Source organism: Salvelinus fontinalis, chromosome 19, assembly GCF_029448725.1.
Source record: "Salvelinus fontinalis isolate EN_2023a chromosome 19, ASM2944872v1, whole genome shotgun sequence".
Classification (NCBI taxonomy): Eukaryota; Metazoa; Chordata; class Actinopteri; order Salmoniformes; family Salmonidae; genus Salvelinus; species Salvelinus fontinalis.
Window position 1 is genome coordinate 43,125,937 of NC_074683.1, and position 107,500 is coordinate 43,233,436.

The 107,500-nt window shown below is 44.3% G+C and overlaps 3 protein-coding genes and 1 pseudogene across 7 annotated transcripts in view; 3 read left to right on the forward strand and 1 right to left on the reverse strand.

Annotated features, from left to right (window-relative positions):
* Window positions 1-8,237, forward strand: part of col8a1a (collagen, type VIII, alpha 1a) — a 25,695-nt gene extending 17,458 nt beyond the window's left edge. The window contains exons 2-3 of the mRNA XM_055871639.1: window positions 2,179-2,494; window positions 2,742-8,237. Coding sequence (XP_055727614.1) covers window positions 2,182-2,494; window positions 2,742-4,696 — 2,268 coding nt within the window. The 5' untranslated portion in view covers window positions 2,179-2,181 and the 3' untranslated portion in view covers window positions 4,697-8,237. The remainder of the gene's footprint in view (window positions 1-2,178; window positions 2,495-2,741) is intronic.
* Window positions 8,238-12,410: 4,173 nt separating this feature from the next.
* On the forward strand, window positions 12,411-23,210 carry LOC129816775 (protein jagunal homolog 1-A-like; annotated as a pseudogene).
* A 7,707-nt stretch (window positions 23,211-30,917) lies between these two features.
* Window positions 30,918-54,014, forward strand: tfg (trafficking from ER to golgi regulator). 3 transcript variants are annotated; one of them, XM_055871663.1, is made up of 8 exons: window positions 30,918-31,085; window positions 34,829-35,042; window positions 35,385-35,468; window positions 39,729-39,875; window positions 42,130-42,300; window positions 42,450-42,596; window positions 51,726-51,809; window positions 52,429-54,014. In XM_055871663.1, exons 2-8 carry the CDS (start codon window positions 34,859-34,861, stop codon window positions 52,836-52,838), a joined length of 1,227 nt encoding a protein of 408 aa, XP_055727638.1. In that variant the 5' UTR covers window positions 30,918-31,085; window positions 34,829-34,858; the 3' UTR covers window positions 52,839-54,014. The 3 variants fall into 3 exon arrangements, with proteins under 3 accessions (XP_055727638.1, XP_055727637.1, XP_055727636.1); XM_055871662.1 differs by having other exon boundaries at window positions 30,920-31,085; window positions 34,832-35,042; window positions 52,426-54,014; XM_055871661.1 differs by having other exon boundaries at window positions 30,921-31,085; window positions 52,426-54,014.
* A 367-nt stretch (window positions 54,015-54,381) lies between these two features.
* LOC129816777 (target of Nesh-SH3-like) lies at window positions 54,382-100,847 on the reverse strand. 3 transcript variants are annotated; one of them, XM_055871658.1, is made up of 21 exons: window positions 100,361-100,847; window positions 90,169-90,348; window positions 89,441-89,509; window positions 89,176-89,308; window positions 88,215-88,396; window positions 87,958-88,007; window positions 82,242-82,284; window positions 80,409-80,474; window positions 77,238-77,576; window positions 75,749-75,943; window positions 74,567-74,632; window positions 68,145-68,219; window positions 67,615-67,728; window positions 67,274-67,351; window positions 63,935-64,144; window positions 63,370-63,475; window positions 62,648-62,727; window positions 60,300-60,329; window positions 60,034-60,192; window positions 59,751-59,873; window positions 54,382-59,512 (listed from the first exon to the last, which is right to left on the reverse strand). In XM_055871658.1, the coding sequence occupies exons 1-21, from the start codon at window positions 100,452-100,454 to the stop codon at window positions 59,397-59,399; spliced, it is 2,508 nt and encodes an 835-aa protein (XP_055727633.1). In that variant the 5' UTR covers window positions 100,455-100,847; the 3' UTR covers window positions 54,382-59,396. The 3 variants fall into 3 exon arrangements, with proteins under 3 accessions (XP_055727633.1, XP_055727635.1, XP_055727634.1); XM_055871660.1 differs by lacking the exon at window positions 77,238-77,576; XM_055871659.1 differs by lacking the exon at window positions 74,567-74,632.
* Window positions 100,848-107,500: the final 6,653 nt, after the last annotated feature.

The window sequence follows — 107,500 nt, forward strand, 5'->3', positions numbered from 1 at the left end:
TTCTGTGAATTATAGGACTCCCTTGAGGAAGAATGGGGTGACATTTCTCAGATAGCCTGCACCTATCTGTGTTGACTCCTGTTCACAATGTCACAATTGCAGCCCAACATCTGAGGACCTAACAGGACCTCTGTTAGGCTAGGAGTTCACCACAACCACATGAACTGACCAGGAACGGATATCCCTTACGACTTGACTTACCCATACCCTCTGTATCATTTCTCACTGTAGACCTCCATTGCGGCATTAGACATGTTTGTATGTCAGTAGTTCTGACATCATTCATTCATACCTGTGGTTGAATCTTGTGCATGACTTTTAAGTAGTAGCCTATCTATTCTAAAATGGTATGTGTTGTAAATGCTGCTGCTGTGATTCGGAGGCTTGTCAGGAAACATACTGTAAAAACCCCAGAGAACCTGAGAAAGCAGCAATTTGTCTTTATTTATCTTCAGAAAGTGTGAACTCTATGGTAAGTATGAATTTGACAGAAACACAGAATAATAGCTTCTCCAACAAATGTGTTCCATCCTTCTTCCATCAGTATTTCTCATTCACAAAGGTCAGCTGTGACAACCAATTGGAATGAACTGGCTACCTAACTGGCCAAGCCAACTCAGAAAGCTCTCTGAACAAAAAGCTTTGGTTTGGAGGGCTGATCTCTAACATACTGGTGTTTAGCCTACAGTACAGACTTTGACCATCAGAGCTCTGTGTTTTGTATGAGAGAGGGACAGAGTGAGGGATAGACAGTGACAGAGGGAGTCAGTGAGGGAGAGAGAGAAAAATATATAGAGGTAGAGGGAGAGAGAGAGTGTGTGAGAGAAACTGTGTGTGAGAGAGATCAAACAGTCAAACTACAGTAAGTGACAACATATTCAGTTCAATGGCATTCTTGAAATTGCCCAGCCTTTGTAAGTACATCACTATAACAACATATTTCTGAGACTGCATACCAATCAATCAGTATTACTTCTCACATAATCTTTACTATTACAGTCAAACTCAACATTTTGCATTGGAATTTTAACCGTGTTTTAATGGGTTAAAAAGTAATTGGCTACAGTAACACAAAAGAGGACCAAAGCCAAGATACACCATCTCCCAGTTCCAGGCCTGATGCTCTTTGTCATACCGTGGCTGAGTCTTGATGGAGCACCCTCATTTCCAAGGAACATCTGGGAGGGTTCACAGTAGAAGGTCAGAGACACACATAAAGTCTCATCAAAAACAGCCACGTTATATGATTCATTATTTAATGAAAGAAAGAACATGTTAAACGTAACAGAGAATAATTGATTTTCCCAACTCCCTATCTTGAGTAAAATTGCTTTTTCTTCTGCTATGACTTGTAGGCTGAAACGCATTTGAGTTTTTTTCTGATCTGGTAGGTTATTTTCAGAAGCTTTCATGTGAAGTATAAATGTCCTTGTCAGTTCGTTTGTCTGATAGTATGTCTGATAACAGGGCTATTAGTCATGTTATCATTTTGCTCCATCAGCTCTTTGAAAGCCAAGGCAATGCTCAGTCAGTTAGTAGTCTCGTAAACCGGACCCTAGGCAACAGCATTGGAAACATTGTGTTAGGCAACTGTCTGCCTAGGTCAAGTGTAGCTCAGTTGGCAGAGCATGGCAAGCGCCAGGGTTGTGGGTTTGATTCCCACGGGGGAACAGTAGAAAAAAAGTATTAAAATATATGCACTAAGTACTGGAAGTTGCTCTGGATAAGAGCATCTGTAAAATGTAAATGTAGTCAGTTAGCAGTGTTGTTACAAGATTGAGCATGTAAAAAGAAAACTGTTTTGTGGTTACCACATCCTACATCTGGCAATATATACAATTTTTGTAAAGGCTGGCCCATGGTTAAGTGTTGAGTGACTGGTTGTAGTCAGCTGTGGGCATCGCTGTCTGTGTAATATATTGCTCTTTATTGTCCAGTAGGTGGAGCCAGAACAATGCGAAGGTGTATCAGGGCATGAATCCCGTTCTATGGGGAAAAGCTTTCATATTACCAGTTATATGGCTTTTATTGCCATGTATGTATGTTTGACTGTTTGCATTTGATTGAAAAATACATACTGACAGTGAATTAGATTCCCTTGACTCATTGATTGACCTTTTGATCAATTGATCAATTTACTGATTGGCTAACATAGTCGTCCTCTGCTGTCTTCCCCAGGCCATGGCCGTGCCTTCTCTCTCAGCCCCTCTCCTCGTGGCTCTGTTTCAGCTTGCAGTACTACCTCTCGTTCACACAGGGGTATACTACGGACACAAGCAGCACCAGCAGCAACCCCAGCAGCACCAGCCTATGCCACACCTGTCCCACATGGGCATGGGCAGCAAAGAGCAGCACCGTCAGCAGCAGTGGCCAGGAAAGGAGATGCCCCACATGCAGTACCCCCATTACAGAAAAGAGATCCCCCAGATGCCCATGCACATGGGCAAGGAGTACCCCCGCAAAGGTGTGGTAGTCAACAGTGGACAGGACAAAGGTGAGATCGAATGGCAATCTCAAAGGACTTGTGGCTCTGGTTGAAAGTAGCGCACTACTATGGAGTAGGCCAATAGTATGTTGTTTATGTTGAGACTATGTCAATCTTCAATGTTTATTACCTAACCTAACTCTAGTTAAGACATACACACAAGCAGATTGTACTTAATTTTGCTCTTGTGCTGAATATTGTGCTATGCCTGCGATCTTCCAATGTTGAGACTGACTGGACATCTTATCCCCTACAGGTCAGACAATCCCCAGTGGGGCTGTGGGAGGTCTCCCTGGAGGCCTGCCAGGAGAGCAGGGCCCAGCTGGGCCTGCAGGACCTGAGGGACCCTCTGGGCCACCAGGTCCTCCTGGGGTAGGACAGCCAGGAGGTGAAGGAAAACCAGGCCCCGCTGGTCCCCCAGGATTCCCTGGTGTAGGCAAACCAGGACTCCCGGGAATTCCAGGCAAGCCAGGGGGCATGGGAGACCCAGGTGTACCTGGAGAGCTGGGCCCCAGCGGTGGAGATGGTCATATGGGGCAGCCAGGGCCTTCGGGCCCCCCTGGTCCTCCAGGTCTCCCGGGGATAGGAAAACCAGGGGTTGGGGGATTGCCAGGACAACCAGGACCCAAGGGGGAACCAGGACATAAGGGCCTGCCGGGACTACCAGGATTACCAGGACCCAAGGGTGACAAGGGAATTGGACAGCCAGGACAGCCAGGCCACAAAGGGCCAGCAGGACCCCCTGGACCTCCAGGCCAGGGAGGGATGCCCGGTGTGGGCAAGCCTGGAATGAATGGTATATTGGGGCCACCAGGAGGACCAGGGAAACCAGGCCCTCCTGGAGAGCAGGGGCTGGCTGGACCAGCAGGAGAGGGGGGCGAGACCGGTCCACCAGGGCTGCCAGGCCAAGGGAAACCAGGCCAGAATGGTCTGCCTGGACAACCAGGCATGCCCGGTGGGAAAGGGCACCCAGGCTCTCCAGGTTTGCCGGGGAAGCCTGGATTGCCCGGATTTGGAAAACCAGGATTCCCAGGACCCAAGGGAGATAAAGGGATGGGTGGGATGCCCGGAGGCCCAGGACCAAAGGGAGACAAAGGCCATGGAGGACTTCCAGGTGTGATTGGACCACCTGGACCAATCGGACCAGCTGGTCCCCTTAGCCCTATGGGACCCCCTGGAGGTCTTGGCCAACCAGGGCCAAAAGGAGAGGCTGGAGAGGGAGGGCAAAAGGGGCTGCCAGGTGGCCAGGGTGAGCCTGGTCCTCCTGGACTGCTTGGTCAGAATGGCTTCCCTGGAGAGGGAGGAGAGGCAGGGCCAAGGGGTCCCGCTGGGCCTGTAGGACCCCAAGGGGAAGGCGGACACAAAGGGTTACCAGGCGCCCCTGGCGTTCCAGGCCTATCTGGGCCAAAGGGAGAGGGAGGACTTCCAGGAGAGAAGGGTCCCCAAGGCCCTAAGGGCGTTCCAGGTCTGGGAGGTGCAGGTGGGCCGATCGGACCTCCTGGTGCCCCCGGGTCTAAAGGTGACAGCGGATTACCTGGTCTTCCCGGCGTTGAGGGTAACGGAAACCCAGGTGTTCCTGGTCCTCTTGGACCTCCAGGTAAAGAAGGTCCTGGAGGACCACCAGGAAATCGAGGCCAGCCAGGTCTACCTGGTCCCCCAGGCCCACCCGGACCCCCTGCCCTCTCCCCTAACATGGGAGCAGTCCTCCCTGAGATGGGTATTCCTCCTGGGCTGGACGGAGTCAAGACCGCCGGCTATGGCAAGAAAGGGAAATATGGAGGAAACAGTGGAGAGGTGATGGGCGCCAATGGCCTGGAGATGCCCGCGTTCACGGCTCTGGTGACCATACCCTTCCCACCAGTGGGAACGCCTGTGGTGTTCGACAAGATCCTGTACAACGGCCGTCAGAACTACAACCCCCAGACAGGCGTGTTTACCTGCGACATGCCCGGGATCTACTACTTTGCCTACCACGTCCACTGCAAAGGGGCCAACGTGTGGGTGGCGCTGATGAGGAACGATGAGCCTGTGATGTACACGTATGACGAGTATAAGAAGGGATTCCTGGATCAGGCGTCGGGGAGCGCAGTGTTACCTCTACAGCCCGGGGACACCGTGTACCTCCAGCTACCCTCGGACCAGGCCGCAGGACTATACGCTGGCCAATACGTCCACTCATCCTTCTCTGGGTACTTGTTGTACCCTATGTAACAACAACTATAGAGAGGAAGAGACAGTGACAGAGGGAGAAAATGTTGGAGAAATTTGAGCATTGATTATAGAAGTCTTTAAATGTATATGGGTTTTTTTAAACATCAACTATCTGTTGAGATTGATGCTGTTGAGATCGACAGCGATGGGAGGACGCGTCGAACCGTCCCTGGGAAAATCTGAGAGAGGAGTGTGTATGTGTGTGAGTGAATGTACATATATGCAGTTTTTATAACCATTTATGTTGTGGTACAAAGATTTCTGTATCTATATACCGTTCTTAAGAGTGTTACAACGTTACAACACTGCAAATGTAGTCATATGTACAGTTGAAGTCGGAAGTTTACATACACCTTAGCCAAATACATTTAAACTCAGCTTTTCACAATTCCTGACATTCAATCCTAGTAAAAATTCTCTGTCTTAGCTCAGTTAGGATCGCCACTTTATTTTAAGAATGTGAAATGTCAGAATAATAGTAGAGAGAATAATTTATTTCAGCTTTCATCACATTCCCAGTGGGTCAGAAGTTTACATACACTCAATTAGTATTTTGTACCATTGCCTTTAAATTGTTTAACTTGGGTCAAACATTTCAGGTAGCCTTCCACAAGCTTCCCACAAGAAGTTAGGTGAATTTTGGCCCATTCCTCCTGACAGAGCTGGTGTAAATGAGTCAGGTTTGTAGGCCTCCTTTTTCAGTTCTGCCCACAATTTTTCTATAGAATTGAGGTCAGGGCTTCGTGATGGCCACTCCAATACCTTGACTTTGTTGTCCTTAAGCCATTTTGCCACAACTTTGGAAGTATGCATGGGGTCATTGTTCATTTGGAAGACCCATTTGCGACCAAGCTTTAACTTCCTGACTGATGTCTTCCTCCCTCATGATGCCATCTATTTTCTTTAGTGCACCAGTCCCTCCTGCAGTAAAGCATCCCCACAACATGATGCTGCCACCCCTGTGCTTCACGGTTGGGATGGTGTTCTTCAACTTGCAAGCGTCGCCCTTTTTCCATAACGATGGTCATTATGGCCAAACAGTTCTATTTTTGTTTCATCAGACCAGAGGACATTTCTCCAAAAAGTACAATCTTTGTCCCCATGTGTAGTTGCAAACCGTAGTGTGGCTTTTTTATGCCGGCTTTGGAGCAGTGGCTTCTTCCTTGCTGAACGGCCTTTCAGGTTATGTCGATATAGGACTTGTTTTACTGTACATATAGATTATTTTGTACCTGTTTCCTCCAGCATCTTCACAAGGTCCTTTGCTGTTGTTCTGGGATTGATTTGTACTTTTTGCACCAAAGTACGTTCATCTCTAGGAGACAGAACGTGTCTCCTTCCTGAGTGGTATGACAGCTGCGTTGTCCCATGGTGTTTATACTTGCGTACTATTGTTTGTACAGATGAAAGTGGTACCTTCAGGCGTTTGGAAATTGCTCCCAAGGATGAACCAGACTTAGGAGCAAATCTTGGCTGATTTCTTTTGATTTTCCCATGATGTCAAGCAAAGAGGCACTGAGTTTGAAGGTAGGCCTTGAAATACATCCACAGGTACACCTCCAATTGACCCAAATTATGTCAATTAGCCTATCAGACGCGTCTAAAGCCATGACATCATTTGCTGGAATTTTCCAAGCTGTTTAAAGGCACATTCAACTTAGTGTATGTACACTTCTGACCCACTGGAATTGTGAAACAGTGAATTATATGTGAAATAATCTGTCTAGAAACAATTGTTGGAAAAATTACTTGTGTCATGCAAAATGTAGATGTCCTAACTGACTTGCCAAAAACGATAGTTTGTTAACAAGAAATGTGTGTAGTGGTTGAAAAACAAGTTTTAATGACTCCAACCTAAGTGTATGTAAACTTCAGACTTCAACTGTATGTATCAGTTTAATTTAAAGTGCTGCACAGACAGATGTGGAAAGAGATGTATCTCTTGTAGTGTTTTCTCAAGTCCCTACATGTTCCTTTGCAAACTGGCAGCTGTCATTAATGAAACTGTGGCAAAGAATGTAAATTGAATAACTAAAGAAAACAAATATAATTCCTCGTAAAATGGCACCTGCAATGTGCTATTACAGTACTTATAGAAAGGCAACTGAAAACCAATAGAGTTCAAGATTCAAATAAAGTGGTGCAATGGTTTATTTCACGTTTTAGTTTGTTGCGTAACTTTCTTGTTGTGTTTTTGATTGATTTGTTTGATTATTTTTTAAACTTTTGCAGACAAGCATCATCTGTGATGTTTATAAGGGTGATTTTGTCGCATTAAATGGTTGGCAAAATAATGTATTATGGGTGTATTAGTGTTGTGCAAAGCAATGCCTCTTGTGGCAAGTAAAGAATAAGGCTCCAACAGACACTATTGTACCCAAAAATTGGAAGACCACTGCTGTCCTTACAAACCCTTTTATTGCTGTATGTGTCGGGTGTCAGCTGAATAAAGCAGTAGTGTTATAATGGCAGACGTATGAAAAACATCTGTCCAAGACCCAGACCCTCATTAATAAGAGGGGCCTAAACGTTTCTGTAAGTAAGAGATACATTGATAATCAATTGTGATTCTTTTGAATAACTTTTGAATAAGATAATTGAATGAATGTTAGACATGAAAAAGGTGTGTAATCCCTCTTGGCTCAGCAGTACAGAATTGAAATAATCTGATTATAGGTACTCTATGTGGAGGTTAAGATTTAAGGATAATGAATACGTTGATGTCAAAGGGGTTAAAAGACAAAAAGAAGAAAAAAAGGAATATGGCCGGTGTCAGTAAACGTTGGCAAAAAGCGTAATTAAATTGTTGCCAGCAGCACAGTTACAGTCACCAATGCTCTGGATAACATAGAAACAGCCTAACCAAATCTGCTAGGTCGGATAAAAAAGGTCAGAGAGAGAGGCTCTCTCATTTATGTCTGGAAGTAGCTTTAGCCAGTTAGCTTGGGTGCTTGACTGCCGTTGTGAGGTCAGAACGCTCAGATCAGCCTTACTCCTCGGCCAGCGTCCAGTGTGTGCGCTGAACGCTCTGAGAGAGAAATGCTCTGAATTTACGAATGGCCAGATTACACTTGGAGCGCTCTCTGGAACTCCAGAGTGAATTTACAAACGCACCCAAAGAGTAGAACATTAAAAAAGAGTGGAAAAACGGTGAAAATGCCTTCCTGCATGCCCCTCCCTCTCCTTCTCCCTCACCCATGTCCCTATAACTAACCCATCCACCCTTCCCTCACCCACCTCCACCCCTCCCCTCTACCCTTCTACCCCCCCAGGGCCCCAGCACAATACGCTTGACGGAGAAAAAATTCTGCAGCATTTATCACTATAATGTATTATTTTGACTACTGACCTCCTATATTTTAAATGTGCAGAAGTGGCATAAAATGTAGTTAAAACATTCTTTTTTGAAAATTGACTCCAGATATGAATTCAGTTTTCTTTCTTTATTTGGGCCTATGGTGCTAAAGATTTCAGTAAACCAAAAGAAACCCAGAGTTGTAATGTTTTTACTGTTATACTGTTGATGTTGTTTAAAACAATAATAAAGATGATTTAACTAGAAGGTCCTTTGTTACAATTTTTTTCAAAATACACAGAGTATACGAAACAGTATGAACATTATGCTCTTTCCATAAAATAGACTTATTGATGTCATTTGCCCTGATGAATTGAGGCCGAATATTAGGAAGGTGTTCTTAACACTTCTTGTCAATAGGAGGGCGCTGTTTTCACTTTGGAAAAAATCGTGCCCAAATTAAACTGCCTCGTACTCTATTCTAGATCATACAATATGCATATTATTATTACTATTGGATAGAAAACACTGTGAAGTTTCTAAAACTGTTTGCATTATATCTGTGAGTAAAACAGAACTCATTTGGCAGCAAGCTTCCATACAGGAAGTGAAAAATCTGAAAACGAGGCTCTGTTTCAGGGCCTGCCTATTCAACTGGCTTTTATTTATCGATATGAATGCACTTCATACGCCTTCCACTAGATGTCAACAGGCAGTGGAAGGTGGAATGGGGTGTCTAGCTTGATCTGAGGTCGAATAAGAGCTTTTGGAGTGACAGGTCCGGTATTTTCTTTGTCTTCGACGACGCGCGGGGGAGCTCGACATTGTCTTCTGAAAAGCGTTCGGTATACACGGCGAATATCTTTGGCTCTGATTTTATTTGATATATATGATAATAACATCATAAAGTAGGTTTTTTCAATCGAGTTTTATCAGTTTATTCAACGTTTATTGGGACTTTTGGAGTTTTCCGTTCATTGCGCCAAGAGAGGATGGGAATGTTAGCAACCTTGGCTAGCATTGTGGCGCGAATTCGACAGAAGAAATGGACATTTTAAAACCAAACAACGATTTATTCTGGACCAAGGAATCTTTGTACAACATTCTGATGGAAGCTCAGCAAAAGTAAGAAAACATTTATGATGTTATTTCGTATTTCTGTGTAAAATGTTGACTCCTATTCTCCGCCGTGTTGGTGAGTGCTGTCTCACAATAACGCAAGCTGTATGTTATGGTAAAGTTATTTTAAAAAATCTAACACAGCGGTTGCATTAAGAACCAGTGTATCTTTCATTTGCCATACAACAAGTATTTTTATGTAAAGTTTATGATGAGTTCTTTGGTCAGATTAGGTGAGTGTCCAAAATATCTCCGGAGATTCTGGTGAATCGTTGCTACGTATTCACAATGTATAACCAGGATTTGTAGCTATAAATATGTACATTTTCGAACAAAACATAAATGTATTGTATAACATGATGTTATAAGACTGTCATCTGATGAAGTTGTCCAAAGGTTAGTGATTAATTTTATATCTTTTGCTGTTTTTTGCGAAAGCTACCTTTGTGGTGAATAAATGTGTTTGTGTGTTTGGCTATTGTGGTAAGCTAATATAATTCTATATTGTGTTTTCGCTGTAAAACACTTAAAAAATCGGAAATATTGGCTGGATTCACAAGATGTTTATCTTTCATTTGCTGTACACCATGTATTTTTCATAAATGTTTTATGATGAGTATTTATGTATTTCACGTTGCTCTCTGTAATTATTCTGGCTACTTTGATGCTATTTTTGATGGTGGCTGCAATGTAAAACTATGATTTATACCTCAAATATGCACATTTTCGAACAAAACATAAATGTATTGTATAATATGTTATAAGACTGATGAAGTTGTTTCTTGGTTAGTGACTAATTTTATCTCTATTTTGTCTGTTTTGTGAAGCTACCTATGCGGTGGAAACATGGTGAAAATATGCGGTTGTGTGTTTGGCTATTGTGGTTAGCTAATAGAAATACATATTGTGTTTTCGCTGTAAAATATTTTAAAAATCGGAAATGATTGTCACACCCTGGCCTTAGTATTCTTTGTTTTCTTTATGTTTTTTAGTTAGGTCAGGGTGTGACATGGGGAATGTATGTGTTTTGTAGTGTCTAGGGGTGTTGTATGTGTATGGGGCAGAGTAGAGTAGTGCTGTCTAGTTATGTCTATGGCTGCCTAGATTGGTTCTCAATCAGAGACAGCTGTCATTCATTGTCTCTGATTGGGAGCCATATTTAAGGCAGCCATAGGCAGTAGGCTTTTGTGGGGTGTTGTCTATGTTGAACGTTTGTTGCTTGTCTGTGCACTTACGTTATTTAGCTTCACGTTTGTTAGTTTGTGTATAGTGTTCGTTTCGTGTTTTTTCTCTCTTCCAAAATAAAGAGATGTATTTTGCACACGCTGCGCCTTGGTCCTCTCTCTCTCACGAAGACGATCGTGACAATGATGGCTGGATTCACAAGATGTTTATCTTTCATTTGCTGTATTGGACTTGTGATTTCATGAAAATTATATTATATGATATCCCTGTCCCGTTAGGCTAGGCTAGGCTATGCTAGTCAGCTTTTTTGATGAGGATCCCTAATCCGGGAGAGAGAAGCGGTAGAGGCTAATTAGTTTTGTACACTCAGTGTATATCAAGACTTTTATTTATATTTAACTTTATTTAACTAGTTAAGAACAAATTCTTATTTACAATGACAGCCTACCCCGGCCACAACCCGACAACACTGGGCCAATTGTGAGCCGCCCTATGGGACTCCCAATCACGGCCAGATGTGATACAGCCTGGATTTGGACCAGGGACTGTAGTGACACCTCTTGCACTGAGATGCCTCACCTTACATCACTATGCCACTCGGGAGCCCAAATAAGACAGGTATTATGTCATTGTGGGACCATAATAAGTGCACATCAGACAAGTGCAGTTCACCAGTCCAAATGTAATAAACGAATTGTACTTGCTCCTGATCTAGGCTACAGTAAATTTGCTCTGGTTTAATAATGCAGTCATTAACTATAGTCATGATCATTGCAGCTGATTGGATATGCCATATGGTGTAGAGATGAGGATACTGTGCTGCCAGACAGATAGGCTACTGTCCCTTGACTCGTTCAGATGACTATTAAAATGGTCTATTATATCTTAGATCCATCCTATAGTTTTCAGGCACATCTATGGGGACATAGAGATGTATTTCCTCATAATAAGAGGTGCTTTCTTTCTTCCGCAAAACACAAAAATACATGTTTTGGTTTCTTACCAACAGTTCACATATCTTGAAAAGGATGCTGCGAGAAAAAAGCTCAGTGGGAAAAAAGGGATGGCTGCGACTGATCTTCCGCGCGTGCGCGCACACGTCACTGTCATCTGTTCACCCTGCTTTTATTGTGCGGAGCTACGATTATCACAATTGATAACTTCCGATTTAATTAATTAAATATCGCCATTAATAATTATATAATAACACAAGGCTACAACAACAAACTGAGTATTAGGCTATTTATTAAATCCGTTTGCCAGGTCAAGGTAGGCTACACAAGTGGCACAAATTGATTTGCAATAACTCCAGTGATATTGTAATTTCGATATATATTTATTGTATCAAATGGTAGGCTACAGTAGCCTGCAACTGCATAGAAATGTATAGCCTACTTGATGGCCAACAGATGCAAATTCCATTTCAAATTTCCACCAACTCAGCGACATCGTTATCAAAGTAGCCCAATTTTCAGGAAAACTGCGAATATGGTAACACTGGCTGGGCTCAATAGATGTAGCTACTTGCTGGGCCAGTCATATTTATTGAAATGACATTGTTCTTGATTTTTTTTTTTACTTCAAGGATAGAGGAGCTTTTAATATTCAATTGTTTTAGGGTAGAAATAGAAGCCTGATCATCACATCGGTGTGTGTGTCTGCATAACCAATTCTTTGAATGAAATGCATGTGAAAAACACATATTATTAAAGGATCAGATGTGGGCTTAAAAAAACGACATTAAATATATTGGTTTGGATATAGAGTTACTACATATAATCTTCTAGAATGTTTGCTGAAAATGCACACTTGGGGCTCTATTCAATCTCGTAAATGTAGCCTTTAACTGCAGTGGGCTAAATCAGGGTCGCACAGAGTGATTCTTTGTAGTCTTAAACAAATCTACTTTGAAACAAAAGGATACACCTCACACACATGGTTATGGGCTTTAAAAAAGAAGACACCTGTACCATGTCAGATATAGAGTTGAAATGTATTACATTTTGAGTTTGCATCCCAATATTACACTGTTTATACAGAACATCATAGAAGACTGAAATGTAACAAAACTGTTTTACATAGAAACACCAGATTGTTGTCGTTTTAAAAATATATAATATTGATTAATTATGAAATCATCAAAAATATTAATAATATTCAACCCATGAGGCCAAAGAGGGTGCTTTTTGTCATTGACTGCAGGAAAGGGCTACAGGCCATTTCCAACTGAGCTGACATATGCAACATGATTGCCGTCCACTCCAACGCGGAAACATTGCCTTTACATTTCAATTGAATTTCAGCGCTAAGGTTTGAGTAGAGCCCCAAGCCTACTAGTCTAGTAAGATTAATGATTGTTTGTTGCTTGGTTTTCAGGGAAGCAGGTTGTTACCATGATGTCTCGTGTGGGCCCTCAAGTTTCAGGTACTGATGCGAGTGACTTCAAACACAGAGAGAAGGTGGCCCCGCAGTACCAGTTGAGGTAATCATATCTGTCTGTGCACTTATCTGTCTGTATGTGTAGCAGTGTGATGTTGTTCCCCTAGATTACGCACCAAATTGCACACAAGGACCAATTCAAATAGGCCAGGTCAAGAGGGGATGTTAATAATCTGGTAATAATAATAATAATTCAGTGTATTTTTTTATTTAATTACAGCTGCATAGCTAATGTTTTTATTTGGTGTACAAACACTTTTTCATACCAATATTGTACATACAAGTGATTGTAAAAGTTTTGTATATTTTGGTTTGGCCCATCGCGGGTTATCTGTATCCCCATACCACTTTATCATTCTCTTTTGCCTGACCCTCGGCTAGCAAGGTATGTTGTCCTTGGCTCCGAAACTGTTTAATATAAAACCGTCATAAGGTTATACAATGTACTGTTTTGCAACCATACGTTTGTTATAGTGTGGACAGTGTAGGAATTTATGTTAACAAGTTTCACAGAGCTCACTGACTGGGGTATCTGTTGTAACTTCTAAGTACTTGTGACAGTGGTTGAGTGAGTGTACATGTGCTCGCGCAGGTGCCGGATAGCTGTGACTGCACCAAGGGTAACGTGTGTGTTGTCTCTTCGTGTGCAGGTATGTCTTTTATTTTGTCAGAATTATGTTCTGTATAGTTTTACTTGTATATGCTGTTGTGCAGCGAGTGTGCACGCAGCACCTGTTAATTCCTTTTGGCGCTCTTTTGCCTGACCCTCGGCTAGCAAGGTGCCGGATAGCTGTGACTGCACCAAGGGTAACGTGTGTGTTGTCTCTTCGTGTGCAGGGCAAATAAAAAGATTTCAACGAGCAGACCATCAGTTGTGGCAGCGTCTTCATTAAGAATTACACAACGCAGAACGAACCACGCTACAAACTGGTGCCGCGACCTGCCGACTGGTTAGCTCAAGCTGACCACCGGAGCTGTGCATGTGGAGGAGATGTGCGACCCGCGCATGCGCACTTGTTGATGGTTTGCTATAAGTGAATGTATACTGTAAATAGTGAAGGTGAATGTAGCATATTCACTAGATAATTGTATTGGCGTTTATTTGCATGTTTTGAGGGAATTTGTTTATTGCATTTTTTTTTTGTATTTGTATGCAGTAAATTACATTGTAGTTTAGTTCTCTATTGAGCCATGGAAGACTCTCAAGTCCATAAGATGAGTTATGCTGGGGATTTTGGTGTGGTTAGTGTGGGTAGAGGGAGGGGTGTCCATGCATTTACACCATTGGTACAGTCAGCTCCTGGGAGTAGAGTGGCTGCTAGTCCTGAGTTTACAAGCACTGGGAGGGGTAGGCTGTTTACTCCACCTGACCAGGGTATCCCACCTCTGTCTCTTGATGTACCATTGTCCCCAGTCCTCAGTAATAATGGGACACCGAGTCAGCTTAGTGACCTTATAAAGCAGATTGGTTCAGAGATAGGAGAATCTATCAGGGCGAGTTTACTGCAGCCTGGGGCTTCAAGTCTTTCTCCTGCCCATTCCCCTGACCAATCACAGCAGTTTCCCCGGCCTGAACAATGTGGGTCAACTTTTATTGATGCGTCCAAGCTGAATCTGGTTGTGAAGTCAGAGGTTAGTGCTCCACCTTTCTTCAGGGGTGATGGCTCAGATAAGTACTCTGTCCTGGAGTGGGAGGAGCTAATGGGAGTCTACCTAGAGAAGAGGGGTTACACTGGGTCTGAGAATGTTGGGGAGGTGATGTCTAGGCTCATGGGGAGGGCACGGGATGTGACCAAAGTCTGGATGCGTAACAACCCTGTTGTCACAGATGTTAAGGCAGTGTTCAGTGTTCTCAAGCAACACTTTGGGGATACTGTCTACTCAGGTATGCCATTAGCTGACTTCTATTCAATGAGACCATATGCTAATGAGGGTCCACTAGATTTCTGGATTAGGCTTAACAAAGCTGCAGAAGCAGCTGAACAGTACCTTGTAAGTGAGGGTAGAACCTTGCCCAATCAGTGCTCAGAGTTGGCAGTCATGTTTGTACGTAACTGTCCTGATAAAGAGTTGGCCCAAGTGTTCAAATGCAAACCCCTTCGTGACTGGACAGCCAGTGAGGTACAGGATCGTTTGGATGAACTGTTAAGGGAGCGTAAAGCATGTAGAACACAACTTTCACAGCAGGTGGCTGCTGTCTTCGACTCCCCCCAGGAGGAAGTGGATCCTGAGAGCAGACCTAATGTGTCATCTTTTTCTCGATGTGGCCGTGAACCAGAACAGGCCCAGTCTGTATCTGAGGGTGGGACATTAGAGAAGGTTTTGATTATGCTAGAGAAGGCTCTTGTCAGCAATACTCAGTCTGTGAACAGAGGGCCCCGTAAACAGTTCCCCAAACGTGAGCGTGAGTGCGCTGTCTGTGGAAGCACTAATCACTGGACCAAAGCTCACTGTCAGATGCACCAGCTGTGTTTCAAGTGCTTCTCTCCTGGCCACATGAGCTTTGACTGTAGTGAGACTGGGAAGCGAAAGAGCCCTGTATGTGGGCAGACTGGCAGGTCTCAGGAAAACTAGAAAGCCTCCATTCTGAGGAGGGCAATGTGAGGCAGTCTAATTTTTCCTCCACTGATGATGATATCCAATCTGTTTATTCTTATTTTTGTGAGTCAGTACCCAAGAACAACACAGTAATTTTTCAGAACACAATGAGAATTTCTCAGAATGACAGTTTGTTTTACACCACCGTGCTAGTACAGGATAAAGTTGAGCTGAAGGGGATGTTAGATAGTGGGTCCATGGCTACTACTCTGCGCGCAGATATTGTACCTCGGTTGAGGGAGGCAGGAGTGGTAGAGGGGAACTTTCTAGCTCCTTCAGACATCATACTGGTGGGTTGTGGTGGGACGCAAACTAGCCCAGTGGGCATGTGTGACTTGAAACTACAGCTTTATGGCTTCAGTTATGTAGTCCCAGTGCTGATTGTAGATGGGCAGGTTGATGAACTCATTGTTGGCACTAACGTGTTGAAGTCTCTGATTAGACAGTTCAAATCAAATGACAGCTACTGGCAGGTGGTGGGTACGCCAGGTCCCTCTGGACAGTGTGAGGACAGCCAGTTCCTGCGTCTCCTATCAAATCTGGAGAGATGGAGAGGAGACTCCATCCCAGATAAAGTGGGCACCATTAAGTTGAAGAGGGCAGTAACGCTCCAACCCATGAGTGAGCATCTTGTGTGGGGCCGCTTACCCCCAAAGACAAAACTCTCTGTGGGCAGTACTGTTGTTGTCGAACCCAGCACGTCTCGTTGTGTGAATCGACACATACTAGTAGGGAGAGTAGTTACGCCTCTGTGGGGGGATGGATGGCTCCCTGTGAAGATTGTGAATCCAACAACTTCGCCAGTTACCCTGAGACGAAATGCTAAAGTGGCAGATGTGTACCCTTGTATTGCATTGGAGGATTTTGATGATGTCAAGCAGAAAGCTGCTTACCAGAACGTGGCAAAAGCACAATGTGACAGCTCACATGGCAGTCTTACAGCCAAGAGTTCAGTTGATGGCAGTGTAGTTAATGGAAACAGTACACTGAGCAATCTTGGACTTCAAGGCCTGTCGGTTGAGGAGTGTCCAGTCTCACAGTTCTGGAAAGACAAACTTGTCGGTTTAATTGAGAAGTATGACACGGTGTTCTCTAGACATAGCCTGGATTGTGGAGAGGCAAAAGAGTTCTGCCATCGCATACGGCTGACTGATGACCGCCCATTTCGATTACCTTATCGTAGGCTTTCTCCAGCTGATTACCAAAAACTCAGGGAAACACTGGATGATATGGAGGAAAAGGAAATCGTCAGAAAATCCAGCAGCGAGTATGCCTCACCATTGGTGCTGGTATGGAAAAAGAATGGGGACTTGCGTCTATGTACTGACTTTAGGTGGTTAAACGCCCGCACAGTGAAGGATGCTCATCCCCTGCCTCATCAGGCTGATGTACTGGCGGCGCTGGGAGGTAATGCCTTCTTCAGCACAATGGACTTGACATCAGGGTACTACAATGTGCCACTGCATGAAGAGGATAAGAAATACACTGCCTTTTCCTCTCCTTTAGGTCTGCACGAGTACAATCGTTTGCCTCAGGGCCTTTGCAACAGCCCGGCTACGTTTATGAGAATGATGCTGACCATCTTTGGGGACCAAAACTTTCTAAGTCTCCTTTGCTATTTGGATGATCTGATGGTTTTTGCTAAGACGGAGGAAGAGAGTCTGCAGAGACTTGAGATGGTTTTCCAGCGGTTGCAGGAGCACAATCTTAAACTGTCTCCGTCTAAGTGCAAGTTTTTGAGGAGGTCTGTTAAGTTTTTGGGCCACATCATTTCTCAGGAGGGCGTAGCCACTGATCCTGCTAAGATTCAAACCATTTTGAATGTGACTGAGAGTGAGATGATGGAAGCTGATGGTGTCACTCCGTCTCCTAGCAAAATCCGTTCTTTCCTTGGTATGGTAGTATACTATCAACACTACATTGAGAATTGTTCCATGGTTGCTAGGCCATTGTTTCAGCTGACTACAGGTCAGAAGAAGCCTAGGAGAGGCAAGGGCAGAAAGAGGCCTGGTCCCTCTCGCAGGCTCACTGCTGCAGACTGGACTGCCGAGTGTCAACTCGCTTTTGAAGCTTTGAAAGCAGCACTAGTTGACCAGGCACTGCTGGCTCATCCAGATTTTTCTCAGCCATTTTTGCTTTCTGTTGATGCATCTACTAGTGGTTTGGGAGCGGTACTATCCCAAGTGCAAGATGGGAAGGCCATAGCCAGGCCAATAGCTTTTGCTAGTAAATCTCTTAATCATGCACAATCCAAGTATCCTGCTCACCGGCTGGAATTTCTAGCCATGAAATGGGCCATTCATGATAAGTTCAGCCATTGGCTGCGAGGGCATAAGTTTACGGTGTGGACCGACAACAATCCACTCAAATATATTCTTACAAAGCCGAGACTTGATGCATGTGAGCAGAGATGGGTTGCAAAGCTGGCACCTTTTGATTTTGATATCCAGTACATACCAGGGCCCAAGAATGTCGTTGCTGATGCTTTGAGCAGAGAGCCATTTGTCCGCCCCAAAGTTCTGCACCGACTGACAAGAATTCCATATGATGTCCTGCTGGAGGAAGCCAGAGGTCTTCGACTGGATGATGTACAAGACATGTTCCGTCTCTCCTGTGAGCAGCCCGAGGCTGGCTGTGGAACGTCTATGGCTCCTGGGAGTGAGTTGAGTAGAGCTGGAGACGATGTCAGTGGGTTGGTTTCCTGTGAAGAGGTGTCTGCTGTCCTCCAAGCCCATCGCCGATGGGATGATGGTGCCACAGTGAGGTCCGTTTCACATGTGCAGCACCTTGAGAAGTTGATGTCCATGGGTCAGAGCCCTTTACCTGTCCTTACACACAAGGAGCTGTATGATAACCAGTCACTGGATCCTATCATCAGCAGAGTAATGTTCTTTGTAGATAGAGGCCGGCGCCCATCTAGGAGAGAGCGAGTCTTTGAAGCTAAAGAAACAGTTTATACTCTAAGACAGTGGGGGAAACTCACCACGCGGTTAGGGATTCTGTATCGTGTCTCAAAACACCCAGTGAGTAAGAAGAAAATATTCCAGTATGTCGTACCTGTGTCTTTGAGAGGCCTTGTGTTGAAGGGAGTTCATGATGATGCTGGTCATCAGGGTCAGCAGCGCACATTGTGGCTCACGAGACAGCGGTTTTACTGGGAATCTATGGAGAAGGATGTCAAGGAATATGTGGCCCACTGTAAGAGATGTGTGTTGAGTAAAGCACCTGAGCCTGAAGCAAGAGCCCCACTTGTCTCCATTGTGACAACGGCACCTTTAGAACTTGTGTGTATTGATTTCTGGACTGCCGAAGATTCAAACAACAAGTCTATTGATGTGTTAGTAGTGACTGATCACTTTACTAAGCTGGCCTGTGCGTATCCATGTCCAAACCAGTCTGCTAAGACTGTTGCTCGTGTTCTCTGGAATAATTTCTTCTGCATTTATGGGTTCGCTGATTGCATCCATTCTGACAGGGGTGCAAACTTCGAGAGTTTACTTATTGCAGAATTACTTCAGTTATCTGGTGTTGAAAAGTCCCACACCACACCTTATCATCCCATGGGTAACGGTCAAGCAGAACGTCTGAATCGCACACTGGGTGGGATGATTAGAGCTCTGCCAGCTAGGTCTAAGGCTAAATGGCCTCAGATGTTGAACACATTGACATTCTCCTATAACTGCACTGTTCATGAGACTACTGGGTTTCCACCCTTCTTCTTGATGTTCGGACGCACCCCTAGGTTGCCGGTAGATGTTATGTTTGAAAGTGTGCTGTTGGATGGGGACACAGTAGATGTGGATAAGTATGTCCAGTCTCTGGGTGAGGATCTGAGAGAGGCCATGACATTGGCCCAGCAGCATGCCAGTAAGCAACAAAAGAGACAAGCCGAGGTCTACAACAGACGGTCTAAGGGTCACTCGGTGCAGAAGGGAGATAGAGTTCTACTTGCTAACAAGGGGGAGAGGGGCAAGAAGAAACTGGCTGATCGCTGGGAGAGTGTGGTGTACATAGTGGTTGCAAAGAACAGCTCACTGAACACATATCGTATCCAACACCCTACCACTGGACGCATCAAAACTGTGCATAGGAACCTGATTATGCCAGTCAACTTTCTGCCTTTACCTTCGTGGGAGGAACCTGAGGGTCACGGATCTCTATCGAGTGGTGACGTGATCTCTGAGATGTCTGCAATGTCCAGCCAAATGGATGGGAGTGACGCCAGGACTGTCCACTGGGTAGCAGGCCTTCCTGAGTCTTCTGGGAGGATACTCCAAGAGGATGGTGAAGTCCCGGCTGATGGAAGTGAGGTGGAACAACCGTATGAAGTCCCCTTAAGTGAGGTGTGCTCAGCAGAAGTGGACCAGAGAGATATCCCCGAAGCCTACAAGAGTTCTGATTGCGAAACTCCATTCAGTGTGGATGATGTTACCTTGGTTGAAGATGCTTCGTCAGTGTGGTCTGTGACAATCTACCAGGATTCTGATCAGTCGTCTGACACTACTAGTGTTGAGTCGGTAACTGAAAGTGTGCTGGCTCCGGAGATGCGGATCTGTAGTACTCCCCATCCTGAGGTTAGACCTCTGAGCAGGGTTAGTGCTGTCTGTGACATTCCTGCTAGGTTTGTGGGTGAGGGTGTTCGGACTAGACTGGGTAGACTTATTAAGCCAGTGGATAGGTTAATCCAAACTATGTCTACACAGGAAATGAAACAGTTCTTGTTTTCTCAGTGACGGTAGGATATTGCCTACCTTTTCTTTTGTAGGAATGTAGGAAATCTAAGCATGTCTTAGAATGATTTGTGGGTTTGTCTAATATATTTGACAATTCATGTAACTTTGTGTGTAGTCCATCGGCATAAAATGTATATGGCATTTTTCGTATACGGTTGAATAAGGGATTAGCTACCCCTTATTTTTCCTAATCCTTCGCGGGATAGCTTTTCAGCTGATCGACCATTTGTGGGTCTAGAATTAAGGGACTACACTGGGTTACTCTGTCGCCCTGTGGGTGTGAATTTTTTTTCTTTCTTTGCTTTGTTACCTTTGAGGTAATGTGTTTTGTTTTGGGTCTATAATCTAGTGTAAAACAGTGGGGGTGAATGTAGCAGTGTGATGTTGTTCCCCTAGATTACGCACCAAATTGCACACAAGGACCAATTCAAATAGGCCAGGTCAAGAGGGGATGTTAATAATCTGGTAATAATAATAATAATTCAGTGTATTTTTTTATTTAATTACAGCTGCATAGCTAATGTTTTTATTTGGTGTACAAACACTTTTTCATACCAATATTGTACATACAAGTGATTGTAAAAGTTTTGTATATTTTGGTTTGGCCCATCGCGGGTTATCTGTATCCCCATACCACTTTATCATTCTCTTTTGCCTGACCCTCGGCTAGCAAGGTATGTTGTCCTTGGCTCCGAAACTGTTTAATATAAAACCGTCATAAGGTTATACAATGTACTGTTTTGCAACCATACGTTTGTTATAGTGTGGACAGTGTAGGAATTTATGTTAACAAGTTTCACAGAGCTCACTGACTGGGGTATCTGTTGTAACTTCTAAGTACTTGTGACAGTGGTTGAGTGAGTGTACATGTGCTCGCGCAGGTGCCGGATAGCTGTGACTGCACCAAGGGTAACGTGTGTGTTGTCTCTTCGTGTGCAGGTATGTCTTTTATTTTGTCAGAATTATGTTCTGTATAGTTTTACTTGTATATGCTGTTGTGCAGCGAGTGTGCACGCAGCACCTGTTAATTCCTTTTGGCGCTCTTTTGCCTGACCCTCGGCTAGCAAGGTGCCGGATAGCTGTGACTGCACCAAGGGTAACGTGTGTGTTGTCTCTTCGTGTGCAGGGCAAATAAAAAGATTTCAACGAGCAGACCATCAGTTGTGGCAGCGTCTTCATTAAGAATTACACAACGCAGAACGAACCACGCTACATATGCTTGTCTGTCTTGTCTGCCTACTTTTCTATCGGAACATTAAACATACTGTCTCAACCCTCCTCTCCCCTTTTTCCTCTGTGCCTCCAGTGCCTTGATAAAGTAGGAGTTGCGGAAGCTCAACTTTGTCCAACTTCTGCTGTGGCCCGTGGCCCAGGTGACCATCAGCAAACTCGACCTGGTGCCCAGCGACCCGGCGGCCAATCACTACAGATGGGAGTACCCCTACCTGATCAGTTTCTTTCCACTGGTCACCAGCAGCCTGTCGCTGTCCAAGAACAACATCAGCTACCTGGTGATCTCCATGATCAGCTCAGGCCTGTTCTCCATCGCTCTACTCTTCTACGGCGCCATGGAGATGCTCGGCGAGGCCCAGGAGCTTTACTGCCAAGGCAAGGCCTACCGCTTCATCTTCGGCTGGGCGGAAGTCACCGTCATGTACCTGGTGATAGTGGTGGCGGTGCAGGTGGATGCCTGTCAGATATACTGCAGAAAGAAACTGCTGGACGCCTGGCTCGATTTCACACAGGAGAAGAAGAAGAAGTGATGAAGATGTATTGTGGGTTTTGAGGCAAGGGAAGAACTGAATTTCTGTCTGTCTCTAGGATGCATTTATAAGTACTGTATATTGTTATTTATTTACTACCTCATAATCCCTGTCCATTATTTTTCCAGATTGTCTAGTCAACCTTGCATACTCTTTCTCGCAAGCTTGCATACTCTCTCTCTCCATTTCAAAGACACTGACTCAATGTACATTTTATCTCACACACACCATAGGAGGATGCTGAAGGGAGGATGGCTCATAATAATGGCTGGAACAGAGTGAATTAAAGGGCATCAAAAACATGGAATCCATGTGTTTGACTTGATACATTTGATACCATTCCACCTGTTCCGCTCCAGCCATTACCACGAGCCCGTTCTCCCAAATTAAGGTTCCACCAACGTCCTGTGATACACACATTAGTATATTACATACACACACAAAAACATACACAAACACACACACGTCTCATTCCACTACTCTGGATCCATGTTATCTATTTTTTCCTTCCCATTTCATCTATCTTGGGGCTCTCGAGTGGCCCAGCGGTCAAAGGCACTGCATCTCAGTGCTAGTCGTCACTACAGACACCCTGGTTTGAATCCAGGCTGTATCACAACCGGCCGTGATTGGGAGTCCCATAGGGTGGCGCACAATTGGCCCTGCGTCGTCCTGGTTCGTCCGGTGTAGGCCGTCATTGTAAATAAGAATTTGTTCTTAACTGACTTGCCTAGTTAAATAAAGGTTACATAAAAAAAATATATTCTCTCATGAACGCTGTGGACTGTTACTACCTTGGTTCTCTACTTGTTGCCATGTCAACTAGCCTCTTCCTCTCAGGTCCTGGATTTTACTGGACCTAGCCTGAGCTGTGCCAGCCAGCTAGCAGTTAGTATCAGCAACACTCTACTTAGTTTGACAAGCCTCAGAGTTCGAACGAGAGAGACTGCAGCTTCCTCTGAGACCGCAATGTTTACTGATACAGCTGTTAGATGTGTGTGTATGAACCAGGCCCTTGTGTAAGACTTCAGCCGGAAGGAGGATCTCTCAACTGACTCTTTGTCTCAACAGAGGAGGAATGAGGGCTGAACAAGTTTGTTGCCATGGTTTCAGTAAATGGACATCGGTTGACTAATCTGTCAAATATTGAAAGCACTATAAGGCATGCACACAAGTACTGCCCAAAGCTTGAGCCTGAGAGACATGATATTCTGTGTTCCAATGGCAAAAAAATGATGCATTATCTCACTAAGTAGGCTTGAAAGGTTACACTGTGTCTTGACTGCTATCAAGGGGTCTTGATTTGCCCCCGCCATGTAATGTGCCCAAACTGTAATGTTCATCATTCATATATCTCTTAAAATGACATGTATGCTTGAGCCATTGCCCCCTCAATTCATACGTTATTTTTTACCATCAATAAAAAGGGAAATTTAATCCTTGTTGTCTTGTGTCAAGATTGTTGTGCCTTTAGTTGTCTTGATTGTTACTGACCTTGTAATGTGCTCAATGAGTTTTTATTACAGCTACTTACGCTTAGTGACAAATAATTAATTCATTTTCAGTCCTGTGAAGTAGTCTGGAAGGCAAATGATACCATTAAAAGTAAACTGTTTATGACAATACATTATATACAGTACAAGTCAAAAGTTTGGACACGCCTACTCATTCAAGGGTTTTTCTTTCTTTTACTATTTTCTACATTTTAGAATAATAGCGAAGATATCAAAACAATGAAATAACACATGGAATCATGTAGAAACCAAAAAAGTGTTAAACAAATCAAAATATATTTTATATTTGAGAGTCTTCAAAGTAGCCACCCTTTTCCTTAATGACAGCTTTGCAGACTCTTGGCATTCTCTCAACCAGCTCCATAAGGTAGTCACCTGCAATGCATTTCAATTAACAGGTGTACCTTGTTAAAAGTTCATTTGTGGGATTTCTTTCCTTCTTAATGCGTTTGAGCCAATCAGTTGTGTTGTGACAAGTTAGCGGTAGTATACAGAAGATAGCCCAATTTGGTAAAAGACCAAGTCCATATTTTGGCAAGAACAGATCAAATAAGCATAGAGAAATGACAGTCCATCATTACTTTAAGACATGAAGGTCAGCCAACATGGAACATTTCAAGAACTTTGAAAATTACTTTAAGTGCAGTCACAAAAACCATCAAGCGCTATGGTGAAACTGGCTCTCATGAGGACCGCCACAGGAAAGGAAGACCCAGTGTTACCTCTGCTGCAGAGGATAAATGTGTTAGAGTTAACTGCACCTCAGATTGCACACCAAATAAATACTTCACAGAGTTCAAGTAACAGACACATCTCAATATCAACTGTTCAGAGGAGACTGCTTGAATCAGGCCTTCATAGTCGAAATGCAAAGGAACCACTACTAAAGCACACCAATAAGAAGAAGATACTTGCTTGGTAAAGAAACACCAGCAATAGACATTAGACCGGTGTAAATCTGTCCTTTGGTCTGATGAGTCCAAATTTGAGATTGTTGGTTCCAACCGCCGTGTCTTTGTGAGTCGCAGAGTAGGTGAACGGATGAACTCGACATGTGTGATTCCCACCATGAAGCATGGAAGAGGAGGTGTGATGTTGTGGAGGTGCTTTTCTGGTGGCACTGTCAGTGATTTATTTAAAATTCAAGGCACACTTAACCAGCATGGCTACCACAGCATTCTGCAGCGATACACCATCCCATCTGGTTTGCGCTTAGTGGGACTATCATTTGTTTTTCAACAGGACAATGACCCATCACACCGCCAGGCTGTGTAAGGGCTATTTGTCCAAGAAGGAGAGCGATGGAGTGCTGCATCAGATGACCTGGCCTCCACAATCATCCGACCTCAACCCAAATTAGGTGGTTTGAGATGAGTTGGACCATAAAGTGAAGGAAAAGCATCCAACAAGTGCTCAGCATATGTGGGAACTCCTTCAAGACCGTTGGAAAAGCATTCCTCATGAAGCTGGTTGAGAGAATGCCAAGAGTGTGCAAAGCTGTCATCAAGGCAAAGGTTGGCTACTTTGTAGACTCTAAAATATTGTAATGACCCGGCTGGGTCATTAAAGAGAAAAGAGACGGACTCCAGGTGTACAGGTCAGAACACAGGTTTATTCCTAAACTGGGCTATTGTTCAGGCCACAGCCCACGCCGCTAATGCCGAACGTACACAATTATACATGTCGAGTTAAGGTCACTCTCATAGGAACAGATCAAGGCCCGAACAGAAGAGGGAGATATGAGACACTCATCCCTCTTTATGCATTTCCAAATCCCGCGGGATTACCCATCATACCCCCCCAACCTTTCCATCTGTCCTGACATATTTAACCCCTGCTAGTAGCCATGAGAACCATAACACACCCACAAACACAGAACACAATACCGGGTCGTTACATAGCCCCCCCCCTTTCTAAACCCTAGCCCCTAGGGTTACACAACAAAATCCTTAAAACGACCCGGAGGTCGCATCAGTCTCTTGGGCCTCCCCGTGCCTCTCCCCGGTGAACCCCCAGAACACTCCTCTGCCCCAATGTCATTTCCAGCGCCCTCCGAAGAAGCAGCCCCCTCCCCAGGCTCAGGTTGCGCTAGAGTCCCCTCGTTAGACTGTTCCCGTGGGCTCACATCAGAGACCTCATTCCCATTCCCTACCGTTTTCCACCCTCTGTAGGGTGCCAATCGATCCCGGTGGACCACCACCTTCCTGCTCCGTGGAGGGACCTCCACCCGGTACGTCACCTCCCCCACTCTCTCTATCACCAGACACGGCCCCACCCATGCACTGTCCAGCTTTGGGCACCGCCCCTTCTTGCGCGTGGGGTTGTGAAGCCACACACATTCTCCCGCTCCAAAGTGCCTCCCCCTAGCGCGCGAGTCGTAGTGGCGCTTTTGGCGCACCCCTGCGTTCTCGAGTTGCTCTCTTGCGAAGGTGTGAGCCGCTTCTAACCGGTTCTGCAGACGACACACATAGTCCGGGCCAGGCAAAACCCGGTCGCCACTATCAGGAGGGTGGCCAAACGTCAGTTCGGCTGGGGTGCGCAACTCACGACCTAACATTAGTAGTGCTGGGGAGCATGCAGTCGATTCTTGAACAGCCGACCTACACGCCATAAGAATAAACGGTAAGTGGGTGTCCCAATCTCTCTGGTGTTTTGAGGTAACGATGGCCAGCTGCTGTGCTAATGTTCTGTTGAATCTTTCCACCAACCCATCACTCTGGGGGTGAAGCGGAGTAGTGCGCGTCTTCTCCGCGCCTAACCGTCTACACAACTCTGTGAACACCCGTGACTCGAAGTTTCTCCCCTGGTCGCTGTGAATAGACTGTGGCACCCCGAACCGACTGATTATTCCCCCCACCAACGCATCAGCTACTGTCCCCGCCTCCTGGTCTGGGAGAGCGTAAGCCTCCGGCCACTTGGTGAAGTAGTCCATAGCGGTTAGAATCCACCTGTTACCGCTGTCTGTGGTTGGAAACGGCCCTACTATGTCTACCCCCAGTCTCTCCATGGGCTCCCCTACTGGGAATTGTTGTAGGAGGGCGTGTGACTGACCTGGAGGTCCTTTTTTAGCAGCACACTCATCGCACTGCCTACAAAAGTCCTCAACATCCCTCCTGTGCCTGGCCCAATAGAAGCCTTTACGCATGCGCTTTAACGTTTTGGAGACCCCAAAATGCCCTGCGCCTACTCCCCCATGAAGCTGCTGTAACACGCTCCCCTGCAGCCTTTTGGGCACCACTACCTGCCACGTAATTTCTCCAGTCGCTGGCTTTTTCCACCCCCTCTGGAGCACTCCCTCAGCCACTCTAAGGACTGTGAATTTAGCCCACAGTCCTTTGGTGACTGGTGATAGAGGGGCTACGTCCCCCCACGGCGGTCGTCTTCTCTCTTCCACCCACCGCAGCACAGGACGCAGCTCTGCGTCCTCCTCCTGGCGACGCCTCCACTCCCCAACATCCACAGCCTCAAGCTCCCGGCACTCTGTCACACTCAGCTGACTCACCGTGGCGGTGACTCCCTCCTCCCTGCACAGTTCTCTCTCTCGCTCCACCCGTTTGGCGCAGTACCCACAGCCATCCTCAGCACACGGGCGGCGGGACAAGGCGTCTGCATTGCTGTGGCGAAGGCCGGCTCTGTGCTCCACCTGGAAGTCGTAGGGTTGTAGCTCCTCCAGCCAGCGGGCAATCTGACCCTCTGGCTCCTTGAAGGAGAGAAGCCACTGCAGGGCAGAGTGATCCGTCCGGACCACAAACGGCAGGCCCCCCAGGTAGTACTTGAAATGGCGTACTGCTGCCACGACAGCCAAAAGCTCTCTCCTTGTCACGCAGTAGCGTTTTTCAGCCTTATCAAAAGTCCTGCTGTAATAAGCTACTACGTGTTCCCCATCAGGACCCCGCTGAGCCAGCACAGCCCCCAACCCCTCATTGCTTGCGTCGGTGTCCAGGATGAACGGACGGTTCGGGTCTGGTGAGGCCAGGACAGGGGCCTCCATCAGGGCCCGTTTGAGGGCCTCAAACGCCCGCTGGTGCTCTTCGGTCCACTGAAAAACAGTGTCCTCCTTGAGTAGCTGGTTCAAAGGAGCCGCTACCCCCGCAAACCCCTTCACAAACCTACGATAGTAGGATGCCAGCCCCAGGAAGCTCTTAACCTCTTTTTTTCCCCCTGGAACTGGCCACCCCCTCACAGCCTCTACTTTGTCTGGCATCGTGCTGATGCCCTCACCACCCAGCTGATGCCCCAGGAACGCCACCTCCCTTTGCATGAAATGGCACTTTCCCGGATGTAATTTTAGCCCCGCCCCCGAGATTCTCTCCAACACTCGCCTAATTGCCCCCAGTGCCCCCTCAAACGATGTGCCGTGCACCAATATGTCGTCTAGGTACACAACACACTCGTCTCTCGGAACCCCCGCCAGCACTCTGTCCATGAGCCTCTCAAAGGTGGCAGGAGCATTACAGAGCCCGAAGCACAGCACCTTGAACTGCGAATGGCCCCTATCTGTGGAGAAGGCCGTTTTTTCACGTGCCCCTGGCGAGAGGGGCACCTGCCAGTAGCCACTGCGCAGATCAAGGGAGGAGAACCACGAGGACCCTCTCACGTGGTCTAGCGACTCATCAATCCTCGGTAGGGGATAAGAGTCTTTAGTGGTGACAGAATTTAGGCCCCTGTAGTCAACACAAAACCTAAGTTTACCCCCTTTCTTAGGCACCATGACGACCGGCGCGGACCATGGGCTATCTGATGGCTCAATGAAATCAGCCCGCAACATGTCAACAATAGCTGTGTCTGCTGCTTCCCTCCTGGCAAGGGGAATACGACGGGGCCGAATTTTAATGGGTCGGGCGTCCCCAGTGTCTATTTCGTGCTGAACTAGGTGCGTTTGTCCTACCTCATCTTCCCCCCAAGCGAAGCTATCTTTAAAGTCCAACAGCAGCTGCTTTAACTGTCTCTGTTGTCCCTCATCCAGACCCTGACAGTTCTTCAGCCACACAGCCTCGACGGCGTCGATAGCTTCCTCCTTCCCCCCGTCGGGCTGATGGGTTGAAGGGGCCAGTGTGTTTTGGGCTACTGGGCTGCCTGTGCTTGCACCATGATGGGGAGTGAAGGCCGTCGCCGCCGGAGACAGCTGCTGGGATGGCACAACGACCAAGGGAGCAGCCGGGATGACCGGTGGAGTTTCTGCAAGCTTGGAGGAAGACGGAGGAACAGCCCTGCCCCCTGCTGGCCCTCCCGAAGGCGACATTCCCACTGTGGGCCCCCCCGACAGCCTCAAAGTACCTGACGCTAAGTCCAACTGAGCCCCACAGTTTTTCAAAAAGTCCATTCCCAGTATACAGGGGTCCTGCACCGCTGCTACCCACACCGGACACCCCACAGTTCTCCCCCCCACAGTCACAGATAGCTGACACTTCCCTAACATGGGGGCTAGCTCCCCCGTGACAGTCCGTAGCTGGACATGGGTCGGCTCCACCCGCACCCCAACAGGTAGTATTTCTGGTCTCACTAGGGTTACTGTAGAGCCCGTGTCGACCAGGGCCAAACATCCCACCCCCTCTACCTTGACGACGACATTGCAGAAGTCCCCAACGGTGGTACGTCCCACCACAACTACCGGACTAGGAAACACGGCGGCAGCTACACCCTGGGGGAGCAGGTCCCCACCCTCTTGTCTGCGCTGCTGGGTACCTCCTTTGCTTACAGTGGGTTCGGGGGCGGGGGGGTGGGCCCGCGCTGCCCCCTGCGCGAGAACCCGTTGTCGTTTCCCTGGTGACGGGGGAATCTGCCACACTCCCGCTGAATGTGGCCAGGTTGGCCACAACCCCAGCAGACAATAGGAGTTGAGCTGACACTGCGACGTTGCCTGGAGCCCCTCTCCATGACAAGCGAAGCAGTCTTGACTAGCCCGCCCAACTCGTCAACCCACTCTGGCTTTGTGACCCCTGGCACCCCAGCCACCGCTGCTCTCACCTCTGGTTGACTGGTGACTTCCACTCTCACTCCCTCACCCCAGATCAGCTCCCTCTTCCTGGCTATCTCCACTGCAGCCTGCAGAGATGGTGGGTCCGCCATCTGAACATGCTTACCCAGTTCGGTGGAAGAGAGCGCTCTAATAAAACTGTCCCGTGCCAGCTCGTCTTGCACCCCAATCGGCATAGTTGCATAAGCCCGCCTGGTCAGGCTCAGAATACCACTTGCCAACGCCTTTAATGATTCCCCCTGAAGTCTCTTTTTGTTACACAGTTCAATACGCAGCATGTTGGGCTGCGCGTCGCTGCCGAAACGGCCCCCCAATGCCTCCACTAGCGCACCGTAGTCGCCCCTATCGCCCGGGGCTAGCGTTAGCAGGCATTCCGACGCCTCCTCCGCCAGGCTCAGGGCAAGCTGTAACGCTTTCGTCCCGTCAGACCACCTCCCGGCTCTAGCCAACAACTCGAATTGAGTGAAAAAAACTTCCCATTTACCTTGTCCATTGAACTTTGGTAGTTTAGCCGCTACCGTGGCTAATGGCAATAGGTCGCCGCCATCTCTGTTTACATAAGCAGGCCCAGCCATTTCCGCACCCGGTGACGTCGATATCCCCGTCGCCGTGACGTCTGCTCTCGAGCGATGTGAAGGAAAACCCGCCAGTTCTGCCATCTTGCTGACTGACAATTTAACTCCCGCCAAGTGGCTCTCAAGCCCCTCCACGGCAGTCGCCGCCTGACCCTCCCGACCGGGTACCCCCGAGCTCACAACGGACACTCTGTCCGACTCTTCCTTAATTTTCCGCCTCGCCCCAGGCATCATGACCGTAGATGCGAGTCACGCTAAAGCCAACCCGGCCTATACTGAACAGCTAACTCGCCTAGTCTCGATCCCTTAGTTCGAAAGCACTTCTGACACCAATGTAATGACCCGGCTGGGTCATTAAAGAGAAAAGAGACGGACTCCAGGTGTACAGGTCAGAACACAGGTTTATTCCTAAACTGGGCTATTGTTCAGGCCACAGCCCACGCCGCTAATGCCGAACGTACACAATTATACATGTCGAGTTAAGGTCACTCTCATAGGAACAGATCAAGGCCCGAACAGAAGAGGGAGATATGAGACACTCATCCCTCTTTATGCATTTCCAAATCCCGCGGGATTACCCATCATACCCCCCCCCCCAACCTTTCCATCTGTCCTGACATATTTAACCCCTGCTAGTAGCCATGAGAACCATAACACACCCACAAACACAGAACACAATACCGGGTCGTTACAATATGTTTTGATTTGGTTACTACATGATTCCATGTGTTATTTCATAGTTTTGATGTCATCCCTATTATTCTACAATGTAGAAAATAGTAAAATAAAGAAAACTCCTTGAATAAGTAGGTGTGTCCAAACGTTTTACCTGTACTGTGTGTCACTACAACCTTTGAAATTAAAAGAACGACCTGCAAAACACAGTACAGAGGAAAGCAGTCACACAGAGTCACACATTTATAATATAAAACTACATTTCTCGAACTGCGCCTATGCAGAAAAAAATCTGCTGATTTCGCTCAAATGTCACTGTCAAACGTGTCAAATAGTTGAGCCGCTGCGACTGCGCCCTCCGCTGTATGCCACGTACAGGTTGACGTCGACAAAGCGGACAGACTTCCTGATGTGAAGCTGGGTTTCTGTGTTTGCCAGCCCGGGTAACAGATTTTGCCTGACACGGTCTTGCCAGAACCACCGATACCACAGCGGGATCAAGACGTCCATTTACAGGTGGGATTCATATACTTGTCTTTTTCGATATTCCTAATATGTATGTTGACAACATGAATGAGATTCGAAACGCAAGCTATCGTTAGCATTGCTAACTAACGATTGATGCTAGCATCGGGTTTGTTGTTTTTATAGCCTAATTTATTTGATGGTAGAAGTGCAATGAAATTGTATTGCTACATGATGATAGAAATACAATGAAATTGTGTGTTTGTGTTAAATGAAGTCGATAAACATGCGTTTTTGACGCCGGTAAGAATGTTCAGCTTGGATAAATATTTTGCAGGAAGTCAACATTATAACCACGAATTGGAGTTTTGAGTGGGTCTGTATTTGGCAGGGTTCTACATCCTGTCAGTGACACAGGAAAATGGCCTGGTTATGTTTATGATACAACTTAGCTTGCAAACCAGTTACTTTCCTTTCGACACCTATTAACGATACAATTAGTTAGCTATCTAGGTTATAATATAGCCAGTACAACTGATTTTGAGTTAGCTAGTTTATTGACATCACAACGAACTGCCAAGTTAGCAAGCTAGCTATATTGAATCTCAGACAAGACTACAAACTGCAATCCTGAACCTCGCCCTTTCATTAACTAGTACTATAACAGAAGGATTTATGTTACGTTACAAGCCGTATTAAGGTGTCCTCGTTAGCACAACATAACTATTAACTAGCTAAGTCTAATTGTAGATAATCTTAGTTAACCTTGTTTGACACATTATTGTTGGTAATTTAATTTAGCTAGCTTGATACTGTACTGTTAGCTCTAGTTTGCTGGCCAGACCAACAAGTTGTTGCAGTTCACGTGATTTGAAACTATTGTAACTATTTTCTTGATAGGCTCATTTTAGTGTGGACTGGATAGGGAATAGATTGTTTATCCTAATCTAATCAGTTCAGCTGATTAGCTAGCTAGCTAGCTAGCCCGTATTTAATTCTAACGACATTAAACAGTAGTGTTCCATGATCTATGATCCCTCTTTCAATGAAAGTTACAGTACTAGGCCTATAGGCCAAAGTCTTGTTGTGCCAGACTGACAGCTCAGCCTAGTTCAGCCTAGTTCAGCCTGTTGTACTTGAACCTTAGACTTTGGAAGCAGAGTGAAACTGTAAACTATATAGTAGCACTTGAGCAATGTCGTAAAGGGCAGTGATGTGCTGTTTGCCATACAAAGATAAAAATGAGTGAATCCAAGGTTGATATATTAATGATAACACCATTCTTCCATGGTCCAAGCACTTTGTCTGTATCTGAAGGATTTTAAAAAATGTGACGATGCTTATGTTTTTCAATGGTTGTTTGTCGGCTTACTAATCATCTAAATGACTAGTCCTTTAGTGTAGAGTGGCTTATTTGCATCATAGGCGCCTGTTATTGTTATGCCCTCCCTCTTTCCTTAACCCTCAAGGCACCAACAGAGGTCATTTTTTACCTCATTGGTAATGATAGACTGTCTTTTCAATCAATTACACTTTTTATTTTTATTTTAATCATCTTTTGTAACACAAGTAAATGACTTAAATTCCCCAAAGTAAGCATATGTTTTTTAAATGTTCCCACATTTATAGCAGGGTGGGGCTTACTATATACTGGAAATCAGCACAATGCCTCTTGTGGTGAAATTATGAAAGTAAGAACTGCCATTGAAAATACATGGTCACTAATCAGGTTTCCTTCCAACCTTTTTTATGCAAGTAAAGTACATGTTGGATAAAAAAATGTAATGACAGGCCTGATGTCGACAAAACAAAATACACTAGACAAGTTGGGATCTTTTTGTGTTGATAAAATGAATTATCAGAGAAATGTCGGTCGAAAAGCTTTCATTCTTAAGGATCGGTGTCCCGCCAACGTGACAGTTGTAAATCATGCAGCGCGTTATGTCAAGATCAGAGATTTTAGAGACACAACAGGGAGGAGAGCTCCTAACATCAAAACACTTTTTTTCTCTTTGCGATAGGTTTGATAAATTCACCTCTGCGGGTGAAATGTGTACTTACATTCTGAAATCTTGCTCAGATTTTTCAGTGTCGTTTTGTTAAATAAATTCATTTTTCATGTCCTAAAAAGATCCTTATAGCATGCACGATCGATTTTGTATTTCCACACGTTCAATTTTCAAAGAAAGGAATCTGAAAATCTCACCCTAAATGTTGTTTCAACGAGTCAAATTACATTCGTATCTATTCTTCAGAGATCCTAGAAGGTAACAAGACTTCACTATTTCATTAGGGGTGTAATATGTTCTATAGGACAGCATTTTTGATCAGAGAGCGACGCCTTCATGGCACGCCGATGACGCGGGCGGCCATCACTTGAACGACTTTGCCATCACTATCTTTGTCAAGTAAGCACCAATTGGGGTCAAACAAAGCTAGCTAGATACCCAATGACCTGGGCTTTACGGGAGTTCCCAGAAACCATGTATATGTCGTAAAATGTAGCTACTAACCTTGTACGACAGCATGCCTTTTCATTTTGGACAAAAATTATAAGGATATTAAGGTATGAAAACTGGTTGTTTTGCAAATGTTGGACTTATAATATGGCTACTAATACTTGGAAAGCTCAATAAAAGTCCAAGTATACAGATTTGATCATATTCTTGCAGAAAAACGGAGTATGAATGCAAATGTCTCCTTCACGATTTACCCAAGTGTACCTGGGGACTAAAAGTCTTGTTGTTCACTCATTTTTCAAGTTTTCCATCTGAAACCTTGCACATATACTGCTTCCATCTTGTGGACACTATTGGAATTACAACTAGAGGGATGGCTATAACTAGGACCCTTCTCTTGCATTTCAAAGATGGTGGTAGAAAAATAACTTATTTTTTTCTTTGTATTTTCTTCTACCAGGTCTATTGTGTTATATTCTCCTACATTCAATTCACTTTTCCACAGACTTCAAAGTGTTTCCTTTCAAATGGTACCAAGAATATGCATATCCTTGCTTCATGGCTTGAGCTACAGACAGTTAGATTTGGGTATGTCATTCATTGAAAAAAAAGGGGTCTATCCCTAAGAAGTTTTAATGCGCTAATATTGATATAATCATATCGAAGTAAACGTGGAGTCACTCGATGACGTCCTGTCTGCTACCCCTATGACTCGTCGGGAAAGCATGCAATTTATTAGACTACAGATGAAATAAGTTATGATGAACTTCACAGGGTGGTGAAAGTGCAAGGTGATGAGCTTGATGCTCCTTTCCAATAAATACTGAGTGTATTATTCTGGTGATGTAATCATCGATACTTTGCTGCTGTTTGTTTTATTAGTCAATCTTGCTCTTTTATCCATTTTAATCTCATAATGTAGGCCATTCGTGTGCTATAGCCAACAGCGTGCAGCTACAATATCTGTATACTGTTAGCTGGAGTGCACGTGCCAACACCGGAGTGGGCACACTCGCTATATAATACAAATGTCAATGTGAGAACCATCATTAGAGTTAAAAATGCAATGGAAACCCATTTAACTTTATTTGGTACATGGGAATTGAACCACAAAAGGTATTTTTATGTGCACTACGTCATCACGCAGAGACTCATCTCTAATTTCATGGAAACATCTCAGGTGGGAAAATGCATATTCTTTTATGCAGATTTTAGAATTTTTGCATAAATCTGTTGCCAATTGGTGATATAAGACCCCATGATCCAACTTACATGATTCTCCGCATGCTCTAGGTGTGTTAAATCTCTCATGTGTCGTCCCCCCCCCCCCTCCAGCAGTGGGAGCAGTAGAGGGCGGACGGCACCATGAATGGACAGCTGGACCTGAGCGGCAAACTGATCATCAAGGCCCAGCTGGGCGATGACATCAGACGCATACCCATCCACAACGAGGACATCACCTATGACGAGCTCGTGCTGATGATGCAGCGCGTCTTCAGGGGCAAGCTGCAGAGCAACGATGAGGTCACCATCAAATACAAGGACGAAGGTAAGCTGTGCTGCTCTAGACAAGCACTGGATTAAGTTGTATTATCACCATTGTGTTAGCTAGATGTCATCTGACCCCTCAACATTTAGCTGTTTCCTGCTGGTAATGGAAACAGGTTCTCTTTCAAACACTTGAGAATTGTACTATTATGGTTGATGATTACTGTAAAAAGGGGGGGATGGGGGGGGCATCCTCCCATTTTTACAGTAATCATCAACCATAATAGTAGAGGTTACACAGGTTTCACCTATTCAGCCATTTCAGAATAGCCGTTATCTCAAGAAATGGTGGAAAAAAGGATTGGAATGTGACCTGATGCTGTTCTCTGCTCTCTTCCCTCAGATGATGACCTCATTACTATTTTCGACAGCTCAGATCTCTCCTTTGCCATCCAGTGCAGTAGGATACTGAAACTCACTCTGTTTGGTAAGATATTATCATACACATACTTAACCATTCCTCCCTTTTTTAGTATGGGCCTATGTGCTGCTGTGCCAAGCACACCCATCTTGTAATAAGCAAACAAACCTGTTTTGTCCCATTAGAAATTAAAGTAGGTTCATTCTGTTATTCCAGTCTTTATGGTACCGTAGTATAAAGAACTTCTATCCTTTGTATCTACTTGAATACTCAGGCTGACTGTTCTGTTCCAACAGCCCCCTCTCCAATAGTTTTTTGGTTCATGTACATTAACATGCCACTGGGAGGCAGTCTAGTCTCATATTTTGACATTGAACCCGACACTCCTACTTCGACACTCATTCTCTCATGCTGGTATCATCCCAAGGTCGGAGTCTATGTGCTGCTGCTTGGGTAGTAGAGGCACCAAGCTATACTTGTGAAATTGTCTGTTTTCACATGTCCCTCAGTAGTCAAACTCCAGCTTGTTGGGTGTCAACCCATTTTAAGAGTGTGTTCTGCAGAGGATGATAGATGGATTGACGATTAGCTTTTGTTTTTCAACGAACACTGTAGGTCAATAGGAGAGTTATGCTGGCTTTACTGCTTTAGGCCTAATCATCATGATGCCCTCGTGTGTGAGAGACTTCAGGTGTGGTCTAGCTGTGGGTCCATTATACAGAATTGTACACTGGCCAGGTGTTATGGATCCGCCTTAGTTTTACAGTGCAGATGTCAGGTGTGTGTTACCGTTTACACACACACCTCTGCTCCCGCTCATCTCCAATGCTGTCAGACCTCATTATGTTATTTCATGTGTTCTGCTCCCAATTATACTGCAGCACAGTGTCCCTGAACTGTCCCTGCTATTATTAGATAGATAGGGAGTGGCAGAAAAGACAGACAGAATGAAGGAGAAGAAAATAAATGTTTGGGGATTTATTTAAAAAATAATACTTTTTTTTACTCCATCCCGAGACCCAGAGCGTCAGCATGCGCCACAGTCGTGACCTCACATGGAGCCCATATTTCCAGACGTGTGCCAGGATTGGGAGCAGGAGGGAAGTGTCTCTATACAGGATCTTCTCCTGACCCCCTGGGTCTCTGCTAAATGTTACACACACACAGGGTTCTGGAATCCTGTCTGTAGAATTCCACTAACGTTAAGGGAATTCTAAAAGGATTTCCACTCTCCTATGTGAGATTTGGTGGTCTCCTGTAGTGTTGGACAGTGCTTTTGTCTGTCTGTCCTGGTCGTGGTCCAGGAGTTGAGTCATCCTAAATGACACCCTGTTTCCCATATAAATAGTAATAATCATTTGGTGGGTACTTATAAGTGCCCTATTTCTCACATGTACAAGTGTGTATTAATAGGCATGTGTGACTTAGAACAATTTATTTTGCGTATCCCACTCCCTGAGAAACCCTCAGTGGGCTCACGGCCAGGGTCTGCCATTATCAATGGCAACCCTGGAGAAATTAGTGTTAATAGCCTTGCTCAAGGGCTCATTGACCTGCATTTTCGAAAATGTTTCACCTTGTTGCCTCACGGATTTGAATTAGTGACCCTTCGGTTACTGTCCCAACTCTATAACCTCTAGGCTACCTGCCACCCATATCATGCACTACTTCTGAACAGAGCTACAGCCTTCGTCTGGTTTGGCGTTGCTGTGTCAAACCAGAGTCTTATGTGCGGCTGATTGTTCCCCTGCTGGTACCAACTGACCATGTCCAATGATATCCCTGGAGGCGAACGAAACGCTCACCTGTTTAGCTGAGGTGTTGGCTAGCGGAGTAGAACACTTGGAAAGGAAAAGGAGAGCCGCACACTCTAGGAGCTCAGATGCAATAATTTAATAACCAGCGTTTCAACAGACAAGCTGTCTTCATCAGGGTCGAAACGTTGGTGGTTTGGTTATTAAATTATTGCATCTGAGCTCCTAGAGTGTGCGCCTCTCCTTTTCCTTTCCATGATATTGGACCATATTCTCTTTCCTCTGTGCCCCTATAACTCTATCTCACCCCCATTCAGCCCTCTGCACCACACTGTCCCTGTGAGGTTCCTGTGTGGTGATTTAGCACCTCTGGCCTTCTAGAGATGAGGCTCATATGAGGGACAGACGCCCTCCTCTGTTGAATTATCACTCCTTATTGTAATTGTCTGCTAAGTCCATCCCCGTCCAGTCAGTGCTGATGAGGATTGTGGTGCTATGGCAGCCTGCCTGCAGCCTGTAAGGCCTCTATAGAGCAGCACTGGGACTCATTGAGATGATACATGGTTCCTCTAGTCTTTCAGGCCCAGATGTATGCTGTGGTGTTGAGCACTAGGCAGGGATCCATCTAGGGCTGGGCGGTATGGCCTAAAAATATTTTTTATCTTCTCAAACTTAAGGCAGATTCACTATATATACACAGTGCATTCGGAAAGTATTCAGACCCCTTGACTTTTTCCACATTTTGATAGGTTACAGCCTTCTAAAATTAATTACATTTTGATTTTATCAATATAAAATGTAGAATATTTGCATGCCAGTGGGATGGAAACCTAGCTTATTACAATAAAATGTCTTAAGAGTTTGTTTCCAAATGACCATACCTCCAAATGCAAATAGTGAGTTTAAACTGCTTGTTGTCAGAGAAAGAAGTTGTCTTTGTTGTGAGTGGCAGGGGGAGGGGCTTGGTGTCAGTGTGCGGTTGGGGAGGTGCACCGTGCACAAAGCACGGAAGGAGACAGAAAGCTCATAAAAAAAGTGAAATAAAAACCTAGATTCTTGTGATACAGTCATTTGGAACATTGCGCTAAAACATACATTCAAATGAATTTGATATCACCCAGCCCTATATCCATCACTAGGCACATGTAAAGCAAACACACACACAGTTAAACGTTCTGTCTCATTCACTCTCTCACACAGAGCTAAGAGCATAACAGACCCAGTGAGCAGCAGAACTGTACTCATGCATCTTCAAGGCCCAGACTGTAGCCACTGTCAGCACTGTTCATCACTCTTGTCATGCATAGTAGCCTTAGTTTATTTTTCCTAGATGATATTTGCCATATCCTGTATATCACTACAGCATGCTGCCCGTTAACGGTATTACCTGGCTCCTCTCCTCTCTGGAAAAGAGCTCTTGAATAACCTAGTACTTCCTAGTACATTGACATTTAACCCACTCTCATTGACCATGACCTGGATGGATCTGTCTGGCCTAACCATACCTGACCTCATGTCAACATCAGAGTAGTTCATTTCTGAGTTTGCCTAAGAACACAGGGTATATATTACAGATAGATGGTGCTAACAGCTGTTATATAGTTATTTTATGGAGACATGACTCCACATTTTCTGTGCTATGTACTTTAACCTCTGACCCAGTGATGTGGTGGTGGAACCAGGGGACTACTACTCCTCTCTGAGACTGCAGGTGTCTGGGGCTCTATTTCCAAGAAACGGCCCTAGTGTCTCTGTCTGCAGTCTACCCCCTTATGACCCACCACTAACAGGACAGGTGCACGGCATAAACACACACATAAATTACAGAATACATGGACAGTTATGTGAGATTGTGTGTGTGGATGTTGCTGAGGGCGGGTGCGTCCAAACCGCAGGATTCCTCACTGGCAAGAAGCGGATCTCTCCCACGCTTCGTAGTCTGTGATCACAAAGACACTGGGAATTCCCCATCACACACACACACCTGCAGGCATGCTGACTTATCAGACTGCAAATGTCTGTGTGTAACAGAAGTAATGACATAGCCTACATTTGATTTTAACAGGACAGGGTTCATGAGAGATGGGGTGGGGACTAGTAATAATGGTTGTTGGTTTGTTCGGGTGCCATGTTGTTTCTGGCTCCATAGCTGAACATCACGGTCTGTTAATCCTACTTACCCTGAACAGGCCTGCTGCTCGGTTCCTAGCTCGTTTGATCTGGTCTGGACCCCAACCCCTGGTCTGGTTTCATCTAGTTTGCTCTAGTCTGGAATTGACTTAACTCACACCGGACCATAAGAAATGTACAGACCTAAAGACTCATCTGTTACAGTGATCAGGAGGGCTGTCTGGGGGAGATTACTCCGTCACTGTCTTCCATGGCTCTGGAGTGCTATAGTGTGGATGGAGAGGGATGGCTTGTGGAAGTAGTCCCCCCCCCCCCCCTTCACCCTCACCACCTTCTCCCACATCTTGAAGTTGCATACCGAGACGCCACATTCAGTATTTGAAATGTATTGACTTTGAAATATCGTCTCACACTTTCTCTTCACACTCTCTCCCCCCGACAGTGAATGGTCAGCCGAGACCTCTGGAGTCCAGTCAGGTGAAGTATCTGCGCAGGGAACTCATTGAGCTCAGGAACAAAGTCAACAGTCTTCTGGACAGCCTGGAGCCCCCCTCAGAACCTGGCCTGGCTGCATCAGCACCAGACCGGGGTAGGTACACACATACACACCCCTATCTGTTTGCTAGTGTGAATTGTGTTTTACATAATTTAATGAAATACAGACATGCACACATCTAGCATATTTGTTGTAACTTTATGAAATACCAACAGCTATAGGCCGGTTGTTTTTATCAGTTCATTCATTTCTCTCTGAAAGAGATGGTTTGTCCGCATTCCAAAACAGCTTTCACTTCTAATCCAGTGGCCCAATCACATTCCACACCTGCCCTATGTTTTTTTTAAAATATTTAACTAGGCAAGTCAGTTAAGAACAAATTCTTATTTACAATGACGGCCAACCAAAAGGCCTTCTGCGAGGACAGGGGCTGGGATTAAAAATAAAATATAAATATAGGACAAAACACACATCACGACAAGAGACAACACTACATAGCACCAGCTGTCAGAGCAGCTCATAGATTACTGCACCTGTACATAGCCCATCTATAATTTAGCCCAAACAACTACCTCTTTACCTACTGTATTTATTTATTTTGCTCCTTTGCACCCCATTATTTCTATCTCTACTTTTTCAATCTCTACTTTTTTATTATTATTTTTTTACTTGCTATATTGTATTTACTTTGCCACCATGGCCTTTTTATATTTTTATTTATATATATATTTTGTTTGCCTTCACCTCCCTTATCTCACCTCACTTGCTCATATTGTATATAGACTTATTTTTCACTGTATTATTGACTATGTTTGTTTTACTCCATGTGTAACTATGTGTTGTATGTGTCGAACTGCTTTGCTTTATCTTGGCCAGGTCGCAATTGTAAATGAGAACGTGTTCTCAATTTGCCTACCTGGTTAAATAAAGGTGAAATAAAAAAATTAAATAGAGACCTAAGATGACAACACAACATGACCACACAGCATGGCAGCAACACAACATGACCACACAGCATGGCAGCAACACAACATGACCACACAGCATGGCAGCAACACAACATGACCGCACAGCATGGCAGCAACACAACATGACCGCACAGCATGGCAGCAACACAACATGACCGCACAGCATGGCAGCAACACAACATGACCGCACAGCATGGCAGCAACACAACATGACCGCACAGCATGGCAGCAACACAACATGACCGCACAGCATGGCAGCAACACAACATGACCGCACAGCATGGCAGCAACACAACATGACCGCACAGCATGGCAGCAACACAACATGACCGCACAGCATGGCAGCAACACAACATGACCGCACAGCATGGCAGCAACACAACATGACCGCACAGCATGGCAGCAACACAACATGACCGCACAGCATGGCAGCAACACAACATGACCGCACAGCATGGCAGCAACACAACATGACCGCAACACAGCATGGCAGCAACACAACATGGCCGCAACACAGCATGGCCGCAACACAGCATGGCCGCAACACAGCATGGCCGCAACACAGCATGGCCGCAACACAGCATGGCCGCAACACAGCATGGCCGCAACACAGCATGGCCGCAACACAGCATGGCCGCAACACAGCATGGCCGCAACACTGCATGGCCGCAACACTGCATGGCCGCAACACTGCATGGCCGCAACACTGCATGGCCGCAACACTGCATGGCCGCAACACTGCATGGCCGCAACACTGCATGGCCGCAACACTGCATGGCCGCAACACTGCATGGCCGCAACACTGCATGGCCGCAACACTGCATGGCCGCAACACTGCATGGCCGCAACACTGCATGGCCGCAACACTGCATGGCCGCAACACAAAACATGGTACAAACATTATTGGGAACAGACAACAGCACAAAGGGCAAGAAGGTAGAGACCACAATACATCACGCAAAACAGCCACAACTGTCAGTAAGAGTGTTCATGACTGAGTCTTTATGCCATGGGCAGTTTCCCAGGATTCGTTGCATCAGCGTTGTTAGCTTGCTGGCGTGTGGCGGCCGGCAACAGGTGGATTTGTTTATCCGAGGCGTAGAGGAGAGAAGTGTGTCAAAGTTTTTTAACAGGGTGTTTCCTTTGGTGTGGTAACATCCCAGGGTTAGGAGAATACACCCATGAAAGCCCTCGTAAGCCCTACTTACACAGTGGTTTGACTGCTCAATGATTAACGATAATTGAACTATTTATGAACAACTCTCCCTGCCGCAAACTGACGTGTGTGTGTGCTTCTCTAGCATCTTTGTCCATGTCTTCTTGTGATTGTGTGTTGACACGTGTCGCTCTCTCCACTACCCTCCACTCCCTCTCTCCAGACTTGGTGGATAGACATGAGGGGAGGGCGGTGGCAGCAGAAGCAGCAATGAAGCAGGCCCCGGTCCCAGTCAGCGCGGCCAGCATGTCGGCCTTCGACCCCCTGAAGAACCAGGGCGAGGTCAGCAAGAACGTCATCTCCGCCTTCGGCCTGAGTGAGGACCAGGTCCCAGGTAATTCCATCGTTGCCGTGCAATTTCTTTTTTTCGCTTTATGTTTGTACTTTCTATACAGTCTTCTGACTACATTGTTGTCACACACCTTACCCTCACTCTCCACCCTGTTTTATTTTTCACATACCCTTTCGCTATCTCTTATCTAGCCCCTCCAGGTGTCTTGGCTGACGAGCGGTCAGGTACTCCAGACAGCATTGCCTCATCCTCGTCTGCCGCCCCCCAACCCGGGGTGCCCCCCCAGCCACAGGCCCCCTATGCAGGGGTACAGCAGGGACCCCCAGCAGCCATGGACGGTTAGGAACACACACATTCTAAATTACCATGAAACTCGCATGCAGACACACCATAGCTCTGCATGAGTGAATATATGTAGGAAACGGTGTGATCTGAGGAATTGTGCAGTAGGAGAGTACAACACTTGTGGTGTCTGTAAAGTGGGTTTAATGGCTGTTTATGTCCCTGGAAACGAATCACAAAACCATGACAACTTAAGTGTGTGTGTGTGGGAGGGGGGGGGGTTGTAATAGCTGTTTGAGAGATTATCAGTGTGGGTGGTTTAGCACCTCCAAATACCTGGGGTCCACTGAGACCCCCAAAAAGTGTGTGTGCGTGTGTTGACTCTGTTGCTTTGTCCTGTCAAAACAGGAGAATGAATTTGGCCCAAGAGTTACCCCATTTCAGTTTGTGCTTTAAACTGATCCTAGACCTGTGCAGTGCCTAAGGGACAGCCTTGACCCAGTCAGTGTGTTGTGGAACACTTCTCTTGCGTTGCAGCATTGGGCCGTTCTGTCCCAGTAGAGTTGTCACTACTCCCAGTCACTACCACAGTTGTTTTTTGCTCTGTTTTCACCTCATCACTACAGACATTTATAACTTTATGGGCGAGTCAGTTTCACAATGGTTTAACCCAGATGTTCACTGCTCGGGCTTGTCTACAACCACAAACAGGAGGAATAGATTGCTCTACTTGTATTCATTGTTTGTCAAGCTGTTGGAATGAAGTGGAACTGCCATCTTGGTAGGGGATTTAATGCCATTGATGCAGCAGAACTCTATCTGACTTGGTGATGGCTAGATGTTGCACTTGGATTGGCCAGTTCCCCAGTCCTGAATCCGGTACCTTATTTATTTATTTTACACTCTGCATGCTGTGATTTAGTGGATGATGTCTCTGTAACATAAGACTATGTAAGCACATTTTAGATTTAATTAGGAATTCCATGTTATCACAGACACAGAGAAACTGTTCACGGAAGTGACTTAATCAACTGTATAAACAGTGTATTCATGATCTTGGCATCCATTTTAGTCAGCCAGACAACTCTTCATGTAGAATCCCCCCCTCCTGCTATCTGCACTCCACCATGAACATCATGTAGTTCTTGGAAAATGGAATGTCTGCAGTCTCCGGCCCCTCTAACGGAGGGATGCATGAACAAGGGATCAGATCAGACCGAGGTGGGGAAATAAAAATTTTAAATCAAGCAGTCATCTCTGTAGTCTCTAGTTGCGAGCTACTTTGGGGTCGTGTTTTTAGGGGGAAATGGTTTTTGGTGTTATCTTGCCTTCCCGACCAGACCTTCCCTGAGCTGTTCCTCTCGGACCTACTGGGTTTCCCCATAATGGTGGCGTTATGGAATCAACACAGAGGTGTGCCCTGCTGGCGAGTTAACTCTCTTACCAGATGGCTAGGTGTATGTGTCCTAGGGTTTGGCATATCAGTATATGAGATGGACAGAAACAGTAAGGGAGGGGACAGAGGAAAATGTTGCGAGTCAGTCTTCTTATTTAGCGAGTTCGTTATTTTGGATGTGATGTTTTGTCATTGGAATGCACTTTTTTATTTTTTTTAATGTTGTGGCTCTCCGTAGCCTCCATCTCTGGAGACGTATCCGTTTTCACCCAAAAAGACCCACAAGCAGCACGCAGACAACCACACCACAGGATCCAAACCACAGCTGGAACACACACATCCACACGGTAGGCTCGTTGAGCTGTGACTCAGAGGAACCATACCAGCACCTCCAAACCACACCTGGAACACACTGAGGTTCCACATGGTCACGGTTTGACCGTGTTCCCCAGACCAGTGGTTTTGGCTCGGTCAGTGTTCAGGCTTCTCCAAGGGGTTGGGGTTGAGTTTAGCAGAGCCAAGACACCCATATGAGTCTTAAGTTACACAGTAATTATTCCTTAGTTCTTACTTATACAACTCAGTGATTCTCTATAAATTCCAGACCCTTGCACTTTGTGCTGGTCGCTTTTAGTTTGTCCATCAATGACCGCATGGTCATATAATGGTCATTGGCAGTTATTAGGTTCAGTGTGACCTCGCTTACCATGTGGTTGGCTGTCCTTTTAGATGTTGAGTCCAACCCTGTCATGGCAGGGCATCTTCTGGATGTCGTCATGGGTTCATCCTCCTATTTTCTTCGCTGTGCTTGTCCCTCCATCCGGTTCTCCCAGAATTCCAAGGAGGAGAGCGGCTCTGGGCTGCAGCTGGTGGGCAGACAGCCTCGTCAGGCTGCATGGACATGTTTTCACCAATCCCAACACTCCAATGGGGTGCCTGATGATAATTTGATCCCCAAACGTTCCCATAAATTCAACACCGTCTCTGCCCCTCTGTCTCCCCTGAGTGCCTGGGTTATAGATGAACAAAGTCAACACAACACAATGTAGACCGATTTTATTGTTGACCAGGAATAGTCTCAAAGGAGCATTGCACTTCAACCAACATGTTGATTAAGGGTGTGGTGCATTGGGAATATGCACAGAGAAGACTTCTTCAGAAAGTCAACGTGGACACAGATCATGTGCTTTGAGGGTAGATGGCCAGATAGCTCCCCCTCTTTCTCTGACAACACATGGTTGGTTTGTGAATACAAGAAAACATGGCACTAACAAGATCCATAAACAGAATATGTATAGTGGCTCTCTTTCATATCAGACGATGATCCACCATAGAGGGCGGAGTGTTCTCTGGGTGAGAGGGCAACCAACAGTTATAGCACACCTGTTCACCCACCTCAGTAAAGACGGTGATACTTTATCAGACTACCAATAAACTCTTTTCCTTTTTGAAAACATCCCCAAAAGTCTAAAACTATAGTCAAGCAATGGCATTCCAGAGAATGATTTTTCCAGCTGTTTTCTGTTCAGTTGAAGGAATACATGTGCAGGCAGCCGGTCTCTCTCCATAGAGAGCCAGTGATTTCTCTTTCCTTTGGGATTTAAATGTACTGAGCAGAGATCAGAGATGAAGTCCTCTGGCCAATGAGGCCTGACGGCAGCCCCATCCATCCCTCCATCACATTATGTAATACACATGATGGATAGCAGGCAGGAGACCAAAACAGCCAACCCACACACACACACACACACACACACACATTGTCATTCTCACTGGAGCACCATTGTGCTCACATTACAGGGGTTGACGGTGGGGTTGCAGCTGTTGTCCCCCTTCATTATAGGCTCATTAACCCGTGAACCTTAGACTGACTGTCCTGTTGTAACTTATTGTTGAAGTAACTGATTTTAACTGTTGACATTTTCCATAGATGTCTCAGTGCAATATATCTGGTTTCATCATATAGGCTTTTCACAATTTGCGTCATGTTATAATTGAGGGAAAAGCAATGGTGGTGGAATTAAACATGGTTCATTCATCTGGTCCAGACCTGGGAAAAATGAACACCTAAAGTATCCTGAACAAAAATATAAACGCAACATTTTAAAGTATTGGTTTCATGAGCTGAAATAATAGATCCCCAAGTTTTTCATATCCACAACCTTTAATCTCTCAAATTTTGGGTACACATTTTTTTACAACCCTGTTAGTGAGCATTTCTACTTGGCCAAGATAATCCATCCACCAAACAAGTGTGGCATATCAAGGTTTTGATCATTACTAGGGATGCACCGATATGACATTTTTGGCCATACTGATATTTTCCTTGCCAAAAAATATATATACATTTTTGGCCTTTTTAAGCATTCTAGTACAGTTAAATAGTTACACACACGGACGCAGCGGTCTAAGGCACTGCATCTCAGAGCATGAGGTCACTACAGTCCCTGGTTTGAATCCAGGCTGTATCACATCCGGCTGTGAGTCCCATAAGGAGGCGCACAATTGGCCCAGCGTCGTCCGGGGTAGGCCGTCATTGTAAATAAGAATTTGTTCTTAACTGACTTGCCTAGTTAAATAAAGGTTACACACAGCACACTGACAAAGTATTTTGTTGGCGTTTGTCCCCATTACCAGTAAAACATCATCAAAACCTATGTCTTTCACTTACTTGCTGTTTTGTTTTTCATTCGTTTCATTCTCAGCCAGGCTTTCATTATACACGTCAAGCAGTGAAGTTTCAGCTCTGTCCGCGGCCTCTCTTCCTTGGTTGCGCACTGTCACTGTTCACAGCCTCGAGTACTTTTTGTACGTTTTAATCGTAGGGCTAGGCATCCCGCTAGCGGGACAACTTCCGGTGACACTGGAGGACGCACAATTCAAATAAATAATCATAAATGTTATGGATACTAAACATTTAGGTAAATATAAGTGTCCTATATTGGTTGAAAGCTTAAATTCTTGTTAATCTAACCTCACTGTCTGATTTACAGTAGCTATTAGTGAAAGCATGCCATGCGATTGTTTGACGATGGCGCCCCTCATCAAAATATTTTTAAACCGGCACAGGTTTCATAAATTCACAAATAGATGAAATATTCACTTACTTTTTGAAAATCTTCCTCTGATTTCTCATCCAAAGGGTCCCAGCTATAACATGTAGTGTCGTTTTGTTAGATAAAATCCTGCTTTATATCCCAAAAAGTCAGTTTAGTAGGCGCCATCGATTTGAGTAATCCACTTGTTAAACATGCAGAGAAAGGAATCTGAAAATCTACCCCTAAACTTTGTTTCAACAAGTCAAAATGTTTCTATTTACTCCTCAGATATCCTAAAATGTAATCAAACTATAATACTTCTTACGGAAAGAAGTATGTTCAATAGGAAACTGATTTTAGCAGGTGCGTCCTTTCTTCATGACGCGCGCAAACACGAATTTCCAAGACTGGGTCCCTGTACTAAAACTGATATTTCTTCTTCGTTTTTGAAGTTACAAGCCAGAAACCTTGAACATGGACTACTGACATCCTGTGGAAGCCATAGGAATTGCATCCAGGGAGCTAATTTCCAGTATGCCCTTACACTTTCCATTGTAAGAGCATGGTCTCTCAACAAAAATTCCAGTTGGTTTTTCTTTGGATTTTCTCCTACCATATCTATTATGTTATATTCTCCTACGTAATTTTAACATTTCTACAAATTTCAACGTTTTTTTTTCTTCTAATGCTACCAATTATATGCATATCCTGGCTTCAGGGCCTGAGCATCAGGCAGTTTACTTTGGGCACGTCATTCAGGTGGAAATTGAGAAAAAACAGTCTAGGGCAATGATGATAGGGCAATGAATTCCATTATCTTGGCGTTAATGGATTTTGCCTTTGTTGTCTTGATAAAATGTTCTTATTATTTCAAATGAGTGCTTAACTTGTTTAGTTATTGGAAGTGTGCCCTTAGTATTTTTCTGCTTTTGTGTGTAGCGCTGCATTTTTCATGGTGTCAATAGGTATGCACGTCAGCTTTGACATCGGTTTTGCACATCGGCATTAAACTAGACATCGGGCCGATGTTGGCATTTTTTGCTAACATCGTCTGATTCCGAGAGATCGTGCATCTCTTATCATTACACAGGGTTTCCTTGTGCTGGGGACAAAGGCCTCAATAAAATGTGCAGTATTGTCACACAACACAATGCCACAGATGTCTCAAGGGAGCGTGCAATTGGCATTGTCTGACAGCTGATTCTTAAAGTTAGTGAGGGAGTAAAACTAAATGCATGCTCTTCGAACGATCGCTGCCAGCCCGTCTAGCATCACTACTCTGGATGGTTCTGACTTAGAATATGTGGACAACTACAAATACCTAGGTGTCTGGTTAGACTAAACTCAGTCACACTAAGTGACTACTTCAACGACGTCATTTACAAAATAGACTCCAACACTCTATTTAGTGAATTGGATGCAGTCAATCAGTGCCATTCGTTGTCACCAAAGCCCCATATACTACCCACTACTGCGACCTGTATGCTCTCGTTGGCTGGCCCTCGCTTCATATTCATCGCCAAACACACTGGCTCCAGGTCATCTATAAGTCTTTGCTAGGTAAAGCCCCGCCTTCTCAGCTCACTAGTCACCATAGCATCACCCCCCCTTAGCACGCGCTCCAGCAGGTATATTTCACTGGTCACCCCCAAAGCCGCCAACTCTTTGGCCACCTTTCCTTCCAGTTCTCTGCTGCCAATGACAGGAACAAATTGCAAAAATCACTGAAGCTGGAGACATATCTTCCTCACTAACTTTAAGCATCAGCTGTCAGAGCAGCTTACTGATCATTGCACCTGTAAATAGCCCACCCAACTACCTCATCCCATACTGTTCTATTGTGTTATTGACTGTATGTTTGTTTATCCCATGTGTAACTTTGTTTGTCGCACTGTTTTGCTCGATCTTGGCCAGGTCGCAGTTGTAAATGAGAATTGTTCTCAACTGACCTACCTGGTTAAATAAACCGTGAAATAAAAAATAAATCAAATTCTGACTTCAGGAATGTTCACCAGAGCTGTTGCCAGATAATGTAATGTTAATTTCTCTACCAAATGCCGCCTACAACTTCTTTTTAGAGAATTTTACAGTACGTCCAACCGGCCTCACAACCGCATTACACGTGTAACCACGCCAGCCCAGGTTCTCCACATCTGGCTTCTTCACCTGCGGGATCGTCTGAGACCAGACAGCTGAAAACTGTAGGTTTGGACAACTGAAGAATTTCTGCACAAATTGTCAGAAACCGTCTCAGGGAAGCTTATCTGCGTGCTTGTTGTCCTCACCAGGGTCTTGACCTGACTGCAGTGCGGTGTCGTAACCGACAGGGCAAGTGCTCGCCACTGGCACTGGAGAAGTGTGCTCTTCAAAAATGAATGCCGGTTTCAACTGTACTGGGCAGATATGGTGTTGTGTAGGGTGAGCGGTTTGCTGATGTCAATATTGTGAAGTGTCCCCTATGGTGGTGGGGTTATGGTATGGGCAGGTATCAGCTACGGACAACAAACACAATTGCATTTTATTGATGGCAATTTGAATGTACAGAGATACCGTAACGGCATCCTGAGGCCTATTGTTGTGCCATTCATCCGCCACCATCACCTTGTGTTTCAGCAAAATGCACAGCCTCGTGTGCATTATGCACAGGAGATGTGCCACCCCCCTACTTTTTATATATATATGTATATGTGACCAACAGATGCATATCTGTATTCCCAGTCATGAGAAATCCATAGATTAGGGCCTCATGAATTTATTTCAATTGACTGCTTTCATTATGTGAACTGTAACTCAGTAAAATCTTTGAAAATGTTGCATGTTATGTTTTATTTTTGTTCAGTGTAGTAATACAATGCATTAACAGAAATGATTGTAACCAGATGACAGGGATTAACGGTACATTTACTACAGGTAAAATTGATTAAAAAAATAAACAAAGGGGCAAACAATTCCCACAATGAATGCACAAGATTTGGCAGGAGACAGCTGAGTGCATCCTGGGAAGAGACGCCTATAGGCTATCATCGCCACACCTTGTCTCAACATTTAAAAGTTATAATCAAGACACATCTTCACACACAGTTTCGATGCTTTTCACTGACATCCGCAACTTAATACGCTAGACTTTCTGCCACACGCGCCGCCTTTTAAAAAGACTTCCTCATCATATGCCATTTCTCTCCTGTTCTATTGGTATCAACTTTATTTTGTTGTCCAGGAGCCGAAGACACAATCCTAGTCATATTAACCCATCCTAGTTGTTGCATCTTTAGGTTCCCCCTCTAAGGTTCTAACAGATGTTCATCTGTCATATACTGCTGGCATCAGGTGCACTGTTTTAGAATGGTGTTTTCCTGCAAATTGAATTTTGGCAAATCTTTGAAAATTGTTTTGTCTGCTTCATTACAAGAGTGTCATGTTCTGTTAAGATGCATTACCATAATGTAAATGTGGTTTCTGTCATTCTGAACACCGTGGGTGGACGCTCTAATGGGTTATTTACCCAGTGCATATGGGCCTGGTACATTTCTCAAATGGACAGTAAATTGAAATCTTACAGAACACGTTGTCACGCGCCACTTTTTTTTTGAATGGAAACCCTGGTGTGGTGGTTGTGAGCTGGGCAATATGGAAGAAAGAAGAAAAAAACGAATTGACAGAATTATAACAATATATTGAATGAAAAATATTCATATTAACCATTTAAAACTACTACTACTTTAAAAGTTGTAGCTATCAATTGTCCCATCAACAATCACCCATATTAGTACAGTTATTTCATTTCAAGATTCACCATTTTCTCATAGGACATTATTGGTTATTTATCGTAATGAACAAGTGTGTATGTGTGCAAATTTTTGTTGTATCTTTCAGCCACTTTCTTGAGTGAACTATCACATAAATTACTGCTTCATTAACCTACTGATAGCCCAGCACCAATCTCCAGGCCCTATTCCCACACAAAGGAGTTCCATAGGGCTCTGTTACGAGCCCTCTACAAGAGTGGAAAATCAACGCTCCGCTTTAACTGGCACATGAAAAACCAGTGAACCATAAACCAGCCTTCTCTCATTATCCTTTTACTCTTTGTGTTTTTAATACGTCGTCGCCCTACTTTACACGCCAGGGGCTTTGGGAGTGCGATACAGGCCTTGTAAAGGGAATACACTGGTGGCCAACTCTACATGTTTGCTGAACATGGTGAGACTCACTGGAAAACTTTAGTTGGCCAATGGTTTCAGTGTTTTGCAAGTATAGTTTGCTTTTATTTTAGACTCTCTTAAACCCACTCCTCAGTCCACATTATTAAGGGGACATGCAATTCTAGAGTTTTTTTATTAAATGAGACACGGACTACACACACACACACACACACACACACACACACACACACAGTTAGACGTGAGGTCATGGCTAATAAAAGCTGGGAGGAAAGTGGCTGTCTACTGACACAGACCTGTTTAGACAGACGACACTCGCTTTGACCCAATACACACTGGTCTATCCAAATAAATGTGTGTATGTAAGAGCGAGCAAGGTAGCAAAGTTTTGTTTAGCTTAGATCTGTACAGCTGACTGTGATGTGCCATAGAGCGTTGTCTGGGTGCAGGGCCTTGATGAACCCATCCTTTTTTTAATTATAGTGGTTGGAGCTGTTTGCACTAAGCCCATCCTGTCCGATTCTAGCCGTGTGCTTTTTTTTATTTTTTCCTTCTCCAGAAATCAAACTGATGTCTGTCTTCCTTCTCCAGGTCAGATGTACCAGTACCAGGCCCCAGGTGGATACCCACCCCAGCAGCCAGCACCACAGCAGCAGTATGGCATGCAGTACCCTGGTAACACTCATTCCTCATCACTCTTTCCTTTAGAAAAGGCCCATGAAGGACAGGCTAATCTTATAGAAATGGCCCAGAGCTTCATAGAAATTATGCTATGCACCAGAGTCTCTGGGTTCGCGCCCAGGCTCTGTCGCAGCCGGCCGCGACCGGGAGGTCCGTGGGGCGACGCACAATTGGGCTAGCGTCGTCCGGGTTAGGGTGGGTTTGGCCGGTAGGGATATCCTTGTCTCATCGCGCTCCAGCGACTCCTGTGGCGGGCCGGGCGCAGTGCGCGCTAACCAAGGGGAACAGGTACACGGTGTTTCCTCCGACACATTGGTGCGGCTGGCTTCCGGGTTGGAGGCGCGTGTGTTAAAGAAGCAGTGCGGCTAGGTTGGGTTGTGCTTCGGAGGACGCATGGCTTTCGACCTTCGTCTCTCCCGAGCCCGTACGGGAGTTGTAGCGATGAGACAAGATAGTAATTACTAGCGATTGGATACCACGAAAATTGGGGAGAAAAGGGGATAAAATTTAAAAAAAGAAAAAAAAAAAAATTATGCTATGAATGAGAAATGGATCACAACGAAAAGTTATACTCTACTTCTCTCCCCAACTCTCTGTCTCGCTCTCTTAGCAGGATACACCCCCCAGCCTGGGGCCCCGCAACCTGGCGGCCCTCAGCCCCAACAGCAGCAAACTTTCCAGAACTACCCTGCCCCCACCTCCCAGGCCCCCGCGCCTGGCCAGACCCCAGCCCCCGGCTTCCAGGGAGGCCAACAGCAGGCTCCTCCACCTCAGGGTGCACAGCAGTACCCCCCAGGGGTCTTCCCTCCCCAAAACTACACCTCCCAGGCCAACCAGCCTGCCAACTACAGCCTGCCCCCAGGCTCCCAGCCCCAGCCTGGCCAGGGTTACCAGCCCCGTCCCGGCTACACCCCTCCCCCCGGTAGCAACGTCACCCCGCCTCCTGGGGTGTCAAACCCCTACGCCCGCAACCGCCCCCCCTTCGGCTCGGGTTACGCCCAGCCTGGTCCCGGGTACCGGTAAAAGAGGGGAGGGAACGGAGAATGTTATCCACCCACCCCTCCCTTGCGTGTCCTGGCTGTTAGGCTTGGGTTCGGTAAACATGGTCTGCTAATCTGTCCATCCCTCTCAGTCCTCAGATATTGAGGAGTGTATATCCCAAACAAGCTACAAACCCTCAGTCTGATCGTCTGTTTGTATTCTGTCTCGCCCTTTCACCCCACTCACACACACACACAGATACCGATGTGTTATGGCCCTGCTGTATGACATACAATGTACTCTAATAGAGCTGGGACGATAAACCAAAAATTATCAACACTGACCATTTATCGAGGACATTTTACTGATATCAATAACCACAATAAGTAGCCTATACTAGAGAAATGTGAAGTTTGAAATTAAATAAGTTTGCTAAAAGGGCTATTGCCAACATTACTTTTGATAGTTACAACATTTTAAAGTTGTAGTAGTAGTTCTAAGGGTATGGTAAAATACAGAAGTAGACTTACGGGTGCACATTAATGTTCTAAACTTATCGTTCTATTAATCGTTATTGTGATAATTCAGTAATTTATCGTAATATGGATTTGTGTCCATATCGCCCAGCTCTAGGCCCCACCCTCACTCTCCAGCTCTGTGTTGTCATTGTGAACATGTAGTCAGTCTGTAAGTACACTCACCTGGAAAGACTAAAACAGGCTGGTGTATGAAAGCTGTTTATATTCTTTTCACACATTTTATTTTGCTAGTCTGACATCTGTAATGCATACATGCATCTGTATACGCTGGTTAGCCGAGGACGTTGATTCGTATTGCATTTAACTGGTTTTGGGATAGACAGTAGTTTGCGGAAGCGCGTCTACAGATGTGTGTATGAGAGACTAGTGAAAGTGTTCAACCTTTTTTTAAATGTTATATCATTTGTTTTCCTCACCGCCATGTTGGTGTTGTGATGTGTCATGGAATCTGCCCTTTGGTTGAGAACACTAGCTGGGTGTTGAATTATGGGAGGGGTAGTTTTGATCCTCCAGAAGAATCCTACCATGTTTAGCCTCTTAAATCACCTCATTGTTTATTGCTCTTTATTTTCCTCACTGGTTTGTACTAATATCAATCAGAAATTACACCTTGAAGTGACATTTAGTTTATGTATGAACTAGCATTTTCTCTGGAACCTAATAAAGGCTTTGAAACCCAGCTTGAAGTTTTGTCTGTCTTTGTTTTTGATTCTTTTCCTCTCTCCCTCCCCTCACACTGTGGTTTTGTGAGTTCACGGCTCCGTGTTAAGCTTAGCTTTCGAGAGCCTTTCCTCTCCCATCTAGGTGGATTTGGAAAAGTGTGGTAATGCTGGTGTTGCTGTTTTGTTTTTCTAATCAGGCATTGTGGTTGGCTGGGATGTGTGGTGGGGTAAATGTGCTTGGTCCCTCAGCTCTGCCTGTCTTTAGTCAACTAATGGCCAAAAGATTGAAATGTGTTGTTTTAGTGTGTGTCCACTTGCTAATGCTATGACCATACACCACACATACAGAGATGCACAATGCATTTACAACAGTCAGAGCAGTAGTAAAAAATAACCATACTTAAGGATTTATTGTAGAAAATAGATACAGGAATGGTTGTACATATCTGAAACAAAAATACAATTTTCTGTTCAACACTAACATAACAATTGGGATTGAAAATAACACCTGCAGCTATACACAATGTAAAACAATCTTAATTTGGTTGTTGGTTTCCACAAAAAAGAAGCCTTTATTGACATGGTTGTCTCATTTAAACTCAAACAGGTTGGTCCAAATGTAGCAAAAGATTGCAAGGCTAAAGACAAAGGGTGTCATTGGTGAGATGAGAATCAGAATGTTGTAGATGGATGTACTGTATAAAACGGACATTTCCTCATTGTACATACACAACACATTTCTATTTGAACATTCTGTGATGTTGCTGCACCCTCCTGAACAGGCTCCAGAGGTGGAAAATTTGGGTCACTTCCAATGTGCATCAGTCCACATAACATTACATTCCTGGCACATTCTCTAAATTGAAATGACTCCAGATGAGTTAGAAATGTGTTAAAGATGAAAGAACTAAGTATCCCTTATGCTGTTCTTTCCAACTGAGCCCTTGAATCTTACAAGGCCTCAGTTTCTGATGCTCTTTCTCTTATTTGGTCGTTCATTGGCTACAGATCCCATTCAGGTGTTTTTCCAAGTGCTTGACACATGAAGTCAGTAGAACCACCTTGCAATACAAACTTTATGTTGAGACTTAATGGGAGTTCAGAAATATTGTTCTGTATATTACCTTGTAAATAATAGACTAAGTAGTGGCAATTTACCGGTAGAAATACAAAAAAAATGGTTTATGAAATTTTGCTAAGATAATTAAACCTTCTCATTTTTCAGTTGCTAGAGGCGCGACCCAGTTGTTCATTCGATAAGTTCCGTTGCCATGCTCGCCGGCAATGTTCTTGTCCCAACTAGCTACGGTTAACAGTCACGACGTCTGCAGCCAGAATAACAGCAGAGTAGCTGCATTTGTGTTTGTTTACATAAACGCAGAAGTTCTGTATTTTACCTTGGAAATAATGGACGACGCAGCGGGAAGATGCGGAGCTGAGTACGTTCGCGGAGTTCATTTTTCCCTTGTCCTGCTGTGTCATCCGTTATTTCCAAGGTAATGTACAGAACGGAGGCATTTATCCGACTTATACCGCAGTTGCCAAAGAAAACAATACTAAAACACAGATTTACGGGTAGAAATACAGAAAAATGGTTGATTTCATTTTTCTAAGAGAATTACACTTTAAGATGTTGGTTGCTAGAGGCGCGACCCAGTTTGTTTGATATTGATGGGTGCGCCACAGTTGTTCATTCTATATGTTCCGTTGCCATGCTCGCTGGCAATGTTCTTGTACCTTGCTTGCTAGCTAGCCAACTAGCTACGGTTAACACCGTCACCTCTGCAGCCAGAATAACAGTTAAGTAGCTGCATTTGTGTTTGTTTACGCTGTTTTCTATTTAAATTAATTTTGATGCATCCATAACAATGAGCTGATACCAGATTTTGCCTGGCATAGCTAGAAAAGTTTGCCTTCTCGTCAGGACACTCACACTGTTCATTATGAGGAGATCACATTGAAATCAAACAATAGGCTAGAAGCTAGCTAAGTACAGTGCATTCAAAAAGTATTCAGACCTCTTGACTTTTTCCACATTTTGTTACGTTACAGCCTTTTCTCATTATGGGGTATTGTGTGTAAATTGATGAGAAAAAACAATAATTTAGTCAATTTTATAAGGCTGTAACTTAACAAAATGTGAAAAAATTCAAGGGGTCTGAATACTTTCCGAATGCACTGTAGTTTGTTGCTAGTAAACCTTTCACCAAATTCAAAAATATCAGTTGCTGAAAACGGGTCAAACGAGAAACGTGGGAGGATTTGACAGCATAGCTCCACTTGCGTCATGACTGCAACAGTTGGGACCACAGAAATTCATGTTCACATCACTCACCAGTGGTTATTACTAGGCAATTCAAAATCAAATACAAATTCAGTAGGCCAACTCTAAATTTGTTAATTTTAGGCTAGACCAATTATGTACCAAATGTCTTAAATCAGTATTTATTTATCTTTTTGGTCAGGGGGCCGGAACATAATTACCAATTCGTAGACAGCAAATTGCCCGCAAGAAGGGCAAACAGATATATTTGACCAAAACGTAATAATTTCAACCCTTGCTTACATTTGTGTGCGATCACATGTCTCTCTATTATGTGCGGGAATACTTTGGAACCGATTGCCAAAATTAAAATCACTTGGAGCTGATTTGCTGTTTTTAGTCTTTTATGTCCCCCCCAAACATTGGGGCTTTGGCTTATAACTCAGCAAAAAAAGAAACGTCCCTTTTTCAGGACCCTGTCTTTCAAAGATAATTCGTAAAAATCCAAATAACTTCACAGATCTTCATTGTAAAGGGTTTAAACACTGTTCCCCATGCTTGTTCAATGAATCATAAACAATTAATGAACATGCACCTGTGGAATGGTCGTTAAGACACTAACAGCTTACAGACGGTAGGCAATTAAGGTCACAGTTATAAAAACTTAGGACACTAAAGAGGCCTTTCTACTGACTCTGAAAACACCAAAAGAAAGATGCCCATGGTCCCTGCTCATCTGCGTGAACGTGCCTTAGGCATGCTGCAAGGAGGCATGAGGACTGCAGATGTGGCCAGGGAAATAAATTGCAATGTCCCTACTGTGAGACGCCTAAGACAGAGCTACATGGAGACAGGACGGACAGCTGATCGTCCTCGCAGTGGCAGACCACGTGTAATAACCCCTGCACAGGAGCAGTACATCCAAACATCACACCTGCGGGACAGGTACAGGATGGCAACAACAACTGCCCGAGTTACACCAGGAACGCACAATCGCTCATCCTGACATGACCCTCCAGCATGAACACTGACATTCCTGTCTTGCAGGAAATCACGCGCAGCCATACTACTCGTTCTGTGCGTGATTTTCTGCAAGACAGGAATGCCAGTGATCTGCCATGGCCAGCGAAGAGCCCGAATCTCAAACCCATTGAGCACGTCTGGGACCTGTTGGATCGGAGGGTGAGGGCTAGGGCCATTCCCCCCAGAAATGTCAGGGAACTTGCAGGTGCCTTGGTGGAAGAGTGGGGTAACATTTCACAGTAAGAATTGGCAAATCTAGTGCAGTCCATGAGGAGGAGATGCACTGCAGTACTTAATGCAGCTGGTGGCCACACCAGATACTGACTGTTACTTTGATTTTGATCCCCCCTTTGTTCAGGGACACATTATTCAATTTCTGTTAGTCATATGTCTATGGAACCTGTTTCCGTTTATGTCTCTTTTGTTGAATCTTGTTATGTTCATACACATATTTACACATGTTAAGTTTGCTGAAAATAAATGCAGTTTACAGTGAGAGGACATTTCTTTTTTTGCTGAGTTTATATAGGCCTACATGCGTAAGCTCTAATATGCATGTGGGTGTTTTGAATTAGTCATCACCTTAGAAAGCGCTGTCCATTTAATTGTGTTAGGCTTTGAAACAACATCAACAACAACCATGTTTTCCACTCAGTTTCAACCTATTGTTGAACTTCTTTCTTCAAATTGATCGTCACAGTGAGGTGAGATTTTAAAGCATCATGCTGTTCTGGTGATAAGTGTTGTAATTTTTGATTTCATTTGCATTCATGACAGAGTGGTTAGAGGGACAATAGAGTCCTGATCACCAGGCCATTAGTGACCTGTTGATCATTAGCGAGTTGGGTACTTCTAACACATGTCCAGAGTGCATAAGAGGAGAATACCGTGACTCAAAGGTCACCTAGGATTTTACTGCAGTCATGACTGCCGGTGTGGCGATAATAATCACCTCAACAGCCCTACTCACCACGTTAGATCATCAGATGCTCCAAAATATATGTCTCTGCATAAACAAATCAATGCTAGCTAGCTATGTTTTTCCTTGTTGGACCTGCATTTACAATGTATCCAATTTCCGTTAGTGTGGTTGATGGTTTACCTCTGTAACTTTGTAGCAAGTACGGTCTGCATGTGTAGGCGAATATTGCGTCATGATTGCAAGGTGTCCTGATATCTTTTCCAGCTGTCCCGTTATGTTTTTTATGTCCATTCTAGAATGCCCTTCTAGCATATCAGAAACAAGTATTCAACAATGCTGTGGTAAAATATAAATAATAATTTCATATTGTGCAAACCGCAACAGTCAATCCTACAGGACCAATCAAGAAAGGGTATTGAGTATGTGTGTATGAGTGACGAATTTAGTGTGTGTGTGCGTGTGTAATGCTTTCTTTTTTTGCAGAGGCTTTTGTGTTATAGCAACCCTTTTAGCAGACTGGCTAATATAAACCACAAGAAACATTGAATGACAACTGCTTGATAAATAACATCATACACGTTATTACATTTTTAGGGAGCCAGCTTCCCAACAGTTTCCGGCATTCATATGTAACCTCTTGAAGCACTCTGAAATACCTTTATCACCTTCTCTTCCATTTTTACAGGTTTTGAGTACTGCCTCATGTCGTGTTTGATAAATAGTGAGATGAGACTTAGGGCTCGGTTCAATCTGTAAAGCTGAAGAGTAACAGACTCCGTGATGGAAATTTAAAGGTCATTTTGGATTTAGCCGACATAAGCAGTGTTTATCGTAAAAGCAGTCTCTGCTAAAGCAGGAACATAGCCTTTAAATTTCAATCACACTGGAAAGCTGAACTTCCGTAATGCGGATTCAATAGATCCCCTAAGGAGATATGACAAAAGAACTCAGAGTTCCATGACAAGGTATGGTCCTGTACACTTTTATACAATGGAATGTGAGCCATCACCATCTGACAGACAGACAGATGCATATCCATGGTAACATACTGACGCAGTCTCCATGGTAACAAGAGGGAGAAGCCCACCTCAAGGGCCACTGAGACCTCCACAGTCCTCCTCCTCTCACCCTGGTGAGATCATCATTCTTCCAGTCAGGCATCTTCCTGGCCACCCCTCTGGTGGAGGGGTCTTACCATTTCCCAGGTATGGGTGTTCCGCACTCGTACCAGCCAACGTAGGTGGCGTGCGAGTTCCCTCCGATCTCGCCGAAGTTAACCGGTTCCTGGCGCATAGCCCGGTAGAAGCCTGAGACAATAGAGCAGAGGGAATATGAGAACCCTTCTTTTACAAATGGTTTGGAATGTGAATGGTCTTTTAACATAGTCTAGAGATCAGTGTTTCCCATAGTTAACTCTGAAACAGCAAACTTCAGTAGTCATTGAAAAGTGACCAAGAACCGTGGTCATGGGCACCTGTACATGTGTCTACGATTCTTTCCCAGTAATGTCTCTAACGGGTTCCAGTATTTGGCTCAGTACTCTACCTGATCGGCTGGGTAGTTGGTCGGCCAATAGCTGGCTGCCTGTTTGTCCGTCCAGGAAAGAATCTACAAACTGGCAGTGGTCCTCCCCATGACCAGTTTGGTCCCCGATGTTGTAGAACTTGCCTGCACAAGGTCAGAGGTCAAAGGTTATGGCTCTGGTTAGTTAAACCTTGTTCAAAATTCCAATGTAACATATGAACTCTTCATATATGTACATGCACAGATACAAGGTATAGTATAAACAGTAAAACATAGACAAACACTCTTACTATACTATACTGACCGGTGAGCGAGTCGCTCATGTAGATCTTGTATCTAAGGGAGTTGCACAGCTGAATGCCCACAAACTTGCGGTACCAGGTCCTCTTCACATACTGCTTCCCGTTACACTCCGAGTAGGAATCTGCCTTGAAGGGGAACTGTGTCCAGATAGCATCTTTACCTGGAGGGAGCAGAGAAAACAAGATCTAAGGATTGGTATGATAGGCACAGAGAATAGGATACAAACTAGGGAGGAAAGATGTGTGAACATGACATACTGAGACTTACCTGAGACATTCTCACTCACCCGAGGGTCCGCTATAGAGGAGAGAGAGTAAAAGAGAAGGCATCGTTAGTCACACATCAGTCCATTATTACCACATTAATACAGTAATAGAACAATACTCACCCTTGGGAAATAAAGGATAATATTAAAACCATGGTTCAGATTACAACAAAAACACATCACATTGTTCTAGTTAGCACATAAAACATTGTGTCTCCCAGGGATTTCACTACAGGGTAAAGAACCATTGGACCAATCACTCTTCTCTATTATTGCTATCACCACAGGGTTGGACATTAGCCCAGCCCAGTCCCATCAGTGGAGTCGTATTACTGTTAAGACACAATGTTGCTTTAGATCAAATTAGCTCATTGAGTTGATCGAGTATTTTAGTGTGCATAACGGATATGATATGACTCCGAAAATCTGGTCCATCTGTAACTATTATGTGACTATGACTTGGGCCAAGAGTTTTCCCTGACCATGAGGGCTTAAACTCTAAGCCTATCAATGTCCAATATGATCAGGTCCCTATACACTCCCTTTGCAAAGTTGCACCCTGGCGTTAGCTCTCCATCTCTTCCTGGAGGCTCGTGTGGGTTGTGTAGGGAGTAGGGTAGTGGAGGCTAGTGTGGGTTGTGTAGGGAGTAGGGTAGTGGAGGCTAGTGTGGGTTGTGTAGGGAGTAGGGTAGTGGAGGCTAGTGTGGGTTGTGTAGGGAGTAGGGTAGTGGAGGCTCGTGTGGGTTGTGTAGGGAGTAGGGTAGTGGAGGCTCCTCAGAGGAGGAAGGGGATTCATCCTCAGTGAATTTCATTTTTTTTTTAAATAGTGAAACATTACTAAATATGTTCAGGTCACCAAATAATTGACGAAAACACACTATTTTGCAATGAAGGTCTACAGTAACCTCATCAGCACTCTGTTGGGTAGCACCGTGGTATAGCTGGAGGACAGCTAACTTCTGTCCTACTCTGGGTACTTTGAGTTCAATACAAAACCTAGGAGACTCATGGTTCTCACCCCCTTCCATAAACTTACACTGTAATTATGACAACTTCCGGAGGATGTCCTCCAACCTATCAGAGCTCTTGCAGCATGAACTGACATGTTGTCCACCCAATCAAAGGATCAGAGAATGAATCTTGTACTGAAATCATAAGCTACAGCTAGCTAGCACTGCAGTGCATAAAATGTGGCAATTAGTTGACTCAAAAAGAGAGAAAGACAATAGTTGAACAGTTTAAAAATATATATTTCTTCCAAAATGAAGAAGCGAGAGAGAGAGAGAGAGATTTGGTTTTAAAAAAGTATGAAAATTGTATGCACTCACTAGTGGAAGTCACTCTGGATAAAAGCGTCTGCTAAATGACTAAAAATAGGTAGCAAGCAGCTAACTATTTACACACATCTATTAGCTAAAGGCTAAGATGTCCTATTAACAAGTGACTAATTTGCGACACATCTGGAAAGCTATCAGGGATCCTGTTAGATACGTCACTTAGAGGCTAAGCCAGGCTAATGCAAAGTATTACAATTGAAACAGTCGGTGTGGTTGCTGATTGATGATTGACTTTTACTAATTCACCAGCACAGCTAATGGGGCTCTACGATGCTCACGGTGGGAATTGTGGTCCTAGGTCTAGACACTGATCTAAGGTCAGTTTTGCCTTCTTTCTATCAACGCTTCAGTGCTAGATGATATCAGATCTGCGTTAGCAGACATCCACATAGCGGTTGTTTTGCCGGTGTTGGAACTGTGTTAACTGCGTTACCTTATTGCGGACACTGCCATTGGATGTAAAAAAAAAAAAAAAAAAAAAAAAAAAAAAAAAAACACACCCGACATCATATCTGACAAATCCACGTTAGAAGTTCATGCAGGCATGTTACGTTCAAACACTCCTATTGTCTACACCTTGATTAGATGGTGATAGGTTATAAATTCCCCCATCCAAATGAACATGAAAACATGCCTGTCGTTGCCTGTCGTTATTTCTAACATCGATAGAGCCTACATTTTCTATTGCCATTTTGAAGTTCTAACGGGGCAGGAATAATATGAAAAGGAGTGGTTTGTGACATACAAGAGCAGCAGCTCACTGATCTGTCAGGTCATACCGCAGTTAAACCTCCAACACCGCCAAAACATCCACTATGCGGTTGTCGGCCAACGCGGGTCAATGCTCGATCTGATTGGATCGGGGCCTAATGTTAGGATACGGGAAAGATAAGCTAATTCTAGATGCATCCATGCCCATGGAACTTCTATCTGGAGCTGGCCTCCATTCCGGCTCCATTACATAAGTGTAATCCGATACGTTGGCTGGGCATCCATTTCCGCTCTATATCTACCTGACTCTGTGTTGAACAACACTGGCTCGCTGGCAGGCCCTTCCCCAAGCTCATTCTTGGGTTTCACTTTGAACTCGTAACTGAAAAAGAAGGGAAAGATAAATAGTCAACACGGTGTCAAGGCGTGCCTAGCTCAGTAAATACCGAAATCTCATTTTTGATATACTTTCAATCCAGAATGCCATGCTGATAGCTTTCCCAGTAAAGGAAACCTTAGTCACTCTTGTTCACCATAATTGTAACTTTTGTGGAGCTTGAGTTTATATTCCACCCATCTCCAACACTGTGACACTTGATATTTTTATTCTCCAGACAGCCTTGAGTGCATCGAGGCCAGTGATTGCTTGTGACCCCATTTCTCTCTCCATTTCCCTCCCTCTCTCTCTTTCTGTATTTCTCTCCCCTTCTCTCTTTCACAGACACACACACTAACACTCAATACCTCAAGCGCACACACACACACGCACACACACATACACACACACACACACACACAATTCTAATGGCTGTTCCATGTGTGATGTTTAGATGGTGGTCTGTGGGCGAGGAAATCCAGCCCAGTGGTAGGTTCTGGTAAATCTGGTTTATACTCTGAATCTGTAGATCCCAGCCAAAACCAAGACCAGGATCCAGCATCATTAATAAACACATTGAGCCTTACCAACCCAACCCTGCTACAGCAAGCCTCCACACACCACATAAAAACAAGCATAGACACACACCTGTTCTCTGGTTTTAGGTTCTCCACTGCAGTGTGAGTCTGGTTGGTGGTCAGGATGGACACCTCTTCTCCATTGGGTCCATGGGTTCTTGAAATGACCTCATACTCTGTCAAAGGGGAAGCAGGAAATCCACACATGGAATCCACACATCCACACACAACATGTTTAATTACATCTTTACAACTTCATATCATACAGATGGGATATTAACATAAACATTTTCATTTTAAATGTGCACAGCAGCATCTTAACGAGGCAAGTATAAACATTTGACACAGGATTCAGAGGATTTGGGTGGGGTTGGCAAGGATTGGTCTCAAAGAAAGCGCTCTGAAAATATGTAGTCTCAAATCTCCACAACTTGTTTTCTTTGTAGAGAGAAATATCCTGATTGAGCACAGATGGAGTTTCATAACGTTATTAAAATACCCATTGTAACAGAGTCTTATGTGTTAGGACTTCACTCTTCCATAACCAGGAGTGTTTTATGAACCTCTTTGGGTATGTGCTGCTGCACGCACGCACACACACACATACACAAACACAAGCACACTTCCCCCTTAACCTGTGGTGTCGTTGTCGGTCTTCTCCCAGTCCAGGATGACGAAGGAGGGGCATCCCTCTACAGTAACCACGGTGAGGTTGGAGGGGGGCAAGCGGGGGGGTGCGGTGATGTTCTGCTCCACCCCCTCCTCCTCAGGGAAGAAGCTGAGGGACTTTGTTATGGAACACGGTTCGTCTGGCTTCTTGTCAGTCTTATAGATCACATGAGGGGCTGCAGGAGAAATTGAAGATTGGCGTTCAAACAATAATAACTTTAAAGACAGAAGTCTGTAGGATTAGAAAAATATATGCCATTTAGCAGACGCTTTTATCCAAAGCGACGACCATGCGTGCATACATTTTACGTAAGGGTGATTGCGGGAATCGAACCCGTTATCCTGCTGTGGCAAGGCCCATGTTCTACCAACTGAGTTACAGAGGAACACAATTGGATAATGAAAAAGAATGAAAAAATAACTACAGATTTACTTAAATGTATTTCAATGCACTATATTGTAGTGCCACATATTGTATTCCTTCTGCGTTCAAGACACATTAATTACAAACAGGAAATGAATTTAATATTTATCAAATTCCTATACTTTGCAGCCATTGAAACAAATACCAAACAGCTTATGATCAGGAATAGTTGTATTATTGTTTACATCTCTCACATCAGAGTGGTATACTACAAAGCAGTAGAAAGGAGTAAGTAAGCCCAGCCTGGTCTCATAGACTAGACGTAACATAGTAAATGTAAATCTGGGACACTGAAATTAGTATACAATAGGTTTGGTATGGTTACATAAGACAAACGGTTACTTAAGGCAAACCAAATGACCCTTCCCCCAACGCTAACCCTTTAACCTAACTCCTAACCTCAACACTAACCCCTAACCTAGCTAACGTTAGCCACAACAAATTGAAATGTGTAAAATATTGTACATTTTTCAAATTCTTAACATATCATACGAATTGTAATTCGCAACATATCATACTAAATGACATGATAGTTTGTGTGTATGCATTGATATGTAGGCTACGTGTGCCTTTTTTTAAATGTATGTAGTTCTGTCCTTGAGCTGTTCTTGTCTAATGATGTTCTGTATTATGGCATTCTGTATTATGTTTCATGTTTTGAGTGGACCCCAGCAAGAGTAGCTGCTGCTTTTGCAACAGCTAATGGGGATCCTAATAAAATACCAAATGGAGTCCTTCAGATTTACATACAGAATGATACAAAATGCTCTGAGACCAGGTTGGTAAGCCAGCTAACTTGCCTAAATACTATATTATAAAATAACTTTTTATTTTTTTGAAAGATAAGCTTGAAATGAGCATAGTCTAATTGACTCAACAACCAAAAATACTTATCGAAGTTTAGCTTTCTTAACTTCTTATGGCTGCAGTGGCAGTATTTAGTAGCTTGGATGAAAGGTGCCCAGAGTAAACGGCCTGCTCCTCAGTCCCAGTTGCTAATATATGCATAGTATTAGTAGATTTGGACAGCAAACACTCTGGAGTTTCTAAAACTGTTTGAATGATGTCTGTGAGTATAACAGAACTCATATGGCAGGCAAAAACCTGAGAAGAAATCCAATCAGGAGGTGGGAAATCTGAGGTTGGTCGATTTTCAACCCAGCCCCTATTAAATACACAGTGGGATATTGGTTATGTTGCCCTTCATAAGGCTTCCACTAGATGTCAACCGTCTTTAGAAACTTGAATGAGGCTGCTACTGTGATGTGGGGCCGGATGAGAGCTCTTTGAGTCAGAGGTCTGGCAGAGAGCCAGGTCCTGGTCATGCGCATTTCACATGATAGCGACCTGCATTCCATGGCTTTTCTACAGACAATGGAATTCTCCGGTTGGAACGTTATTGAAGATTTATGATAAAAACATCCTAAAGATTGATTCTATACTTAGTTTGAAATGTTTCTACGACCTGTAATATAACTTTTTGAACTTTTCGTCCGACGTTCGTCTGGACCTGCACGAGCGTTTGGATTTGTGTACTAAACGCCCTAACAAAAGTAGCTACTTGGACATAAATAATGGACATTATCGAACAAATCAAACATTTATTGTGGAACTAGGATTCCTGGGAGTACATTCTGATGAAGATCATCAAAGTTAAGGGAATATTTATAATGTTTTCTGATTTCTGTTGACTCCAACATGGTGGATAATTTAAAAAAAATCTGAGCGGCGTTCTCAGATTATTGCATGGTTTGCTTTTTCCGTAAAGTTTTTTTGAAATCTGAAAGGGGCTGCATTAAGGAGAGGTATATCTATAATTCCATGTGTAACAATTGTATTTTCATCAACATTTATGATGAGTATATCTGTAAAATTGATGTGGCTATGCAAAATCACTGGACGTTTTTGGAACTAGTGAACGTAATGCGCCAATGTAAACTCCGATTTTTTTATATAAATATGAACTTTATCAAACAAAACATACATGTATTGTGTAACATGAAGTCCTATGAGTGTCATCTGATGAAGATCATCAAAGGTTAGTGTAATTTTATCTCCATTTGTGCTTTTTGTGACTCCTCTCTTTGGCGGGAAAAATGGCAGAATTTTTCTGTGACTTGGTGGTGACCTAACATAATCGTTTGTGGTGCTTTCGCTGTAAAGCCTATTTGAAATCGGACACTTTGGTGGGATTAAAAACAAAATCACCTTTAAAATGGAATAAGATACATGTATGTTTGAGGAATTTTCATTATGAGATTTCTGTTGTTTGAATTTGGCGCCCTGCACTTTCACTGGCTGTTGTCATATCGATCCCGTTATCCCGGGATTGCAGCCATAAGAAGTTTTAATGAACCAGAAAATGTGTTGTTTATCAAAATTAGCTTGCTAACTCATTGATCCTGCTTTGTAGTATACCCTTCTGTACTCCATAGACAAGAGCTCTAAGTTAACTGGAGCTCATCCAAGAATCTGGATAGTGAATACAGGCAAGACAATCCAAAACAACTGGCGGTAAAGAGGAAGCAAGAAAGGTTATTGTTCTCCAGGCTAATGTCCACAGTGATACAATACAACTTTCATTGTCCATTGTCACAGCTCCCTCCTGCACACATCATACAGACACACAGGTGAGAGGAGCACAGGGTCAAGCTGCAGTGCAGTGCGCCTGGATGGAGAGCATGTTGTGGGGTTAAGGGCCTTGCTCAAAGGCCCAACAATAGGGGATTGCTGTTAGAATTATTAGCCCAGTAGCCCTCCAGTTGCAAGATCAATTTCCCCCCTTTTTTACCAGCGCCACACCCGGGATTCCCCAGCCCTGTCCACTGTGAGTTTAATCATGTGGGTTTGTTGAAGACTGTTATAATGCATATGTCCTTACCTACGAAGCGCTTCTTGCCCATGGCGTCCACTTCCGAAGCAGGGAGAGAGCTGAACACAGAGGAGTTGTCACCCGTGGCTACAGAAAGACGGATGATGAGATTGAGAACCGCAGAGTGAGAAGTTTATGAATAGCATACTGTGATGATGTGTTAGCATTCCCTGGCAGCTCTCTCAGCCAGCTTTGGTCTCTCTCTCTCTCTGAACTCAGATAACCTTTCACACTAACTATTAAACTCAGATGTAGCATGATTCAAACACACACATGGTCACACACATGTACAAACATGAATGCACAAAGACATTATTATAAACGAAAGTGCACTCATCACTGAATCTTACCATTCAAGGCCGGGGTGAGGGTTGTGGTCTTTTGTTTGGTGGGCTTAGCCGTGACTAGAGGGAAGGACTTTAAGATGGACGCTTTGTCTCCCTGCTTCAGGTCCATCAGCTTATCTGAGGACAGAACACTGCTCAGTCATGTAAACTACAAACACAGTTATAGTCATCTGCTGCAGACATCACCCAGGTGAATCTGAGTTGTTTTCCTGCTGAGGGAGAAGATACGAAATATGTGTGTTGCATCGGGTTGGTGTTTCGAAAGAGAAGTCAGTCAGAACAACACAAACATACTACATACACACAGGCACACGCACTTACACACACTCAGACAAACACACGCACGCACGCACAAGAAGTGCAAGGTGCTTTAGAATCTAAATAAAACTTAACTGAGGGAAGGTTGTTAAAATAAAATCATCAAGATGACAGCAAAGTTAAGAAGTGCGAAACGTGGAACATTTTGGTAAAGTATTGCTTTAACAGAAGTCAAAGTATTCAGTAGTCAAAACATTGGTCAGTGTTGCCCTCACCCTTGTCCCCTGATTTCCCCACCAGGTTGGGCCTCTTGTTGACAGGAAGAAAGGGTTGCAGAACTGCAGTGGAGCCTGGGAAATAGAGGCCATGGTAGGGTTAGGAACTGCAACAGCAATGGAGGCTGCTGGAGTGCACTGAAGAGATCTCTAACTCATAAGTGTTGTTGTTGTGCTTTTGAAAAAGGGGGATATAGAAGAGAGAAGTTGCAGTGTCAACTGAAACCATGGAGAGAAGATAGGGGTGGAGGAGAGTGCTAACTGTGACCACACCCGAGGAGCAATGCCATTCAAACAGGTTCAATAGATTGGACTTGAAATGTAAAAAAAGTATCTTGAGAATTTCTACTACATTGCACCGCCATAGTCTATGTGACTAACCCTAAACATGTAAACTCTTAATAACCTTCCACCATAACCCTACTACACAGCAAATTATCCAGTGTTATACACTAACAGTCACATTTACACTGCGCCAGTGTCTATATACAGGTCCACACATTTGAGTGTTAAATTTACTAGGAAGTGCCTATAGTTTGCACCAATGGTGTTATGCAATAACACCTGATATAGTATTTTTAACCATTTCACCAAGAGGTTGGTATCTCTTGACAAGGTCACTCAGTGTTCGGTTAAGGCTAGGGGGCACTATTTTCACGTCCGGATGAAAAGTGTGCCCAAAGTAAACGACCTGCTACTCAGGCCCAGAGGCTAGGATATGCATATATTTGGTATATTTGGATAGAAAACACTCTAAAATTTCTAAAACTGTTAAAATTATGTCTGTGAGTATAACAGAACTTATTTGGCAGGCGAAACCCCGAGGCAAACCATCCAATTAGTTTTCTATGGGAATCTAGAATTCTAAGGCAGTTGCTTGCAGTTCCTATCGCTTCCACTAGATGTCAACAGTCCTTAGAAATTGATTGATGTTTTTCCTTTGAGAAATGAAGAAGTAGCCCTGTTCAGAACAAGGGTCGAGTGAAGTGTACTGTTGTGGTTGGGGCGCATGACCTGAAAGCTCGCTCCACTTTGTTTTCCTCCGGTATTGAACACAGTTTATTCTGTCTTAAATTTGATCGATTATTTACGTTCAAAAATACCTAAAGTTGGATTAGGAAAGTTGTTTGAAATGTTTGGATCAAGTTTACAGGTAACTAATTAGATAATGTGTAGTCATGTTGCGCGAGTTGGAACCGGTGTATTTTCTGAATCATACGCACCAAATAAATGGACATTTTGGATATATAACGACAGAATTTATCGAACAAAAGGACCATTTGTGATGTTTAATGGACATATTGGAGTGCCAACAGAAGAAGATCTTCAAAGGTAAGGCATGAATTATGGGTTATTTCTGACTTTTGGGTTTTGCCTGGCGGGTTGAATTATGATTTTCATGTGTATGTTTGATGGAGTGCTGTCCTCAGATAATAGCATGGTTTGCTTTCGCCGTAAAGCCTTTTTGAAATCTGACACTGTGGCTGGATTAGCAAGAAGTTCATCTTTAAACCCATGTACAACACTTGTATGATTTATGAATTATTATTATGAGTATTTCTGTTTTTGAATTTGGCACGCTGCTATTTCACTGGGTGTTGTCAAATCAATCACATTAACAGTAAACTGTTTATGAAAACACATTATATACAGTACAAGTCAAAAGTTTGGACACACCTACTCATGCAAGGATTTTACTTTATTTTATTTTGAACATTGTAGAATAATAGTGAAGGTGTCACAACAATGAAATAACACATATGAAATCAGTCAGTAACCAAAAAAGTGTTACATTTATATTTGAGATTTGAGATTCTTCAAAGTAGCCATCCTTTACCTTGATGACAGCTTTGCACACGCTTGGCATTCTCTCAACCAGCTTCACCTGGAATGCTTTTCCAACAGTCTTGAAGGAGTTCCCACATATGCTGAGCACTTGTTGGCTGCTTTCCCTTCACTCTGCGGTCCAACTCATCCCAAACCATCTCAATTGGGTTGAGGTCGGGTGATTGTGGAGGCCAGGTCATCTGATGCAGCACTCAAACACTCTCCTTCTTGGTCAAATAGCCCTTACACAGCCTGGAGGTGTGTTGGGTCATTGTCCTGTTAAAAAACAAATTATGGTCCCCCTAAGCGCAAACCAGAAGGGATGGCGTAACGCTGCAGAATGCTGTGGTAGCCATGTTGGTTAAGTGTACCTTGAATTCTAAATAAATCACTGACAGTGTCACCAGCAAAGCACCCCCACACCATCATACCTCCTCCTCCATGCTCCATGGTGAGAACTACACATGCAGAGATCATCCGTTTACCTACTCTGCGTCTTACAAAGACACGGCGGTTGGAACCAAAATTTGTACTCATCAGACCAAAGGACAGATTTCCACCGGTCTAATTTCCATTGCTCATGTTTCTTGGCCCAAACAAGTCTCTTCTTATTATTGGTGTCCTTTAGTAGTGGTTACTTTGCAGCAATTTGACCACGAAGGTCTGTTTCACACAGTCTCCTCTGAACAGTTGATGTTGACATGTCTGTTACTTGAGCTCTGTGAAGCATTTATTTTGGCAGTTAACTCTAACGAACTTATCCTCTACAGCAGAAGTAACTCTGGGTCTTCCTTGCCTGTGGCGGTCCACATGAGAGCCAGTTTCATCATAGCGCTTGATGGTTTTTGCGACTGCACTTGAAGAAACTTTCAAAGTTCTTGAAATGTTCTGGATTGACTGACCTTCATGTCTTAAAGTAATGATGGACTGTCGTTTCTCTCTGCTTATTTGATCAGTTCTTGCCAAAATATGGACTTGGCCTTTTACCAAATAGGGCTATCTTCTGTATACCACCCCTACTATGTCACAACACAACTTATTGTCTCAAATGCATTAAGAAAAGACATTCCACAAATTAACTTTTAACAAGGCACACTTGTTAATTGAAATGCATTCCAGGTGACTACCTCATGAAGCTGGTTGAGAGAATGCCAAAATGTGCAAAATTGTCATCAAGGCAAAGGGTGGCTACAATGAAGAGTCTCAAATATAAAACATATTTTGATTTGTTTAACACTTTTTTCATTACTACATGATTCCATATGTGTTATTTCATAGTTTTGATGTCTTCAATATTATTTTACAATGTAGAAAATTGTCAAAAGAAAGAAAAAACCTTGAATGAGTAGGTGTGTCCAAACCTTTGACTGATACTGTATATCATAAAGCCTTACTTTGATGGTCAAGTTTAACCCCAACACAGTGGTGTTAGGAACCTCCTGGTTTACGTGCCACGTCAAGCCTGCAAGCACATTATGCTGGAATCCAGCCAGGGATAAGACATCCAAAAGTTTTTGAATTTTTATTCACCTGTAACCTGCATCCAGAATGACTGTCAGGGTTAGTAATATGAGACTACTATAAAGGATACTACCTAATACATTTAAGCTGGAACAACCATTTTAGTAACGGGTGCAATAAGTCTAACTAACTGATTGGATAAGTTTAGAAAAATTAATCAAGCAATCAATGTACATGCAAAAACACATATATTAAAAATAATCCTTAAAATTTTTTAATGCAGTAGAGCATTCTGGGAATTATTATAATGATGGCCTTGGTTTTGATGGGAACGTTTAGTTTCCACACAGTAAAACTGACATAATCACACTCACATTCAACACTGGTTATTAACACCAATACTGGGGTTATTTTACACTACTGAGTGTTAATTTCACTATTAGAGAGTTAATTTAACTCCCGAATCAACACTAGAAATGCTACACTGAAAAGTCTGCTCTAGGTAACACTGGCCAATTTGCTGTGTAGAACCAGCTTTCATATAAAAACCAGAACAACACTGGGGCCCCTCCTGTACTCCCTGTTCACCCACTGCTGCGTGGCCAAGCATGACTTCAACACCATCAGCCTACAGGGAACAACAACCTCTCCCTCAATTTAAGCAAGACAGAGTAGCTGATAGTGGACTACAGGAAAAGGAGGCATGAACAGGCTCCCGTTAACGTTGACGGGGCTGAAATGGAGGGGGTTAAGAGTTTCAAGTTCCTTGGTGTCCACATCACCAACAAACTATCATGGTCCAAACACACCAAGACACATTTTCCCCTTCAGGAGACTGAAAAGATTTGGCATGGGTCCCCAGATCCTCAAAAAGTTATGCAGCTGCACCATCGAGAGCATCCTGACCGGTTGTATCACTGCCTGGTATGGCAACTGCTCAGCATCTGACCGTAAGTGGCTACAGAGGGTAGTGCGTACGGCCCAGTACATCACTGGGGCCATGTTTCCAGACATCCAGTCTTCATCACAGAACACAGCTCTGTGATAAAGACACTGGAATATCAAACTCAGAACAAGCCACTCAAACTGAACTGGGATCTACTATTTGCAATCTCATTCAGGAAATAGAAAATTCTCTCTGAATAGCTTTACTCTAGGCAAAACTGAGGTTTGGCAACCATAGCACAGGTCTCGTTGAATAAATGCACTGACTGGACATACCATAGACTTGGTGTGGTAGACACTATCTGAGACTGATAGGAGCAGTTGTTTGTGTACTTGCTAGCCTGGTTCATTCTATTCACTAAGTATCAATGGCTGCGACCACCCGGCTTGCATGTCTCCTTCTCTGCCGTTCAGGTTCTTTCCAGACAGAAACTGGGGGGAGGTCCCATGACATGTCATGATTAGTGGTCATGTTCACCTCTAGGGGTTCTGATGTTCCTAAGCCCTCCTTGTCAGGACTAGACCATTCATAAATATCATGTCAACCCCCCCACCCCAACCAATTCAGAAATATTAACTTGGCTTGTGTTGACCCCCCTGCCACAGCTAGATTTGACCACAGCATGCCTGACACTCTGTCAGGGATAAATCAGGGAGCTCTCCACACCTCAGTGGGGCACCAGAGACCAGACAAGGTTAAGTAGAATTTGAAGCCAAGGGTGGGCAAGTCCTGGAAAGACACAGTGCGTGCCGCTTTCAACCAAAGCAAATGTACATTTTGTGTGAAAAACTCTGTGGCTCCTTAAATGCAGTAAAAAATATATATTTAAAAAGGTCAAACTTTGTGTGATGGGGATCAGAGTTATGGGAATGTGGAAGTGATGTCATCAGGAAGCTCTGTTCATCATCCTGAACCCTATAGCTGGTAATGGGATAACCAGATTGCTCACAACAACACCACACAAAACACACACTGGGCACTTTGGGTGCCAAACACCTCACTGCTGCACTGTTTTACAACAGCAGTGACACACATGCTCTTACGCACGTGCTCACACACTGTTTTGAAGTGTGAGCGTTAACAGCAGTAAAGTGTTGTGAGTGCTGGTTTCTGTCAGACTCCTCTCTGGCGAGACAGTAATAAAACACTGTTCAAAGCTTTATGGTTTGCCTAGAACAATATTACCAGAGAAAATATTCCACTGTTTTACATCTTCGCTGTTATGAATGTTGCAACACTTACTGAAGGAACTCAAGGATACTATCCACTGATAGGCTCATAACACTGTAGGGTTTTAAACCTATTTAGAGGACATTTACAGTTGAACAACATCAAATCAAACATGAGACTTGCAATCCATTTAGTACAGAATTCACCCTGAGCAACACATGCACCAGGAGGCGGATGGAACCACATAAATAGGTACAAATAAGCCCAAGACAGACAGACAGACACCACTGGCGGATTGTTTAGACATCATGACTACATCAATGATTGACTTTTGGGGTGTGGTGTGTGTGATGACGGCGGGCAAAGACAAAGTGTGTTTTCATTGAGTAGAGCTGCTTCCAGCGAGCCCTGCGGCTCCTTGAAGACCTCTGAAACCGTCCCAGTTTCACAGACACACACACTGGCTGAGACTGAAGCAGAAATTGAAGCCACTAACTCATTAGAGTGAAGTGTAGACATTGGTGAGTGTGGTCATTTTGGGCTTGAAATATAACACATTTTCGAGAAAATCATGCATTGATGTCACTGGGAGATTTGTGCGAAAATTCAAGCCATGCTCCCAGATCTGATGTTACTGTAGGATTTGATCCTTTTGGACCTGAACAATAGGTCTAGGGTCAGACTGTAGCAATATGATGAGGGAGAGAATTATTCTTCAGTCTCAGTCATATTGACAGTGAAAACATGGACAAACACGCCTGCAGACCCACACCAACAATAACAGGCACAATACGTGACTGGACGGTGATGCTGATGGACAGACAGGCTGTCCAATAAGAATGGACAGTCACACGGACATACAGACAAGATGGCCAATCATAGGACAGGAACAAGTTGTTGTGACTTAAGCGCATGGAGGGCTCACTGCAAGGAAGTTAAACAAAATGGCATCTCTCGGGGGAGATGGGTTAGTGGGTGAGAGACACACTGAGAAGTAACGATCGTCTCTGTTTTTTACCCAGTCGCTTTCTGGACCAGATGGCAGGTTTGGGAAGAGCAAGGCCCTTATTGAGCTCCCCGTCGGCTGTTGGAGGGAGAAGAGGGCTCATTGAATTAAACACGTCCGCACACCTCGAAAACACAGCAAAGACATGCTAGGAACACACGAGAGGACAGCTCAGTACCAGACCAGTTGAGGGAATATTCTAAACCAAGGGACAGAAAGGAAAATAAGGAAAGTTTCAGATTTCAGTGTGATCCAACATAATACTCTGTCTCCTTCAGAAGCACCAACATAATCAAACTCAATATACTTCAAAATGACTAAAACCAAATCCAAAATATGTAGAAATGATAATGGACCTACAGTCATGCAGTTTCTTGACTGTGTCTGGCTCACTAACAATCACCAAAATGAAAGCTAGACAGTCAGGGAGAATAAAAGTTCCCAAAACATTGGATAGAGGACAATTAGAGGAGGAAATATAACCAATTTTCAGTGTGGCCCTGGTTGGACCTGGTTGAAGACCGAATGCAGGCCCAGGGGCAAAAGGTGTTTGACACCCCTGCTTTAGAGCATTCTCCTCTCCCTCTCTCTCCCCTACTCTCCCCCCCTCTCTCCCCCTCTCCCTCCCTCTCGTTGTCTCTCTCAGAGAGATCTGGAAGTTCTGTGTGTGCCATGCTGTGGTGGTCCTAGCTGCCCAGTGCTGGATGCCCAGTGCTTGGCTTGGCATGACTGGTGTAAATGTGATGTATGTTCTAGTCAAAGAGCCAGCCAACCTTCCCAGATAAATCGGTCGACCGGGCGACCATAGGGAGCGTAAATCACGTTAACGACCCTGACCTCTGAGACGCCGCTGTTCCTAGAGGTACAGGCGTGAAACGTATGCCAAAGGGGAGGGCCTCCGGGTGCAGGGAAGGAGGTTTTGGAGAGACTTACTGTCTGGACCACATGTACTGGACACACACACGAATGCAAATATGCGTCCAAAAACATTGGCAGACATTATTAGGCCTACACATTCTCTGGTTCACTCTGGACCAAGAGCCCATGCCACCCAGATCGGTTCGTCTGTGTGTGTGTGAGAAAGAGTGAGAGGAGATAGAGATGGTGAGACCCGAGGTAGTGCTGGGGAGGAAGAGAAAGATAAGGAAGATGAGGGGGAGGAGGAGGAAGAAGAGGAAAAGATTGCTCCATTACCCCCTGGTGTGTCGGAGGTGAGGGAGGAGTTGGTGTTGGTGTCCCTGGGTAGAGAGAGAGGTCTGATGCCGTTAGGGGTGGAGTAGAGAGAGACGCGACTGCGAGGCAACGTTGTGTTTCTGGCTGCCGTGACAATGGCAGAGCGTATAGGAGAGCGAGGCTCGGTAGGGGTCAAAGGTCTCAGGAAGCTGGTACCTAGATGAACAAAGAGAGGTGTAGTAGAGGGGTTAGAGAGAGAGGGGGTCCGATGACAAGGTTCAAGGGTCATTCAGCTGAGATGGTAGCAGCCCTGGATGATAAACAAATGAACGAGTGAGTGAGTGAGTGGGTAAATGAATGAGTGAGTGGGTAAATGAATGAGTGAGTGGGTAAATTAATGAGTGAGTGGGTAAATTAATGAGTGAGTGGGTAAATGAATGAATGAAAGATGCAGATGTGGAAAGGAAGAGTGAAGTGAAAAGAATCCATGGAGATACGAAACAAAACTTCAACAGCCCTTCTATTATATTCCATAAAAGTTGGATGATTTAATAATGCCAGTGAGCAAACTCTCCAGTGTCTGAAATGATCAGGAATGGGGTGAGTGTGGTGGAGTGAGGATGGAGGTGGATAGGCACGAGTGATGGAGGGGTGGAGGTATATAGTTTGTTGTAATGGTAGGCAGCAGGTAGCCAGGTCTCTAGTTTGAATACGCGAGCTGACAAGGTGAAAAATCTGTCAGTGTTCCCTTGAACAATTTGCTCAAGGGGCACCGTACTACTATGGCTGACCCTATAAGACAACACATTTCACTGCACCTATAAGGATGGAGAAGGGGTTGAGGGTACAACAGGCCTGGATTCAAATATCTCAATTACTTTTGCATACAATCAAAGTAATTGTTCAGATAAATTGTAGTTGAAAAGACAAGTAGTTTAATATTTTAATGTTTTTAGAAATACACTTGGAAACTATTTGAAAATAATCAAATATAATCCAATGCATTTAACCTGCAAGTATTTGAAAAATACTTATGGTAGACTAATACATTTGCTAGGCTATTTGGTTTTTACAAATAACCATACAAATTCTCAAATAAAAGTACTTGTTTTGAGCTGTGTATTTGAAAGTACTCAAAAAGTATTTTAAATACCACATTCTCAAATACACATGTATTTGAACACAGGTATGTGGTGAAACACAAACAACTTCAACCCATAGCAACGGTGTATGATCTATGGGTTGAAGTTGAGGTTAGATGAGGTTAGATGACAACAGAGATGGTGATAGGACTAAATGTTGTCATCGTTACTCCGGCTGTTACTATTGGCCCTCTCAGTGACGAGGGTTGGTCTTGGTAGAGGTTGTCCCACCTGATATTGGCTGGGAGCTGTGTGAGAGAGAACTTTGTTTTTTATCAGAGGATAAGAAGCTTGGACTCAATGATCCATTATACATGTTTTTATGGCTCTGTTACAGCCTAGGTGAGGGGAGAGAGCAAGATCTTTACCCGTGGGGGTCTGTAGATTCTGGGTGACCTTAGCAGGCTGTTGGGGCTGGGCCTGAGGCCCGGGTCTGGCCTGTTGGGGCCTGGCCTGTTGGGGCCTAGCCTGGGCCGGTCGCCTGTGTCTCTGTCCGTTACGATTGGGGTTAAGTACAGGGTCAGCTGGGGAAGTCAGGGGAAGGTTGGGGGAGGTCAGGAGTTGGGGGGAGGCATGGGGGAGGGTGGGGGAGGGTAAGAGCTGAGGGGAGAGTAAGGAGAGGTTGGGCGAGGGCAGGGGGATGGCAGGTGAGGCATGGGAGACATCCACAGAAGGAGAGGAGGCAGATATGATCTGATCTGCTCGTCCTGGGGTGGGTGAGAGAGGAGAGTGGTACAATGAGGCCATAGAAATATAATCTAATAGAACAGACAGTACTTCAAGGACAGGTCTTTGACAATGGAAAACGAAGAGGAGAAATTGGCATGGAAATAGAATGGCTTAGAGAATCCATTAACAGATGAAATAGAAGAACCATAGAGAATAGATAGAAAGACTCTCCGATAACCGGGCTGATATGTGTTTACGACTTGGGCTAGGGAAACTTATCCTGGACCTCAATCAGCACATAACATATACCTGGCAAGAGGTTGATAGAGGAGGGTTGGATTTCAAAGGAACTGAGCCCATATGGAGCAGTTTACAGTGTAACGACCATGTAACTACACACATACGCTGCTACCAGGCCTTGGACACCTGTGAGTGACGGCCATCCAAAATACATTTGGCTGTGTGCCACTGGATGACTGTGATCTTTGAAATTTTAACAGAGGGAGTATTGATCACCTAGCGTGGGATTTGAATGACCATCTTTGATTGATTGTTCAATCCGATCAGGTACTTTACCTCAACTCACAGAAGGAGAGAAGAGTGGAGAGAGAGCGAGAGAGCGAGAGAGCGAGAGAGCGAGAGAGCGAGAGAGCGAGAGAGCGAGAGAGCGAGAGAGAGAGAGAGAGAGAGAGAGAGAGAGAGAGAGAGAGAGAGTGGGGAAGGTTGTAGATGAGTAGATAACATGGCATACCAGTGTTTTAGTGTCACTTCTCATGTTAATGGTCATGTAATGGTGATGCTAGCACAGTTAGGGTTGTGGGGTGCTTGTGGTGTAGTTGTGTTATAAACAGACAGGTAGGGCTTTAAATGTAATGAGTAAAAAGCAAATCACCAATAAATGTATTGTTGTTATTAAGAAATTTCAGGTACTTTATCCTTTTCCTGACGTTTTGCGAACACTTGTTCCAGAGGGACAACAGGAACGATAGACAAATAGGAATACAATGAAGGATTGGATAGGAACAGATAGGAAGGGAAGGGATAAGATAGGATGGGATAGGAAGGGATAGGATAGGAAGGGAAGGGAAGGGAAGGGAAGGGAAGGGAAGGGAAGGGATAGGAAGGGATAGGATAGGATAGGATAGGATAGGAAAGGAAAGGATGGGAAGGGAAGGGAAGGGATGGGATGGGATGGGATGGGATAGGAAGGGAAAGGATATGATAGGATAGGAAGGGAAGGGAAGGGAAGGGAAGGGAAGGGAAGGGAAGGGAAGGGAAGGGAAGGGAAGGGATGGGAAGGGATGGGATAGGATAGGAAGGGAAAGGATAGGATAGGACGGGAAGGGATAGGATAGGATAGGAAGGGAAGGGAAAGGATAGGATAGGAAAGGAAAGGATAGTATAGGATAGGATAGGATAGAAAGGGAAGGGATAGGATAAGATAGGATAGGATAGGATAGGATAGGATAGGATGGGAAGGGATAGGATAGGATAGGAAGGGAAAGGATAGGATAGGAAGGGAAGGGATAAGATAGGATAGGATAGGATAGGATAGGATAGGATAGGATATGAAGGGAAGGGATAGGAAGGGAATGATCAGAATAAGATGGGAAGGGAAGGGATAGGATAGAAAGGAGGTACAGAGTATAGAAGATGAAAAATTAGGAAATGTTATGGTAGAGCTGAGGCTCTGTTCCTGTTGGGGAGAAAGCGGGATCATTTTGTTGCATGCTACTTTATCATGCAGACTGAACACCTTCTAGACTGCAACTGGCTGAAAGCAAAGCACTGTGAGTTAAAACAATGATTCTAAATGAACAGTTGTGTTGGGGAATGTTGAGTGGAATGTTTTAAATGTCTTGAAATCAACAGATTAATGAATGTGGACAGGTATCATGGTATAAGATGCTGATTGATACACAGTATGGACAAATGGATGCACAGAGACTGTAAAGAAGTGAGACAAAGATAGCACCTTTTTTTCTAAGAGTGTATCTAGATCCTAAAAGGGTTCTTCGGCTGTCCCCACGAGAGAACATTTTGAAGAACCCTATCTGATTCTAGGTAGAACCCTTTTGGGTTCCATGTAGAACCCTTTCCACAGAGGGTTCTACCTGGAACCAAAAAGGGTTATCCTATGGGGACAGCCGAAGAATCCTTTTGGAACCCTTTTTTCTAAGAGTGTAGCGGAAGACAGAGAGAGACGATTGACTTGTTTGTGGGACAAAACTGATGAGAAACGCATTGCGGGAACAAGCAGCGCTTATGCAATGTGCTCAAAAGGTTATGGGATGTTCTCAATAGGACCATACAACCACGTGGCTAAGTCATGCTGCCATGGCAACCTACCTCCGCCTTCTTGGGAATTGTCTGAGGCAGTATTGGAACTGACAGCCATCTTGTCCTGAGATCCGGGGCTCTCTACTTACTGTACTCAGTGCATACCAATCTTACTCATGCAGCCAATCATAAAAAAGATCCCTCTGAAACCACGCCCACCCACCCACCCACCCTGTCATTGGCTGCAGGCAAGCTGACTGACAGTTAAGCCGTCCTGTCTCATTAGGGAGTAAAGTGTCTGTCTGTTTACCAGTTGGCTCGTGCTGCACCTGAGGCATTGAGGGTCGGGGAGTGGACACGAAGTGCTGTCTATTGGCCGAGGTTGGCGCTGAGGAATATAGCAAACTTAAAAAATCACACACAATCTGTGGAGAGAGATTTGATGTCCTGCTACAGGATATAAACTGTGAAATGGTTTTCAGAGGAAAAGAAAGAGACATGAAAAGCATAAGATTGAAAAAAACTGCAAGGTCAAGAAGGAATAAGATCAAGAAGGAGAGATCATAGGACAGAGTTGCATGGCTCATTACCGAAAGTGGTCCTTGGAGCTACAGGGGTCCTGAAGAGGATTCTGCCCTGGCTCCTGTTATGGACAGCTGAACAGAAGGAAGGGACACACATCAAAACAGCTATCATCACTTTGCCATCCTGGAGCTTCCAAATGAAAATAACATGCATGCAGCTCTGTTCAGTTCACTGCAGTGCAGTATGTACTGTATGCATGGGCTCAGTGCATTACAGTTAAGAGCAGATTGTACAGTATGCCTGTCAAAAGAATGATTTCAAAACATTGACAGCCCTAGCAAGCATGTATCTTGCTGATCACATCGTCATCCAAAGCAACATGTATTGTATGTACAGTAGGTACACAGGAATGCCATCTTCTCTGGTCACCTGGAATAAACACTGTGGTAATCAGAAGGAAGAATAAGAGATTACTGTATAACATGGGATTGAATGATGATGAGGTCGTGTCTGCAGAGTCGTAAATCAGACGTCCTATTAAAAATGATTCCAGTGCTGGTTCCTCAGAGCAGGGTTCAGTGAGGAGGGGTGAAACAGACGTTTCTGAGGGAGAGTGATAAATCATCACGTCCTATAAAGTCTTTGCTGCTGTATTAAACCAGGGTTCAGTGGGTATGACCAAAGTGTGTGTGTGTGTGTGTGTGTGTGTGTGTGTGTGTGTGTGTGTGTGTGTGTGTGTGTGTGTGTGTGTGTGTGTGTGTGTGTGTGTGTGTGTGTGTGTGTGTGTGTGTGTGTCACTGTGCGTTTGTGTGTCAAATCAAAATAAAATATATTTGCCACATGCACCGAATAAAACAGATGTAGATTTTGTCGTGAAATGCTTACTTATGAGCCCTTTCCCAACAATGCAGAGTAAAAAAAAATAATAATAATAAAATAAATAAATGAAATAGTAACACAAAATAACAAAGTGTTTGATAATGGGGAGTGTGTAGCAGATGAATGACTTACCAGTATGCTAAGATGTTTGGAGACAGAGTATCAGTACTTAACTGATAGGTCACAGGAGACCGCAACAGACTTAACTGTTCAATACTAGAGATTGTGACTCAGTAACAGGTACATCGATGCACTAACCTGTCAACTCTTCCCATGATTCCACCTGGCTTAGCTTTGTGAAGGAGAAAATGACTTGTCATGATATGACTCATCTCTCTCCCAGGCACATGTTTTATCTGGGCTGCCTTTAGCTGCTTGATGGACAAACTCACTAGATAAGGGGTATTTTGGAGTTTGCCCTCCCTCTCTGTGTGTGTGTGTGTGTGTGTGTGTGTGTGTGTGTGTGTGTGTGTGTGTGTGTGTGTGTGTGTGTGTGTGTGTGTGTGTGTGTGTGTGTGTGTGTGTGTGTGTGTGTGTGTCTGTGTGTGTGTGTGTGTCTGTGTGTGTGTCTGTGTGTGTGTCTGTGTGTGTGTCTGTGTGTGTGTCTGTGTGTGTGTCTGTGTGTGTGTGTGTCTGTGTGTGTGTGTGTGTGTGTGTCTGTGTGTGTGTGTGTCTGTGTGTGTGTGTGTGTCTGTCTGTGTGTGTGTCTGTCTGTGTGTGTGTCTGTGTGTGTGTGTGTCTGTCTGTGTCTGTGTGTGTCTGTGTCTGTGTCTGTGTCTGTGTCTGTGTCTGTGTCTGTGTCTGTGTGTGTGTCTGTGTGTCTGTGTGTCTGTGTGTCTGTGTGTCTGTGTGTCTGTGTGTCTGTGTGTCTGTGTGTCTGTGTGTCTGTGTGTCTGTGTGACTGTGTGTCTGTGTCTGTGTGTCTGTGTCTGTGTCTGTGTCTGTGTCTGTGTCTGTGTCTGTGTCAAATCAAAATCAAATCAATGTGTGTGTCTGTCTGTCTGTGTCTATTGGCTTACCGTGACGAGGAGGGAAGAAGGCCTGTGGCATGTTGACCGTTTTCTATTAGGAGAGAGAAAGAGAGTGAGCGAGAGATGGGGGGAGAGAAAGAGAGATGTGGGGGAGTGACAGGGAGGGGGTGGAGAAAGAGAGATGATACTGTATGAGTCGTCACTGGCCTGTCTGTCAATGTAAATAAGTTCTTAATTAGTTCTTAATTGAATTGTCTGGATAAATACAGGTTAAATAAAATAAAATGGAAAAATTATACAACAATGATAATATGTAGAGAATATGTCAAAGAATCAATTATCTCTCTCTCACTCTCACTCCCTCTCACTCCCTCTCACTCCCTCTCACTCACTCCCTCTCACTCACTCCCTCTCACTCCCTCTCACTCCCTCTCACTCCCTCTCACTCCCTCTCACTCCCTCTCACTCCCTCTCACATAACCCCATGCCCTCTTCTCCATATCTGATCTGTAAACTCTCCAGCGGGAAGATCGTTATTCCAACTTTCCCTCAGGAAGTGCCAGTGTTGCGGCTGATGCTGGCCAGCTGTGCAGCTTTACGAGAGTGGGGCCGGCGGCACGTGAGACGACAGAGACACACAGTCCAGTCACTAAGCACGGCCAGAAAGTTAAGGCCAACGCTTCTCTCCATATTTCCCTCCACTCTCTTCTCTCCTCTCTTTTCTGCTCCACCTCTTTCCAAACTCCAATATTTACTATGCCCTCTTTTTCCTCCAGTTCTTCTCTCCTCTCCTCTCCTCTCCTCTCCTCCTTAGTAATGCAGATATTAGCTGGCTATGGTCGTCTTTACTGGTCTTGGCCAAATATGGCTAGCTGCTTGTTTAGCTATTTTCCAATAAGGAGTAGGATGGAAAGAAAGTGCTGCTTGCAGCTCTTATATTACACTCTGTAGACTTACTAAAGACTTACTTGAGCACATTACACACTAGATCACATTACATACTAGAGCACATTACATACTAGAGCACACTACACACTATAGCACATTACACATTAGAGCATACTAGATACTAGCACACACTTCACACTAGAGCACATTACATACTAGAGCACACCACAAACTAGATCACATTGCATACTAGAGCATACTACATACTAAAACAGTACACACTACAGCACATTACATACCAGAGCACACTACACACTAGAGCATATTGCATACTAGAGCACAATACACATTAGAGCACACTACATACTGGAGCACCCTACATACTAGAGCACCCTACATACTAGGGCACACTGCATACTAGCGCACACTACATAATCACTAGAGCACACCACATACTACAGCACCCTACATACTACGGCACACTGCATACTAGGGCACAATACATAATCACTAGAGCACACTACATACTAGAGCCCACTACACACCAGAGCACACTACACACTAGAGCACACTACACACTAGAGCACACTACACACCAAAGCACACTACACACCAAAGCACACTACATAACAGAGTACACTACAGTACATACTAGAGCACACTACATATTAGTGCACACTGCATACTAGGGCACACTACATAATCACTAGAACAAAACACAAACTAGAGCTCATTGCATACTAGAGCTCATTGCATACTTGAGCACATTCCACACTAGAGCACATTACATACTAGAGCACACTACACACTAGAGCACATTACACACTAGAGCACATTACACACTAGAGCACATTACATACTAGGGTACACTACACACTAGAGCACATTACATACTAGAGCACATTACATACGAGAGCACACTACATATTAGGGCACACTACATATTAGGGCACACTACATATTAGGGCACACTGCATACTATAGCTCATTACACACTAGAGCACATTACACACTAGAGCATACTACACACTAGAGCACACTACACACTAGAGCACATTACACACTAGAGCACATTACACACTAGAGCACATTACACACTAGAGCACATTACACACTAGAGCACATTACACACTAGAGCACACTACATACTAGAGCACACTACACATTAGAGCACACTACACATTAGAGCACACTACACATTAGGGCACACTGCATATTAGGGCACACTGCATACTATAGCTCATTACACACTAGAGCACATTACACACTAGGGCATACTACACACCAGAGCACACTACACACTAGAGCACACTACACACTAGAGCACACTACACACCAAAGCACACTACACACCAAAGCACACTACATAACAGAGTACACTACAGTACATACTAGAGCACACTACATATTAGTGCACACTGCATACTAGGGCACACTACATAATCACTAGAACAAAACACAAACTAGAGCTCATTGCATACTAGAGCTCATTGCATACTTGAGCACATTCCACACTAGAGCACATTACATACTAGAGCACACTACACACTAGAGCACATTACACACTAGAGCACATTACACACTAGAGCACATTACATACTAGGGTACACTACACACTAGAGCACATTACATACTAGAGCACATTACATACGAGAGCACACTACATATTAGGGCACACTACATATTAGGGCACACTACATATTAGGGCACACTGCATACTATAGCTCATTACACACTAGAGCACATTACACACTAGAGCATACTACACACTAGAGCACACTACACACTAGAGCACATTACACACTAGAGCACATTACACACTAGAGCACATTACACACTAGAGCACATTACACACTAGAGCACATTACACACTAGAGCACACTACATACTAGAGCACACTACACATTAGAGCACACTACACATTAGAGCACACTACACATTAGGGCACACTGCATATTAGGGCACACTGCATACTATAGCTCATTACACACTAGAGCACATTACACACTAGGGCATACTACACACTAGAGCACACTACACACTACAGCTCATTACACACTAGAGCACATTACACACTAGAGCACACTACATACTAGAGCACACTACACATTAGAGCACATTACACACTAGAGCATACTTAACACTATAGCACACTACACACTAGAGCACATTACACACTAGAGCACATTACACACTGTAGCATACTACACACTGTAGCATACTACACACTAGAGCACATTACACACTAGAGCACATTACACACTAGAGCACATTACATACTAGGGCACACTACACACTAGAGCACATTACACACTGGAGCATACTACACACTAGAGCACACTACACACTACAGCACATTACACACTAGAGCACATTACACACTAGAGCACATTACACACTAGAGCACATTACACACTAGAGCACACTGCATATTAGGGCACACTGCATACTATAGCTCATTACACACTAGAGCACATTACACACTAGAGCATACCACACACTATAGCACACTACACACTAGAGCACATTACATACTAGAGCACCCTACATACTAGGGCACACTACATACTAGCGCATACTACATAATCACTAGAGAACACCACATACTACAGCACCCTACATACTAGGGCACACTGCATACTAGGGCACAATACATAATCACTAGAGCACACCACATACTAGAGCACACCACATACTAGAGCTCTCTACATACTAGAGCACACTACACACTAGAGCACACTACACACTAGAGCACACTACACACCAGAGCACACTACACACTAGAGCACATTACACACTACAGCACACTACACACCAGAGCACACTACATAACAGAGTACACTACAGTACATACTAGCGCACACTAGATCACACTACATACTAGAGCACACTACAGTACATACTAGCGCACACTAGATCACACTACATACTAGAGCACACTACAGTACATACTAGCGCACACTAGATCACACTACATACTAGAGCACCCTACATACTAGAGTACACTACATATTAGTGCACACTGCATACTAGGGCACACTACATAATCACTAGAACACAACACAAACTAGAGCTCATTGCATACTAGAGCTCATTGCATACTAGAGCACATTACACACTAGAGCAGATTACATACTAGAGCACACTACACACTAGAGCACATTACACACTAGAGCACATTACACACTAGAGCACATTACATGCTAGAGCACAGTACATACTAAAACACTACACACTAGAGCACATTACACACTAGAGCACATTACACACTAGAGCACATTACACACTAGGGCACACTGCATACTAGGGCACAATACATAATCACTAGAGCACACCACATACTAGAGCACACCACATACTAGAGCTCTCTACATACTAGAGCACACTACACACTAGAGCACACTACACACTAGAGCACACTACACACCAGAGCACACTACACACTAGAGCACATTACACACTACAGCACACTACACACCAGAGCACACTACATAACAGAGTACACTACAGTACATACTAGCGCACACTAGATCACACTACATACTAGAGCACACTACAGTACATACTAGCGCACACTAGATCACACTACATACTAGAGCACACTACAGTACATACTAGCGCACACTAGATCACACTACATACTAGAGCACACTACAGTACATACTAGCGCACACTAGATCACACTACATACTAGAGCACCCTACATACTAGAGTACACTACATATTAGTGCACACTGCATACTAGGGCACACTACATAATCACTAGAACACAACACAAACTAGAGCTCATTGCATACTAGAGCTCATTGCATACTAGAGCACATTACACACTAGAGCAGATTACATACTAGAGCACACTACACACTAGAGCACATTACACACTAGAGCACATTACACACTAGAGCACATTACATACTAGGGCACACTACACACTAGAGCACATTACAAACTAGAGCACATTACATGCTAGAGCACAGTACATACTAAAACACTACACACTAGAGCACATTACACACTAGAGCACATTACATACTAGAGCACACTACATATTAGGGCACACTACATATTAGGGCACAATACATATTAGGGCACACTACATATTAGGGCACACTGCATACTATAGCTCCTTACACACTAGAGCACATTACACACTAGAGCATACTACACACTATAGCACACTACATACTAGAGCACATTGCATACTAGGGCACACTACACACTAGAGCACATTACATACTAGGGCACACTACATACTAGAGCACATTACATACTAGGGCACACTACACACTAGAGCACATTACACACTGGAGCATACTACACACTAGAGCACACTACACACTACAGCACACTACACATTAGAGCACACTACACACTAGAGCTCATTGCACACTGGAGCATACTACACACTTGAGCTCATTGCACACTAGAACACATTACATACTAGAGCACATTACATACTAGAGTACATTGCATACTAGAGCACAGTACACACTAGAGCATATTACACACTAGAGCTCATTGCACACTAGAACACATTACATACTAGAGCACATTACATACTAGAGTACATTGCATACTAGAGCACAGTACACACTAGAGCACATTACATACTAGAGCACACTACATACTAAAACACTACACACTAGAGCACATTACATATTTGAGCACACCACACAAATTACATACTAGAGCACACTACACACTAGAGCACACTACACACTAGAGCACACTACATACTAAAACACTACACACTAGAGCACATTACATATTTGAGCACACTACACACTAGAGCACATTACATACTAAAACACTGCATACTAGAGCACACTACATAATCACTAGAGCACAGTAAAAGAGCAATGAGTGCAGTACTTACTACAGGTTTCAGAGGGGTCCTTTGTTTGTAGGGTTTCTGCACAGCCTTCCCTGGAAAACACAACACAATACTAATGAATAACTGGAACTAATAGAATATATGTTACTAGCATTGGACCATAAGGAATATACAGTAAATATAAAACATGTGATCTGTGTGAGATGCTGACAGAGTCAATGCTGCATCAAATTTGGGCATTTAAAGGGGGAATGATTTGAACTATGGAAGGAAAGAGGGGAAGGGTTTAGGAGACGTACCACTCATGTTGGTGTTGTGGATGACTGGCTTGCTCCACACTCCGCTGCGTTCCTTGTTGTTGGGTCGGACACCAAACTCATAGGCCGTGTTGGGCTTAAGGCTGTCAATGACCGTGTCGCTTGCGGGGCATGTCTGGTAGGTCCACTTCCGGTTCCTCTCACGGTAGCGCACCGTGTAATTCCTGGGTCAACCCAGATAGAACACAACATTGTTCATTATCACACATTTTCATCAGTAGTATTAGAACATTGTGTATGCTGCAGTGACAAGTGTCAACAAACATAGAATTGAATAGAAATGTCAGAAATTCTGTGGTAACATGGATAATAAAGCATTATGATGGCACAGTTTCCTAGGATTGATTTGTAAGTTAAAACAATGGCTTGTTATGAAACTGTGAGAGTCTGTCCACCATTTTGTGTCAGTGACTGCCATGAAAGCAAAGCTGTAAGTTCTGGTATCCTGGTTGAGAAGTGTTGTGCAGGCCAGGGGCACAGGGCAGTGACAGCCATAACTGACATTAGAGAGTTTAAAAAGCCAGCAGGGACTGGGAGCAGAGTAGGGTGAGGTCAAGCTTTCCAATGTCTTTTCCAGGGGAAGTTTAGAGAAGTAGAGAAGAATGTGTCAATGAGTTGATGTGTAGGATGAGGATCACTCCAACCACTACTAAACAGCTGTGCCCTCGCCCACTGCTTTCCACTTCCACTCAGTAACCAGAAAGACTGGCAGACGATGTGTTGCAGTTCGACCACATGTTTAAAGCTGTCTGTTGTATATAATATGAGGTTGAGTTTGAGTGAAATCAGCTTTGTTTTTCTCAAGCTGTGAAAATAATTTTCTTACTGTGGTGTGACTCAGAGCATGAGGAACCAGCACCGGAACCTCTGTAGGTAGGTTGGGCTGTGTACCTGTACTGGCTCACTCTGCTGAGCGTGCATGTGTGTGCATGCGCTAACTCACCCGTCCTCCAGGCAGTCGTTCATGATGTTCCCCTCGTAAGGCGTCTTGAGGAAGGTTCCCCAGGACAGCAGCACGGAGGTGGGGGTCACGGACCCAATCACTAGGTGGAGGGGCTTCTCCAGGTTCACGTTGCCTGTGGAGTCACAGGGGTCAGTTCAAAGGTAAACCTCGTCAGATTGAAAGGAATGGGCATAAATTAGAAAAGAGTCAATGTAATTTATCATATTATTACTGGTAACACTTGAAGTTGGTGCATGTGCGGTACCTGTGCACTGTTTCTTCACATCATTGACTGGGATGGGCTGGACAGCGATCAGGTACTTGGGCTCGGCATCTGGAATAGAGTCAGGGAATAGCCTTGATCACAGAAGATTGTTAATTATTGTCTCTGAATTTGATCGTGTTTCAGGAGGCCCTCAATGGGGTTGAATTTGGACATTCTCAAATGTGACCTGACCGAACATTCCAGAAATGAATAGGGCAGGCTGTCTTTGACATCACACTGAGAGTGAAGTGTGTGTGTGTGTGTGTGCATCTACATGTGTGTAACACAGGAGGTTGCTGGCACCTTCATTTGAGAGGACGGGCTCGTGGTAATGGCTGGAGGGGAATGGGTGGAATGGTATCAAATACATCAAACACATGGCATTCCATTTGCTCTGTTCCAGCCATTATTCTGAGCCGTCCTCCCCACAGCAGCCTCCACTGGTGTGTAGGTGTGTGTGTTTTGGAGGGGTGTTGGAGTCTGCACAGATGTGTTCTCTGTCGGTGATGACATTAATCAAACCATGACTAAAACGTCAACATAACACACATGTGTGCGAGATGTGTGCGAGACCACTCTATAGTTTCTGGTCTGTAAGCCTCAAAGGCTCAAATCTTTGTATTCCTTTGGAAAACCTACATGGCATCATTCACATTTTGATTATGGTGTCAATGCCATGGGGAATGATCATGCAGTCATACATAACACACAAAACACACACGCCTCACCGATCTCTGTCTCGTAGGGCAGTCCGTTCTCTGGGAGTTGGATGAACTGTTTAGAGAACATGCTGCTGCCGTAGCCCAGGATGTAACCCTCCAGCTTGGTGTCAGCGTTCGGACGTACAAACTTCATCACGATGGTGTCGCCTGTAGCATTGATCCTCACCTTCATGTTCTGACGTCTCACTGTGGGAGAGGAGAGTGTTCAGTAAGGTCGGAATGGAGGGCACACACACACACATTGGGCACAATGAATGCCTTTCCTCTTACTCTACACACACAGACAGAGGCTGCTTTGAATTGGACCAATAATAGTCATAAGACTGGTTTTGATTACATAGACAATGGAAACAAATCAAATTGTATTAGTCACATGCACCGAAAACAACAGACCTTACAGTAGACCTTGCAGTCAAATGCTTACTTACGAGCCCCTAAGCAACAATGCAGTTAAAAAATATGAATAAGAATAAGAAATAAAAGGAACAAGTAATTTAAGAGCAGCAGTAAAATAACAACAGTGAGACTATATACTGTTACGGCTTGACATAAGGAAAACAGGTCAGGAACGTGACAACATGGGGATGACCGGTACAGAGTCAATGTGCGAGGGCACCAGTTAGTCGAGGTAATTGAGGTAATATGTACATTTAGGTAGAGTTATTAAAGTGACTATGCATAGATAATAACAGAGAGTAGCAGCGGAATGAAATAGGGTGTGGGGGAGGGCAATGCAAATAGTCCGGGTAGCCATTTGATTAGATGTTTAGGAGTCTCATGGCTTGGGGGTAGAAGCTGTTTAGAAGCCTCTTGGACCTAGACTTGGTGCTCCGGTACCGCTTGCCGTGTGGTAGCAGAGAGAACAGTCTATGACTAGGGTGGGTGAAGTCTTTGACAATTTTTAGGGCCTTCCTCTGACACCGCCTGGTGTAGAGGTCCTGGATAGCAGGTAGCTTGACCCCAGTGATGTACTGGGCCGTACGCACTACCCTCTGTAGTGCCATGTAATCGGAGGCCGAGCAATTGCCATACCAGGCAGTGACACAACTAGTCAGGATGCTCTCGATGGTGCAGCTGTAGAAACTTTTGAGGATCTGAGGACCACTGTCTTGGTGTGCTTGGACCATGTTAGTTTGTTGGTGATGTGGACAACAAGGAGCTTGAAGCTCTCAACCTGCTCCCCTACAGCCCCGTTATTGGGGGCGTGCTCGGTCCTCCTTTTCCTGTAGTCCACGATCATCACCTTTGTCTTGATCACGTTGAGGGAGAGGTTGTTGTCCTGGCACCACATGGGCAGGTCTCTGACCTCCTCCCTGTAGGCTGTCTCATCATTGTCGGTGATCAGGCCTACCACTGTTGTGTCATCGGCAAACTTAATGATGGTGTTGGAGTCGTGCCTGGCTGTGCAGTCATGAGTGAACAGGGAGTACAGGAGGGGACTGAGCATGCACTCCTGAGGGGCCACTTTGTTGAGGATCAGCATGGCGGATGTGTTGTTACCTACCCTTACCCCCTGAGGCGGCCTGTCAGGAAGTCCAGAATCCAGTTGCAGAGGGAGGTGTTTAGTCCCACGGTCTTTAGCTTAGTGATGAGCTTTGAGGGCACTATGGTGTTGAACGCTGAGCTGTAGTAAATTAATTGCATTCTCACATAGGTGTTCCTTTTGTCCAGGTGAGAAAGGGCAGTGTGGAGTGCAATAGAGATTGCATCATCTGTGGATCTGGTAGGGCGGTATGCAAATTGGAGTGGGGGTCTAGGGCTTCAGGGATAACGGTGTTGATGTGAGCCATGACCAGCCTTTCAAAGCACTTCATGGCTACAGACTTGAGTACTACGGGTCAGTAGTCATTTAGGCAGGTTACCTTAGTGTTCTTGGGCACAGGGACTATGGTGGTCTGCTTAAAACAAGTTGGTATTACAGACTCGGACAGGGAGAGGTTGAAAATGTCAGTGAAGACTCTTACCAGTTGGTCAGGGCATGCTCGCAGTACATGTCCTGGTAATCCAAATGTTGACCTGTTTAAAGGTCTTACTCATATCGGCTGCGGAGAGCATGATCACACAGTTGTGTGATGCATGTTTCAGTGTTATTTGCCTCGAAGCAAGCATAGAAGTAGTTTAGCTCAAAGCTAATTAAGCTAATTAACAAACCGAGGGATTGTGTTTATAATACCGCCCTAATGTGTTCAACGATACATCTCAGTAATCGATTACGCGCACACACACACACACACAGACACACACACACACACACACACACACACACACACACACACACACACACACACACACACACACACACAGACACAGACACAGACAGGCACACACAGACACAGACACAGACACACACACACACACACACACACACACACACACACACACACACACACACACACACACACACACACACAGACACACAGACACACACACACACACACACACACACACACACACACACACACACACACACACACACACACACACACACACACACACACACACAGTCTGCTGCCAAATATGTTGACATATCCTGCCAAAATCAACAGAGTTTGAACCCCCAAGACCACATGCCCTACACAAGGAGCTCAGAGAAAGAGGTTACACAGGGACAGAAACCATAGAGAGACAAAGACCCAAGCTGGACTACAGAGAAAACCCAGTGCAGGGGCAGAAGACTGGTTTCATTGGTGTTTACTGGTAGTGTAAACAGCAGTGTTAACTGGGTGAGAGACCTTTGGCCAGGACTGTGTTTGGTATGAGAGTTTAGGGAAGGATTTAAAGTGTCTGCCTCATTAGCACGTGAAGATAAACACAAAAACAGAGAGAAGTAAAGCAAAGGTGAGAGTGGCAAATATACAGTAAGTGGTCTGAGAGCAGAATTCTCAGACATTTTACTTCACTGTACAGCATGTGCATTCAGCGAACTGCAGCGAGATATCGAAGGGCAAACTAAAGAGTAAAATGCAAATTGTGGAACGTGCTTTTAAAAAAAAAATTGCACATACTGCCAGCAGACGCCAGAGACAAAGAGGTTGGGGAGAAATGAGGGGAAACCATGCTTTGATGACTAGACTCAGCCTTCGCCAACTGTGTGTTTCCTATCAAGACTGCATTTGTTTTGTTTCTCCCTCTACATTTCTGATGAAACAATGGGGGATTGGCTCTAGGTCTGGCTCCAATGAGAGGGGTTTCCAGTGTATGAAACATTAGGAAATGTCTGGCTGCATTTCTCCAACTCCAAAACAAGCAAACATTGGCTCAGTCCCCTAACAACCTGGTCCAAATCCCAACAGTTTGGCCGTTCTACAACAGGGACTTATCTGCATTTCCAGTCTAACATGACTGGAAGTTTATAAATAGACAGTATCATAACCCCAATCATCAATCTACATCAAAGGGAAACTGTTCACAACCAAGCCACCAGAATAGATAACAAGAAATTGGAATATTAGCCAATCATAACACAGATAGCTAAGGGAAGAAGAGGATTTTGGTATCGTCTTGGATATGAGGCAGAGAGGATTAGGAATGACAGATGAAATCTCCAACGACACAGAATGTTCAAACTGACCAAAGCTTTGTCACGGTTACATCTGACCTAGAGCTTGATGACCAAATTAATATCCAGAACCACAGTGGGGGTAAAATGTCAACTGGCAAGAGGAACCAGGAACTCAGAAAGCTTTGTGAACATCACCTCCGGCATTGCGCACGCACGCACGCACGCACGCACGCACGCACGCACGCACGCACGCACGCACGCACGCACGCACGCACACCTAGGGCTGTACTGAGGGCAGAGGCCAGCACACCTCTAGTTAGCCTGTTATTTGTAAAGAATAAATACTTCAGCTAAATGACATGTACCAACTGACTCTATGACCTTGCACTGATGAACCACAAAGACAACCAAACAACTCCAAACAATTGAGGTACAGTATGTGTAGTATATCTATCTGATGCTGTCTGGTCAGAAAGTGTCGCCCGTAGCGTTGAGCTAAGCTGTAAATGAAGATGTTGTGCATATGTTGTGATAAGGACACAGTGTGTGCAGTGTACTTCATGTTGTCTAGGACACACTATGTTCCAGATCTCAGCAGCATTGCTGATTGTTTTATTATGTCATGGATAAATAAATCATAAGGCCTTTCATAAATGTCAACTGAATGTTATTAGAAGGTGATAACCAACGCACATTTCCCAAATAGCTGCAGGGTTTGTCGGAGTGGTTGCTAAGAGGGAGGATCAGTGAGATATTTTGTTTTTATGGAGGAGCTATGGATGCAAGGACTGACCATCCATAATATCAAACGTTTGTTTGCATTTATTTTGTATACAAACATTGAAATGAAACAAGTTTACATTTTTGGTTCTGATGGGGTGCGACAGTTGAACTAAGCTCATGAAGCATTTATAAGTTAGATTCTAAAAGAATCAATGGGTATTTATCATTAATTTAAGCACGAACATGGATGTAGCAACTGCAGATTGACCCTTTAATTAACCTGTTGGGGATGGGGGCGCTGTTTAGACTATTTATGCTAATGTGGCTAATTTTTTAAACGGCTTCCCACAAAATCCTTGATCGTACAATATGCATATTATTATTATTATTGGATGGAAAACAGTCTATAGTTTCTATAGGAGTTGAAATTTTGTCTCTAAGTGGAACAGAGCCCATTCTACAGCAATTTCCCTGACATGGAGTCAGATTTGAGAAATGTTGGCCACTTTTCTGAAGTCAGTTAAAAGGGCACTGTCGTTGCTATGACTATACGGACACTTCTTACGTCTTCCCCTGGATGCCTTTACGTGATGACGATTCCAACGGGCTCGATTGCGCGTTCACAGGCCCTACAAATGAAAAAACTCTGAAGCTAGTCATTCTTTGGGAGCTGCGTAACGCGCGTGGAAGACACCGACCCTCTCCTGTTCCAAGCGTTAGTTTAGCCTGTTATATTTCTCCGGTCATCTTTTCACTCGTTATAGGAGTTACAAACATCACAAAGTAGTTAATTTAAAGCGTTTTATAGCAATTTATATCCGTTTAGTGCGATTTTGGGACATTTATTTTTGCAACGATGTGAAAAGTTGGGCACGCTTTTCAGTTCATCCCGAACGTAGTTGACATTTCCACATGGCAAGAGGACAGCTTTCCACCAAAAGACGATTTCTCCCAAGAAAGGATCCTTTGCCCAAGATACTGATGGAAGAACAGCTCAAGGTAGGACATTTTTATTATGATAAATCGTGTTTCTGTCGAAACATTTTAGTGGCTTAGGACGCCATGTTTTTTGACGTAGCTTCGCTTGGCGCAAACTGTATTGAAAAGTAAGGATAAATTAAAAAATGTAATAACGCAATTGTATTAAGAATTAAATTGTCTATCAATCCCTGTCCACCCTATATTTTTTAGTCACGTTTATGAGTATTTATGTATAAGAGTAGATCACTGTCTAAGTGGCGCAAGGACAAATTCTGACCAGCTGAGTTACATTTCACATTGTCTAACCATGATTTTGGTGGCTAAATATAAACATTTTCGATCAAACTGTATATGCATGTTGTAATGTGATGTTACAGGAGTGTCATCGGAAGAATTCTGAGAAGGTTAGTGAAAAAATTAATATCTTTTGGCGATGTTGACTTTTATCGCTCACTTTGGCTAGAATCAATGCTGGGCTGCTAATTGCTATGTGCTAAGCTAATATAACGATTTATTGTGTTTTCGCTGTAAGACACTTAGAAAATCTGAAATATTGTCTGTATTCACAGGATCTGTGTCTTTCGATTCGTGTATGCTGTGTATTTTTACGAAATGTTTGATGATTAGTAGTTAGGTAAACACGTTGCTCATTGTAATTATTCTAGTCCATTTGTGATGGTGGGTGCAATTGTAAACTATGCCATATACCTGAAATATGCACTTTTTTCTAACAAAACCTATCCCATACCATAAATATGTTATCAGACTGTCATCTAATGAGTTTTTTTGTTGGTTAGGGGCTATAAATATCTTAGTTTAGCCGAATTGGTGATGGCTACTGGTGTTGGTGGACAAATAAAAGATGGTGGATTATGCTAATGTGTTTTTAGGTAATAGATGTACATCTTTACATATTGTGTCTTCCCTGTAAAACATTTTAAAAATCGGAAATGTTGACTGGATTCATAAGATCTGTGTCTTTCATTAGCTGTATTGGACTTTAATGTGTGAAAGTTAAATATTTTAAAAAAATATTTTTTTTGAATTTCGCGGCACTGGTTTTTCAGTGGGGGGGGGGGGGGGTGCCGCTAGCGCCACGCTGATCCTAGACAGGTTAAACTTTAACAATCCTAAACTGAAATTCTGCCTTGCTCAAGAGATGCAAACTCAAACTCATACATGTGAATCACCACAAAAAGTGGACCAAAGGATCAGCCAAACTATGAAAACACAGCCAACACACTTAAAAGATACAATAAACACTTCCGAAATACTTCCACTCTGATCCCACTATTCCTCTTGGGCTGGGTTGCAGAACCTCCCTTGGACAGGAGACACTGAGCGGAAACATTGACTGGAGGCGATTGGATATCACGACGGCTATCTTGGCTCATCCCTGGTGATGGATGGTCCTCTTGAAGAGGGAGGAGGTCATTAGGCCTGTCAGAGGGTGAGCTCAGTGCTCTCGCTGCTATGAAAACTCACTCACTCCGCGGGTGTTTGTGTGTGTGTGTGTGTGTGTGTAGCTTTGGAATCAGCATTGTCACATTGTTGATTTAAATCTTGCTCTTTTGCCACCCAAACTAGGTCCTCTTGGCAGCTTGTTTTCTGCCCTCTGTCTTTCAATTTCTCTCCTCTCGTGTCCTATCATTCCTCTACTCCTTCCTCTCTTTGAAAGGCCATTGATTAATATTATCCCGCTGTGTGCACATACAGTACATAAAACACACATTCACACACTGCTAGGTAGGTTTTGTGTGCGTGGGGCTTTGTGGCTCTAGTTGATTTTATGCAGCTCTGCAGGTGTTTGGATCTTGCGTTTCTATCCTGGGAATGAGAAGGTGGAGAGGTGCAAGGGGACTTGGCTTCCCACGGCCAGCAAAGACAAGTTTTACGACTCTTGGTAACAGAGTCGGTTTCATTTAATTCAATGAAGTGTAAAAAATCTCTCTTGTCCATGCCAACTAGAAGAAACAGTGTTTGGAATGGTTCTGCCTCCAAACAAAAAGAGTCAACTTTGAGAAAAACAGAAACAGCTTGGTGGTAAAATGACAAGCATACCTCACCTGTCACAAAATTCCAATGCGGGATGGGGGAGAGGGGATTTGTTACGCTATAGTGGGCTCCACACCACTACACCACACCCTCGGCCATGGGCCAGCTCAGCCATGCTCCGGGTTCTCAGGGGGAGCTTTACCTCACAGCCCAGCTGGAGCAAGCCGTGCCTGGGCTAAGGCTCCCACGCTATCCCCTGCACTGGTCCCCCTGATCTCATACTATATCTCCCACATATGGCTGTTTTCTTTTCTCTGGTAGCAAAACTCAATTTCTCCCTTTCACTAACTCTCCCTCCCTTCATCTCTCCGGCACTCCATTGTTCTCTAATCATCCCTCCATCTTTCTAAACCTCTCTCGTCCATCCCTCCATCTCTCAGGCTGTTAGAGCACATACACCTAACATGCACAAAGAAGTATAAAGCACATCAACAAATTGATCCGGAGTCTGTATTTGAGGTCACTTCAGCCAGAGATAACTTGACGTAACATATTCCAACTAAGGACAGGGAACACATGCCAAAATGAAGAGCCACACCCACCTCTGGCAGACTTCCAAAGCAAACTCACGTTACACTCGTTCATCCAATCTCAATGTTATTGTCTGTAAGCCAACTTCAGCTAACAACACACTGTGGAACTGTCTGTAAGCCAATGTCACAGTTTTTCCACAGTGCTTACCCTTCTAACCGACTCCCCTCTGTAGTCTCACTCACTTAAAATCAGCTTTATTAGCATCAAAGTTTTCAAAGTGCCCAACTTTAATTCACAGAAAACAGTGTGGCGGCACTGTGGAGACATGGAAAACGGGAGCCAGAATTAAACTAAAACACACTGCGTGTATATATATATATAGTGTGTGTGTGTGTGTGTGTGTGTGCACGTGTGTGTGTGACCCTTGTGTATGCGGCAGAGCGGGTGTGGGTTAATGGGACAGCATGGCAGAGTTTCCCGTGACTGTTGTGAAAATCCTAATCAGAGTGATCCCTCAAAACAGGGCTGATTCCCATATTAAACAGATTCCATTTTATGGCCCCATTTAAAACATGTTTAAAAATAACTAACTGCTGAGACAGACAGACAGACAGACAGACAGACAGACAGACAGACAGACAGACAGACAGACAGATAAAAGTGAGAGGAGGGAGAGACAGATTTTATTATTTTTTTATTTTTATTTCACCTTTATTTATTTCACCTTTATAGATATAGAAAGAGACCCACAAATAACTTGAAAACAGATCAAATGTAGATAAACTCCCATATCTATTGGGTGAAATACCATAGTGTGTCATCACAGCAGCAAGATTTGCCACAAGAAAAGGGCAACCAGTGAAGAAACAACCCCATTGGAAATACAACCCATATTTATGTTTATTTATTTTCCCTTTTGTACTTTAACTATTTGCACATCATTACAACACTGTACAGCCATAATATGACATTTTAAATGCCTCTATTTCTTTGTAATGTCTACTGTTCTATCTATTTCACTTGAATTTCAAATAATTAAACTGCAATAAAAACACATTTTCTGTCTCAAAGGTGAGACAAGCACCTGGCACACTTCTGGACAAGCTCATGGCACATTCTAACAAGGGCCAAACTACCAACAACCCTGACCTGTACCTGGAAACACTTTCATTAGTGCAGACTGAACACTATTAGCAGCAGCAGAGAGGAAGAGGCAAAGCGAGAGGTTTCACTAATGCCAAAATCTGTCCAAAATAAGCCCAATGTATTTCTATGGGCTTAATATGCAGACCTAAGCTTGTCGGCTGCCTTTCTGCCATTAGGACAACGACTACCATTGTTAGGACGGAGACATGAGCATCTCGTCATTATATACAGATCTCTGGCAGCAGTTAACCTCTCTCATCCTCGCCTGCCCACCTTGTTTCATAGAAATGGGACAAACTCACGTGGCTCATAAAAACAGCACAAGCACAATTTTGGACATGGCCTGTTGTGAATTGGAAAACCTTGCTCCAGGTCAACTAAAGACAGTCCATCCATTTTCAGCATGATGTACAGTAGACCTACAGTAGTGTAGTGTATTTGACATTGTAGCACAATAGGGCAAACTTTATGAGGAACCGGGGTGCATGCTTCTAGGCACACATCAGATTCACTGGCCTTCCTGGCAATGTGTGACAAGGTAACGGCCACCTGTGGTTGTCACGGCAACACCTGCAGGACATACCATCCAACATATAATAACAATTGCGTACCATTCATCATGCTGCATAGTATGCAGAATCCTATACCACAACCACATAGCATGAAAATGAAATCGTCACCCTGGTTTGGACCATGTAATGGAGCAAAAGTTTCATAACATTGGGCATAGTTTCAGCGGAAGGATTTTAATATCAGCCACTTGCCAGTTTCAGATTCAACACAGCAATAATGTCTAGCAATATTATCTGAACCCATAACCACTACAGGATTCATCTAAACTGTCTACTACGAATTAACTGTGTCTGATCGTGATAAGATAATACTGTACAGTTTGGTGCAACAATTCTTCATGAACCTGAGCAGTCAGCATCATCAAATGCATTGCAATCATATAATGTGCATGGGTGTCCACATTTCATTCAACTGCATGTACACATGCATTTCATTCACATTTTATTTATATAATCTGAGGCTAACCTTCTTTGCAAAACTCAATAGCCTATAATTTGCATGACATAATTCCCATAACAACATATATTCATGCTATGTGATGTAAAGTGGACTCCTGATAAGTGCATATTGTATAACTGCAAGCTCTGCATTGGCGTTCTTCAGTTCTAATTCAAGTCTTTTTCATTGTGTTGTATCTGCATGCTCCAGTTTGTACAAGCAAAGCAATTCCATTAACATTGCATTTCTTAGGAGTTGACTGTAAAGGTTTTAGACGGCAATGATGGTGATACAGATGTCACCTACCTCTGCTTCTCCGAGCCGTGGACGAGCCGGCCAGTGCAATCCCGACGATGAAAAGGAGGAAGAGGAAGATGAGGAAGGTGTGTGAGAGCTGCATGGTGGTAGGTGATCTGCAGCAGTCTCAGGTACAAAGGACTGGCTGGTGGCTCTCACTAGATGCAGTTGACTGAAGACTTAATAATCTCAGTTCAGAACTAAGAGGAGGACTAAGGTGAGCTACTGGACTACAGTATTGGAGAACTTTCACAGAGTAAATATCAACCAATCCTGCACTAGTTCACAGACTGAGCCTTGTACATGACTAGAACAGTAGAACTAGGATAGTAGAACTAGGATAGTAAAGTAATTATCCTAGTTTTCTGTGAGTTATGCTGACTCTGGTGGCTGGACTACTTCTCTGAGCTGGTGGGTCTCAGGACTAGTGCAGCACACTGGACAGGCTCTGGCTGAGGCTGTGTCTGAGGCAGAAAGGCTTGATGCTCTGGGGCTCTGTGCTGTGCTCCGAGATGCAGGGAGACCAGCCTGCAGCATCTATACCTACAGAGGGAGGGGACAGACGGAGGCGGACACACCCCCTTTCTGTTTTTCTCGCTCCCTCTCTCACCCACATAGAATTGCGCTCTTTAACTTGGTGTCACACCCACTCTCGCTCTCTCTTCGGTCTCTCTGGCCCTTTCTTTTTCTCTCTTTCGTTCTCTTTCGTGTTCTCTCTCTCATCCCCCCCTTTCATTCTTTCTCTTTTTCCATTTGTTTTTTTCTGCAATGGCAGTCTTTTCCATCCCTAAGGCCCTTGCTGATTTTTCATTGCACTTATTCTCTCTCTCTTTCCTTCCTTTCTTTCTTTCTCTCCTTCCTTTCATATCCCTCACTCTACCACTCGTTACCGCTCTCTTCATTTAGCCCAAAGGGATGTAAGAGTCTCTTGCAAAAATGGAGGTATGAGGAAAATTTGAAAAGCGGGGTGTCCCACAAGTCCAATATTCAAGAGTCTTCTGCTCTCTCACACAATCTCCATTCATTTCTACTGTACCAATCCCCAAAACACGTCACGAACACGTGCATCTTTGGCCACTACATCCAACACGTGAGGTAACATGCCTACTATGATCACGTCCCCAAACATGGCATTTTGGCAACATGTACAGTAACCCATCACAAACACGTGCTGGTATACAGTAGTAGGGCAGCATCACAAACACGTGCTGGTATACAGTAGTAGGGCAGCATCACAAACACGTGCTGGTATACAGTAGTAGGGCAGCATCACAAACACGTGCTGGTATACAGTAGTAGGGCAGCATCACAAACACGTGCTGGTATACAGTAGTAGGGCAGCATCACAAACACGTGCTGGTATACAGTAGTAGGGCAGCATCACAAACACGTGCTGGTATACAGTAGTAGGGCAGCATCACAAACACGTGCTGGTATACAGTAGTAGGGCAGCATCACAAACACGTGCTGGTATACAGTAGTAGGGCAGCATCACAAACACGTGCTGGTATACAGTAGTAGGGCAGCATCATAAACACGTGCTGGTATACAGTAGTAGGGCAGCATCACAAACACGTGCTGGTATACAGTAGTAGGGCAGCATCATAAACACGTACTGGTATACAGTAGTAGGGCAGCATCATAAACACGTGCTGGTATACAGTAGTAGGGCAGCATCATAAACACGTGCTGGTATACAGTAGTAGGGCAGCATCATAAACACGTGCTGGTATACAGTAGTAGGGCAGCATCATAAACACGTGCTGGTATACAGTAGTAGGGCAGCATCATAAACACGTGCTGGTATACAGTAGTAGGGCAGCATCATAAACACGTGCTGGTATACAGTAGTAGGGCAGCATCATAAACACGTGCTGGTATACAGTAGTAGGGCAGCATCACAAACACGTGCTGGTATACAGTAGTAGGGCAGCATCATAAACACGTGCTGGTATACAGTAGTAGGGCAGCATCACAAACACGTGCTGGTATACAGTAGTAGGGCAGCATCACAAACACGTGCTGGTATACAGTAGTAGGGCAGCATCACAAACACGTGCTGGTATACAGTAGTAGGGCAGCATCACAAACACGTGCTGGTATACAGTAGTAGGGCAGCATCACAAACACGTGCTGGTATACAGTAGTAGGGCAGCATCACAAACACGTGCTGGTATACAGTAGTAGGGCAGCATCATAAACACGTGCTGGTATACAGTAGTAGGGCAGCATCACAAACACGTGCTGGTATACAGTAGTAGGGCAGCATCACAAACACGTGCTGGTATACAGTAGTAGGGCAGCATCATAAACACGTGCTGGTATACAGTAGTAGGGCAGCATCATAAACACGTGCTGGTATACAGTAGTAGGGCAGCATCATAAACACGTGCTGGTATACAGTAGTAGGGCAGCATCACAAACACGTGCTGGTATACAGTAGTAGGGCAGCATCATAAACACGTGCTGGTATACAGTAGTAGGGCAGCATCACAAACACGTGCTGGTATACAGTAGTAGGGCAGCATCACAAACACGTGCTGGTATACAGTAGTAGGGCAGCATCATAAACACGTGCTGGTATACAGTAGTAGGGCAGCATCATAAACACGTGCTGGTATACAGTAGTAGGGCAGCATCATAAACACGTGCTGGTATACAGTAGTAGGGCAGCATCATAAACACGTGCTGGTATACAGTAGTAGGGCAGCATCACAAACACGTGCTGGTATACAGTAGTAGGGCAGCATCACAAACACGTGCTGGTATACAGTAGTAGGGCAGCATCACAAACACGTGCTGGTATACAGTAGTAGGGCAGCATCACAAACACGTGCTGGTATACAGTAGTAGGGCAGCATCACAAACACGTGCTGGTATACAGTAGTAGGGCAGCATCATAAACACGTGCTGGTATACAGTAGTAGGGCAGCATCATAAACACGTGCTGGTATACAGTAGTAGGGCAGCATCACAAACACGTGCTGGTATACAGTAGTAGGGCAGCATCACAAACACGTGCTGGTATACAGTAGTAGGGCAGCATCACAAACACGTGCTGGTATACAGTAGTAGGGCAGCATCACAAACACGTGCTGGTATACAGTAGTAGGGCAGCATCACAAACACGTGCTGGTATACAGTAGTAGGGCAGCATCATAAACACGTGCTGGTATACAGTAGTAGGGCAGCATCACAAACACGTGCTGGTATACAGTAGTAGGGCAGCATCACAAACACGTGCTGGTATACAGTAGTAGGGCAGCATCACAAACACGTGCTGGTATACAGTAGTAGGGCAGCATCACAAACACGTGCTGGTATACAGTAGTAGGGCAGCATCACAAACACGTGCTGGTATACAGTAGTAGGGCAGCATCACAAACACGTGCTGGTATACAGTAGTAGGGCAGCATCATAAACACGTGCTGGTATACAGTAGTAGGGCAGCATCACAAACACGTGCTGGTATACAGTAGTAGGGCAGCATCACAAACACGTGCTGGTATACAGTAGTAGGGCAGCATCACAAACACGTGCTGGTATACAGTAGTAGGGCAGCATCATAAACACGTGCTGGTATACAGTAGTAGGGCAGCATCATAAACACGTGCTGGTATACAGTAGTAGGGCAGCATCATAAACACGTGCTGGTATACAGTAGTAGGGCAGCATCATAAACACGTGCTGGTATACAGTAGTAGGGCAGCATCACAAACACGTGCTGGTATACAGTAGTAGGGCAGCATCACAAACACGTGCTGGTATACAGTAGTAGGGCAGCATCATAAACACGTGCTGGTATACAGTAGTAGGGCAGCATCATAAACACGTGCTGGTATACAGTAGTAGGGCAGCATCACAAACACGTGCTGGTATACAGTAGTAGGGCAGCATCACAAACACGTGCTGGTATACAGTAGTAGGGCAGCATCACAAACACGCCTTTCAGACTCATCCATCAATGTTTACAACCATTGGGCACAGTGTGTGTGCGTGCGTGGGTGGGTGCGTGCACGCACATGTGTGTGTGTGTGTGAGCGTACGCATGTGACTAAGTGTGTGCATGTGTGTTTATGTCTGGGTCCAGACTGTCAGCAGTCAGTCATCCTGCACGGTTCTGCCAGAACCAGGCCGCTGGAATGCGAAGTGTGTTCATGGATGTGTGTATGTGTGTGTTTCTAGGAGCTCCGGCCCTCTGGCACTGAGGTTCCATCCCACATGCCATCACACGAGACAGGAACGAGGCCTCGGCCAGAGGGGGTAGGGCTATTCAAACAGGAAGTCCCTACACACCTTCATATTTGAGTTCACAGGCTTCATTCATCAATATCCATAAAGACAGATATGTGTTGTGGTTATACAGTCTACTTGCCTTTAAATATTATAATTCAGGGGTTATAAACAAGAAAAACACCAAGATTCAGAACAAAATATGAAAAAAATATGTCTGGTTCATTTCCATTAGACATCAAAGACTATGGATTTAGTCAGATCACAAAATGGCTGTAGTTATAAAAATGTAGATTAAAATGTAATAATATTTTTGGATCATACTAACCTACTTTCTTTGTCTTTGTCCTGTATAGTAAACCAGCCATAGACAGGTGTGTCAGGGTGCATCTGAGGGCTGAATGTTCCAGGAAATGGACATACGCCAGGTCCAGAGGTCAATGTAGAGCATCATCCCTCTGTTCAACCTCTCCAACTATTGCTCTTACTTCCACCTTTTCCACCTACCATTTAAATTACATTACATTTGAGTCATTTAGCAGAAGCTTTTATCCAGAGCGACATACAGGAGAAATTAGGGTTAAGTCCTTGCTCAAAGGCACATCAATATATTTTTCACATATTTCCATCAGAGATTCTAATCATCAACCTTTCGGTTACTGGCCCACCATTCTATATCGCTAGACTACCTGCCGCCTCCTTACACCTTTTTCCACCTCCTAACTTTTTCTACCTTTTCCTCCTTCTTCCACCTTTTTCAACCTCCCACCTTTTTCCACCTTTCCCTCCTTCTTACACCTTTTCCCACCTCCTTCTGTAACGCTCGTCGTCGGTGGAAGGAAGAGTGGACCAAAGCGCAGCGTGGAAAGTGTTCATGATATTTATTTACAAGAAACACTCAAACAAAAATAACAAATCCAAAAAGGAAAGTGAACAGTTATGTCAGGCACAGACACTAAATAACACCCCACAAAACCCAAATGGAAAATCACAACTTAGATATGATCCCCAATCAGAGACAACGATAGACAGCTGCCTCTGATTGGGAACCACACTCGGCAAAACGACAAAGAAATAGAAAGCATAGATTTTCCCACCCGAGTCACACCCTGACCCAACCAAACATAGAGAATAAATAAGGATCTCTAAGGTCAGGGCGTGACACCTTCCACCCTTTTCCTCCTTCTTCTACCTCCTTTTCCACATTTTCCATAATTTTTCACCTTTTCCTTATTTTTCTATATTTTCCCAAATTCCTCCACCTCCTTACTCCTTCTTCCACCTCTTACCACCTTCTCCCTTCTCTCACATTTTTCCACATTTTCCTCCTTCCACCTTGTCCCACTTTTTTCTACCTTCCACCTTTTTCCTCTTTCTTCCAATTCCTTCCACCTTTTTCCACCTCCTTCCACCTCATCCACCTCCGCCTACCTTCCTCCACCTCCCTCCCATCTCCTCCCTCCAATCTCCCTGCCCCTATAGTCTGAGTGTAATCAGTGTTGAAGACACAGGAAGAGACAGAACAGTTAGTACAGGGGGGCATTGTCTGAGCTCGGCTTACATAACTATGTCTCTGCTGTAAAAGCCATGTCCAAGCCTCGGGAGAACTTCAGGGGGACGTCAGAGGAAACTCTCTCTGTACAGCACAATACCACCTCTGTCCCTCTGTACTGGGCACAGAATAGGTGGCCAGAGAGAGAGGGAGGAGGGAGAGAAGATAGAGTGATAAAAGAGGGAGGGAAAAGGGGGAGGGAGGGAGAGAAAGAGGGAGGGAGGGTAAAAATGCAGGGGATGGACTAAATACTGTATGTGCCAACAAAAATGGCAAAAATACTCTAAAATGCTGTGAGACCTCTGAAGTGAGACAGGTGCCTTTGATTTGATTCTGAGAAGCAGTTTTCATCCAATCTAGTCAATGATCCCCACACTCCGGGGAAGATAAATGATGTATGACAAGATAACTGTTTCCATAACATATCTCATTTCCATTCTTAATACATTTCCTGTGTTCACTGTCTCCAGGCCTTCTCCATGCTGTCCAGCTATCCTGCAGTGGAATGTTTCCTGGTTTCATTCAAGATAGCCATCTACCTGTCCGACGCTGTCTGGAGCTATCCTTGACCCTGACCCCTAACCCTATGGTGATGACAGATGATCTGGTATTTGCCGCTCTCCCTCTCCCTTCCTGAAAGGGGAAAATGTGATATTTCAGTGGCTGAGTTCAGTACCATGTAGGTCAGACACGTTGTAGTCGTTCTGCTTTAGTAATCACCGATTGGTCGTTCCCATCCTCCATTTTATAGCCTTTCACCACATCATCAGGCCTACCTGCCAACCAGAGCCATGCAGCCGGAAAACTTCACTCACGCACACATGGACACACACACACACACAAACACACACACACACACACACACACACACACACACACACACACACACACACACACACACACACACACACACACACACACATACACACACACACACACACACACACATACATATACATACACACACACACACACACACATATACATAAAAATACCTACACACACACACAAACACACACACACACACACACATATATACACACACACACACATATACACACACATATATACACACACACACACATTCAGGGCAGTGGCGAGGTCAAATGGAGCACTCAAACACACACACACACATGCACACACACGTACACCATCACACACACTCGCACACACACACAAACACACATACAGGGCATGGGCAGGGTGGATGTCAAAAGAAGCGCTCAAACACACACATATGCACACACACACACACACTCAGGGCGCAGATTTATGTGTAGACGTGCTGATGTGTGTCTAGACCTGCGTGCGTGTGTGTCTCCTTCTGGCTGTTCAGCCTCTCTCATCCATTAACTGATTTAGAA

Coding starts and splice junctions, on each gene's coding strand:
- tfg (XM_055871662.1), top strand. CDS start 34,859: ATGAATGGACAGCTGGACCTGAGCGGCAAACTGATCATCAAGGCCCAG. Junction 35,469..39,728: donor ACTGAAACTCACTCTGTTTG/GTAAGATATTAT, acceptor TCCCCCCGACAG/TGAATGGTCAGCCGAGACCT. Junction 51,810..52,425: donor GTATGGCATGCAGTACCCTG/GTAACACTCATT, acceptor TCGCTCTCTTAG/CAGGATACACCCCCCAGCCT.
- LOC129816777 (XM_055871658.1), bottom strand. CDS start 100,454: ATGCAGCTCTCACACACCTTCCTCATCTTCCTCTTCCTCCTTTTCATC. Junction 60,330..62,647: donor GTTGTTCAACACAGAGTCAG/GTAGATATAGAG, acceptor TCTCCTCTATAG/CGGACCCTCGGGTGAGTGAG. Junction 59,513..59,750: donor CCAACTACCCAGCCGATCAG/GTAGAGTACTGA, acceptor CTATTGTCTCAG/GCTTCTACCGGGCTATGCGC.